Genomic DNA, 130,487 nt, shown 5'->3' with positions numbered 1-130,487 from the left:
ATGAGCTTTCCTTTTTAAATTTGATCAATGTATGTGAATGAAAAATGTTATCTGACAAAGTATTGGTTAATATACTGAGAAATTGTTTATTTGATTAATGTTTAATACAGTGATCTGGTGCCTCATTGATTTTGGACCATGTCAGGTATAAACCACTTAGGTATATATAATTACTTACATTTTCATTAAAAAGCAGCAGTTTACAAAATCCCACCAGTACCCTCTTTGCTATACTAATTCTCTGCCGGTCTGGAGAACAAAAAGATTTATGTAAGAGAATGAGGAGGAGCGAATGCAATCAGCTGAATGGGCAAGCTTTCATGTTTTCCTCTGATAACAGGAAAAGGACACACTTCAGTGTTTGCACAGTTTACGTACAACCTTGAGTGGTAGGACCAGTTAGCGTTTCATTATATTTTTTTCTGTTAGTGTGATTAGTCTGTAGCACTAGCCTGAAGACAAACTAATGTTCTCTCCCAACCCTAACCCTAGGGACTGCCAGGGGGTCTACACCAGCGATCAACCAATTTTTTTATTGAGCGGATGGTCAGGGGGCCAGAACATAATACATACAATCTTTGGACTGCAAATTGACCACAAGAATCCCAAACAGATATAATATTGGACTAAAACATAATAATTTGTATACGATCACATAGCCTATATCTTTATTTTTATTTCACCTTTATTTAACCAGGTAGGCTAGTTGAGAACAAGTTCTAATTTGCAACTGCAACCTTGCCAAGATAAAGCAAAGCAGTTCAACACATAAAGTGGGGAGAACAAGTATTTGATACACTGCTGATTTTGCAGGTTTTCCTACTTACAAAGCATGTAGAGGTCTGTAATTTTTATCATAGATACACTTCAACTGTGAGTGACGGAATCTAAAACAAATCACATTGTATGATTTTTAAGTAATTAATTTGCATTTTATTGCATGACATAAGTATTTGATCACCTACCAACCAGTAAGAATTCCGGCTCTCACAGACCTGTTAGTTTTTCTTTAAGAAGCCCTCCTGTTCTCCACTCATTACCTGTATTAACTGCACCCGTTTGAACTCGTTACCTGTATAAAAGACACCTGTCCACACACTCAATCAACAGACTCCAACCTCTCCACAATGGCCTATACCAGAGAGCTGTGTAAGGACATCAGGGATAAAATTGTAGACCTGCACAAGGCTGGGATGGGCTACAGGACAACAGGCAAGCAGCTTGGTGAGAAGGCAACAACTGTTGGTGCAATTATTAGAAAATGGAAGAAGTTCAAGATGACGGTCAATCACCCTCGGTCTGGGGTGCAAGATCTCGCCTCGTGGAGCATCAATGATCATGAGGAAGGTGAGGGATCAGCCCAGAACTACACGGCATGACCTGGTCAATGACCTGAAGAGAGCTGGGACCACAGTCTCAAAGAAAACCATTAGTAACACACTACCCCGACATGGATAAAAATCCTGCAGCGCACGCAAGGTCCCCCTGCTCAAGCCAGCGCATGTCCAGGCCCATCTGAAGTTTGCCAATGACCACCTGGATGATCCACTGGAGGAATGGGAGAAGGTCGTGTGGTCTGATGAGACAAAAATAGAGCTTTTTGGTCTAAACTCCACTCGCCGTGTTTGGAGGAAGAAGAAAGATGAGTGCAACCCCAAGAACACCATCCCAACCGTGAAGCATGGAGGTGGAAACATCATTCTTTGGGGATGCTTTTCTGCAAAGGGGACAGGACGACTGCACCGTATTGAGGGGAGGATGGATGGGGCCATGTATCGCGAGATCTTGGCCAACAACCTCCTTCCCTCAGTAAGAGCATTGAAGATGGGTCGTGGCTGGGTCTTCCAGCATGACAACGACCCGAAACACACAGCCAGGGCAACTAAGGAGTGGCTCCGTAAGAAGCATCTCAAGGTCCTGGAGTGGCCTAGCCAGTCTCCAGACCTGAACCCAATAGAAAATCTGTGGAGGGAGCTGAAAGTCCGTATTGCCCAGCGACAGCCCCGAAACAACCTAAAGGATCTGGAGAAGGTCTGTATGGGGGAGTGGGCAAAAATCCCCGCTGCAGTGTGTGCGAACCTGGTCAAGAACTACAGGAAACGTATGATCTCTGTAATTGCAAACAAAGGTTTCTGTACCAAATATTAAGTTCTGCTTTTCTGAATTATCAAATACTTATATCATGTAATAAAATGCAAATGAATTACTTAAAAATCATACAATGTGATTTTCTGGATTTTTGTTTTAGATTCCGTCTCTCACAGTTGAAGTGTACCTATGATAAAAATGACAGACCTCTACATGCTTTGTAAGTAGGAAAACCTGCAAAATCGGCAGTGTATCAAATACTTGTTCTCCCCACTGTACAACAACACAGAGTTACACATGGAATAAACAAACATCAATCAATAATACAGTAGAAAAGTCTATATACAGCATGTGCAAATGAGGTAGGTTAAGGGAGGTAAGGCAATAAATAGGCCATGGTGGTGAAGGAATTACAATATAGCAATTAAACACTGGAATGGTTAAATGTGCAGATGATGAATGTGCAAGTAGAGATACTGGGGTGCAAAGGAGCAAGATAAATAAATACAGTATGGGGATGAGGTAGATTAGATGGGCTATTTACAGATGGGCTATGTACAGGTGCAGTGATCTGTACTGACAGCTGGTCCTTAAAGCTAGTGAATGAGATAAGAGTCTCCACCTTTAGTGATTTTTGCAGTTCGTTCCAGTCATTGGCAGCAGAGAACTGGAAGGAGAGGCGGCCAAAGGAAGAATTGGCTTTGGGGGTGACCAGTGAGATATACCTGCTATGGGTGGGAATACTTATGGGTGGGAATACTTTTGAACAGATTTCCAAAATTAAAATCACTTGGAGCTGATATGCTAGTGTTTTTACAGTCTTTTATGTACAACAATAAAAAAAATTTTAAAAACAGTAATTAATTAATGAGAGCCTGTGTCTACTGTTTACCACCGACGTGGTCAACATTTTAAAAAGTAATCTGTAAAAGAGATGGGATGAAGAAAAATTTGTCATTTTTACATAATGGTGACCTATAAATAGTTGGACATTGCCTTAATTAAATGTTAAGGCATTCTTAATAATGGACCACTAGCCTGCAGGGGTACTGCCAACTTTTCCATGATTAAACCTATCCTTGCAGGTTGAAATACATAGGGCATCTGTCTGATGCCATCTTAGCGGATATAATGTTAAACATTAGCAGAATTTGTATTGAGTATTTGTTTGAATAATGATCTTATTAAGTGATCTATGGGTAGCGTTATACTACTGATTTAGATTACAAATGTCTAAACATTTTCATATAATGCATCAGCACCACAAATATGGAATGTTTTGATGTCTGACACAGATAATCATGCCTGAAAGAAGATAAATGTCAGATTTAACACTGCATTGCCAATGTTGAATATAAACACCAAATGTGTCTATCTATCTAAAGACCAATTACTGCGCTCTGTGACCTTTGCATATTTAGAGAGAAGGGAGCGTGCCCAGAAATGAAATGACTAAACCAATTGAGACCTCATGCTAAATACCAACCACCAGTCTTCTTCTGTTTTCTTGTATGAGCAGTGCCATACATAGACATAGTTATTGACATACAGAAGTTAGCATCTTCAAGACTTACTCATGCCTGTGATGCCACTTCACTTATCAACAAGATGGAAAAATGTATAATTTAAAATCCAACTTGTTATGGCTTTGCATCACCTGCCATCACATGGTTGGAGAGTTACTTATCCAATAGAACTCAGAGAGTATTCTGCAATGGAAGCTTCAATAACATCAGACATGTATAGTGCGGTATACTTCAGGGCAGTTGCCTTGGGCCGTTACTCTTCTCCATTTTTACGAATGATTTGTCACTTGTCTTACAAGAAGCTAAAATGACTACTCTATGTATGCTGATGATTGCAGACTCTACACATCAGTACCTACAGCCAGTGAGATCCCTGAGACTCTTAGCAAGGAGTTATAGTCAGTGTCAGAATGGGTAAGTAACAAAAAACTGGTCTTAATTAATCTAAAACCAAAAGTATTGTTTTGGTTAAATGCATTCTCTTACACCTAAACCTCAACGGCAGGTAGTCTAGTGGTTAGAGCATTGGACTAGTAACCAAAAAGTTGCAAGATCGAATCCCCGAGCTGACAAGGTAAAAATCTGTCGTTCTGACCCTGAACAAGGCAATTAACCCACTGTTCCTAGGCCGTCATTAAAAATAAGAATTAGTTCTAAACTGACTTGCCTAGTTAACAAAAAAAAAAAATGTTTAACTGCAGTTGTGCATAAAGGGTGTGACCACTGAACAAGTTGAAGAAGCTGAACTCCTAGGTGTAGCATTGAAAGATCAGTTATCATGGTCATAATGACAGTTTTTGCGAAGATGGGAAGAGGTGTGTATATATATATATATGTATGTTGACACAAAGATCAACTGTCCTAGTTGTTCAGGCTTTGATCTTGTCCCATCTTGATTGCTGTCTGGTAATATGCAGCAAAGAAAGACCTAGCAAAGCTGCAGCTGGATCAAAACAAAGCAGCACGCCTTGCCCTTAACTGCACACACAGAACTAACAACATCGTACATGATAGACTTTCATGTTTGAGGGTTGAGGAGAAATTGACTGCTTCTCTTTTAGTATTTTTAAGAAACATTTGTGTGTTGAAAATGCCTAACCACTTGTACAATCTATTTGCATACACTTCAAACAGACATACAGTACATACCGCATCAGACACGTCACTATGTGCTTCACGGTACCCAAACCAAAAACATATGTAATTCATCACTTAGTTATGTATAGAGCCATGTCATCATGGAATGCTCTGCCACCAGAGGTTACTCGGGCAAAAAAGCTAATTTAGCTATAAAAAACAGATAAAAAAACAAACATATTGTATCAGAGTGCCACTCCTCTTTCTAAAGATCTAATTTAACTGTACTGTATATAACAATATGAACATGTATATATGAAGTGTGTAAATAGTATTTTTGTTGTCTCTTGATGTCTTTGCTATTTTACTTTTTATTTAATTTAGTATCTTAGGTTGTTCTATTGCTGTTCTATACTTTGTCATGTATTTGTACGTTTTATGTGGAACCCAGGAAGTAGCTAATGGGGTAGCTAATGGGGATCCTAATAAACTGTACTGCACTGTACAGTACACTAACTGGCCAACAGAATAGATGTTTGCTAGCGATGTGTTCCAATGGGTTTCAGCAATAGAATACCACCCAGAGGCCTTTTAGGTGCTAATAGATTACTGGATTGGCCCTGTCCATACATTTTCTGTGACAGCTCATTTATAGCAAAGGTAAAGATATAGTCTCCCATACCCCTGGGTAAAGCTGCAACCAGAGATTTAGGTGGAAAATAAGAGACAGTAGGTTACGTTGACATACTCAAACAGGTAGTTAACAGAGATTATCTCGCTCCTTATATGTATTGGTCCCACTGGGTCTCACCAATGGCATACTTTTGTTTGAGTCACCCTGAAGCCTATAAAAACAATAGCATATATGACTGTCAATGGTATTACTGGAGAAGGACTTTGAGCATTTTGTTTCTGTGGGCATGGTGGTGACTTATAAAATGTGTTAAAATGACTACCTGTTGCATCAAAAACTAAACTACTTTGTTCATGAATGATTATTAGTCGATGTCGATGACTAATAATATTACTATTAGCAGTGTGTTATTACCAGTAGTCTGGGCCATTTCATGGCAACGGTTGAACAGTCTGAATTGCTCTCATATTTTGTCAAAGGATGACTGTTACGGGTTTCTTCCGTCGAAGGAGAGGAGGACCAAAATGCAGCGTGGTTGAATTTCATGTTTGTTTTTAATAAGAAAACTATACATGAATAAACAAGAAAACAAGAAAACCAAAAACAGCTGTATCTGGTGAAACAAAGACAGGAACAATCACCCACAAAACCCAACACCAAACAGGCTACCTAAATATGGTTCCCAAACAGACAATGACTAACACCTGCCTCTGATTGAGAACCATATCAGGCCAAACACAGAAACAGACAAACTAGACACACAACATAGAATGCCCACTCAGATCACACCCTGACCAAACAAAACATAGAACATACATACAACCCTATGGTCAGGGTGTGACAATGACAAGACATAATAGGAAAGCTGAGTGCAATTCAAATACTTTTCAACCAATAAAGGCCTGTGTGTTGTTACAATTACCTCATTTTAAATCCCCTTATCAAGGTGACTGTATTACCTCTGTCCTCAGATGGAGGCTCCCCGCCTACCTGATAAATTACCTGCTGCTGACTGACTTCATAGCCTTTATTGACTTGTTGACAGGTAACTGTCACAACACACAGGGCCTATTGATCGCGCAAGTATGGAAAGCCTTTAGATCAATTACCCACCAGCCACCACCCTGGTCAAATAGCTACTAGTGTTATTCTGATGATCCAATAAACAGAAGAAAAGGATTGCTTGAATTGATGTGACAGGGTAGAAACCACTATTTTGGTAAACATTTCCCTGGGGACCCTATTTAGAGTATGGCATGCAGGAAACTATAAACATGTCCAGGGAAGCAGAAGACAACGACAAATATACCGGAAGTGGGTGTGCGTTGAACGAGGTCCAGCGTCAGAGAGGCGAAAGAAGTGGAGAGCTGAAGTATTACCGCCGCGACAGGAGTACAACAGAGTTGAGTTTTGTGGTCGTTTTATTGTGTGTGGCCGGCCTGCTCATGCTCTCAAAATGTTGACACCCGGAAAAGACACGTTTCCGAGGTGAGCAGGACAATTATGAGATGGAGTTACGCTGGGATGCCACTGGGCCGCAAGCAAAGTTGAGAGAGGGAATTTTGGTGCAGGGAAACAGAGAGGTGGATTTCTGAGGAGCAATGGAGGGGGAAAAGGAAGAAGAGGTTGAAGAGAATGAGGAAAGCAGAGGTTGGATTTGAATTTGAGGAAGATGGTGATTAAATGGAGATGGGTTGTCGAAGGGGATTGGTGTCAAGTGCAAACAGAGTGAGCTCTGGAGGTGAAATGGAGGTGAATGAGGGCGAGTAGGAGTAACATTTTTGGAGAAAAAAATGTAGTGGACTATTTAATGTAGTGGATATTGTAGTGGATATTTGTAGTGGATATTTGTTTGTGTTTCTTATGACCAGAGGGAGCGGGCGACCCGTGTCACGCAACTTGGTTCGAGTTCTATTTCTTGCTTTGCTCTTGGGAACAGGGTACCATTGAAAGGAAGGATTTCTGGGGTAGCATTAAGTGTGAAGGAGGAGCAATTGAAGTTGAAGATTCCCGGTGTTTGTTGCGACGCAGAACAGTGGTGAGCATGGTGAAACAGAGCAATCAATGTCAGTCCTTTTGAGTTTTGAGTCAGAGTTACCCGACAAAGTCATGTTAGGATATATCAATTATCCTGTTACAGATTTTGTGCCAAATCCACTGCGCTGTTTTAGGTGCAACGTTTATGGTCATGTTTGTAGGAGGGAGATTACAAGATGTGGAAAGTGTGCAGGAGGGCATTGGATAAAGGATTGTGTAGTTTCAGTGGATAAAGTTGTGTGTGTCAACTGTAGGAGTGCCCATGTTGCTGGGGATCAGAAGTGTCCGGTGCAAGAAGGGCAGGTTGAGGTGGCTAGAGCAAGAGTAGTGCAGAAGGTGTCGTGGTTCGTCCTATAAAAGTTGCAGCGTACTGCAGCACATCTTGCGTGGTGCCACAGAATTCTATGGCATGTTATTTAATAAGTGCCAACGACTGGTACCATTAAACATGTGATAGTTTAACCACCAGGTGGCATCTTTGAGAAGCATTTGATAGCCTTCAATAGTTGCTGTAGTAGAGAATTTAAAACCTTTATTTGTAAGAACATAGTATATGGGACTGATTTGAAGAAATTTTGCCTAATTAATTTGATTCATATTATGGTGTTTCTATTCCAAGAAAAACGAAAAACCCTCTGGGTTTCCGTTAGGATGGAATGGAAAATATGGCACTGTACAACGTGACTGTCGGGTGTAGGCTACAGTACTTGGCTATTTAGCTAAAGAATCCCATGTCATATGGGCCCATGTCATATGAGATTCAGTAGAAATAACAATCTCATTGATTTATCAAGACCAGTCCCCATGCTTGTCTCAGAGCAGCGCGAAACGGTGCTAATATAGTTGTAGGCTATTGCTTCAAATCCTATTGCTTCTAACTTCAATATGCTCTTTAAATAAATAAGACCTACAACACTTTTAACAGCACATTACTCAACACTAGTGAGACTCATGTTGCCTACAGTATATCGAAAAATATGACGTGACTCTCCACCAATAATTACATATTTATTTTACTAGGCAAGCCAGTTAAGAACAAATTCTTATTTACAATGACGGCCTACCCCGGAAGATGCTGGGCCAATTGTGAGCTGCCCTATGGGACTCCCAATCACGGCCAAATGTGATATAGATGCCATTATTAGTTACATTGTTTTAGTTTGAAGGTGCAGACTGGCACTAAGAACAGCGGGAACGTTTCCCTAGTCAGCGCCATTATTAGTGCAATGCCCCTTAAAGTGTTGCTCTGTGCTACCCAGTGTGGCGGGGTGGGGGTCCACCCCCCCCCTCTCCCTTCTCTCTCTTCCTCCTCCCTTCCCCATGGGCTAGGTCGGTCTTCTGTGCATCTTCTGTGGGTTCTGCGGCCCATCCCGTGCCCCCTGCCCTCGCCTTGAACCTCGCACTCATTCAGTGGATACAGCTGGAGAACTGCAAGGCAATCCCATTGTGCGCCACTCGGGAGCCATGACCAATATGACCAATATATATTGTCCTGCTAATAACAGGGTTAGTAATATATCTGTGAGAATATCCAAGGGGCTTTTATATATTTTATATTCTAAATTAATAATAATAATCATCATCATCACTTTGTTTAAAAAATAATATTTTGGAGATTATTTGGTTTTCAAATAATGTAAAATGAGCGAGAAAAAGGCCATTCTTGAACATGGTTTGAGACATTGTTACTAATTTGTAAATGATGACAGTTTGTTATTTATAATTATTTATTTATGTTTTTAGAGGGAGGGAAACCAAACACCTACAGTCATCTCATGGGTCTCCCAGTCAAGGTCGGCATGGATATTAACCGTTGAGCCACTCAGGCACTGTACAATGTGACCGGTTGGGAGTGGGCTACACGACTACAGTAGAGCAAAATAATCCTAACAAAATAAAATAATAAAAACCTTAGTGTAACAACAGTTTTAGTAAGTAATACTGAAGTCGTGCACAATTATCAGTTTTTATTTTTGTTTATGTCACTCATTCATTGTCAGTTAGAGACACATTAGGACCCAAAAGCAGAATCAGTGCTCTAACTCCCCCGTGCGCTGGTCTGGAGCCATGAAGTGGCGACGCAGGGTACAGTACTAAACCACAAATGACCTCTAAGTACCGCAGGATAATCGCAATACTTTTAGTGGAGGAACCACTGTATGCTGAAGCAGTGAAGAAAGTAGAAGAGGATGGGTGAAGGGTGATCCCTGTGAGTAGTAGATCTGTGCCAGCACAAAGGGATAGGCGAGTGATATTTGCTTCAGTAAGGTTGGCTTCTTAGCGTTCATAGCAATGGTTATCAACTGTACCGCAGAAATGGAACGTAAATCACAGAAAATAGATGTTGTGGTGGCAGCTGCAGAAAAGTATTTGGGCATACAAGATTTGACTTCAGAATAGTTTGTGTGCTGACTGGCCATTAGCATGGTGCTGGAGCGAATAGGGTCAAAGTATTGAAATGGAGTAGTGGGTTTTAATGAGTGTAGGGTTAGTTGGAAGGGTGTTTTTTTTGTATTATTATTATTATTTTTGGAATGTTGTCCCACTCCTCTTCAATGGCTGTGCGAAGTTGCTGGATATTGGTGGGAACTGGATCACACTGTCGTACACGTCGATCCAGAGCATCCCAAACAAGTTCAATGGGTGACAATCCACCTCCACGCCTGTTCGCAACACTTTAATAACTAGTAGCCTTGAACGCAGCTCATCAACAAGCATCAGCTACAACTCATTGCTAATCAGCCTCCACACCTGTCCTCACTCTCCTTTATCACCACTGCCACCCTACTTAAACCTGATCAAACTAACATTCCACCTGAGCAAGTTTAATATGTTGTTGCATCTCGCACCCGTCAGATCTCGTTCAGTAACATCTACTCTGTTTGGCTCTTAACCTTGCTGTTGAAATCAATTGCCGTTTTATTTTGTTTTCAATTGCTGTGTTCAGCTTCTTTGCATCCATTGTTCCTCTCATATTTCGGACCAGCAAGCTACCTGCTTTCACAACATTCCCTCTCGGCCAAGCCGGCCAGCTCCGCAGCCCATTCTCAGCTTGCAGTCTGGAGCACATTTCCCGATTATCCACGGCCCTGCTGTCACAGAATGCACCAGCGCATCTCCCAGACACATGCAAGCTGCATGCCCTGCTCCTCGTTGGACCCGTAAGGCTGTGCCGCCAACCATCACTTCCGAATCCCTGTTATTCAACCATCGCCCTTACAGTATTCAATTTATTACATTCCGTACTGATTTCCATTCACGTTGAGTAGATGATAAAAGCTGCTTGCCACTCTTCATTATGCCATTAATTTAAGCTTGTCCAGGTGATGTGTTCCACAGTCTGTGATCGCAGGCCACATAGTATCAGGTTGTATCAGCAAATTCGCCATATATTGGCCACATCCTATCATCCTACAGACCGGCGTTCTCACTCTAGAAATGCCATCTTCATGTCATTGCATTGCATCCGTCCAGCCATGATTGTTCTCTCGTTATTTTACCCTCTCCTTTGTGCCCCTTTTCTTCTTCTAAACTACTTTTCCCTCTCTCCGGTCGGTTGACTATGGCTGCCCGTCCCACCCGGACAACCCCCCGCCCCTTCCACCCATGTTACCTACTGCATGGTGACACCATGCACCTGAGGGCTACTGTGACAATATCCCCTGGTACCTTCACTGCCACATATTCATTCCAACACCAACAACTCAGCCTCCAAGTCTCAGATAAGGCCTCAAAGACTTTGACCCAGGCCCCCAAACCAGCTCGGGACCTGGCTTTTCACCTACCCTCAGACTGAAGTTGTTCAACCCACCCTGCCTTAATCTAGTTTTATTCGACACCAGTGGTACCTGTTGCATCCCCTGCACTGCCTCTGCTTGCTGGTCCACTCTGCCCCCCTTCCTTCGGCCGGCGTCCCCGTGCTCCAACAACCCGGTTACTACGTTTGCCTTCGACACTCAAGCGGCGGCGGCTCACACCCTCTGTCTGCCAGTGACTACTTCTCTCTTTACCTCCAGTTCCGCTGATTCCGTGACTGCCACCCCTGCAGCGTCTCATCTTCCATCCCTACCAGCAATGAACTCTCACATCCCCGTTAGCTCAGCCAACTGCTTTTGCAGGGGTTCAGCCTTACCAGTCTTACCAGCTGAGACCCTCTCCTAGATTAGTGAACCAACTGCCTCTGTTAGTCTTCAACTACTGGCCACACTTCAGCCTTGCTGAATTGCATCCCCCCCGGCCCATCACCATTGACATCCTGTCTGCCTGCATCCAGATGCTGAGATCAGGTTATGTCTCCAGTGCAGTCTCTCCACACTGGGATTGACATACTTTTGCTTCCTGCTATGTTTGGAGTTTAAATCTTTATCTTCTATCATTTGGACCATGTTCAGACCCCTTGACTTTTTCCACATTTTGTTATCTTACAGCCATGGATTAAATAGTTTTTTCCCCCCTCAATCTACACACAATACCCCATGCAAAAACTTTTTTTTTAAAACATTTTTGCAAATTTATCACAAACCCCCCTGGAAATATCACATTTACATAAGCATTCAACCTTTTACTCAGTACTTTGAAGGACCTTTGGCAGCGATTACAGCCTTGAGTCTTTTTGGGTATGACGCTACAAGCTTGGCACACCTGTATTTGGGGTGTTCCTCCCATTCTTCTCTGCAAATCATCTCAAGCTCTGTCAGGTTGGATGGGGAGCGTCGCTGCACAGCTATTTTCAGGTCTCTCCAGAGATGTTCAAGTCCAAGCTCTGGCTGCGCCACTCAAGGACATTCAGAGACTTGACGCGAAACCCCTCCTGCATTGTGTTGGCTGTGTGCTTAGGGTTGTTGTCCTGTTGGATGGTGAACCTTCACTCCAGTCTGAGGTCCTGAGCGCTCTGGAGCAAGTTTTCATGAAGGATCTCTCTGTATTTTGCTCCGTTCACCTTTCCCTTGATCCTCGATCCTGTGTCTCCCAGTCCCTGCCTCTGACAAACATCCCCACAGCATGATGCTGCCACCACACTTCACCATAGGGATGGTGCCAAGTTTCCTCCAGGTGTGACGCTTGGCATTCAGGCCAAAGAATTCTAACTTGGTTTCATCAGACCAGAGAATCTGGTTTCTCATGGTCTGAGAGTCCTTCAGGTGCCTTTTGGCAAACTCCAAGTGGGGTGTCATGTTCCTTTTTACTAAGGAGTGTCTACTGTCTGTCCATTCTACCATAAAGGCCTGATTGATGGAGTGCTGCAGAGATGGTTGTCCTTCTGGAAGATTCTCCCATTTCCACAGAGGAACTCTGGCACACTGTCAGAGTGACCATCGGGTTCTTGGTCACCTTCCTGACCAAGGCCCTTCTCCCCGATGGGTCAGTTTGGCCAAGTGGCTAGCTCTAGGAAGAGTCTTGGTGGTTCCAAATGTCTTCCATTGAAGAATGATGGAGGCCACTGTATTCTTGGAGACCTTCAATGCTGCAGAAATGTTTTGGTTCCCTTCCGCAGATCTGTGCCTCGACACAATCCTGTCTCAGAGCTCTACGGACAAGTCCTTTGACCCTGTCTATATAAAGTTGGGACCTTTTATATAGACAGATGTGCGTTTCCAAAACATGTCCAATCAATTGAATTTATCACAGATGTCCTCCAATCAAGTTGTAGAAACATCTCAAGGATGATCAATGGAAACAGGATGCACCTGGGCCCAATTTCAAGTCTTATAGCAAAGGGTCTGACAAATGTGAATAAGGTTTTTCAGTTTATTTGTAATAAATTTGCTAAAACTTATAAACCTATTTCCGCTTTGTCAGGTATTGAGGTATTGTGTGTAGGTTGAGGATTTTTATTTTATCCATTTTAGAATAAGGCTGTAATGTACCAAAATATGGAAAAAGTCAAGGAGTCTGAATACTTTCCGAATGCACTTGACATCCCTTGTCTCAGCATGTCAGACATTATCATCCTCGACAAAGAAACAAACTGATCAGTTTAGCAGAATCACACCTGTTCTGGCTACCCTTTAACAAACCACTGACCTACTTAACATGCCTCTCCATCTGATCCACTATTCATCGCAGACTATGGTTGCCTCGCCAATGGTCCATTCCCATCTGAGACTAAAATATCCCTGTACGGCTATCCTGCTGACAAATTATCCGGACGCTCCTTCCCCATCGGCACTGCATCCATGGCATCTTGACACTGCATCCCAGACCACACCAGACAACTCTTCAGATGCTGGTCCTCTGAAACCTATCATTCCTACATCCACTTTGACATCAACATGCTCATCTCTCAGAACCTGCATTAACAAAAGCAGTCTTTCAGTCCCTGCCTCATTTCACGGACACCATCTCCTACACGCACTGAATCCTACCCAACCTCGCCTGAGGTAGAGTACCTTTTGATAAGCTGTCGACCACACTATCTACCAAGAGTTCTCATCTGTATTATTCGTAGCCGTCTCTATTTACCACCGCAAAGCTGTCACTAAGACTGCTCTCAACCAACTCTATAAAGCCATAAGCAAAGAAGAAAATGCTCACCCAGAAGTGATGCTCCTAGTGGCCGGGGACTTTAATGCAGGCAAACTTAAATCAGTTTTACATTTTTTTTTACCAGCGTGTCACATGTGCAACCAGGGGAAAAAAATATCCTTGACCACCTTTACTCCACACACAGATGCATACAAAGCTCTCCCCCGCCCTCCATTTGGCAAAGCTGACCACAATTCTATCCTCCTGATTCCTGCTTACAAGCAAAAGCTGAAGCATGAAGTACCAGTGCTTCGCTCAATATGTAAGTGATCAAATGACGCGGATGCTACACTCCAGGACTGTTTTGCTAGCACAGACTGGAATATGTTCCGGGATTCATCCAATGGCATTGAGGAATACACCACCTCAGTCATCGGCTTCATCAATAAGTGCCTCGACGACGTCGTCCCCACAGTGACTGTACGTACAGTTGAAGTCGGAAGTTTACATACACCTTAGCCAAATACATTTCAACTCAGTTTTTCCCAATTCCTGACATTTAATCCTGGTAAAAATTAGTTAGGATCACCACTTTACTTTAAGAATGTGAAATGTTTAGCTTTTATTTATTTCATCACATTCCCAGTGGGTCAGGAATTTACATAAAGGCAATGCTACAAAATACTAATGGAGTTTAAATTGTTTAACTTGGGTCAAACGTTTCAGGTAGCCTTCTGCAAGCTTCCCACAATAAGTTGGGTAAATGTTGGCCCATTCCTCCTAACACAGCTGGTGTAACTGAGTCAGGTTTGTAGGCCTCCTTGCTCGCACACGCTTTTTCAGTTCTGCCCACAAATATTCTGTAGGAATGAGGTCAGGGCTTTGTGATGGCCACTCCAATATCTTGACTTTTTTGCCCTTAAACCATTTTGCTATAACTTTGGAAGTATGCTTGGGGTCATTGTCCATTTGGAAGACCCATTTGCGACCAAGCTTTAACTTCCTGACTGATATCTTGAGGTGTTGCATAAATATACCCACATAATATTTTCTTCCTCATGATGCCATCTATTTTGTGAAGTGCACCAGTCCCTCCTGCAACAAAGCATCCCCACAACATGATGCTGTCACCCCCGTGCTTCACGGTTGGGATGGTGTTCTTCGGGTTGCAAGCATCACCCTTTTTCCTCTTAACATAGCGATGGTCATTATGGCCAAACAGTTAAATTTTTGTTTCATCAGGCCAGAGGACATTTCTCCAAAGAGTATGATATTTGTCCCCAGCTTTTTTATGGCGGTTTTGGAGCAGTGGCTTCTTCCTTGCTGAGCGGCCTTTCAGGTTATGTCAATATGGGACTCGTTGTACTGTGGATATAGATACTTTTGTACCTGTTTCCTCTAGCATCTTCATAAGGTCCTTTGCTGTTGTTCTGGGATTGATTTGCACTTTTCGCACCAAAGTACATTAATCTCTAGGAGATTGAACTCGTCTCTTTCCTGAGAGGTATGACGGCTGCGTGGTCCCATGGTGTTTATACTTGCGTACTATTGTTTGTACACATGAAAGTGGTACCTTCAGGCGTTTGGAAATTGCTCCCAAGGATGAACCAGACTTGTGAAGGTCTACAATTTTTTTTCTTGGGTCTTCGCTGATTTCTTTTGATTTTCCCATAATGTCAAGCCAAGAGGCACTGAGTTTGAAGGTAGGCCTTGAAATACATCCACAGGTACACCTCCAATTGACTCAAATGATGTCAATTAGCCTATCAGAAGCTTCTACAGCCATGACATAATTTTCTGGAATTTTCCAAGCTATTTAAAGGCACAGTCAACTTAGTGTACGTAAACTTCTGACCCACTGGAATTGTGATACAGTGAATGATAAGGGAAATAATCTGTCTGTAAGCAATTGTTGGAAAAATTACTTGTGTCATGCACAAAATAGATGTCCTAACCGACTTGCCAAAACTATAGTTTGTTAACAAGACATTTGTGGAGTGGTTGAAATATGAGTTTTAATGACTCCAACCTAAGTGTATGTAAACTTTTGACTTCAACTGTACATATCCTAACCAGAAGCCATGGATTACAGGCAACATCTGCATTGAGCTAAAGGCTAGATCTGCCGCTTTCAAGGAGCGGGAGACTAATCCGGACACTTATAAGATATCCCGCTATGCCCTCAGATGAACCATAAAACAACCAAAGCGTCAATACAGGATTAAGATTGAGTCCTACTAGACCGCCTCTGAGGTTCGTAGTATGTGGCAGTGCTTGAAAACTATTATGGTCTACAAATGGAAACCCAGATGCGAGCTGCCCAGTGACGCGAGCCTACCAGACGAGCTAAATGCCTTTTATGCTCGCTCCAAGGCAAGCAACACTGAAGCATGGACGAGAGCACCAGCTGTTCTGGATGACTGTGTGATAACTCTCTTGGGAGCCGATGTGAATAAAAACTTTAAACAGGTAAACATTCACAAAGCCGCTGGGCCAGAGGGATTTCCAGGGCGTGTACTCAAAGCATGCGCGGACCAACTGTCAAGTGTCTTCACTGGCATTTTCTCCCTGACAGAGTCTGCAATACTTACACATTTCAAGCAGACCACCATAGTCCCTGTGGCCATGGAAGCGAAGGTAACATGCCTAAATGATTTTCGTCGGTAGCCATGAAGTGCTTTGAAAGGCTGGTCATGGCTCATTTCAACAGCATCCCCTGGACACCGTCCCAATAGATCCCCAGATGACGCAATCTCAATCGCACTCCACACTTACCTTTCTCACCTGGACAAATGGAACACCTATGTGAGAATGCTGTTCATTGACTACAGCTCAGCGTTCAACACTATAGTGCCCACGATGCTCATCACTAAGCTAAGGACTCTTGGACTAAACACCTCCCTCTGCAACTGGATCCTGGACTTTTTGACTGGCCGCCCCCAGGTGGTAAGGGTAGGCGACAACACGTTCTCCACGCTGATCCTTAACACTGGGGCCCCTCAGGGGTGTGCACTTAGTCCACTCCTGTATTCCCTGTTCACCCACGACTGCGTGGCCAAACACGGCTCCAACACCGTCATTAAGTTTGCTGACAACACAACAGTGATAGGCCTGATCACTGACAACGATGAGACGGCCTATAGGGAGGAGGTCAGAGAACTGGCAGTGTGGTGCCAGGACAACAACCTCTCCATCAATGTGAGCAAGACAAAGGAGCTGATCGTGGACTACAGGAAAAGGCGGGCCAAACAGGCCCCTATTAACATCGACTTGGCTGTAGTGGAGCGGGTCGAGAGTTTCAAGTTCCTTGGTGTCCACATCACCAAAGAACCATCATGGTCCAAACATACCAAGACAGTCGTGAAGAGGGCACGACAAAGCCTTTTCCCCCTCAGGAGACTGAAAATATTTGGCATGGGCCCCCAGATCCTCAAAAGGTTCTACAACTGCACCATCGAGAGTATCCTGACCGATTGCGTCACCGCCTGGTATGGCAACTGCTCGGCATCTGACCGTAAGGCGCTACAGAGGGTAGTGCGAACGGCCCAGTGCATCACTGGGGCCAAGCTTCCTGCAATCCAGGACCTATATAATAGGTGGTGTCAGAGGAAAGCCCATACAATTGTCAGAGACCCCAGTCACCCCAGACTGTTTTCTCTGCTACCGCACGGTAAGCGGTACCGGAGTGCCAAGTCAAGGACCAAAAGGCTCCTCAACAGCTTCTACCCCCGAGCCATTAGACTGCTGACAACCCTATGACAACATTGACAACCCTATGCATGTTACATATACATAGTCACTTCACCCCCACCTACATGTACAGATTACCTTAACTAGCCTGTACCCCTGCACACTGCCTCGGTACCGGTGCCCCCTGTATATAGCCTCGTTATTCTTATTGTGTTACTTTTTATTTTAGCCTACTTGGTAAATATTTTCTTCTTCTTGAACTGCAATGTTGGTTAAGGGCTTGTAAGTAAGCATTTCACGGTAAAGTCTACACTTGTTGTATTCGGCGCATGTGGCAAATAAAGTTTGATTTTATTTGAACCAGTCAAAAGAGGATTGGTTCCCCAGCTAAGCCTGGTTCTTCAATTTTTGAAAAAAATGAAATTGTCACTGTCATTAGTACATGACACATGTACTACCTCAACTCTACTGAACAATAATATAAACACAACATGTAAGGTGTTGGGCCATGTTTCATTAACTGAAATAAAAGATTGCAGAAATGTTCCATACGTACAAATCTTATTTCTCTCAAATGTTGTGCACAAATGTGTTTACATCCCTGTTACTGAACATTACAGGATGATTATTACACAGTTGCTCCTTGTGCTGGAGACAATAAAAAGCCACTCTAAAATGTGCAGTTTTGTCACAATGCCACAGATTTCTCCAAGTTGAGGGTGCATGCAATTGGCATGCTGACTGAAGGAATATCCACCATAGCTGTTGCCAGAGAATTGAATGTTCATTTCTCTACCATAAGCCACCTCCAATATCGTTTTAGAGAACTTGGCAGTACGTCCAACTGGCCTCACAACCGCATACAACGTGTTACTGTCCCAGCCCAGGACCTCCACATACGGCGTCTTCACCTGCGGGATTTTCCGAGATCAGCCACCTGGACAGCTGATGAAACTGAGGAATATTTATGTCTGTAATTAAGGGGAAAAACTCATTTTGATTAGCTGGGCCTGGCTCCCAAGTGGGTGGGCCTATTCCCTCACAGGCCCATCCATGGCTGCGCCCCTGCCCAGTCCACTACCTGGATCTTTCATCTGCTGCCCTCTGCTTCATCCAGTCCATTCTCATTCCCCTCCTGAATCCTAATTTCCATTCCCTCAAATATTCTAAACCCAATTCAATGTCTGGTCTCGTGAATTTCCATCAGTATTTGAGTCGACCAATATTCAGTATGTGTATTGTTCTGTAAAGCCACTGCAATAATCTCCTTTTGGTTCCTAGTTGATTTGCTTTTGGGTTCAAGCAGTGTGATGGTGCCCTCCCTTAAGGTGATTATTTATCTATTGTGTATTTTTTAAATTCGTTTGAACTTAATTTGTAAGTTCAGTGGCTAATTGTTTTGTCTTTCATCAGGACAGTTTGTTACTGTTTTTGGTCAACACCTGTGAGCAGAGTAGCTGATTTGAAGCCATTTTGTGTACTTTTACTGTATCCCTATTGCAAACCTTTAACATTAATTTAACTTTAGTTTTTTTTATCTGCCTAGAACATTCCATTTTAAATGGGCCTAGAACCTGTGACTTTAAACAGATATTACATTGAGTCAAAGTTATTTAAACAAAGGGGCACTTACATTGCACTAAATAAAATGTTCAAACACTGGTTTATGAAGGGTGCATTAGCTGGAATGTGTGATCATGTTAGTGTCTGGCAGCTGACTTTGAATAGGAACCACAAATGATTTTGTTTTCTTTCCACCATCCCTGTTTGACCACATGGTCAAAAATTGCCATTATGATCCGTCATTGCTTTTATCAACACAATTTTGACAGATTCTCAATCTGATGGCAGGAGCTGGTACCATGACTCTTGCCTTGGGAGCTACTGCTACCTCCTGGGTAGAATATAGAACAGCATAATGGAAAGGAAATATTAACTTTTTACTGATCGGACCATAGCCCCTTTTCCAGTACACGACGCACTGTCATCACACACAGATGCAAGCGACTCTTGGGGGCAGTAAGAACGCCATCGCCATCAGCGCCCATTCAATTCAAGTGTTTTTTATTATGGTGTAATGCAGTTGATTTGCGATGATGACACAAACATATTAAGCGGGACATTCATACGAGCCTTAAAATCGAATTATAATCCAAAAGTAGTGTGAAATGCACTCATAAGAAACATGTAAATAGAGTATTTTTTTGTCTCTTATTCTGCCATCAATTTGAGCGCAACGCCCTCGTGTGGCAATGTTTGCAAACACAGAACGGGATGTATTTTCCAGACAGTTGGATAACCATTTGAACGTAAAAGGGCAGTTCTTTGTTGTATGTCATAAAACCATGTGCTTCTACATAACACAAATATATTACTAAATGATTTGAAATGAATATCCCTATTAATGTTTACAGAATTTGTCACTGATACATATTGGGTGATCTCTTTTGTGACTATCATCTTAGTGCCTGGGCTTACCTCCGCTGTACCCGCACCCCACCATACCCCTGTCTGCGCATTATGCCCTGAATATATTCTACCATGCCCAGAAACCTGCTCCTCTTATTCTCTGTCCCCAACGCTCTAGGCGACCAGTTTTGATAGCCTTTAGCCGCACCCTCATACTACTCCTTCTCTGTTCCGCGGGTGATGTGGAGGTAAACCCAGGCCCTGCATGTCCCCAGGCACCCTCATTTGTTGACTTCTGTGATTGAAAAAGCCTTGGTTTCATGCATGTCAACATCAGAAGCCTCCTCCCTAAGTTTGTCTTACTCACTGCTTTAGCACACTCTGCTAACCCTGATGTCCTTGCTGTGTCTGAATCCTGGCTCAGGAAGGCCACCAAAAATTCAGAGATTTCCATACCCAACTATAACATCTTCCGTCAAGATAGAACTGCCAAAGGGGGAGGAGTTGCAGTTTACTGCAGAGATAGCCTGCAAAGTAATGTCATACTTTCCAGGTCCATACCCAAACAGTTCGAACTACTAATTTTGAAAATTACTCTCTCCAGAAATAAGTCTCTCACGGTTGCCGCCTGCTACCGACCCCCCTCAGCTCCCAGCTGTGCCCTGGACACCATTTGTGAATTGATCGCCCCCCATCTAGCTTCAGAGTTTGTTCTGTTAGGTGACCTAAACTGGGATATGCTTAACACCCCGCCAGTCCTACAATCTAAGCTAGATGCCCTCAATCTCACACAAATCATCAAGGAACCCACCAGGTACAACCCTAACTCTGTAAACAAGGGCACCCTCATAGATGTCATCCTGACCAACTGGCCCTCCAAATACACCTCCGCTGTCTTCAACCAGGATCTCAGCGATCACTGCCTCATTGCCTGTATCCGCTACGGAGCCGCAGTCAAACGACCACCCCTCATCACTGTCAAACGCTCCCTAAAACACTTCTGTGAGCAGGCCTTTCTAATCGACCTGGCCCGGGTATCCTGGAAGGACATTGACCTCATCCCGTCAGTTGAGGATGCCTGGTCATTCTTTAAAAGTAACTTCCTCACCATTTTAGATAAGCATGCTCCGTTCAAAAAATGCAGAACTAAGAACAGATACAGCCCTTGGTTCACCCCAGACCTGACTGCCCTCGACCAGCACAAAAACATCCTGTGGCGGACTGCAATAGCATCGAATAGTCCCCGTGATATGCAACTGTTCAGGGAAGTCCGGAACCAATACACGCAGTCAGTCAGGAAAGCTAAGGCCAGCTTCTTCAGGCAGAAGTTTGCATCCTGTAGCTCCAACTCCAAAAAGTTCTGGGACACTGTGAAGTCCATGGAGAACAAGAGCACCTCCTCCCAGCTGCCCACTGCACTGAGGCTAGGTAACACGGTCACCACTGATAAATCCATGATTATCGAAAACTTCAATAAGCATTTCTCAACGGCTGGCCATGCCTTCCGCCTGGCTAATTCAACCTCGGCCAACAGCTCCGCCCCCCCCGCAACTCCTCGCCCAAGCCTCTCCAGGTTCTCCTTTACCCAAATCCAGATAGCAGATGTTCTGAAAGAGCTGCAAAACCTGGACCCGTACAAATCAGCTGGGCTTGACAATCTGGACCCTCTATTTCTGAAACTATCTGCCACCATTGTCGCAACCCCTATTACCAGCCTGTTCAACCTCTCTTTCATCTCGTCTGAGATCCCCAAGGATTGGAAAGCTGCCGCAGTCATCCCCCTCTTCAAAGGGGGAGACACCCTGGACCCAAACTGTTACAGACCTATATCCATTCTGCCCTGCCTATCTAAGGTCTTCGAAAGCCAAGTCAACAAACAGGTCACTGACCATCTCGAATCCCACCGTACCTTCTCCGCTGTGCAATCTGGTTTCCGAGCCGGTCACGGGTGCACCTCAGCCACACTCAAGGTACTAAACGATATCATAACCGCCATCGATAAAAGACAGTACTGTGCAGCCGTCTTCATCGACCTTGCCAAGGCTTTCGACTCTGTCAATCACCATATTCTTATCGGCAGACTCAGTAGCCTCGGTTTTTCGGATGACTGCCTTGCCTGGTTCACCAATTACTTTGCAGACAGAGTTCAGTGTGTCAAATCGGAGGGCATGCTGTCCGGTCCTCTGGCAGTCTCTATGGGGGTGCCACAGGGTTCAATTCTCGGGCCGACTCTTTTCTCTGTGTATATCAATGATGTTGCTCTTGCTGCGGGTGATTCCCTGATCCACCTCTACGCAGACGACACCATTCTATATACTTTCGGCCCGTCTTTGGACACTGTGCTATCTAACCTCCAAACAAGCTTCAATGCCATACAACACTCCTTCCGTGGCCTCCAACTGCTCTTAAACGCTAGTAAAACCAAATGCATGCTTTTCAACCGGTCGCTGCCTGCACCTGCATGCCCGACTAGCATCACCACCCTGGATGGTTCCGACCTAGAATATGTGGACGTCTATAAGTACCTAGGTGTCTGGCTAGACTGCAAACTCTCCTTCCAGACTCATATCAAACATCTCCAATCGAAAATCAAATCAAGAGTCGGCTTTCTATTCCGCAACAAAGCCTCCTTCACTCAAGCCGCCAAGCTTACCCTAGTAAAACTGACTATCCTACCGATCCTCGACTTCGGCGATGTCATCTACAAAATGGCTTCCAACACTCTACTCAGCAAACTGGATGCAGTCTATCACAGTGCCATCCGTTTTGTCACTAAAGCACCTTATACCACCCACCACTGCGACTTGTATGCTCTAGTCGGCTGGCCCTCGCTACATATTCGTCGCCAGACCCACTGGCTCCAGGTCATCTACAAGTCTATGCTAGGTAAAGCTCCGCCTTATCTCAGCTCACTGGTCACGATGGCAACACCCATCCGTAGCACGCGCTCCAGCAGGTGTATCTCACTGATCATCCCTAAAGCCAACACCTCATTTGGCCGCCTTTCGTTCCAGTACTCTGCTGCCTGTGACTGGAACGAATTGCAAAAATCGCTGAAGTTGGAGACTTTTATCTCCCTCACCAACTTCAAACATCAGCTATCTGAGCAGCTAACCGATCGCTGCAGCTGTACATAGTCTATTGGTAAATAGCCCACCCTTTTCACCTACCTCATCCCCATACTGTTTTTATTTATTTACTTTTCTGCTCTTCTGCACACCAATATCTCTACCTGTACATGACCATCTGATCATTTATCACTCCAGTGTTAATCTGCAAAATTGTAATTATTTGCCTACCTCCTCATGCCTTTTGCACACATTGTATATAGACCCCCCCTTTGTTTTCTACTGTGTTATTGACTTGTTAATTGTTTACTCCATGTGTAACTCTTTGTTGTATGCTCACACTGCTATGCTTTATCTTGGCCAGGTCGCAGTTGCAAATGAGAACTTGTTCTCAACTAGCCTACCTGGTTAAATAAAGGTGAAATAAATAAATAAAAAATAATATGTGTTTGTTCCATGCATTTAGATAGTAATGCATTCTAACAGAGGTGTCGCTCACTAAACCACTTCCTGAATGTCTTTGTAATTTATACTTTCAAGACTAATGGGAACTCTGGAGGGGGGTTAAAAGAGGTGGAATCATGACGTCGGTGATAGTCAGTTCGGAAAATTGGGGCTCTAGAAAGATGCCCGATATTTCGAGTTAGAATTTCGAGCTGGATGACGGTTCAAAACGATTTTTCCCAGTCGGCGCTCGTTTTTTTTCTCGAGTTCGCGGTTATTTTGAAAGCACTGAAGTCGGAGATTTCCGAGTTCTGAATTCCCTGTTGTTTTGAACGCGGCATTACTGCAAGAGGGCAGGGGTTGGCTGGTCTGTGTAAATTTGTTCGTCCCCCTCAGCTAAACTATGTCTTCCCCTTCTCAGTGGGAGACTCCTCCCCCGCCCTCATCGACCCCTCTACTCTGCTACCCGTATGTGTATTATGTGCTCCAAGTGGTTCCTCTGAGAGACATCCCCACTCCCTGCCTGTAACTGCAGAGGGATTAGACTTCCTCGGTACCAAGGTCCAACGCAGCACAGCCAACAGGCCTCGCTCCCAGCCAGGGAAGGTCTGGAGTTACTGATTCAGTCTGAGCCCAGCTGAACCAATATAAATAGTGTGTTGCTGCTCTGCCTGAGGTAAGTTGTCACAATTTTATGTCACTCTAGAAATGCTGTAGAATCCAGGGGTCCATTTGGCAGAGTCAGACAGCAGCGGTTAGTTTAGTGCCAGTGTACAATGTCAATTAGTATATGTCCAGTGTACATTCTACAAGAGAACACAGAAGGGGGGATGTTACAGTGTAGAGTACATACAGAATCTCAGGCCATGTTGGACTGACACAGACGGGGAGGGTGCAGCAGGAAATTAGTCATATGATAGTTTAGCACTGACTGGCTAATCTGCAGGAGAACAGCAGAAACATGACTGACACTGTCAATGGACTCCACATAGTCCTGCTTCTGAAAATATAAGAAGGCTGTTCTGCCGAACAATGTTCAGTATCGAAGAACAACAGTTATAATCGTATTGCTTTATAACACAAACCAAATGATAATCTCCATGGGTTCATGAGTTTCTGTGTTATGATCCAGGTTCAAAACTAAGGACCATAAAGTGCACATTATTATATATTTTGGTTTATGGCAAACTGACTGTCTGTATTCCCTTCAGTTGGCCCTCATGCACATAAATGAGATTTCCCCCCTTTAATTCTGTAAATTTCACATTTAAAATATCCACAAATTCATAACCCTAGTAATGTTGGTTTTGTATGAATGATAATTGCTGTTGGCATTCCTATTGTGTAGCACTTTGACTACTCTCCTTTCTTATCGCAGAACAAATATTGGTGTGTCCAGGATCTTCTTGGGCCGAAGTGATCTTCACTATGTATTCCCCTCAGAGTTTACATCGTTGGGGCATCACTCATAGTGAGAGCATGGAGCGACTTTCAAACAGTCAAGGTAAACAAAAGCAGATAACCTATATTTTCTTCTCAATCACATGGTGGTTGGTACAAGACAATTGGCTACAACACAATTTATTTTAGAGACACTGGAATCCTACTGAAAGACTATATATTGAATTATTTAAACTATCAATTTCAGATGATAAACGTGATGCATGTCCCTGTGAAGTTAATCTACTGACCTTTTTAAAAATTCATGAGTAAGATTATACATTTCTGTTAACTTGTTGACAAGAAATATACATGGCTGATCATCACTTCCATTTTCTATAAACACTGTACAGAGCTAGGCTAGTAAAATATAATATTTTGCTAACATTTAATTAATCATATTTAACATTTTACTCAGTTTAAAGAATTGAAACATGTATATGTATAATCAACTGGAGTTCTTCCAGCCAGCAGTAGAGGGTAGCAGAATCCCAAGTATGGCTCTCCATTACGTAGTGCTTTTGTTTTGTGAGCGTTTTTGACACCACCCTACGGACTTGAGGGATTCAGCTTCAGTAGGGTGTAAACAAATCTCTACACTACGCCGAATAAGGGATCATTTGTTATTGATGACTGTGAAAGCGGACTTCACTCGTAGAATGTAGACGAAATGTGTTGTACATTAAAGGGTTGGCATTGGATCATTTAGCAATGTTATCCCAAACATTTGTGCAACAATGGTCGCCAGGTGAATTGTCCATAACCATATGATATTTCGACGATGGCGACACCTGCAGAGCAAGACCTTGCATTAGCTGAAGCAGAAAGCAACAAGGAGAAGTCTCAAGTATTTGGAATCCTTAGGTTACAGGAAGAAAAATCGGCCGGTGAAAAAGCTAGCACCACGACCATGATGGCAGGGGATGGGAGATGGCAGGCGCCCATATTTGCCCTAGCCAGGAAAGCATCGGAGACCTTTTCAGGAAGCAGCAGTCATGTTCTGGCAAAGGTAGCGGAACCCACATCTTTTGTAAACGAATGGAGTGTCCCAGGTAATTTGGAGTAATGTGTTCATCATGTTGTTCTTGATTTTTGCATAAATCAACAAAGCTGTCATGTCATCGTGTGCCTGCTCCCATGTTACAGTATCAAAGGCATATGTCGGTCATTGTTAATTTAGTGCAACATACAATCAATTTAGCAACATGCATATATTTTTCCGCTTGTGCATCAGAATCAAGTCATATTCATTCATTGACTATTTGGAGAAGGGTGTAATTGCGGCACGCAATCCGGGGCGTTCCTGCATGTGGGTATTCTTGCATGTGGGTATTCTTGCATGTGGGCATTCCTTTATCTGCAGGAACCCCTCTTTATACTTATATTGGCAAATGTTTACGCGAGGACGCTGTACACAGGCGGGAGACTGAGCTGCTTCTGTACACTACTGTAGGTGCCGGTAATGCACCAAAACGCTGCTTTCTTGTAGTTATGTTAACGACTGCGAAGCTAGCTAGTTAGGACTCCGGTACACAATAAGTCCAATGGGATGCTAGTGGGGGGTTCTGGCACAATAGTGTGTGATAGCGGACCGCAATATTGTTAAATTGTGATAACCTTCTGGTGATAATGTGGTTTTTCTACAGATCAATAGCTGGTTCGAAACCACACCCCGCCCTATGAGCAAAATACATTGAAAGGACTTATTTTCAAGGTCTCGTGCTCTCTGGTCGGGCTCATAGCGTGATCCAGATGTGATGCTTGCTGCGGTTACTATGGGTGATGCAGGCACGCTGCATCTCGTATGAAGTTGGAATTACTGGGCCTGTAATGCAAGGATAGATCTCTCACACATGAAGTGGTGCGACAGAATGACAGCATACTGACTATGATCTGAAACAGAATAGCAACATGCTCAATGCCATCATTTGCCCAATTTACATTTTAGTCCTTTAGCAGAGCTCTTATCCAGAGCGACATACACTGTCGTTGCAAGCCCATGCTCTACCATGTGTCTGAATATTTGCATAAATGTTATCCTATTGTCAGTGGCTTGCTCTGTCAACATGGGGAGAGTGCTGATTTGATTGGGGATAGGTTATTGTGCAGGGGTCTTTAATCTTATCTTGCCCAGGGACCCCCTCCCAGGCAAACCTGCGACCCAAGGACTCTCATCATATGTTAGCAAAACAATTAATGAACATGTCTTATCATGTTAATGATAATGGCAAGGAGAAGTACTCAATATTTTAAAGTAAATAGATTTGGTAGATAGTTTTTTATTATTTTGACCACCCCACATTATAATTGGAACAGACCTTTCTAGTTAATATGCTAACTCCAAACACAGTTTCGCTAAGAGCAACTGGTTAAACAAAGGTTAGCCATGTGTTGGCAAATATGTTATGTCCAATTCCAGAAAGCTTACCAGCAGCCTGCGGCATTTGTCGTAATGGTAGCCTGTTTGCGAGTGCTGTCAGATACTCCAGTGAGTATAATTTGCTCAATATTAGGAGTTGAAAAATAAAGCTGACTTCATTAGAAATATATTCTACTGCTGGTATGTTAATAAAAATACAAGTATTCTATTGTTGCGAGCGATATTCATAAAAACATTGGGGGGGGTACTGCATACCCCTGTTATAGAGCACTAGTTCATCACTGAGGCCTAGACTCTGAAACTGTAGGCCTGCTGCCATATCTTGCTGGCCTTTCAAAAACGCAGAAGATACTGCCCAAAGCATGGGTGGCGCAGCGGTCTAAGGCACTGCATCTCAGTGCAAGAGGCGTCCTACAGTCCCTGGTTCGAATCCAGGCTGTATCACATCCGGCCGTGATTGGGAGTCCTGTAGGGCGGTGCAATTGGCCCAGCGTCGTCCGGGTTTGGCCGTGGTAGGCCGTCATTGTAAATAAGAATTTGTTCTTAACTGACTTGCCTAGTGAAATACATTTTTTTAAATCCATAGAATTACATATTAGAAACATATATTAGAAATGTAAGAAGTAATTTAATAGGATCTCTGTGGACCCTGCATATTTCCAGCTAGAGGCCAGTGCAAAACTGTTTCTGATCAATGTTTTTCTTCTGGTTTGATCAGAAGTGGTGATTACACATAGTTGATCAGAAAATATTATTTATTGGCCAAGATTAAATCCAATTTCGTGCCTACATACAGTATCATGTCTGTACAACACATGTTCTAGGCAATTATGAAATGTGAGATGTATCCATGACTGTTTGTTGAAATACTGTAAGATGGGCACTATAGATGTCAATATCTGCTGTATGTATGTGTGCACTACTATGAAAAACATAATCGCATGGCTCTTTGTTGACATACTATAGGTAGTTTGAATTGACCACTCCCTATTGTGGGTCTGTTCCCTTCCCTCTCTAGCTCTGCGGGACCCTATGTCGATGGAGAGAACTAACCTGCTGAACATGGCCAAGCTCAGCATCAAAGGCCTGATCGAGTCGGCCCTCAGTTTTGGACGCACCCTGGACTCCGACTACCCTCCACTCCAGCAGTTCTTTGTTGTCATGGAGCACTGCCTCAAACATGGCCTCAAAGGTATTCACTCACTCATTGTGACGATGGTGCAGAACTAGTTGAATCCTATTCATAATGGTAACAGTATCAGCTTATGGACATGTTTTCATTGCATAATAATTTATGTTCGTTACATAATGAATACATACAGCTAGCTACACACAATTGCACACACAGCTAGCCACACACACACACACACACACACACATACCATACATACATACAGTGGGGCAAAAAAGTATTTAGTCAGCCACCAATTGTGGAAGTGCTCCCACTTCAAAAGATGAGAGGCCTGTAATATTCATCATAGGTACACTTCAACATACTTATTTTCCACCATAATTTGCAAATACATTCATTAAAAATCCTACAATGTAATTTTCTGGATTTTTTTTCTTCTCATTTTGTCTGTCATAGTTGAAGTGTACCTATGATGAAAATTACATGCCTCTCATCTTTTTAAGTGGAAGAACTTGCACAATTGGTGGCTGACTAAATAATTTTTTGCCCCACTGTACGTACGTACATACATACATACATAATCACACATAGCTAGCTACACACCATCACACACAGCTAGCTACACACAGAGGTCGACCGATTAATTAGGGCCGATTTCAAGATTTCATAACAATCGGGAATCGGTATTTTGTTTTTTTTGACTTTTTATATTTTTTGACATTTATTTAATCTTTATTTAACTAGGCAAGTCAGTTAAGAACACATTCTTATTTTCAATGACGGCCTAGGAATGGTTGGCCAACTGCCTCGTTCAGGGACAGATTTTCACATTGTCAGCTCGGGGATCCAATCTTGCAACCTTACAGTTAAATAGTCCAACGCAATAATGACCTGCCTCTCTCTCCTTGCACTCCACAAGGAAACTGCCCTTTACGCAAATGCAGTAAGCCAAGGTAAGTTGCTAGCTAGCATTAAACTTATCTTATAAAAAACAATCAATCATAATCACTAGTTAACTACACATGGTTGATGATATTACTAGATATTATCTAGCGTGTCCTGTGTTGCATATAATCTGACTGAGCATACAAGTACAGTGCCTTGCGAAAGTATTCGGCCCCCTTGAACTTTGCGACCTTTTGCCACATTTCAGGCTTCAAAACATAAAGATATAAAACTGTATTTTTTTGTGAAGAATCAACAACAAGTGGGACACAATCATGAAGTGGAACGACATTTATTGGATATTTCAAACTTTTTTAACAAATCAAAAACTGAAAAATTGGGCGTGCAAAATTATTCAGCCCCTTTACTTTCAGTGCAGCAAACTCTCTCCAGAAGTTCAGTGAGGATCTCTGAATGATCCAATGTTGACCTAAATGACTAATGATGATAAATACAATCCACCTGTGTGTAATCAAGTCTCCGTATAAATGCACCTGCACTGTGATAGTCTCAGAGGTCCGTTAAAAGCGCAGAGAGCATCATGAAGAACAAGGAACACACCAGGCAGGTCCGAGATACTGTTGTGAAGAAGGTTAAAGCCGGATTTGGATACAAAAAGATTTCCCAAGCTTTAAACATCCCAAGGAGCACTGTGCAAGCGATAATATTGAAATGGAAGGAGTATCAGACCACTGCAAATCTACCAAGACCTGGCCGTCCCTCTAAACTTTCAGCTCATACAAGGAGAAGACTGATCAGAGATGCAGCCAAGAGGCCCATGATCACTCTGGATGAACTGCAGAGATCTACAGCTGAGGTGGGAGACTCTGTCCATAGGACAACAATCAGTCGTATATTGCACAAATCTGGCCTTTATGGAAGAGTGGCAAGAAGAAAGCCATTTCTTAAAGATATCCATAAAAAGTGTCGTTTAATGTTTGCCACAAGCCACCTGGGAGACACACCAAACATGTGGAAGAAGGTGCTCTGGTCAGATGAAACCAAAATTGAACTTTTTGGCAACAATGCAAAACATTATGTTTGGCGTAAAAGCAACACAGCTCATCACCCTGAACACACCATCCCCACTGTCAAACACGGTGGTGGCAGCATCATGGTTTGGGCCTGCTTTTCTTCAGCAGGGACAGGGAAGATGGTTAAAATTGATGGGAAGATGGATGGAGCCATATACAGGACCATTCTGGAAGAAAACCTGATGGAGTCTGCAAAAGACCTGAGACTGGGACGGAGATTTGTCTTCCAACAAGACAATGATCCAAAACATAAAGCAAAATCTACAATGGAATGGTTCAAAAATAAACATATCCAGGTGTTAGAATGGCCAAGTCAAAGTCCAGACCTGAATCCAATCGAGAATCTGTGGAAAGAACTGAAAACTGCTGTTCACAAATGCTCTCCATCCAACCTCACGGAGCTCGAGCTGTTTTGCAAGGAGGAATGGGGAAAAAGATTCGGTCTCTCGATGTGCAAAACTGATAGAGACATACCCCAAGCGACTTACAGCTGTAATTGCAGCAAAAGGTGGCGCTACAAAGTATTAACTTAAGGGGGCTGAATAATTTTGCACGTCCAATTTTTCAGTTTTTGATTTGTTAAAAAAGTTTGAAATATCCAATAAATGTCGTTCCACTTCATGATTGTGTCCCACTTGTTGATTCTTCACAAAGAAATACAGTTTTATATCTTTATGTTTGAAGCCTGAAATGTGGCAAAAGGTCGCAAAGTTCAAGGGGGCCGAATACCTTCGCAAGGCACTGTATCTGACTGAGCGGTGGTAGGCGTCAAGCATTGTGCTGTTTATGACTTCAAACCTATCAATTCCCGAGATGAGGCTGGTGTGACTGAAGTGAAATGGCTGGCTAGTTAGCGCGCGCTAATAGCGTTTCAAACTTCACTCGCTCTGAGCCTTGGGATGGTTGTTTCCCTTGCTCTGCATGGGTAATGCTGCTTCGATGTGGTGGCTGTTGTCCTTGTGTTGCTGGTTCAAGCCCAGGGAGGAGCGAGGAGAGGGACGGAGGCTATACTGTTACACTATCAATACTAAAGTGCCTATAAGAACATCCAATAGTCAAAGGTTAATGAAATACAAATGGCATAGAGGGAAATAGTCCTATAATAACTACAACCTACAACTTCTTACCTGAGAATATTGAAGACTCATGTTAAAAGGAACCACCAGCTTTCATATGTTCTCATGTTCTGAGCAAGGAACTGAAACATTAGCTTTCTTACATAGCACATATTGCACTTTTACGTTCTTCTCCAACACTTTGTTTTTGCATTATTTAAACCAAATTGAACATGTTTCATTATCTACTTGAGGCTAAATAGATTTTATTGATGTATTATATTAAGTTAAAATAAGTGTTAATTCAGTATTGTTGTAATTGTCATTATTACAAATGCATTTTTATTTTAAAATCTACCGATTAAATCGGTATCGGCTTTTTTGGTCATCCAATAATCAGTATCGGCGTTGAAAAATCATAATCGGTCGACCTCTAATACATGCATATCTATATAATCACACATAGCTAGCTACACACACATTATCTCACACACACACACACACACCGGGCTAGCTACACACACACACACACACACATAATCAAAAATAACTAGCTACACACAAACACACACACGGCTTCTTACACACACATAATCCCACACAGCTAGCTACACACACACAGTTAGCTGCACACATACATACATAATCACACAAACACACATAATCACACAAACACACTTAATCACACACAGCTAGCTATACACGCATAATCACAAACACACATTATATGCATAATCACATACCCACATATGTCTAAACACACCCACATAATCACACACACACATTCATTCATACATAATCACACACACATACTCACACGCAACTAACAACTGCATAATCCCCAATGCCAGCCCTTGGCGGGACCTGCTGGATATACAAATATGCAATCTCCCCTTTCCCATACATTATTTGATAGTTAAGGTTGCAAAGACAAAATTTCTCAACAGTGTTGTGTAACATTACCCATGGCATAAGGATCAATGTTTGTTTTTGCAACCCTAGTGAAGAAGTCCTTTCTTGGATACAACAAGTCACTGTGGGGTCCTCTGGAGATGGTGGAGAAGTTGTGTCCTGAGGCAGGAGAGATTGCAGCCAGCGTCAGGGACCTACCAGGACTAAAGTACACACACACACACACACACACCTTTTGATTAAGGGCTTGATTCAATCTGCTTCACCGAAGTTCAGCACTATAGCGTGATTGAAATGTAAAGGTAATTTCCGATTGAAATGACAGATGCAGCATTTAATGTGAATGCAGTCGCTGCTGACGCGGGAACTCTGAATTTAAATGTCAATTGTGCTACAATGCTGATCTTCAGCTCTATGGATTGAATTGAGCCCTCTTCACTTGGAATGTAAATAGGGATATAATATGACTATGGATTGTTGGATAGTTGCAGTTTGTGCTCTGTTGTTGTAGGACTCCACTGGGCAGAGCTCGGGCCTGGCTGCGTCTGGCCCTGATGCAGAAGAGGCTGGCTGATTACCTCCGCCTTCTGATCACCAGAAAGGACCTGCTGAGGTACTGGAAGTACCTCCAGTCTCAATTCACTCACACTGTTTTTCTCACACACTGTTTCACCTCCAATCACACCCCTTGGGCAGGCAGACAGGGGAGGCTCCTCAGTGGTGGTTCACCATCTGCCTCTAAGCAGGCTAGACGCTAATACCTTCAGATGGGTAAAGGAGGTGTCAGTCTCATGCCATTTTCTATGAAGATATACGGTTAGTATAAACAGTAATTATATTTGTTTTCACAATTTAATGTGAAATATGTTTCTTTGTGTGTACGCACAGTGATTTCTATGACAACTCTGCTGTGATGGTAGAGGAGGAGGGTGCTGTCATTGTTGGCCTGCTGGTGGGACTCAATGTGATCGATGCCAACCTGTGTGTCAAGGGCGAGGACCTGGATACACAGGTGAGTCAACGCCCCTCACTTCAGTCATTGTTATAAAAAAAATCCCCCAAAATCCCCAGCCTTTAAATTAGGCAAGTGAGTGGACACTGTTATTCAGGGTCCTACTTGCTGACAGAGGATTGGCGTTCCTTTCACCTCATGGAGATTTACTTGTCTCATCCCAACAGACTAGTATCTGGAAGAACTGTCACAGTGCAAACTGTTCAGCTGTGCTTCTAATCTGCTCAGAATGTTGTGGACATTTTATAGTCTAATTATCTCAGCCCAACTTGAGAAGGAATATACTGGTCACAGTCTATGCAGACATTTCTAAATAATGGTGTATGTGACATTTAACATTTCTTAGGTTGGGGTCATTGACTTCTCAATGTACTTGAAAAATGACATTGATGACTACAGAAGTGGAGAAAGGTAAAGTAGATAGTCTCGTTACTTTAATGCACTGGTATTCAAACTTTTTCAATGGGGACTTCATTTTTCCCATGCAGAATTTCTGGGGACCCTGCCCCAAATCTAAAGACACAACCTTAAAATGTGTGTGTGTGTGTGTGTGTGTGTGTGTATATATATATATCACTGCTTTAATGAGATGGAATATACCCCATTAAAACATCTACTACTATACTTTATTTGTCTTGGATAAGCTGAGAAGGATAATAGTATGCTTGAAACATTTGAACATAAATGTTGACTAATTTACAGATTTTCTCTTCCATGATTTGTTTTCCCAATAGAAATGGTCAAGTAGCAGCCATCCTAGACCAGAAGAACTATGTTGAAGAATTAAATAGGCAGCTTAAGTATTTTTCTTTTTCTTTACCATACTGTATAATTTTGGGAGAAAAAAATGTTGGTGTGATAATTGCTCAACCATGTGTTTCAGCTCTTATTTAGGCCAAGTCATTGGCACTGGTTATGCAAGTGCAGATGTCTCTTCTGTTGTATTGGCTTACGTTCCTTGCACAACCTCAAACACTACAGTACTCAAGCTCACTAGTTCAACGGCAGGAAATGTAATTGTAAAGGACAATGAAAGGACTACTCAGGTTATTTTGTGAGGACTTTTAAGTCTGATTGAACATGCAGTGTGTTTCTTCAAATGTCTGTTGGGAGAGACTAAATATGAAATGGCACTAAATTAGCAGTTGTTTTTTTGACACAGTTCTTCAGTACACGGCTTACAAGGGAGGGTCGATAACTTGGAGAAATCGAACTCTAAACTCATTGAGGAGGTATGGCATTCTCTCTTAATAGTACTGTACTAACATCCTGAAGCATTTACCATTTTATACATCTGATTTGGTGTTCATTTGAACCTCTTTTCATTGTAGCTGGCGATTGCAAAAAATAACATAATCAAACTGCAAGAGGAGAACCATCAGCTTAGAAATGAGAACACTATTATTCTCATAAAAGCTCAGCAGCAACTTGAGGTTTGCCTTTTACAATGTCCTGCTCTCTGTCTTGGTCAGTCAGACTTCAACATGTTCCTCATTTGTTGTGTTTGTGGTCTAAGGACATGTGGGTCTGGTCTAATCCACTAATGTCTCCTCTTGTGTCACTGTCAGGTGACCCAGGTTGACGTGGATGTGGAGCTGGACACCTATAAGCAGTCGAGGCAGGGCCTTGACGAGATGTACAACGAGGCCAGGAGACAGCTCAGGGAGGAGTGTCAACTACGCCAGGTCAGTTGTCATCCAGTTGTTTCCCCTTTATACTTTTTCTAAGGGGGCACAGGCTGAGGGAAGAGCTACAGTAGAAAGTGGAGCCTGCCTCACCTATACAATAGAGGCAACACTGCCAATGTAAGCCAACTCAGAATTCTGAAATGGTCATCTTTGCTTGCAAGGTGCAGTCAATAGCATTGTCTGTGTAAGGAAGGTCAGTGGTTTACAGTTAAGCAGGATTTGGGGTGACCGACAGCTGCTGTCCTTGTACCCCACTGTAGGATGTGGAAAATGAGTTGGTGGTACAGGTGAGCATGAAGCAGGAGATGGATCTGGCCATGAAACTGTTGGAAAAGGACATTCACGAAAAACAGGACACACTGATCGGCCTGCGCCACCAGCTGGATGAAGTCAAGGCCATCAATGTGGAAATGTACACAAAAATGCAGGTACTGTGGAGCTTTTTGTATGGCACATTTTGCTGGTGCTTTTGTGAATAGAGTAGGCTATATTGTTTGTTACAGTGCCTTCAGAAAGTATTCATACCCCTTGACTTATTCCACACAATACCCCATAATGAAAAAGTGAACATGTTTTTAGAAATGTTAGCAAATTTATTGAAAATTAAATACAGAAATATCTAATTTACATAAGTATTCACACCACTGACTCAATACTTTTATAGAAGCACCTTAAGCAGTGATTACGTCTGGGAGTCTTTCTGGGTAAGTCTCTTAAGAGATTTCCACACCTGGATTGTGCAACATCTGCCCATTTATTATTTTCATATTTCGTCAAGCTCTGGCTAATTAGTTGTTTATCATAGCTAGACAACCATTTTCAGGTCTTGCCATAGATTTAAGTCAAAACTGTAACTCAGCCACTCAGGAAAATTCATTGTCTTCATGGTAAGCAACTCCAGCATAAATCTGGCCATAGGTTATTGTCCTGCTGAAAGGTGAATTCATCTCCCAGTGTGTTGGAAAGCTGAACCAGGTTTTCCTCTAGAATTCTGCCTGTGCTTAACTCCATTATGTTTCATTTTTTTATCCTGGAAAAACTCCCCAGTCCTTAAAGGTTACAAGCATACCCATAACATGATGCAGCCACCACTATGGTTGAAAATATGGAGAGTAGTACTCAGTAATGTGTTATATTGTATTTGCCCCAAACACTTTATATTCAGAACAAAAAAGTTATTGCTTTGCCACATTTTTTGCAGTATTACTTTAGTGCCTTGTTGCAAACAGGATGTATGTTTTTTTTTAAAATATTTTTATTCTATACAGGCTTCCTTCTTTTCACTCTGTCAATTAGGTTAGTATTGTGGAGTAACTACATTGTTGATCCATCCACAGTTTTCTCCTATTGTAGCCATTAAAACTCTATAACCGTTTTAAAGTTACCATTGGCCTCATGGTAAAATCCCTGAGTGGATTCCTTCCTCTCCGGCAACTGAGCTAGGAAGGACGCATGTATATTTGTAGTGACTGGGTGTATTGATACACCATGCAAAGTGTAATTAACAACTTCACCATGCTCAAAGGGATATTCAATGTCTGCTTTTTTTTTTCCGATTTACTAATAGGTGACTCAAGCAATATTGACTCAAGACATTTCAGCTATTCATTTGTAATTAATTTGTTAAATAGATTACATATTAAAAACATATTCAACTTTGACATGGGTTATTGTGTGTAAGCCAGTGACAGATCTCAATTTAATCAATTTTAAATTCAGGCTGTAACACAACAAAATGTGGAAAATGTCAAGGGGTGTGAATACTTTGAAGGCAGGGTATTTTACAGTGACTATACTGATCTGAGGGTTTTCTTGTGTTGTCAACCAGACTTCTGATGATGGCATGAAACAGAAGAATGACATAATCACTCGTTTGGAGGAGAAGACCAATCAAATCACAGCAACCATGAAACAGCTGGAGCAAAGGTAAGGGTGTTGACTTAAAGATCCTCTTAAATAATTTGGAATTAATATTTAAGGCCCGGTTTCCCTGATTAAGCCTAGCCCCGAACTAAAAAGTGCTTTCAGTGGAGATGAAATGCTTAATCTGAGTGCAGGAAACCGGGCCATAATGTGGCATGCAAAGTATTTCCTCTTTTTGCATGTAGGTGTATTTTTTCAAATATATGTTTCACCGTATCAATCATTTGGAACATTGACTTGGCTGTAGTCTGGTTGTGTTGTGATGCGACCATAGCTTCGTCATGTCTGTCAACACAGACCATCCTTCCCTTTGTCTTCCTTTGGTTTGCCATCTTTGTGACATCTTTAGAGAATGCTTTGCTTAACAATTTCTTAAGGTTTTTTGGTAAAATGGAGGTTCACTGATATTGACATCCTCTTTCCCTTTTTGCTTTCTTTCTTGCCTTTATTTCTTCCATCTTTTACCCTCATACTTTTCATTTCTACATCGATACACCTCTTTCTATCATCCTGTACCCCCCCATCATGCCTACTTGATCTCAATAGTGATAAAGATTTGCTGAGCCAGACACGCACACTCGCCATGTCATTTGTAAAATGTGCCAGCACAGACACTGAGAACCAATACAAGCTTGTTAAAGACATCTCTTTCTGAGCTTTTAAACACAACCACTAACTCTCAGTAAACACTAGGCAGGGGATTTGTTCATATGCAGTATCGTAAAGTAACAGTTCATTGGTTTTTGTATCAGTCTGTTGAGATAAGCTTCTTTCACAAAATGAAGTTTTGTAGTGCATCCCATTATTGTGGTGTGTAATAACTAATACACTCAAACATATCTGTAAGAGCAAATACTATACTCATTATAGCCAATAAAAAGTATAACAATTGTTTATCACATGACACAATAAAGTTAAATGTTTTGAAATTGTGGTTGTGGAATGATGAAATCATTGGCAGCACCATTACGTTTGTCTTTGAGTGTAGTGAACACACCATCTTTAGCCCCATGAGTGTGTTCATGGAAATGTTAAACTGGCCTGCCACTGCCTGGCCATCTTCCCTCCAAAGGGGCCTGCCTGCCTGTAGGTGTTTGGTCTTCCCTTTTTCTTCTGCCAGTTTGTCCCATTGCATCCCAACCCCTTGTACCCCCTTTTCTTTGTGATTGGAGCCTCAGTTTTACCCAGTTGGTTTGAATTACACCAGATTACAAGAGGCAGAGCGGGACCGCTGGACTGCAGAAGATGGAGCTCGCAAATTCAAGCATGACTTTGCCAACAAAGCCGACAGCCTCCAAAAGCAGATAGCCCAGAGAGAGAAACAAATGTAAGTACACATACATACTGTATATTTATAGTAGCTCTTAGCACTTATTCCTATATACAACAAATATAATTTTTGTGTCTGCACCAAAATGAAGATTAAGGGATAGTAATATGGCTGTAATCCAGGATTTTGTTCCTGTTGTAGGCTGCAGCTGGAGACAGACCTAAAGATTGAGAAGGAGTGGCGGCAAACCTTACAGAACGACCTGGAGAGGGAACGAGACATCGTCGCCCAGCTTAGTGCTGAAGCCCAACAAATAAATGGACTTAAAAAGGTTTGAGGGTTCTTCATGGAGTTTATTGTGGCATTAAGAAGTATTATGTTCAACATATTTTCTGTTGCGTCACAGGTGTAGAGTATATTTATACACATGGTGGATTGATGTATTTCACATGTTTTTCTCCAGGAGTTCCACAGGCTGCAGGATGAGAACAGCCAGCTGAAGGGGATTTGTGAAGAACAGGAGCAGGCCCTGGAGGAGTTAGGCTGCAAACTCAGCGAGTACTTGTCTATTTTAAACTCATTTGATGTATGTTTTTATCAAACACTGTCTCTTTCAAATAAGAATTCGGCCTCTTTCCCCCATCAATTACAGCAATCTCAACGTACCTTTTAACTTCTTGCGTCGAGCCATCCCGGATCCGGGATCGTGAATACAGCCTCAAGCTCATTACCATAACGCAACGTTAACTATTCATGAAAATTAAATTAAATGAAATTAATATGCTAGCTCTCAAGCTTAGCCTTTTGTTAACAACACTGTCATCTTAGATTTTCAAAATATGCTTCTCAACCATAGCAAAACAAGCATTTGTGTAACAGCTAGCGCTGCTAGCGTAGCATTTAGCGTTAGCATTAGCAGGCAACATTTTCACAAAAACCAGAAAATCATTCAAATAAAATCATTACCTTTGAAGAACTTCAGATGTTTTCAATGAGGAGACTCTCAGTTAGATAGCAAATGCTCAGTTTTTCCTGAAAGATTATTTGTTTAGGAGAAATTGCTCCGTTTGGTGCGTCACGTTTGGCTACCAAAAAAAACGAAAATTCAGTCTTCAAAACGCCAAACTTTTTTCCAAATTAACTCCATAATATCGACTGAAACATGGTAAAGGTTGTTTAGAATCAATCCTCAAGGTGTTTTTCACATATCTCTTCATGATATATAATTCGTTGAAAGCCTCCTCTCTCCTCTCAATCACTGGATGACTGCGTGCAGCTTGTAGATTACGCACCAATTTAGACAAAGGACACCGGGCGGACCCCTGGTAAATGTAGTCTCTTATGGCCAATCTTCCAATGATATGCCTACAAATACGTCACAATGCTGCAGACACCTTGGAGAAACGATAGAAAGGGCAGGCTCATTCCCGGCGCATTCACAGCCATATAAGGAGACAATGGAAAACAGAGCTTCAAAAATTCTGCCCATTTCCTGGTTGAAGTTTCATCTTGGTTTCGCCCGTAGCATGAGTTCTGTGGCACTCACAGATAATATTTGTTTTGGAAACCTTAGTGTTTTCTTTCCAAAGCTGCCAATTATATGCATAGTCGAGCATCTTTTCGTGACAAAATACTGCGCTTAAAACGGGCACGTTTTTTTATCCATAAATTAAAAGAGCGCCCCCTATATCCAAGAAGTTAAGATAAAAGTGGAAAGGCTGTATCAGAAGCAACATTATTTTATGTTGTGGAGGGGCTATAATCACATACATGATCCCCTTTCATTCTTCCTGGCCTTTAGTTAGTGCTCTTACTGTTTTAATGTTCCGTTAAGGATTTTTAAATTAATAATATGAGACATGAATTCAGTTAACTGATGCCTGGCTTTTCTTAATCCAGATCAAAACTTAAAATCGAAGACATAAAAGAGGCAAATAAAGCTCTTCAGGTAAGTGTCTTGAGTTCTACATCATTATTCAAATGAAAGTTCAATCCAATCAGTACATTTTCTGATGAAAACAACTTAATTGAAATGTCTGCATTTATTTCACTTTTAGATTGTGTGTGTTGTATTGCTGCACTGTTTGAGTGAGAAACATAAGTATTTCGCTGCACCTGTGATAACATCTGCAAAACTTTTATTTAATTTGAACTGAACTACCAACAAGCATGTTGAAATTTGCCAGTGCTGTTCCATGAGTGCCCTATCTAACAAATATTCCAGGGAGGGCAGGTCTGGTTGAAGGACAAAGATGCTACCCACTGTAAACTTTGTGAGAAGGAGTTCTCCATCTCTAGGAGAAAGGTTAGGATAAACTCATTACATTTTTCATGTGAAATTAATTGGGACAATGCTGAACCAGCAATCAACACAAAGTGTAACATTAACAAGAATAGCAACTATGCAAACCATAACCCACCTTCTCCTTGGGGTGTACTTCTTGCCTAGATAAGCTGAGGTGTTTTCCATGTCTCATTTCTCTAGCACCACTGTAGAAACTGTGGGGAGATCTTCTGCAATGCCTGCTCTGACAACGAGCTGCCCCTCCCTGCCTCACCAAAACCAGTGAGGGTCTGTGATACGTGCCACGCCCTTCTCCTCCAACGCTGCTCCTCCAATGCCACGTGAGATGCCCCCCTTCAGGCCCAGCCGCAGCTTTAACTCAATTCCCCGCAGCTCAGACTACCAGGAAACCTCTGAGCTCATGTGACTGTTATCACATGTCAAGTGTGTACATTCTACAAGGTATATCGCTTTGTGTAGCATGAGATTTGAGATGTTATATCTGTGACACTAAGGTTCTTGTGATAAATGTCAACATTCCCTTATAATAGATAAACCATTTGGGCAGCTGAGCATATCATTCCAAATCTGCAGTAAGAATATCTTGATGAGACAATTTTAAAGTATGTTTCTCTGTGTGACACAGTGGCTGAGCCTGATGTGATAAGGACTGGAGTCATATTTTTTGTTTTGAGTCATGTTATTTCACTTGAACGGTCTGAAAGGATGAGTACATTTTTGTTGTTGACCAAATCTCTTTTTTATTTACATTTGTGTGCTTTCTCATTCCCATTATGGTGAGAACCTGGGAATGCTTGAACACGGAAAGTATCACTCGAGGTTAACAAAATGGAATAACATTGTGGATAAAGTTTAATGACACTTTTGTGTACAACATCTAAAGAAATGCATCACTATACTGAGTGTTGTCATTTCCAAAAATATATATGTTTTTGGAGCTGTTTTATCTGTGCCCCTGCAACTGTAGAAAGAGCACGAGGAAATATCTTGCTGGTGGGGTTTCTCAAAACCAAGTGAAATCGCAAAAGAAGTGGCTGAACACTTCTATAGCATGCTATTTACAAAAAAAGAGATTTGGTTATACAAAGTGAACTTCTTCTCCTATAACTGATGTAATTCACATGTGCCTCTAATAAGCCAAAATACTAAATGAGTACCTTTCAGACTTGTTTCTGCATGGTAGAATGCAGGCACATTTCAGAAGTATGTTTACCAAAAGCACTGTTCCTGATACTGCTTTGTGACAAATAAGCAGAGACTACAAGACAGAGCAAATGTATGTTGTACTTTTGATTAGGTAGGCCTAATAAATTATTACCTTAAGTATTCAAATACAGTATCTAGCTAACAATTCAGTTTGGAAACATGCCAATTGTATTTCTTTTCAGAGACTAATCAGGCAAGTTAAAAAACTTGGATCACTAAGTGGCAAGAAATTTGAGATGCACTAATTCGTGTAACCACTTATACACTTGCTGGATTTTGTTTTGTATTCAATCAGCAAAGCAATGTTTACAATATATAATTTTACAAAACTGGAATTAATACTTTATTACAAATGGATGTCCTACATCTCACATAGATGATCAAAACATACTGTGTGCAGTATGTTTTCAATATATTGTCTTGTTCACTAGAAACCAGTTACTTTGCAAAGCATTAATTCATGTTGCCAATCATGTCATTTTGACTATGAAATTTAAAGTGATTGAACGGGATCTTAAGCATTTACAAATATGTAACACATACGGATTGCAGGATTTTTTCCCCCATAGTTTTGCTGGACATAAAATATGAAATGGATGTAGTACACAATAGCGGACATGAATAAAGATGGCGTCCCCCATCTACTTACAGAACCCTCAAAGTATTCATACCCATTTTAGTCATTTAGCAGACGCTCTTATCCAGAGCGATTTACAGTAGCGAATGCATACATTTTCATATTTGTTCATACTGGTCCCCTGTGGGAATCGAACCCACAACCCTGGCATTGCAAGGGCCATGCTCTACCAACTGAGACACACTTGACTTATTCCACATTTTGTTAAAGCCTCAATTAAAAATGTATTAAAGATTTCTCTCTCACAAACACAATGTGAAAACATGTTAAAAAAATATACATTTGCAGATTTGAAAAGGAAATACAGAAATCTAATTTACACAAGTATTCACAAACCTGAGTCAATACTTTGTAGAAACACCTTTGGTGGCAATTACAGCTGTGTCGTCTTGGGTGTCTGTATCAGCTTTGCACATCTGGATTTGGGGATTTTCTCCCATTCTTCCTTGCAGACTTAAGTTTGATGGGGACAGCGGTGAACAGCAATCTTCAATTCCTTCCACATATATTTTCAATGGGATACAAGACAGAGCTTTGGCTAGGCCACTGAAGGACTTTCCCATTTTTCTGAAGCCATGTCAGTATTGCTTTGAATGTATGCTTGGGGTCATTGTCCTGTTGGAATGTAAATCTTCGCCCCAGTTGGTTTGCTCTCTGAAACAGGTTGCGCATATTCGTCAACCATTTTCCCCTCTATCCTTACCAGTCTCCGCTGCTGAAAAGCATACCAATAGCATGATGCTGCCACTATGCTTCACGGTAGGGAGGGTATAAAGACGGGTGATGAGCTGTCTTTTTTCAGACAGCGCTTTGCATTCTGGCCAAGGACTTGTCTCATCAGACCAATCTTTTGCCTTATGCTGTCTTTTACGTGCCTTTTTGCAAACTCCAGGTATACGGACATGTGCCTTGTTCTCAGGAGTGGCTTCCGTCTGGTCATGCTCCCATAAAGCCCAGATTGGTGAAGTGCTGTAGAGACTGGTTTCCCTTCTGGCAGGTTCCCATCTCAGCCAAGGTACTCTGTAGTTCTGTCTGGTCATTAAGTTCTTGGTCACCTCCTTGACCAAGGTCCTTCCTTCCCGGTTGCTCAGTTTGGTCGGACGGCCAGCTCTAGGCAGAGTTGGGTAGTTCCATTTTTATTTCTCCATTTCCCAATGATGGAGACCACTGTGCTTTTGGAAACTTTCAACACTCAAATTGTGTTATACCCCTCCCCAGATATGCCTCATCACAATTCTATTTCAGAGATCTACAGACAGTTATTTGGAATTCATGGTATAGTTTCTGTTCTGAAATGCACTATCAATTAAATTGGCCACAGGTGGACTCCAATCAAGTTGTGACATCCATGATCGGTCCCACTATTTGAGTGCATCTTATGAAGACTTCATAAGCACTGCATAAATGGGTCACAAATCTGTAACTGTATTTCATGCTCCATAAGATAAAAAATGTGAATATAAATAGATTGTCACAGTTATGCAACATTACAAATCTTTATAGAGCATGATATACAGTTATAGATGATTTGAGAAGCATCTATGTAGTGCTTATGAAACCAAAAGATGCACTTCAAATAAAGCGGGACTGGATGATCAAAGGAAAGTTAACGAACCTGAGCTCAATTTGGAGCATCATAGCAAAGGTGTGTGAATACTTCACAGTACCAGACAAAAGTTTAGACACATACCTACTCATTCCAGGGTTTTTATTTGTACTATTTTCTACATTGTAGAATAATACTGAAGACCAAACTATGAAAAAATGCATTTGGAATCATGCAACCAAGTGTTACACAAATCAAAAAATGTATTTTACGAGATTCTTCAAAGTAGACACCCTTTGCCTTGACAGCTTTGCACAATTTTGGCATGCTCTCAACAAGCTTCATGAGGTAGTCACCTGGAATGCATTAATTAACAGGTGTATGAAACTTGCTCTCATGAGGACCGCCACAGGAAAGGAAGACAAGAGTTACCTCTGCTGCAGAGGATAAGTTCATTAAAGTTACCAGCGTCAGAAATTGCAGCCCAATTTGGTGTTACTTGATGTGTCAAGTAACAGACATCTCAACATCACGCAGTCTCCTCTGAACAGTTGAATCAGGCCTTGATGGTCAAATTACTCCAAAGAAACCACTACTAAAGGACACCAATAAGAAGAAGAGACTTGCTTGGGCCAAGAAACACAAGCAATGGACATTAGATTGGTGGAAATCTGTCCTTCAGTCTGATGAGCCCAAATTTGAGATTTTTGGTTCCAACCGCCATGTCTTTGTGAGACGCAGAGTAGGTGAACGGATGTTCTCCACATGGAAACTGGAGGTGTGATGGCGCTTTGCTGGTGACATTGTCAGTGATTTTATTTAGAATTCAAGGCACACTTAACCAGCATGGCTACCACAGCATTCTGCAGCGATACACCATGCCATCTGGTTTGCGCTTAGTGGGACTATCATTTGTTTTTCAACAGGACAATGACGCAACACACCTCCAGTCTGTGTAAGGGCTATTTGACCAAGAAGAGTGACGGAGCACTGCATCGACCTCAACCCAATTGACTGGTTTGGGATCAGTTGGACCGCAGAGTGAAGGAAAAGCAGTCAACAAGTGCTCAGCATGTGTGAGAATTCCTTCAAGACTGTTGGAAAAGTATTCCAGGTGAAGCTCATTAAGAGAATGCCAAGAGTGGCTACTTTAACAAATCAAAATATATTTTAGATTCTTCAAACACTTTTGGTTCTTTCATAGTTTTGATGTCTTAACTATTATTCTACAATGTAAAAGTTGTAAAAAAAACGAACTCTTGAATGAGTAGGTGTCCAAACTTTTGACTGGTACTGTATGTAAAATAGATTTCTGCTAATTATTTTCAATGTGCAAAAATTTCTACAAATTATTTAACTTTATCATTATGTGGTAGATGGGTGAGAAATGTAAGCCATTTTGAATTCAGGCTGTACCACAAAGGAATAGTTTCTGAAGGCACTGTGCCACAAATGCCTCATTTGCTAAGTTCGCTGTATGAAACAGTGCTCTCCATTACTCAGCCTGTATGATCTTTAGCACAGTAAACTTTATCCCAATTCTAGCTTCAAGACAAATGCAATTTTTTAAAAACCTAGCGTGTTGATTTATTGGCACACTGAAACATGTTGCGCACCATAATTTAAAAACTGGGTAGTGCTAGAGTTCGTCAATAGTTACCACAGCAACTAAGTCAACCCCCACAATTCATCTTGGAAATATGATTATAAGAAGACCAAAAAGCAAATGTCCATGAATTTTTACAATATAATCATAATTGGCTATATCTGAATACTCCATCTTTATGCAACATTTTCAGGGGACCCGTTTTGGCTCATGAGCGCTACTTTCAAAACTACTGGCTGGAATTATAAAGAAATCTCTGTAGCATTAATAAATGATTTAGATATCAATAGCTGACATAGCTTGTAAATTCTAGGTAGATTTTCCATGAACATACCACCATTCCAGAGCATCAGTCACCTGAATAGGGCCTGCCACATACGCATCTTGAGCCTGGATCCATGTTTGTAAAAAGACCAAGGCAGGGAGAGCGCTGTCTAAATCTTCTCTTACACTTTGGACTCTTCTCTGAACCCCCTCTGCACTTTAACCCGTGCTAGCAATTACTTTCAAGTCTAAGGGCTAAATTCAATCAGATGGTGTCAGAGCTGTCAAATCCACATGCGGCACCGTACCACGGACAATGCGATTCTATGCAACGAAACCACCCGATTTTATAATCCCGCAGCCGCGCTATAAATTCATCCATCCTTGTTAAATTCAAAACACTCAAATTAAATCAGATGGTTGACGGTTGTCCGTCATGGGTATTTTTTGGTTGCCGAAGACTATGATCACTTGCCCGAAATAATAAAATGAACTATTTCGACAAACACATTGGGGAGGAATCAGAAAGACCAGACTAGAGGTCGACCGATTAAATCAGAATGGACGATTAATTAGGGCCGATTTCAAGTTTTCATAACAATCGGAAATCTGTATTTTTAGACACCGATTTTTTTTTTACACCTTTAATATTCTTTCTATCATCGATAGAGCCTACACTTCCATCGCCGTTTTCAACTTCTAACATGGTAGAGATGAGGGAATTGTTTGACACGAGCAGCTGTTCACCGATTAGTCAGCTCATACTGCAGTTACACATCTAAAACCGCCACCAAATCTGCTATGCAGATGTCGGCAAACACAGGTTTATGCTCGATCTGATTGAATCAAGCCGTAAAGCGTAGAAACATGCAGACAGAAGAGGGGAAATTAGCTAACAATAGTAGTAATTAACAAAAATATGCATTATAGCTAATGGTCTTGAAATGATCTTAAACTGAGACACAGAATTAAATATAAAATGTATTAAGTAAAATGTACAATAGTTGGTTAGCCTATGCAACTGCTCAAATATATACTTTTTATTCCACTCTTTGAGACTGGAAATATTTTAAGTAGGTACTTTTTCTGAACATGTGAAAACATTCAAATACAAAACAAATCTTCAAGACTTGAACGTTTGGTTTAGAATGGTGATTACTCCTGTTTAGAACATCCCCCTCAGTCCACTCCGTCTCAAGCCCATGCCTCCTGAGTTACCATAGAAACCGCCGCCGCGGCCTAAAACCAACCAGGAAATAAATTCAGAAATGGCATTAAACATAGACAACAATGTTTGAATCTGAGTGTTTTCTGAAATACAGGCAGGTGAGAAGAAACTTACCCATTTCAGATGCTCCACTAGCAGTTGAGTTTAAGAAGAGCTCAATGTATCGATGTTCTGCAGAACAAAAATAAATAAATCCCCTTTAAAAAAGGTTATATTTTATGGTTCATTTTGAAAGTGGGGTAATCATAACGGGGTAAAATGAAGTAGGGATCCACGTACGCATGTGATTCTTGTCCTTCGACATAGCTGAAACAGCATCTTCATGAGACCTAAACTCAACATCGGCCTCGCCTGTGGATTTCCCATTTGGTCCAAAGTCGATATGAACTCGCACAGGTGTCAATGGGGAGAAGAACTAAACCAAAAAGGCACACGCATACACACCAAAGAGTAAGGGGCTGCTCTGACCACCATGATTGTATAAATTCCAAGTTACATAATTGGACTGTCAATATTTACTTTAAAATGTGTTGACATCATTGGAAGGAGAAATGGGAGTGATTATGGGTACTAGAGAAATGTGATTCTTACATTGGCTATGTCTCCCTCAGTGGCACGGAAAGGCAGGCCCCTCATGTGTACAAAATGGCCACTATGGAAGCCGCTGTGGGAGCCGCTGTGGGAGCTATGATCACCTGCACCACCGTAGCCATGGCCACCTATAGCTGCAAGCCAAGCACAGAATACATTTTCCTGAGAAGGAAATGGAGGCACACCTTCAGTGTGACATTAAAAAGGAAAGAGCATATCTTACCTCTTCCTCTATCGCCCCTTATTCGGTCATCAAACATGCCATTGCCAAAACAGTAATTACTGAAGCCATTGTAGTTGTCAAAGCCGCCATAGCCTACGTGAACAGACACAAAGAATAGGGAATCAATGATCATCTTTTCAGACCATTGGCCATCCTCAATCCAGTCCATTCACAAACACTAAATTGACTTCACTAACGAAAACTATTGCACATACCCCCACTGTAGCCTCCTCCACGCATTTGGTCCAAAAGAGCACCCCCCCGTCCTGGACCAGGGAAGAACCCACCTCGCTCCATCATGGGCCTGTCGTAGGGACTGGGTCTCTGCCCCATCATCCTTCTGGGGAGCTCATAGTAAGCCCGGATCTCATTCCGGCTGCTCTTAAAGATTTCTATGTACCTGAATGGGTTTAAATGCAGGTGGGGTTATGACAAGAACACTACATGGGACAATAGCCATATGGAGAACATCAGCAGACAAAACATTGTGCATGATTTCATATGGGCAACTTTATCTAAGCCAAATAGTTGGGGTCAAACAGAAAGCTTTATTGTACATCTAGAGGGGCAAGGAATAATACAATATATTAATTTTAGCAATAGCAGTAACAATATGGCACAGCTTTCACATTATCTGCTAATATTACAGCAGGTTTTGACTTTGCACTTTCATCATGATGCAGTATTAGAAGGCACTCTGACATAAATAGCCTAGTTCCCACAATTCAGCTATTAACAGCTCTATGGTGGTACTGTCATACAATATCTATTGTACTGTCAAAGCTCTCAATTCTGCAGCACTGATCTTAATTCCCTTTTCCCCCATTGCACTGCTTGACAAATAAATTCAATGGAAGACAATGCCCAGATTAAGCATGGTAACTGTCCAAGTAACAAAAAATATATATTCAAAGTGTGATTTATGAATGATCATACCATCTTTAACTTATAGGAAAGATGCATGACCCCCCGCCCCATATTAGTCATAAAATTAATACCCAGCCCAGACTTTCCGTCCCCACCTGTGCCCTATTCTTTCCTTGTGTTTCCCCAGTGCCTTTTCTGCTATCTCCTTTGAGGCAAACTGCACGAAGGCTTCCCCTGTGCTCCTCCCCTGGTAGTCCATCGGCAATGTTATCCCATTTGGCACGATTTTCAACCCTTTAACCCAAGGACAAATAACCCCACAAGGGGAGACATGTTAAAAGCTGCAACATTCCCATATGTACAAAAGAAAAACCCTTTCCGCTTTTATTTGACTATTTCAATGTGATATCTCTTAGTATTAGACACACCAAAAGACCCAAGAACATACTGCTGAACTTTATTCATGAACACATTGACTTCATGTTATTCAAAGAACAGTAACATCAGACCAGCATCATGCCATCCAGAAGATGTGGTGACTTTGCATGTGGTTTTATAAACAGATATTTGTACATTTGTGTGCATGTATGTTATTGAACTATGAGAGATTGAATATCATGCTATACTAAGTCACCACATTCTTATAAAGCCAAATACGGATTTAATTATTTTGAATTGTATTTGCTTGTCATGCACTTACTTGAATGCCTGAAAACTCTAATCCAGCAATAGGCCTGTTTTTGCATTCATAGTTTAAGACATACACTTTGTTCATAGACACCTTACTAAAGCAACACTATGTATGTACCTGCAAAGAACTGCACTATCTCCTCCTTACTGCAGCCAAAAGGAAGTCCCCGGAGACGTATCATACACCCGCTGCAGCTGTCGTAGTCAGTAGGGCCGCTGCGTTTCAACACCCAGTCCATCTCGCTACGGTTTGACTTGAAAACTACAAGACCGGACAGGAACGGCAAGGATTGACATTAAAGGTCTGAAAGGTACTCGGTAGGTGGGCAAGTTTTGGAGCTTTTTTGGTTGTCCGTCATGGGTATTTTTTGGTTGCCGAAGACTATGATCACTTGCCCGAAATAATAAAATGAACTATTTCGACAAACACATTGGGGAGGAATCAGAAAGACCAGACTAGAGGTCGACCGATTAAATCAGAATGGACGATTAATTATGGCCGATTTCAAGTTTTCATAACAATCGGAAATCTGTATTTTTAGACACCGATTTTTTTTTTACACCTTTAATATTCTTTATTTAACTAGGCAAGTCAGCTAAGAACACATTTTATTTTCAATGACGGGCTAGGAACGGTGGGTTAACTGCCTCGTTCAGTGGCAGAACGACAGATTTTCACCTTGTCAGCTCGGGGATCCAATCTTGCAACCTTACAGTTAACTAGTCCAACGCAATAACGACCTGCCTCTCTCTCGTTGCACTCCACAAGGAGTTCCTGTTACGCGAATGCAGTAAGCCGAGGTAAGTTGCTAGCTAGTTAAACGTATCTTATAAAAAACAATCAATCATAATCACTAGTTAACTACACATGGTTGATGATATTACTAGATATTATCTAGCGTGTCCTGCGTTGCATATAATCTGACTGAGCATACAAGTATCTAAGTATCTGACTGAGCGGTGGTAGGCAGAAGCAGGCGCGTAAACATTCATTCAAACAGCACTTTCGTGCATTTTGCCAGCAGCTCTTCGTTGTGCGTCAAGCATTGCGCTGTTTATGACTTCAAGCCTATCAACTCCCGAGATGAGGCTGGTGTAACCGAAGCGAAATGGCTAGCTAGTTAGCGCGCGCTAATAGCGTTTCAAACATCACTCGCTCTGAGCCTTGGAGTGGTTGTTCCCCTTGCTCTGCATGGGTAACGATGCTTCGAGGGTGGCTGTTGTCGACGTGTTCCTGGTTCGAGCCCAGGGAGGAGCGAGGACAGGGACGGAAGTTATACTGTTACACTGGCAATTCTAAAGTGCATATAAGAACATCCAATAGTCAAAGGTTAATGAAATACAAATGGTATAGAGGGGAATAGTCCTATAACTACAACCTAAAACTTCTTACCTGGGAATATTGAAGACTCATGTTAAAAGGAACCACCAGCTCATGTTCTGAGCAAGGAACTTAAACATTAGCTTTCTTACATAGCACATATTGCACTTGTACTTTCTTCTCCAACACTTTGTTTTTGCATTATTTAAACCAAATTGAACACGTTTCATTATTTATTTGAGGCTAAATTGATTTTCTTGATGTACTATATTAAGTTAAAAGTGTTCATTCAGTATTGTTGTAATTGTCATTAATCAGTATCGGCTTTTTTGGTCCTCCAATAATCGGTACCGGTGTTGAAAAATGATAAATCGGTCGACCTCTAGACCAGACTACTGAAATACTTTTTATTTTGTTTATCATCAGTAAAATATAATAATAAATCACCTGCCCAAAAGGGCAACCTCTGAGCAGGCTCAACTTGCGCAACTGCTCAGGTCACTTGTCCTGGACAACCCTTCATGTCAATCCTTGAGCGGGCAACGTCAGTCATAATATACTGAATAACAACTAGCTGACTGATTGATAAGTCTAAATGTGACGACAGACAGATTAGAGATCTGTCAGACAAAATACCTTCAATATAGCGATGACCCATGTGTTTCCTATCCTTTGCTATGGCTTTTTTAAAATCCTCTGCTGATTTCAGCTCCACGAAAGCTTCTCCACTGGGCCTTCCTTCTTTGGAAAACGTGAAGCACACTCCATTCACTTTCCCGACGATGTTACAATCTGCAAGAGATACACAAGATTAACTTCATTTGAGCCTTCTTCATTGAGCCTTCATTCTTCCTGCCAGGTGCAAACAAACGATAAAGTGACTATTGAATGCCACCACTTTCAGTTTTATGAACGTGGCCTACTCACCAGAGAAGAACCCTGCCACCTCTTCCTGGGTGCAGGACCAAGGCAAGCCACGAATTCTCACCACATACCCATCATCATTCACAGACATAGTCTCTTCCTCTGGACCATGGTTAAAAAGGGCAATACAAGTCTTCATTAACGTTAGCAATATTGTGCATAAAACTTACAACCTTACTAAAGTACTAGCTAGGCCTACATGTGGAATTAGATTTCATGAGCTAGCTAACGTTAATTGTTAACTAGTTAAACCAGCTAATGTTAGTTGTTTGCCTCAAGGTCGATTGCATCTTCTTTGGACTTTGGCGAACCTCGCAATTATTGACTAGTTTAACTTAACTAGCTACAAGGTTACCGGTCTTGTCTTGTCTTGATAGTTAACGTTAGCTAGAATGAAATCAGAGAGATTCATTTCTCACTCAAGCGCTGTTAACTGGGTTCTGTCATTATAGATATCCTTGATAGTTTACTGACTCTGTGACTAAAACACCAATTTCCATAAACTATCCAGATGGATAATGGTATGTTTTCGACAATACATTATTAGCTATCTAGCTAGCCAGTCTTGTTCCGGAGTAGACGCTAAATAACGTTAGCTAGCTAGCCAACTCTTGCTAAGCTAGCTAGCTAGGACATCGCAACGGTCAAACGGTCTAGGTCAGAAAACAAAACTGTCCATCCAGTTCCGAAAATATATCCATTGCAAAGCGAACAAAAAAAACATTATATATTTCAATAGGAAGCCACAAAATGTTGGGAATAAAATGATAAAACGCGTCTTACAATTTATTTTCCCCGGTCTCAGTTCTTCTCAGGTGACAGGGAGTTCCGCAGCAGGTAATGTCGCGAGAACATAAAACATCTTCTACCAACAGCCGCCCTCTAGCAGTTTCTAAACGCAGAGGCGCAACATCGCGAGACTTCTGGGAACGCTTACCAAATTTACCCAAGGCCCAGATTCACAAAACGTTCTTAATTGCAATTTTCCCTTAACTATACACTTAAGAAGAAAGTTAAGCAAAGTTGCTATTCCTCAAAAAGGTTATTGGAAATGTTCTTATGTTTCTCCTTAAACAAAAAATTAAGAAGAAATTAGATTATTGAAAATAAAATTATTAATAAGAAAGCTAAACCCTTGTTTTAAGCAGGGCAGTCAGAATAAAAGCTCCTGAAAGCCATTGAACATGTTTAATTCATACAAACTTTATCTGGAAATATCACTATTGATTATTTTACACCCAAGAACATGTTTTAGAACAATAATCTCTGTAAGAAATATGCTAACATGATTGCCATTGCTAGAAAAATAGCTTGCTAAAACGGTTGCCTAGCAACAACCACATAACATTTGTAAGAAGATATTTGAGAAGTTCCTAAAAAAAAAATTCTATATTAAGATACTGTTGAGGAATTGCACTTACGAACTATTTTATTAACTTGTTTTTCTTAATAAGCTTCTTAAGTTTTTGCTGTAAGAAGTGTTTTGTGAATCTGGGCCCAGGTCGGGATTTGTAGTTTGAGAAGTCAATAAGAGATGTGAAAAAATATTAATTAGTTGTTACTTTTCACTAAATCTAAAGGCACAACCTAGATTCGAGCCAATGTCTTAAGTAGTTGAACATGTTATTACTCCAACCTCGTTAAAGCGACAAACTGCCATGTTTTCATTTTCGTCAAAAACAACTCTTGAATTGCACATGCGCAGTTCGGCGCGAGACGACCGTTGGACCCGAAGACGTGTTTTAAGGAATGTTATTTTTTTTATATAAACAAAATCAATACAAAAAGTACATGGGGGAACACAAGAATATAGAAATAATATAGAAAGGACAATTGGGCTAGGGGGTACAATATCACATTACACAAGGACCTTAAGGGACATACACACACTTAGACATAACATACATAACAGCTTTTTTGTTGGTAGAATATTTCATTGTCTTAAAATTTGGTTCAATTTATTTTGTAAGGTAAGAAAATGTTTTATTTGTAAATTTACATTTGTGAATATGACATTTGGCCAAAATAATAATAAAATTAATTACCTAGAATTGTTTCATATTGGCACTCCCCAGTAGGCGCAGTTCTCCATAGGAATTAATAGAATGCTACAGTATTTCAATTAGAATGTTTGAATGACAAATTTACATGTATTTAGGTATATGTTTGTTATAATGGGGACAGTACTTTTTCATATTTAATTTTTATGTTTAGGTCACAATATGTAAAAGTATGCATTAAGGTATCTGTAATAGAATACATGTGGCAAAAATGTATGTAGACATTAATAAATACATTTCTATAGCCTCCAAAATATATATATTTTTACAGCGGTGAGGGAGTGCCAAGATGGAGGCATGGTGGCTTTAATACAGTTACCCATCTAGTGTATATATAAATAATTGACGGCAAAGGCTGTTGAAGAATGGTGCGCACACGGTTTTGGGGAAATGTGTCTTTCAGTACAAACCTTCACATAACCTAGCAAATGTGGAATCAAACTGAACGCACCCCTGAAAAAATGAATAAAAATGAACCCAGGGCAGATGCGCACCGAGAGATGGCTACACCTGTCCGTTTCTATGAAATCAATTAAATATCGTATTCATCTGCACTACCTAAGAAGACAGACAAGAGCAATATTTCAAGGTGGGCCTACTCTATTGGGGAGATTGTCTAGCCAAGCCAGCACTATCAAGTGAGTGCAGGCGAAGGAAAGGAGAAAAGGAGAGGAAGCAATGGACTTTAGACTTTTGGGATGATACACCCACTGGTTAAAGTCCATTTGGAGGCGTGCAGCTGTTAAACTTCTGCACTTCTCACTGGGAAATCAGCACAGGCCACTCTAATAAGTAATGGAGATTCCAGTATTCATTGTTGATGCATTTACCAATTTACCTTTCAAAGGAAATCCTGCAGCAGTTTGTCCCCTTTTACATGCAAGTATACTTTCTTTATACATAATTACATCTTATTACATATTCTCATGTATTGCTGAATAATCAACTTTAGTATTTGCTTTAAGTTATCTAACGTAATCATGCAAAAAAAAACTGTTGACTGTTCTCAACCAAACAGGAATTGCAGGATGATATGTACCAGAAAATTGCTGCTGAGATGAACCTGTCAGAGACTGCCTTCATCATAAGGCTAAATTCAAAAGATGACTTCAGCTCAGGTATCTTTTTCGAGACATTCTGAAATAGAGTTGAAACTGTACTCTTATTTCTGTGCAGAAGTTTTCCAAATCTGCCATCTGGTGGTACTCTATTTTATTGCAATTAACCAAGAGGGGGTGATTGATGCCAATGAGAATGAGAGTATATGGGACTCAGGAAAGAAAAGGTAAATCAACTCATCACAGCATCCTGAGATTACTGACATGGGAACTTGTATGTATTTTGGTATGTGTTGTATTGAAGGAGCACGCTTCCGTTTGCGTTGGTTCAGCCCCACCAATGAGGTTCCTCTGTGTGGACATGCCACCCTAGCTTCAGCTGCTGTACTGTTTTACAAAAAAAGTAAGAATGACTGTCACATAATACAGTATCTCACATGTAAGCAAGTGAATGGCAACTAGTACAAACATATAGTGCAATTCAATTGTTTCTATCCCACAATTCCCTTCCTAAAGAAAATGTCAACGCAACAGTGGTATTTGAGACTTTGAGTGGAGAGCTGTATGTGCAACAACAGGGGGAATCTATAGTGATGGATTTCCCTCTGAATAAACCTACTCCGCTGGTAGGTGATGAAATCAATGTGGCACATTCATGTTCAACATATATATACACTGTACATGTTATAAGTTTTGCATAAAAGCCTTTGCAAATTAATGTAACTTCCGAATTTAAACTTCATATCCACAGGGTCTCAATGAATTTAAAGACATAGTTAATGTAAGTGCATCATCCTTCTTACCACTGTTTCTATAATTTATGGTGAAGAATTAAGATCATGTCCATCAGTCTGAATATGTATGCGCAGGCTGCTGTGGGAGACCAGCCGGTTCGAGAAGTGTGCCTCTGTGGCACCACCAAAAAGCTAATGGTGCGCCTTGCTGACACTTGTGACAGGTAAAAAAAAAAAAAGTACACACTTTACTTTATACATTATCACTGGTGCTGGGAAACAGGATGGAATGGCAAACTTCACTTGAAAGGGATTGAAAGTGACTGTTTGGTTTTAGGTCAGTGCTCACATCCCTGCAGCCAGACCCAGCAGTTCTTCTCCGTGTAAACACTGGAGGAAGGGTTAGGGGTCTGATTGTCACCATGATTGGAGCCCCTGGCTGTCAGCCTGGCTATGACTTCTACTCCAGAAACTTCTCCCCCTGGTTTGGGATTCCTGAGGACCCTGTGACTGGTAAGTACAGCGGACATTGGCAAGTCTTTTCTGTAGTCTTTTAGAAAGTTTAATTTGGTTTGTTTTTACATCATTGCAGGCTCTGCACATACTGTCCTTGCAGGCTACTGGTCTGAGAAACTGGGCAAGAAAAAGATGCTGGGTGGGTAACAGTGGAGGCTGCTAAGGGGAGGACGGCTCATGACAACAGCTGGAACCGCACAAATGGAATGGCATCAAACACGTGGAAACCATGTGATTGATACCATTCCACTTACTCTGCTCCAGCCATTACCACAAGCACGTTCTCCCCAATTAAGGTGCCACCAACTTTCTGCGGTGGGTAATGTAAACAGCATTGCAACATGTAGTTCAAATTCCATTGCACAGAACCCAATCAATTTACAGATATTGATGGACAGGTACATCTAGAGTAAAATAAATCCAATAAATAAATAATGTAAACATCATTCAAAGAACTACCACACTGCATTCTCCTCCTGTGTGACAGCCTATCAGTGCTCCAGTCGTGGTGGGGAGTTGGAGCTGGAACTACGGGATGATGGCAGACTGAATATCGCTGGCCAGGCTGTAACCGTCCTGCAAGGGATTCTAACTGTGTAGAGGCTATACTGTTCACGTCGACCTAGCCAAATAATCTGTAGACCTAGCTGTGGCTACAGATTATTTGAGTTTGAGATTAACAATTTGATACAATGGAATAGTCATTTAACAGATGCTCTTATCCAGAGCGATTTACAGGTTTGGGTTAAGTGCCATGCCAAGGGCACAGGCAGACTTTTCACCAAGTTGGCTCAGGATTCGAACCAGCGACTTTTCAGTTACTGGCCCAACGGTCTTTAACCGCTAGTCTACCTGCCGCTCTAGTGAACACTCAGCATACAATCCTCACCATTTGTATTTGGACAGTAATCTTAACTTAAAATCTAGGCTCTATAGCCCAGCATTTTGGATTCGAGATCAAGTTTTGAGTAGGAGGCGAGAATACAGAATGTCACTTAATGTGTGTGTATTTTCATACATATTGGTTGCAACACTATATACACAGAGCGTTGCCATTCTTAAAATGACTTATTTTGGTGTTCAAACTTTTGTTCATGTTTTATCTAAAGTCTGGCACTGCAACATAAGCATGAGGAAGTATATTTCTGGTTAGGGTAAATTTCTGAAAACCAAGTGAAATCGCAAAAAAAAGAAAGTGTCTGTAACCTCCTGTTCTCTACATATGACCCCATGTCTGGACTCCAAAATGCAGATTTGGTTCCAATAAAGAAAACTTCTCATTTAATAAGACAAAAGCCCTTCATGAACCATGTCCCCCCATTTTAAGTCAGAATTAGAATTTATGCTTCATTTTCCAAATACATATGGCGAGGACTGTATTTCAACAGTCTGGAATTTTACTGACAGGGACACAAGGGAAACAAATGTACAACACTTAAAATGATTTATTCATAGAAATTTTCAAAAAAAGTAAAAGCTTGACAATCAGCACTGGCTCAGAAACAAGACTAATGACCAATCTTAATCTAACGGAGGTCTGTGAGGCAATGTCTGAGCAATTGCTACAGAGCAGATTTAGTGTAAATGGTGCCTGTACTTCAACTTTCGAATGGTCACATTCTGTTGTAATAAAAATCATTAAAACAATAACACCAAACATAGCTGCCATGGATTCTTGTTAAAACATTAATTAAAAAATATATAGCAATAGTATGCAACTATTTCAAGTAATCAATATTGAGGAATCGATACATTGCTTGATCAGTCTAAAGGCTGATTTCCAGATGGTGAGTGGAGGAAAGGCAATGTTCTACCTCAGATGTCCCGTCACAGGTGCATGGTGGGTAATACCTCATGGGCTGCTGGAGGGAGCTGGAAGACGTGGGCCAGTTAAGACAAACACCCTGAGTGGATTGAACAGTAATCATTATCAATCATCAAACAACAACTTAAACCTGTAAAACATTGTTTAAACCTGTAAAACACTGATGTCTACTGCCATTGGCCTGGGGGATAGGTTTATGACAGTCATAAATACCTCTTCCCTCCCTTCTCTCTATACCCTACTGAGGTTACATTTGCAAAACCCTTGGTTAACAGAGATTCTGGGAACATCAGAAGGTGGGGGGAAATTAACTATATTCTGGTAATCCGACCAATGGAACATATGCAGTGGTACTTAATGAATGATGACATTCTCATCAATGATCAGATGACAAACTCTATAGTGGAAAGTCTACACATCAGTTATCGGATTCACATGGAATTGTTGTTCAATTTAAATGTTTGAATATGAAATTATTCGTGATGGGGTGAGATTTGGGTTTTCATAAGATGGGGCTCTGGTCAATCAGTGGCCCCTGTGAAGGGACATGGGCTATAAAACTTTTCAAACACGCCCTCCTCTCCCTTCTTATATAGGCCCTTGATGACAATGTAATCTCCTCTTCCGAGGATGTTGGACGACGGTCCTATGTCAGAATGGTTCAGATAATAACTACAGAACAAAGCCAACATCAGCGTGAGCTTTGGTTGCGAATGGTATGAACTTTGAACTCTTATTCACTACAGAAGTGATACCTCCTAGCCGTTGAGATAGCAACAGCAGATGCAACGAGGGTTAGGAAGGAACAGAGAGTATCCCGTCTATCACCCAACGACGTTACTACAACGTATCCAATTGACAACCAGAGACATTCTTCAAAGGACTCGGTTTGGCAACACGGCCTTCCATCTACCACCAACCTACCGAAGCGCAGCTCAGAGTAAATATTTATTGCATTTTCCTTTTCCAAATGGGCGGCAATTTAGAATGCATCAGATACTGTATTTACGATAGCACAGCTTCTCCCTGTGTCCCTCAGTCTTCCCGCTCTTTCACTCAAACCCAGCCCTTTTCCTTTGTGTAACAAGCGGTCATATCTGTTCCGCCCGCTAGGGACGTTTTCCTTTATGACGTAATTTGTAATCAGGATAACAGCTCTATAAATATTATTTTGTGGTGCCCGACTCTCTAGTTAATTACATTTACATGATTAGCTCAATCAGGTAATATTAATTACGGATAAAAAAAAATATATAGAATAGCATGTCATATCATTTAATCTGGCATAGCCAAAGACACGACACTATACAACAAACATTATAGCACCTCCACAGCATCCATTCACCACTGTATTTCTCTCAGCCATGGTTAAGGCCATACTGGGCAGTGTAAAGGATATCATGCTCTCCTGTGTGAGGTGGTTGAGGAGTTTTTCCAGGGGGGCGTAGCGGCGCAGGGTGGGGGCCGAGCCCACCATGAGGAGCTTGTGTTTAGCTCTCGTGATGGCCACGTTCAGCCTCCTCCAGTCCTTCAGCAGCTCACCCAGCTGGCAACAGACGAGGTCTCACACAGATCAAAAATGTCATGACACATACAATATGTCCAATTTATATACAAATAACTAATGTTGAAATTTGCAGAGAATCTATTTTAACTATCCATCCAAAATTGAGGTACTTTGACAAAGGTCAAGATCTCAAGAGACATGGTCGGTTTAAGGTCAACTCACATTGCCTTCTGGGTGACTCCTGACAAAGGAAACGATGATGACGCTCTTGTCGCGGCCCTGGTACTTGTCCACAGTGTTGACCTCCACAGTGCTGAAGGCTGGCCCGGCTAGTAGGCATGAGATGACCTTCAGTTGTTGTCTGTAGGGAGCAATGACCCCGATGTCACTGGCCCTGCACCCAGCCTAGTAGAACACAAGGGTATAATTAAGCAATAAGGCCCGAGGGGGTGTGGTATATGGCCAACGTACCACAGCTAAGGACTGTTCTTATCCACAACATAACACAGAGTGCTAGGACACAGCCCTTACCGTGGTATAATGGCCATTTATATCACAAATCCGAGGTGCCTTATTGCCATTATAAATTGGTTACCAACGTAATTAGAGCGGTAAAAATAAATGTTTGGTCATACCCATGGTATACGGTTTAATATAACATGGCTTTCAGACAATCAGCATTCAGGGCTCGAACCACCCAGTTAATAACAGGTTAGTTAGTGTAGTACTACCTCTACATGTATCAATGCAGAGCAATCACAAAACAGAGCACTGAGTGACATTTTGAACCAAAGGGGTGGGGGGGAACAAAGACAGTTCTGCTGTTCTAACACAGTACAGTACATACAATCTCTGTCATTGCTGTGAGTCCAAGTAAATCGGATTAATTAATTGAAATTTGTGCATTTCATTTGACTTTCATTGAAGCTCCCACCTTCAATAGCAGACTGACTATGCCGTGCACCAGAGCAGCTTCTGTCTGGTTGCTGATTCCCCGCTGGTCAACCGTCTCCAGGGCTGGAACCTGTCAGTCAGAGCAGCAGTGAGGCACTCAAAGAAGAGGCATGCATATACAGGTCGAATAACATACAAAGGTCCAACAACACCGTTACACACGTCAAACAAGCCACACTTAAATGCTTATTTAGTTTTGTGGCATCATGTAAAATATAGTAATCAAAATAAAGAGTATTGTAAGAATAATATTGGCGCAAGAGACTGACCTGGGTGGTGTCCAGGAAGCAGACAGGGTTGAGAGGCTCCAGAGCTGCCTGGACCCAAGCCAGGTCCTCCGGGCGGCCCAGACTCAGCTCCAGCTCCCTCTGGACAGAGCCCTGGGAGGGCAGGGTCAGCATGGCGCTGGCCGTTCTCTCTGAGCCACACTCCAGCCTCCCTCCGTACATCAGAGTGTTACTTAGGGACATGATTTTACTGTGGAGGCCACCATGAAATTAGTGTAAAAACGTTGGGTGTGACGAAAGGAAACAGTAACCATTGAGAAAAATAGATAAACAATAGAAAAACAAATTGATGCTGAAATAAATGTTTGAAATAGTTGACATGATTTTGTTAGGAAGAATAACCCACCTATTCATCCTGTACTGGACGTTCAGCTGGACTACAGCCTCACTTTTACGCTCGAGACGCTTGAATAGACTCTCGTCCATACCCAACAACCTGATGACGACTTGAAACATTAGAAATGGAGAGGAAACTCTACTCGAAGAGTCCACACTCTTATTGTATGTTTGGTTTCATCGATCCTGAGAGGTGGGGTCGGTGGTGGTTGTAGGGATGTGTCTACTAGGGCTGGGAATTGCCAGGGACCTCAGGATATGATATTATAACGATATGTTGCCGTTAGAATCACAATACATATTGCGATTCGATACTGTGATTTTTCCATGTCATGGAAATAAAACAAATTGTGCTGAAAACAAATTGTCGCCCTATTTAAAAAGATGGAGAACAAGCTATGAAGGGCAAATATTTGCATTTTGGTGAAGCTAGAGCAAAAATAATATTGCAATCTTGTCAAAACGATAACATCCCGGTGTAACTTTATACATTTTTGACCCCATCACTAGAATCTACTCACCTAGCCTCTCTGTTCTGGACAATGGGGGGCAGCTGTTGGTGGTCCCCCACCAGGACAAAGCGCTGGGCATAGAACAGGGGCCCAAGGCACACTGGCTGACTGATCTGGGACGCCTCGTCCACAATGCAAAAGTCAAAACGACGACGGGAGAAAATGGGGTGTTTTACACCCATGCACGTGGTGGCCACCACCAGCTATGGAGAGATGGGAGGGGTTATTACATAAAAGTTTTTGTATGATAACTGTAGTCTCTCAATGGTTGTGTTCTGCCATCTTGTGAGAGTCCATTTGAACAATTGTAGATCATGCAATAGGGCTGTGGCAGTCATAAAATTGTCAGCAGGTGATTGCCTTTCTAGGGAGTTTTTCCTAGCCACCGTGCTTCTACACCTGCATTGCTTGCTGTTTGGGGTTTTAGGCTGGGTTTCTGTACAGCACTTTGAGATATCAGCTGATGTAAGAAGGGCAATAGAAATACATTTGATTTGAAATAAAATAGATTAAAATGCAGTAGAGCTTGGAGAAGCCTAATTACCATGACAAAACGGGTCAAGCGGAATTTGACTGCCGTCATAACTCGTGACCACCAGTGTGGCGGTAATATGGTCAACATAACAGTCCTAATCATGGAACTGCTCTTCCTTAGCCTGGGTTAAGTGCAGTTGGGTGGCAGAGCATCGCTCTAAGTGGCCCCTTTCCCTCAGTTTAGCCCACTCACCTCCTTGTTGTAAAGATTCTCCAGCTCAGGGAGTGTGTGGATGCCGTTGGGCCGACACCTCTCCTCTGTGTAGGCCAGGATGTCTGGGTGGACCTTCTGAGCCCGGCCCAGACGCAGGAAGCCCACCTTGAACCTCCGGAGCTTTAGCAGGATGTTGTCCACAGCAGAGTGGGTGTAGCTGGTCAGCAGCACACTGAAGCCACATGCATGGAGAATACGCACCTGAGTAAGGACAGAGAGGAAGGAGACTCAACAACCATTCCAATGTTGATCACATTCACACATAAATTGGTCACAGAGAGTGTGTTCGTAAATTGTGCAGAATGTGCAGAAAAACGGATTAATTTACAAACGCTCAACACCCCTTGAATATGGCCGGTGTCATTAAACGTTGGCAAAAAAAATAGTAATTAAATTGTTGCCAGCAGCACAGTTAATGCCACCAATGCTCTGGATAACATGAACAGCCTAATCAGCTCGTCTAGGGTGAGTAAAATGGTCAGTGAGGTGTTCCCTCATTTGTGTCTGGAATTAGCTAGCAAGCTATCCAACGTTAGCCAGTTACCTTGGGTGCTTGACTACCGTTGTGAGGTCAGAACGCTCGGGTCAACCATACTCCTCGGGCAGAGTGCGCTCTGAACGCTCCGAGCTTAACGCTCTGAATTTACAAATGGACAATGTGACAACACTGAGCACACTGGCACTCCAGATTGAATTGACAAAATACACCCAGAGTATCTAAGTAGAACAGGGAAATGACAAACACTGCTCTTACCAGTGTGCATATAGTGGTGGTTTTCCCAGTGCCAGGCATCCCAACTATGAGCGTATAATCTTTGGAGAGCAAAACCTTCTTCATGGCCTGTTTCTGAGGTTTGTTGAGCCCTGAGACAGAGATGAAACACAAAGTTAGTGTTATAGTTCACTGGAGAGCTTTGCAATTAAGTTAGCAAATAAATAAAATGTTAATATAAAAAGGTAATAACTAAAGTGAGACAAAGGAGAGCGGGGAACAGGGGTGACCAATCAGGGGACACACCTTTCAGAATGTTGGCGACTGTGTCCTTAGCTTCCCTGGGCAACACACTGCTAAGGTTGTCAATGAACTGAGGAGGGTGGAAATCCACTATCAGCTCCCTTAGTCTTTCACTGCAAAGGGGGAGGTGGAGCCATGAGTTAATACCTACTATTAGAGGTATGAGGTAAGTTGCTTCCATTTCAGGCAGTAGTACTGAACAGACCTTGAAGGAGACCTTTTCATCATCTTGGAGAGGTTGACCAGATGGGTGCTCAATCCCATTACCCCTTCGTCCTGGTCCAGTCGGAACACAACATCAGAGGAACACTTCGAAAGGTCCCTATGGAGATGAGGGGAACAGCTTCAACTTCAGATGAATACACATACAAATAGCAACAAAAAAAGAGCTAAAACTGATATATATATATATATACACACACACACACACACACACACACACACTACCAGTCAAAAGTTTGGACACCTACCCATTCAAGGGTTTTCCTTTATTTTTTACATCGTAGAATAATAGTGAAGACATCGAAACTATGAACATGTATGGAATCATGTAGCAACGGAAAAAAGTGTTAAACATTTGAGGTTCTTCAGAGTAGCCACGCTTTGCCTTGGATGACAGCTTTGCACACGCTTATCATTCTCTCAACCAGCTTCACCTGGAATGCTTTTCTAACCGTCTTGAAGGAGTTCCCACACACGCTGAGCACCTGTTGGCTTCTTTTCCTTAACTCTGCATTCCAACTCATCCCAAACCATCTCAATTGGGTTGAAGTCAGGTGATTGTGGAGGCCAGGTCATCTGATGCAGCACTCATCACTTTTCTCCTTGATCAAATAGCCCTTACACAGCCTGGAGGTGTGTTTTGGGTCATTGTCCTGTTGAAAAACAAATTATAGTCCCACTAAGCGCAAACCAGATGAGATGGCGTATCGCTGCAGAATACTGTGGTAACCATGCTGGTCAAGTGTGCCTTGAATTCTAAATAAAATCACTGACAATGTCACCAGCAAAGCGCCATCACACCTCCACAGTTTCACAGTGTGAACCACCCTTGCGGAGATCTGTTCACCTACTCTGCGTCTCACAAAGACATGGTGGTTGGAACCAAAAATCTCAAATTTAGACTCATCAGACCAAAGGACAGATTTCCAACGGTCTAATGTTCATTGCTCGTGTTTCTTGGCCCAAGCAAGTCTCTTCTTCTTATTGGTGACCTTTAGTCGTGGTTTCTTTGGAGTAATTCGACCATCACGGCCTGATTCACACAAGTTCTTAATTTTCTGGTTTGACTGACCCTCCATGTCTTAAAGTAAGGATGGACTGTAATTTCTCTTTGCTTATTTGAGCTGTTCTTGACATAATATGGACTTGGTCTTTTACCAAATAGGGCCATCTTCTGTATACCACCCCTACGAAGACATGGATGTCGATTAAGGCAGTCCCCCGCACCTCTGAGTGGCACCACCTCACCACTGGCACCACCTCACCAGTGTGCAAAGCTGTCATCAAAGCATGGCTACTTTGAAGAACCTAAAATATAAATATGTTTGATTTGTTTAACACTTTTGGTTACTACATGATTCCATAAGTGTAATTTTATAGTTTTGATGTCTTTATTATTATTCTACAATGTAGAAAATAGTAAAAAGAAAAACCCTGGAATGAGGTGGTGTCCAAACTTTTGACTGGTTCTGTATATAGAAACTCACTAAACCTCTCATTCCCAGATTACCATCGTGTTTTGAAAGACATTGATACTGCCATCTTACCGATCCAGGGAGCAGCTTACTGCAGTGCTGCTCACGTCTGTGATGTATCCAGCTGCCACACCAATTAGCTGCAAATCATGGTCGCTCACCACAACTCTGTCGCCAACAATCAAGCCCGTCACACCCTGTTCCCCACCACGACGGCGCTCAAAACGGTGGATATACACACCGTCTGACTGGTTCTTCACTGGGCCAATCAGCTGCATGTTTCCCATACACCCCCCACTCTTCTCCCTGGACACCAAAAACCAATTAGACCACCAAATCACCGGCAAAAGCTTGAGGACCACCATTAGGGGAGTTGCGGAATCTTTTAGCATAAAAAGTCTTTGCATTCAAATTTAGAGTACATTTTGTCAGTGAATGTAACAGATTGAAGACCAATTATTACAGATATAAATTGTTCAACAAACATCCATTGTGAAAACTCATGTAATGTTTTCAAACAATTATAGCCCACCCCCCCAACACTATATCAGCTCACATATGTCACTGTCAATGTTCACAGTTCTGTAAGTCACATTATGTAAACCATATCTGATACATAGATTTCTTCCAGACCTCTCTTGGGCAGACTGCAGCCAGATGTTGTGCCGGCCTCCCTTCCTCTCCATGGTGTGGGTCTCCAGGGCACAGAGGAGCAGCCAGTGGCTGAAGTAGAGCAGGTGTGCCTCTGTCAGGTGCTCACTCTCCTGCTGCACCAACAACTGCTGTGACTCACTGGAGTAGTAGTCTGGAGCCCTGCTCTCAATGGCCCTGTGCGTGCACACACACACACCAGCTGATTTTTTAGGGCATGAAGTTGCTGTTGTCCTGAATCTTCTATCAGCATATAAGTAGTTCACTCTGGAAGGCAGTTGTACCTGTCATAGAGAGCACAGTTCCTGATCTGGGGACACCACTTGCAGGCCTGTCTGTCTGTGATGATCCCTGGTAGAGGTGCCATCCGTGTCTTGCCTTCCTTCTCCATACTATTGCCAACGTGATGCGCCAGGGTGTTCCTTAATTTCAACAGCTCTGAGAGAGAGATAGAACATGAGTCAACTATGAGGTCCTGTCTCAAAAGAAATGAATAAAAACTATGTTCCCCATGGAAAATAAAATTCCAAACACATATTTTTGTGGTCAGGGCTTACCTCTTCTGTCCATGTGGTTCCCGACTATAGGATGCAGGTTGCCAGTCTTCAGGTAGAGCAGGAATCCTGCCTCTGCATCACTGCGTCTCTCTAAGCTCATCAGAGTGTAAAGGATGACCTGGACAATAACAAGAGTTTTTATTGGTTTGAGCACTGTTGCAGTCATAACGCATGGATGGTTCATGGAGCTCAATATTTGCTATCTGACTACCAGACTGTGCGTGTTTGTTCCACTGGTGTAGTACCTGGCTGCGGTGTTCAATGGAGTTCGACTCTTTGCCAGTCTTCAGCTCCAAAGGCATTACCCTGTTGAGTGGAGGCCTGCCCTTGCGATGAATACGCACCCCTGCTGTCACGTCAATTTTACCCTTCAGGCCGAAACGTGGTGACCAAATGTTTTCCTCGATGTCCACAAAATCTGTGACAGCAATGCTGCATGCGGAGTCCTGCCAGCTCAGTGCCCCATCACTTGGCCTGTGGGTGGGGACGACCAACATTTTTTAAACTGCCAGTCTTAAGATTTTTTAAGATATAGAATGGAGAATCAAATTAGTTAGGGGTGGGGTGAGTTGGTACTACTCACAATTTGAGAGTTAACAGTTTCTTGCCTGCCTGTGGAGAGGTGTGAAGGTAATCTCTGGCCCATTCTGTCAGTGCAGGCAGGTACTCCCAAATCTCCTGCTTCATGTCCTCCTGAGTCAGTTTCAGGGTGTACCTATGAGGAGGATTGAGAAGAATTACAATAAAACCCAGACTTAAAGCTGCAAAATGTAACTTTTTGGGTCACCCACAATTCAATGTGAATTTGGTAGGATTATAGATCTGTCATCCTCATTGAAAGCAAGATTAACATGTGGTAAATCTGTTCAATGAGCGCTTTATGTATGCATCCCATGCTTAAGTTAAGTTTTTGTGTCTTTTACTTTCGGTTTTTGGTCACCAGCTTCAAAACAAGAGAAAATACAATATTTTTCACAGCAGTTTAGATGGTACAATGATTCTCTACACTGTACTTGCTTGTTTAGAATTTTAACAACCAAAGCAATTTCTGCATATTGCACCTTTAAAGAGATACTTTGAATTTTGAAGCCCTTTTTCTACTTCCCCAGAGTCAGATGAAATCATGGAGACCATTTATCTGACTTTGTGTGCAGTTTGAAGGAAGTTGCTAACTAGTGTTAGCGCAATGACTACAAGTCTATGCTATCTACTAGCATGCTAATACTAGTTAGCAACATCCTTCAAACTACACAGAGTCAGATAAATGGTCTACATGAGTTCATCTGACTCAGGGGAAGTAGATAAAGGGCTTCTTTGGCAAAATCCTGAAATATCCCTTTAACATTTCCTAAGAAACTCCCAATGTCAATGTATGATGGCATTGTATGGTATAGTATAATGACTCTTACATGTCTCCCAGGTAGTTGGGGCTGAGCAGGGCTTGGTTGGCCAGCAGTTGCAGCCTTTCCATAGAGAAGTCTCCAGACATTGCAGCTTTCTGGAAGATGTCATGAACTATCGTACCGTTCAGCATCTGTTTGGAGCCTCCGTCGAAACACTAAGACAAAGGTGAGGATTACATATCATTACAATAAGTTCTTCAATCAATTCATAAACAGATAGGATAACTGAGCCTGTTATTTCATGGCCATACCTTGAACATTTCCCCCAGCACGGCCCGTCTCATGCAGCGGATCCCGCTGGCGATGCTAGTGCCAGATATGAGCACGTCAGGGAGAAGCACCAAGAATCCTGACTCCCTGTCTATCAGCCAGGTACCGGAGACACATTGGCCCTCCAGGTGAACCACATCACCCGTGGACACTGGTGTCGACTCCCTAGAGAAGGCAAGACGTACTATTATTTTCACATGAACTATATTGTTTGTCTGAAAGTAAACTTGAGCAATATTACCCAGATTCACGTTCTAAAACGTGCAAAAATCTTTTGAGTTCGATACACTGTGTACAAAACTTTAAGCACACCTTCCTAATATTGAGTTCTGCCATCAGAACAGCCTAAATTAATCAGGGCATGGACTCTACAAGGTGTCGAACATGTTCCACAGGGATGCTGGACCATGTCGACTCCAACGCTTCCCACAGTTGTCAATTTGGCTGGATGCTCCGAGGCAAGCAACACTGAAGCATGCATGAGAGCACCAGCTGTTCCGGACGACTGTGTGATCACGATCTCCGCAGCCCATGTAAGACCTTTAAACAGGTCAACATTCACAAGGCCGCAGGGCCAGAAGGATTACAAGGACGTGTACTCAGAGCATGCCAACTGGCAACTGTCTTTACTGACATTATCAACCTGTCCTTGACCAAGTCTAACACAAACATGTTTCAAGCAGCCCACCATAGTTTCTGTGCCCAAGAACACAAAGGTAACCTGCCTAAATAACTACCGACCCATGGCACTCACGTCTGTAGCCATGAAGTGCTTTGAAAGGTTGGTCAAGGCTCACAAACACCATCCCAGAAACACACCCCATTTGCATATCGTCCCAATAGATTACGCAATCTCTATTGCATTCAATACTGCCCTTCCCCACCTGGACAAAAAGGAACACCTACGTGATAATGCTATTCATTGACTACAGTTCAGCGTTCAACACTATAGTGCCCTCAAAGCTCATCACTAAGCTAAGGACCCTGGGACTAAACACCTCCCTCTGCAACTGGATCCTGGACTTCGTGACAGGCCACCTCTAGCTGGTAAGGGTAGGTAACAACACATCTGCCACGCTGATCTTCAACACAAGGGCCTCTCAGGGGTGCATGCTCAGTCCCCTCCTGTAATCCCTGTTCACCCATGATCGCATGGCCAACATGACTCCAACACCATCATTAAGTTTGCCGACGACAACTGTGGTAGGCCTGATCACCAACAATGATACAGCCTATATGGATGAGGTCAGAGACCTGGCAGTGTGGTGCCAGGATAACATCCGCTCCCTCAACGCGATCAAGACTAAGGAGATGATCGTGGACTACAGGAAAAGGAGGACCGAGCACCCCCATTCTCATCAACGGGGCTGTAGTGGAGCAGGTTGATGACTGAATTCCTTGGTGTCCACATCAACAAACTATCATGGATCAAACAGACCAAGACAGTCGTGAGGGCACAACACTTTTTCCCCCTCAGGAGAATAAAAAGATTTGGCACGTCACCTCAGATCATCGAAGAAGTTCTACAGCTACACCATCAAGCCCTGCCTGACTGGTTGCATCACCGCCTGATATGGCAACTGCTCAGCCGCAAAGCACTACAAAGGGTAGTGCGTACGGCCCAGTACATCACTGGGGCCAAGCTTCCTGCCATCCAGGACCTCTATACCAGGCGGTGTCAGAGGAAGGCCCTAAAAATGTCAAAAAACTCCAGCCACCCTAGTCATAGGCTCTCTCTGTTACCGCATGGCAAGCGATACCGGAGCGCCAAGTCTAGGTCCAAAAGGCTTAACAGCTTCTACCCCCCAAGCCATAAGACTACTGAACAGCTAATCAAATGGCTACCCGGACTATTTTTATTGCGACCCCGCCATTTTTATGCTGCTGCTACTCTGGTTATTATCCATGCATAGTCACTTTAACACTTCCTACATATTACCTCGACTAACCTGTGCCTCCACGCATTGTACCGGTACCCCCTGTACATAGCCTCATTACTGTTATTTTATTGTTGCGCTATAGTTAGTTTTCTATTTCTTCTGGTTGAAAAAATATATATATTTTTGTATTTAATTCGGTTCATATAGTAAATAAATAAGTTAAAGTTTCTTAAACTGCACTGTTGGTTAAGGGCTTGTAAGTGAGCATTTCACTGTAAGATCTACACCTGTTATATTTGGAGCATGTGACACAAAATCAAATGTTATGTCCTTTGGGTGGTGGACCATTCTTGATACACGTGGGAAACTGTTGAGCGTGAGAAACCCAGCAGCGTTGCAGTTCTTGACAAAACCGGTGCGCTTAGCACCTACTACCATACCCTGTTCAAAGGCACTTAAATGATTTGTCTTGCCCATTCACCCTCTGAATGACACATATGTAAGATGCGCCAACAGACATGGAAGCTCTGCTTCTAGCTCCTAAGCAACATTGCAGGATTTTGTTTTTATGCATTGTTTCTTACATTATTAACCCAGTTTTTAAAATTTTATATTACATACAGCCGGAAATAACTTTTGGAAATCAGAGCAGCGGTAACTCACCAGCATTACGACCAGGTATACAACTTTCCCGAATTGGATCCTTTGTTTGTAATCCCCAGGACAATTGAACTTATCCCAGAGGCTGTTCCAAGACACCGCCGGCGGAGAAGAGGTATTCGGAGTGGACTTCTAGTCTGACTCAGGAGGGGTGCACACCATCCACCACTTCAGAGAATATTACTCGCTAATGTTCAATCTCTGGACAATAAAGTAGATGAGCTCAGGGCGAGGATATCCTTCCAGAGAGACATCAGGGACTGTGACACACTTTTTCACAGAATCATGGCTCTTCCCAGATATACTGTCCCAGTCCATACAGCCAGCTGTGTTCTCAGTACATCGCGCAGACAGAAATAAAGAACTCTAGTCACAGCAGTGTATATTCCCCCTCAAGCCGATACCAATACGGCCCTCAAGGAACTTCACTGGACATCAAACTACATACCCTGAGGCCGCATTTATTGTAGCTGGGGATTTTAACAAAGAAAAATGGAAAAAAAACGCTACCGAAGTTCTATCAACAAATTGACTGTAGTGCTCACTTAGGAAAAACAGATCATTGCTACTAGCCTTTTTGAAACGCCTACAAGGCCCTCCCCCACCCTCCCTTTGGCAAATCAGATCACAACTCCATTTTACTCCTCCCTTCCTATAGGCAGAAACTCAAACAGGAAGGACCCATGCTAAGGTCTACTCAACGATTGTCTGACCAATAAATCAGAATCCATGCTTCAAGATAGTTTTTGATAACTTGGACTGGGATATGTTCCGTGTAGCCTCAGAGAATAAAATTGACGTTCACACGAACACAGTGACTAAAGACAATTATGTATTACAAATGGAAAACCAGCCAAGGCACGGACACCGACCTCTTGCTTTCGGACAAACTAAACAAATTCTTCGCCTGTTCTGAGGATAACAGTGCCACTGACACGGCCTGCTCCCAAGGACTGTGGACTCTCCTTCTCCGTGGCCAATGTGAGTAAGACATTTAAGTGTGCAAATCCTCGCTAGGCTGCCGGCCCAGACGACATTCCTATTCACGTCCTCAGAGCATGAGCAGCCCAGCTGGCCGGAGTGTTTATATACATATTCAATCTCTACTTACCACAGTCTGCTGCCACCACTTGCTTCAAGTTGTCCACCATTGCTCCTGTACCCAAGAAAGCAAAGGTAACTGAACTAAATGACTATCGCCCCATAGCACACACTTCTGTAATCATGAAGTGCTTTGAGAAGCTAGTTAAGGATCATATCCCCTCCACCTTACCGGACACCCTAGCCCCACTTCAAATAGATCCACAGACTACGCAATCACCATCGCACTGCCCTTTCCCATCTGGACAAGACGAATACCTACGTCAGAATTCTGTTCATTGACAATAGCTCAGCATTCAATACCATAGTACCCTCCAACCTCATCAAGCTTGAGGCCCTGGGTCTGAACCCCACCTTGTGCAACTAGGTCCTGGACTTCCTGATGGTTCCAATTTGTGCCATGTAAAAAAGCTAACGTTTAAGTTCCTTGCTCAGAACATGAGAACATATGAAAGCAGGTGGTTCCTTTTAACATGAGTCTTCAATATTCCCAGGTAAGAAGTTTTAGGTTGTAGTTATTATAGGAATTATAGGACTATTTATCTCTATACCATTTGTATTTCATATGCCTTTGACTATTGGATGTTCTTATAGGCACTTTAGTATTGCCAGTGTAACAGTAAAGCTTCCGTCCCTCTCCTCGCCCCTACCTGGGCTCGAACCAGGAACACATCGGCAACAGCCACCCTCGAAGCATCGTTACCCCCACCACTTACCCCCACCACCCCACCACCTGGTACGGCAACTGCACCACCCACAACCACAGGGCTCTCCAGGGGTTGTACGGTCTGCCCAAAGCATCACCGGGGACACACTGCCTGCACTCCAGGACACCTACAGCACCCAATGTCATAGGGAGGCCAAAAAGATAAAGTACATCAAACACATGAGCCACGGCCTGTTCACCCCGCTACCATCCAAAAGGGGAGGTCAGATCAGGTGCATCCAAGCAGGGACCGAGAGACTGAAAAACATCTTCTGCAGTATCTCAAGGCCATCAGACTGAAATAGCCATCACTAGCCGTCTACCACCTGACTGCTCAACCACGCACCTTAGAGGCTGATACCCTATATACACAGAGTTGGAATCACTGGCCACATTTATAATGGAACACTAGTCACTTTAATACTGTTTCATTTTTTTTCATCTCATATGTATAAACACTGTATTCTAGTAAATGCCACTCCCTGACATGGCTCGTCCTAATATTTATACATTTATTTATTTTACTTAAAAATGTGTGTATTGTTAGATACTGTTGGAGTTAGGAACAAGCATTTCGCTACACCCGCAATAACATTTTTAATGGAAGCCTCTCCAACATAATCCGTGTAGAATCAGGAATTCCCCAGGGCTGCTGTCTTGGCCCTTTTCAATCTTTACTAATGACATGCCGCCACTGGCTGTGTCTATGTATGCGGATGACTCAACACTATACGTCAGCTACTACAGCGACTGAAATGATTGCAACACTCAACAAAGAGCTGCAGTTCGTTTCAGAGTGGGTGGCAAGGAATAAGTTATGCTTAAATATTTCTAATACCATTGTAATTTGGACACATTCACTAAACCCTAAAACTCAACTAAATCTTGTAATAAATAATGTGGAAACTGAGCAAGTCGAGGTGGCTAAACTGCCTGGAGTGCAACAGTAGCTAAAACAGGGAGTAGTCTGTCCATAATAAAGCGCTAATCTATCTTAACACTATCAACAAGGCAGGTCCTACAGGCCCTAGTTTTGTTGCACCTGGACTACTGTTCAGTCGTGTGGTCAGGTACCACAAAAAAGGACTTAGGAAAATTGCAATTGGCTCAGAACAGGGCAGCATGGCTGGTCCTTGGATGTAAACAGAGCTAATAATAATAAGCATATCAATCTCTCCTGGCTCAAAGTGGAGGAGAGATAGACTTCATCACTACTTGTATTTATGAGAGGTATTGACATGTTGAATGCCCCGAGTTGTCTGTTTGAACTACTGGTGCACAGCTCGGACACCCATGCATACCTAGGGCCCTATGATTTCCCATTGCGGAAAACTGGGACGGAATCGAGGAATTTTCTATAATTTGGCTGAAATAGATTTTTTTAAATTTGTTTTATCAAACGTAGGCCTAATTATTGTAGTAACCTAAATGACAACTGTAAAATTACAGACAAGTAGGCATAGAGAAATACTTCCATTTTCGATTGGCCTGTTTTAAGAGGGGGTCGGTCAGGTTTGGGACCCTTACGTCACCTCACAACTTGGCTGTCACTGAGAAACTTGTAGAAGAGGCCGTCTATGACGGCCAAGAAGTAAACTATGAGTCAGGCGATAAGCTGTTTTGAAAATTCTGTCAGCGTACTATTGATTGGAGCCGTAAAAATGTGCGATGACCACTTAAAATCTAAAGCCCATGTGAAGAACAAGGAAAAGCACTGTGTTAGCCAGAGCATGCCTCTTCAAACTACCATTACTAGTGCAAGCGCATTTGCAGATTTAAGACAATTTATTTCAGGACTTTGTGGCTGTGTGCACCGAGTCTGACATCCCCTTAGAAAAGCGAAGAAAGCTACAGCTGTTTCTAGTTAAGCATTGCAAACAGGGAGGAGCGTTGCCCGAAAATGAGAGCAGCCTCGGTCAAACAAAGTGTTCGACCAACATATGACTGTCGTTCTACAAAAGAGCCGTGGGAAGAGGTTTGGGGTGGTTGTTGACAAGACAACAGATGCAAGGGATTGCAGCGGTCTAAACATTGTCATTGGTGAGTTAATTTAACAGCCCATTGATATACCGTTGCATTAGCCTACATATACATTCTGCAATGTGAATTGTCCGCATGCAAATTGTGATATTCCAAACAACGAGCTATCGTGGTGAAATATAGCGATGTACGTCAGCTAAATGGAGAGGCAGACAGCTGCTAACTATCGCTGTATCTAGATTGTGTGATCTGAACCTGAATGATGCCTGGGCAGTCACAGATAATGCCTCCTACTGCCTGAAGGCATACAAGGAGGTTCTGAAAGGAGTGATGCCCAACAGTGTCCATGTAACCGGTCTCTGCCATGTCATCAATCTGGTGGGTGAGACCTGGCAGCACTACAAATACTTCTGAAGTTGCATCACTTGTGACATGGATGAGAGGTCTTCTTCAAGAAGCCTGCCAGAAAGAGAAGATGGGTGAGCTTCCTCATTATGAAGGAGTTTGTGCAGGCCAAGGCTGCTCCTAAAGCAGTGATCTCCAGGTGAAATAGCTCCAGGTGAAGTACCATGCACAGCATGTTCATCTGTACAGAGTTTTTGTTGGCAGAAAAGTAATCATCCCAGGCAGTCACAAACATCCTCAGCCAGCTGGAAACAGAGGACAAGGTGCAGGCCTTCAATGTTAAGCTAACCTTCATCTCAGAGGGCTGCTCCAAACTGATGACAGCTCTGTCAATCCTGGAAGGAACCAGTGTCTGCATACAATGTCATGGAGGATCTGGGCTCTTATCTAATGAATGGAACAGCAAAAACATGTGGGTATGGTGCCAAGACAGATGAGCTATTGAGAAGGATGGGGATTGGAGAGAGGAGGGAGGTGCTTGACCATCTCCATGATGCATTCCACTTGGCCTTCAAAGTTCTCAAAGCACTGGGACACACATCCAGCCAGAGAGTTCTACAGGCTGGCTAGGGTGTTCAACCCTAGGCAGACTCCAGCCATGGAAAAGCAGATTGAAGCCTACACACAACTGAAACCCATAGCAAGCCCATCAACAGAGCTCAGTGAAGAATGGATTGCCTATCACCACTGTGTGTCCAGGGAGCCCTCACCTGCTTTGTAGCTTGCTGATTACTAGAGGGGCCTGAGTGCAAGATTCCCAAGAGTTGCAGAAGTGGCAGTGCCCTACATCTACTTCCCAGTCAGTTCAGTCAACAGAGGAGTTTCAGCAAATACAAGACTCTACACAAACAAGTGAGAGGCACTCACCGAGCTAAACAGAGGCTGACAATCATGTACCTCAATGGAGATATGTGATAGATGGAAAACTTACAATGGACAGACATAGGAGCTCATAAGGTAGTTCCATAGGTTGCCTATTGCTGCATTATTGCCTAGATTCTTGCATTCATCTTTTTTTCCATTTATAAGTTCCAATAAAGTGCTTCACAAGTGTTACAAAAAACAAAAACGTATTTTCTTTACATAAGTATAACTCTAGGTTTTGCCTATTGCCTAGATTCTTGCGTTACTTTTTTAAATTTATAATGAAAAACTTAGTAGAACTCTGTATTGAAGCACTTGCCTTAATAAAAAAATTGTGCAATGATGTATTGCATCATTACAAATGTACTGTTATACAACTTATTAAAATTGACGTTTTATTCATTCACATTATTAGAAACTCTTTCTGATGATAAAATTAGCGTAAAACACAGAACACAGATTTTTTTTTTTTACAAAAAAAAAGAAGATTTTTGGGATTTTATAAAATTGCGTATGACATAAGGCCCTAAATACCCCACAAGACATGCCACAAAAGGTCTCTTCACAGTCCCCAAGTCCAGAACAGACTATCGGAGGCGGACAGTACTACATAGAGCCATGACTACATGGAACTCTATTCCACATCAAGTAACTGATGCAAGCAGAAAATATATAAATATATACACACACAGTACAAAATCCATGTGCACATGTGTTTGTAGTGCGTATGTTATTGTGTGTGAATTGCATGTCTGTGCCTATGTTTGTGTTGCTTCACAGTCCCTGCTGTTCCATAATGTGTGTATTTATCTTTTTTTAATATATATATATTTTTTAATGTATATGTGACAAATAACATTTGATACACAAGCCATGTCTCAAGGCTTAAAAATAATTTGTTAACCTGTCTCCTCCCCTTCATCTCCACTGATCGAAATGGATTTAACAAGTGACATTAATAAGGGAACATAGCTTTCACCTCGATTCACTTGGTCAGAATGTGTCATGGAAAGAGCGGATGTTAATGTTTTGTCCACTCATTTGGGTATGTAAAATAATGTATTGTGCAGAAAATTACCATCCATCCTTCAGAATACAAATCTCAGTAGGATGGGAGGTCTTGGAGGCAGTGATGATCAGATGTTTCTCCACAGAGCCACGAGCACCATGGATCTCCTGCACATCTAGTATCCAGTAGCGGTTGTGCAGCCCAGTGGTCAGAATAACATGGTCTGGGATGCCTTTCTTTTTACTGGTTAGTGAAAAACAACAAAAGGGTCATTTCATATGCACAAATATCACTCCATACCAGAAAAAAAGGCATTTCAGGCATATAAAAAAAATATACATTCATTTTTTTTTGAGACGATGCCTAGTAAGTTAGATGTGCTCATCATACCCAGCATTGGATTTCTCATCAGTGTTACTGAAGAACTCCTCCATTTTGTCATCAAACCAGTTGTCCTCCAGCCCCTCCAGGTGGTCTTCTGATGTTACTCCTTTCCCATCAGTGCCACGGTCTCTGACGGCACTGTTTTCAACTTCCGTTAAGCTCTTATTTGGATTGGGTGGACACGGAAGGATAGTTTTTACACTACTAGGCTTCTCAAAGCTAGTAGAGATCACATGCCCACCGCTTGTATTCAAGTCTGTAGGGCAGCCATTATATTCTGTGGCATCTTTCTGTTCTGTAATGACCGTAAAAGCACACTCCTCTTCACATTCACTCAAGCTGCTGGGGAGAGAGCTCTCATTAGAGGACAAGGACGAAGCTCTTTTGACAGACAGTGGCTTTAATGATGGCATGACGTTTCTAATCTTCTCCTTGGCACCTGATGTCAATACACTGTAACCTAAGTGTATCTGACCAGCCTTGGATGGCTTTCTGCCATTCACAGCTTTGACAACTAGGCCTGTGCCCTGCTGGAATTTCGTACCTTTGGAGTTTTGAGTGTCACCAATGACCTGCAAGCATTCGCTCAGGAATTCCTCTCCATGAAGGAGAGGCTTCCGCAAAGGGCTAATAGAGGGCCTCTTTACTGGCATGGTTTTGGGACGCTTGGCAACCTGCAAGTCATCGGGACTGAACAGTCTTTTCACAGAGCAACGTTGCATGTTACTGTTCTTGGTGCTTGTCTGTACCTGAGGTGGGGGACTGATCTTACTCCTCAGGGAGAACATAGCTGCCTTGGGAGAATTTTCCCTTATTAAGCTGACCCCTCTGGAGCACGGTCTGCGGCAGATAGGAGAGAGATGCCCATCTTCAGGCTTTCTGGCAGGGTGAGAGGTTCTGATCTGGCTGTCGGGGGTCTCTGGGACAGATAAGAGGTCAAAAGACAGGGGAGAATTTTCAATGCCTCCCAGGACACTGCGCTGGTTAGAGGTGACATTTGACGAGTCCATCTCAGTTATGCTGCATATAGTTCTCTTTGAGGGAGGCGTTGACTCCTGAAACCAACACAAGGTCAGACTTAAGTTTGTCAACAATTGTACACAGAGTGAGGATAATTCAATAAGAAACGGTAAAGGCGTCAGCATGCTTCAGTTCAGTTGGTGCCTAGCCAACTCTGCTAACCGAACGAGTGTGTTCACATGCTCCCTTAAAAAGACCTATGCTTGAAAAATTCGAGAAAAAAGCAGCAATAGTAACATCCATTGAGACGCCATAGCCAGTATACACTTCTTCTAAATAGTCAGAATTAATCTAACTCAATAAATCTGTCATTCATTTTGATGTTTTGCAGAAGATCTTAGTTGAATATAAAATTGCACGACTAAGATGTTTGGTGCAGTTATGATTTTTTGTTGTTGCATAAAACGAGTTCTCTCATTGAATTACAAAGACTATTGAAGAATCCCTACTGTTGAGCAATCACCGAGGAAGGGGAGTAGGCTTTCCCTGAAATTCTGCTTGCCTCCAGAAAAAAGTGTGTGCCCAAACAGCGGAATAAACTCACCCGAGTCCAAAAGAAAAATATCATAGTATATGCCAAACTCTACCGGCTGTGAAGCATGTGGACGACTTAACTCAAAGGACAATGCAATGGGGGGGGGGGGGGGGTCACCTTGAGTTTGTTTGGGTAGAAAAATGAAGAGAGTGTCTTCTGATGGCCTCCAATTACCTATCGTTGGGACAAAGTACAGCAAATTAGCATAGAGCCTTTGTGGTGTTAGGGTAAAGGGGGATACCTAGTCAGTTGTACAACAATGCACGTCTTTCGCATTTAACCCAACCCCTCTGAATCAGTTATCATATCGTAACGAGACCAAAATATCCATAGGAAAGTATTAGACTGATTTGGTAAAAAAGCTGGTACTAGTGCGCTCAGACTTCTGTCACAAAGCATGTGCAAAATCATGTAACACATGCACGAGCTGCTAGTATGTATGAATTTTATGCATGTATTTACATTGTGTGTGCATGCTTCAGGTGAAATCTGAATGCACTACCAGCATTTTGAAAAGTATGTTTGGTAATACTTTTCTTGTGGATATTTCGCCTCAAATTTCCAGCAGCATCTCCCCCCCCCCTCACCCACACACACAGTGTCTATGGAGTCAAGTTGCACTTCCTACGGCTTCCACTAGATATCAACCATCTTTAGAAACTTGAATGAGGATTCTACTATAAAGGAGGGGCTCATGAGACCTCTGAGTCAGTGGCCTGGCAGAGTGCCTTGGTCTCATGACGTGCGCTCCCGACAGAGTTACCTCTCGTTCCAGTGCTTTTCTTCAGACAAAGGAATTCTCCAGTTGGAACATTATTGATGTTTTATGTTAAAAACATCCTAAAGATCGATTCCATACATCGTTTGACATGTTTCTAAAGGACTGTAAATTAACTTTTCGAGTTTGTGTCTGGACGAAGTGCATGCGCCTCATGAAAATGGATTACTGGGCTGAACACTTGTTGTTAGCATGGCTATTTGGACACAAGTAGACTTTATGGAACAAATCAGTCATTTATTGTCGAACTGGGATTCTTGGGAGTGCCTTCTGATGAAGATCAAAGGTAAGTAAATATTTATGGTGTTATTTCTAACTTTGTTGAGTGCAAAATGGCGGATATTCCTCTGGCTGTTTTGGGTTCTGAGCTCCGTTCTCAGATTATGCTTTTTCCGTCAAGTTTATTTGAAATCTGACACAGCGGTTGCATTAAGGAGAAGTATATATTTTATTCTGTGAATAACAATTGTATCTTTTATCAATGTTTATTATGAGTATTTCTGCAAAATCACCAGATGTTTTGGAATCAAAACATTACTGCACGTGACGCGCCGATATAAACAGATGTTTGGATATAAATATGCACATTATCGATCAAAACATACATGTATTATGTAACATGATGTCCTATGAGTGTCATCTGATGAAGATCAAAGGTTAATGATTAATTTAATCTATATTACTGTTTTTTTGTGACTCCTATCTTTGGCTGGAAAAATGGCTGTTTTTCTGACTTGGCTATAACCTAACAATCTGTTGTGCTTTCGCTGTAAAGCATTTTTGAAATCGGACACTATGGGTAGATTAACAAGATGTTTATCTTTCATTTGCTGTATTGGACATGTTAATGTGTAAAAGTTACATATTTCCCGCAAAATAATTTTTGAATTTCGCACGCTGCCTTTTCAGCGGAATGTTGTCGAGGGATTCCGCTACCTAGAAAGGTTAACCAGGTAGGCTAGTTGAGAACAAGTTCTCACTTACAACTGCGACCTGGCCAAGAAAAAGCAAAGCAGTGCGACAGAGTTACACATGGAATAAACAGTATCAATAACACAATAGAGAAAGTATATATACAGTGTGTGCAAATGAGGTAGCATAAGGGGGCTGAGGCAATAAATAGACCATAGTGGTGAAATTATTACAGTATGGCAAATTAAACACTGGGGTGATAGGAGGTGCAGAAGATGAGTGTGCAAGTAGTGGTACTGAGGTGCAAAGGAGCAAAAATAAATAACAATATGAGGTAGTTGGATGGGCTATTTAAAGGTGCAGTGATCTGCTCTGACAGCTGGTGCTTAAAGCTAGTGAGGGAGAGATGAGTCTCCAGCTTCAGTGATAATTGCAGTTCGTTCCAGTCATTGGAAGCAGAGAACTGGAAGGAAAGACGGCCGAAGGAAACATTGGCTTTGGGAGTGACTAGTGAAATACACCTGCTGGAGCCCGTGCTGCGAGTGGGTGCTGCTATGGTGACCAGTGAGCTGAGATAAGTTGGGCCTTTACCTAGAATTTACTTATAGATGATCTGGAGCCAGTTGGTTTGGCAACGGATATGAAGCGAGGGCCAGCCAACGAGAGCATACAGGTCAGTGGTGGGTGGTATATGAGGCTTTGGTGACAAAACGGATTGCACTGTGATAGCAAATTGGATGCAGTCTGAGTAATGTTGGAGGCTATTTTGTAAATGACATCGCCGAAGTCAAGGATTGGTATGATAGTCCGTTTTACAAGGGTATGTTTAGCAGCATGAGTGAAGGATGCTTTGTTTGCGAAATAGGAAGCCGATTCTAGATTTAATTTTGGATTGGAGATGCTTAACGTGAGTCTGGAAGGAGAGTTTACAGTTTAACCAGACATTTGTAGTTGTCCACATATTCTAAGTCAGAACCATCCAGAGTAGTGATGCTGGATGGGTGGGTAGGTGTGGGCAGCTCGTCTGGAAGTTAGTGAGTGTTCAAAGTAGAGGTCGACCGATTATGATTTTTCAGCGCCGACACCGATTATTGGAGGACCAAAAAAGCCGATACCGATTAATCGGCCGATTTTTTTCTGCAGTTGTATTTATTTGTAATAATGACAATTACAACAATACTTAATACAGCGGGGGGGGGGGGGGGGGGGGGGGGGGGGTATTTAGTCAGCCACCAATTGTGCAAGTTCTCCCACTTAAAAAGATGAGGCCTGTAATTTTCATCATAGGTACACTTCAACTATGAAAGACAAAATCAGGGGGGGGAAAAATCCAGAAAATCACATTGTAGGATTTTTTATGAATTTATTTGCAAATTATGGTGGAAAATAAGTATTTGGTCACCTACAAACAAGCAAGATTTGTCTCTCACAGACCTATAACTTCTTCTTTAAGAGGCTCCTCTGTCCTCCACTCGTTACCTGTATTAATGGCACCTGTTTGAACTTGTTATCAGTATAAAAGACACCTGTCCACAACCTCAAACAGTCACACTCCAAATTCCACTATGGCCAAGACCAAAGAGCTGTCAAAGGACACCAGAAACAAAATTGTAGACCTGCACCAGGCTGGGAAGACTGAATCTGCAATAGGTAAGCAGCTTGGTTTGTAGAAATCAACTGTGGGAGCAATTATTAGGAAATGGAAGATATACAAGACCACTGATAATCTCCCTCGATCTGGGGCTCCACGCAAGATCTCACCCCGTGGGGTCACAATGATCACAAGAACGGTGAGCAAAAATCCCAGAACCACACGGGGGGACCTAGTGAATGACCTGCAGAGAGCTGGGACCAAAGTAACAAAGCCTACCATCAGTAACACACTACACCGCCAGGGACTCAAATCCTGCAGTGCCAGACGTGTCCCCCTGCTTAAGCCAGTACATGTCCAGGCCCGTCTGAAGTTTGCTAGAGAGCATTTGGATGATCCAGAAGAAGATTGGGAGAATGTCATATGGTCAGATGAAAACAAAATATAACTTTTTGGTAAAAGCTCAACTCTTCGTGTTTGGAGGACAAAGAATGCTGAGTTGCATCCAAAGAACACCATACCTACTGAAGCATGGGGTTGGAAAAATCCTGCTTTGGGGCTGTTTTTCTGCAAAGGGACCAGGACGACTGATCCGTGTAAAGGAAAGAATGAATGGGGCCATGTATCGTGAGATTTTAGTGAAAACCTCCTTCCATCAGCAAGGGCATTGATCGCAAACACACCGCCCGGGCAACAAAGGAGTGGCTTCGTAAGAAGCATTTCAAGGTCCTGGAGTGGCCTAGCCAGTCTCCAGATCTCAACCCCATAGAAAATCTTTGGAGGGAGTTGAAAGTCCGTGTTGCCCAGCAACAGCCCCAAAACTTCACTGCTCTAGAGGAGATCTGCATGGAGCAATGGGCCAAAATACCAGTAACTGTGTGTGAAAACCTTGAAGACTTACAGAAAACGTTTGACCTCTGTCATTGCCAACAAAGGGTATAAAAGTATTGAGAAACTTTTGTTATTGACCAAAATACTTATTTTCCACCATAATTTGTAAATAAATTCATTGAAAATCCTACAATGTGATTTTCTGGAGAAAAAAAATCTCATTTTGTCTGTCATAGTTGAAGTGTACCTATGCTGAAAATTACAGGCCTCTCATCTTTTTAAGTGGGAGAACTTGCACAATTGGTGTCTGACTAAATACTTTTTTGCCCCACTGTATAATACATCAATAAAATCAATTTAGCCTCAAGTAGATAATGAAACATGTTCAATTTGGTTTAAATAATGCAAAAACAAAGTGTTGAAGAAAGTAAAAGTGCAATATGTACTAAAGCTTACGTTTAAGTTCCTTGCTCAGAACATGAGAACATATGAAAGCTGTTGGATCCTTTTAACATGCTTTCAATATTCCCAGGTAAGACGTTTTAGGTTGTAGTTATTACAGGACAATTTCCCTCTATACCATTTGTATTTCATTAACCTTTGACTATTGGATGTTCTTATAGGCACTTTAGAATTGCCAGTGTAACAGTATAGCTTCCGTCCCTCTCCTTGCTCCTCTCTGGGCTCGAACCAGGAACACAACGACAACAGCCACCCTCGAAGCAGCGTTACCCATGTAGAGCAAGGGGAACAACCACTCCAAGGCTCAGAGTGAGTGATGTTTGAAACGCTATTAGCGCGCGCTAACTAGCTAGCCATTTCACTTCGGTACTCAAGGTACTCAACGATATCATAACCGCCATCGATAAAAGACAGTACTGTGCAGCCGTCTTCATCGACCTTGCCAAGGCTTTCGACTCTGTCAATCACCATATTCTTATCGGCAGACTCAGGAGCCTCGGTTTTTCGGATGACTGCCTTGCCTGGTTCACCAATTACTTTGCAGACAGAGTTCAGTGCGTCAAATCGGAGGGCATGCTGTCTGGTCCTCTGGCAGTCTCTATGGGGGTGCCACAGGGTTCAATTCTCGGGCCGACTCTTTTCTCTGTGTATATCAATGATGTTGCTCTTGCTGCGGGCGATTCCCTGATCCACCTCTACGCAGACGACACCATTCTATATACCTTCGGCCCGTCTTTGGACACTGTGCTATCTAACCTCCAAACAAGCTTCAATGCCATACAACACTCCTTCCGTGGCCTCCAACTGCTCTTAAACGCTAGTAAAACCAAATGCATGCTTTTCAACCGGTCGCTGCCTGCACCCGCATGCCCGACTAGCATCACCACCCTGGATGGTTCCGACCTAGAATATGTGGACGTCTATAAGTACCTAGGTGTCTGGCTAGACTGCAAACTCTCCTTCCAGACTCATATCAAACATCTCCAATCGAAAATCAAATCAAGAGTCGGCTTTCTATTCCGCAACAAAGCCTCCTTCACTCACGCCGCCAAGCTTACCCTAGTAAAACTGACTATCCTACCGATCCTCGACTTCGGCGATGTCATCTACAAAATGGCTTCCAACACTCTACTCAGCAAACTGGATGCAGTCTATCACAGTGCCATCCGTTTCGTCACTAAAGCACCTTATACCACCCACCACTGCGACTTGTATGCTCTAGTCGGCTGGCCCTCGCTACATATTCGTCGCCAGACCCACTGGCTCCAGGTCATCTACAAGTCCATGCTAGGTAAAGCTCCGCCTTATCTCAGCTCACTGGTCACGATGGCAACACCCATCCGTAGCACGCGCTCCAGCAGGTGTATCTCACTGATCATCCCTAAAGCCAACACCTCATTTGGCCGCCTTTCGTTCCAGTACTCTGCTGCCTGTGACTGGAACGAATTGCAAAAATCGCTGAAGTTGGAGACTTTTATCTCCCTCACCAACTTCAAACATCAGCTATCTGAGCGGCTAACCGATCGCTGCAGCTGTACATAGTCTATTGGTAAATAGCCCACCCTTTCTCACCTACCTCATCCCCATACTGTTTTTATTTATTTACTTTTCTGCTCTTTTGCACACCAATATCTCTACCTGTACATGACCATCTGATCATTCATCACTCCAGTGTTAATCTGCAAAATTGTAATTATTTGCCTACCTCCTCATGCCTTTTGCACACATTGTATATAGACTCCCCCTTTGGTTTATACTGTGTTATTGACTTGTTAATTGTTTACTCCATGTGTAACTCTTTGTTGTCTGCTCACACTGCTATGCTTTATCTTGGCCAGGTCGCAGTTGCAAATGAGAACTTGTTCTCAACTAGCCTACCTGGTTAAATAAAGGTGAAATAAAAATAAAATAAACACCAGCCTCATCTCGGGAGTTGATAGGCTTGAAGTCATAAACAGCGCAATGCTTGACGCACAATGAAGAGCTGCTGGCAAAACACCCAAAAATGCTGTTTGAATGAATGTTTACGCGCCTGCTTCTGCCTACCACCGCTCAGTCAGATACTTGCATGCTCAGTCAGATTATATGGAACGCAGGACACGCTAGATAATATCTAGTAATATCATCAACTATGTGTAGTTAACGAGTGATTATGATTGATTGTTTTTTATAAGATAAGTTTAACTAGCTAGCAAATTATCTTGGCTTACTGCATTCGCGTAACCACTCCTTGTGGAGTGCAACGAGAGAGAGGCAGGTCGTTATTGCGTTGGACTAGTTAACTGTAAGGTTGCAAGATTGAATCCCCGAGCTGACAAGGTCAAAATCTGTCTTTCTGCCCCTGAACGAGGCAGTTAACCCACCGTTCCTAGGCCATCATTGAAAATAAGAATGTGTTCTTAACTGACTTGCCTAGTTAAAGATCAAATGTGTAAACAAAAAAAATTATATATATATTTTTTTTTTTAAGTGTCCAAAAATACAGATTTCCGATTGTTATGAAAACATGAAAGCGGCCCTAATTAAAGCGGCCATTCCGATTAATCGGTCGACCTCTAGTCCAAAGCATAAGGACCAACCACCCAGACAACCAGTAGAGGAAGTAATTAAATGTACACCTAAGTCAGAAAATTACATACACTTAGGTTTGAGTCATTAAAACTAATTTTTCAACCACTCTGCAAATTTCTTGTTAATAAACTATAGCTTTGGGAAGTCGGTTAGGACATCTACTTTCTGCATGACACAAGTAATTTTTCCACCAATTGTTTACAGACAGATTATTTCACTTATTGCCTTCATATCATAGGCCTGCAGTAGCTAAAGTTTAATAGACATACCATACTAAACGTTGACAAACATTTATAAACTTTATTAGGGTAATATCAGAAGTCAGTCAAGCAATTGTTTATAAGTAAATTATAAACTGGGTGGTTCGAGGCCTGAATGCTGAAAGCCGTGGTACATCAGACCGTATAACACAGGTATGACCCCAAAAATATTTATGTTGGTAACCAGTTTATAAAAGCAAAAAGGCACGTCGGTGGTTTGTGGTATTTGGCCAATATACCATGGCTAAGGGCTGTGTCCAGGCACTCTGCGTTGCGCATAAGAACAGCCCTTAGCTGTGGTATATTAGCCATATGCCACACCCCCTCGGGCCTTATTGCTTAAATAATGCCCAGTTTACGTTGTGACGCATTTCATTAAGCCATACAGCATCTACACCTCCTCTGGCCTTTTTGCTTAAATACAATCAGAAGAGAACATGTAAACAAGGTAAACACACACATTACCCTGAGCCCAATAGAAAAAAAAGAACCCTCCACAAAGCAAAAACAAACAAGTTTGACAACCCTTGGATCACCCCTCCCCCAGTAAATTTTGATATTTCGCTTACCTGTTGAAGTTTAGCACAGATCCATACATTTATGAGTTCCTCTATTGACAAAACTACACTTTCTGAGTTAGGCTTATACACAGGTGTTCGGGGAATGCAAACCGTTTAGCATCCTAGACCTTGCTGTCTATCTCCGACATTTGCAACATTGTTTCAATATTCAAATTCGATTTCTAGCTGTCCCATAGTAATGAACATTCTCAGCTAGTTGAAATCATGAATCAGCTGCCATCATTTTTATGGATGTATCCAAATAAATGTCACTAGAGAACAGCTTATGCAAATTAAGTTACTGTTGTTACGTGACTGTAAGTTAGCTGTAGTTGGCTAGCTAGCAAGGAAGGGATAAGAACGTTGCCAGCCTGGATGGCAATGGAACATTTAGAATGAATGACTGGGTCGCGTCCATAGATACAGAACAAAAAAGACTGAACGACTGGGTTGTGTCTGGCAACCAAACCGATAAAACGAACGACCAGGGTAGCAACCCTATATTTGGTTTGGGACTATATCTTGTGGAAGGATGAAAAGGTATGAATACATATATCAAAATAAAGTTTAATGAAAATATGGCAATCATTATTTGAATATGTTGGTAACCAGTTGTATAAAAGTGATAATGCCGTCAAAGCCGGCGTTTGGAAGATATATTGGCACAGTTTGCAACACTCAGGCATTATCACTTAATTGTGTGCGTCTGTAAGTTGTTGTTTGTGTATGTATGTATGTATGTATATATACACACAAATTCAATCAAAATAAGTGATACACAACTTGTTAGGGTGAGTGTACCCAAAAGGCCATATATCGATTTTACAGCACATGTTTATGGAAAACAGACGGAAGTTGAGGTGACCATCTGATGTTAAAATGCCTGCAGTACTTGTGGAACGGCTGGAATGCACTTTTAACCAATCAGCATTCATGATTATACCCCCGTTGTATAACTCAATAAATCATTCGATTTTTCCATCGTGTTAATGATGGCGGATTAATTTACTTTAATATCATTTGTTTTTCAAGATGAGAAGAGAATCGTCCACCCCCATGTTTTAGAATATGCACAAGGTGTCTCAATTCAACCGTTAGTTTTTGAAAAACATTTCTTGCTGATATGAAAGGTCCTTATGTTTACAAAACCATACCAAGTGACGCGTGTTAATGTTCAGACTGAACTTCTGGGCTTTTAACAAATCTCCCCCATACAGTAGACGACTTAGTCCAATGGCTGATTTAGCTATGTGTAATGTAATGGAACTTAAGAGTCATGAAGAGCTACGGGAAACCCTGCGAGCTAACGTTACGTATTCATGTGACAAGCTATTACTTTTACATGCATCATAAAAATGTGCAAATACTCACAGAGTTCTTCTTTAACTTGGTCCTCTGCATTGTAACGTTAGAGATCTGACGACGTGCATGTGTGTTTGGAGGATAGCTAACTTAGATGACTAGCTTTAGATAGCTGCAGCTAACCTGAGTGGCTAAATTACTTTAGTTAACGTTATTGGTTTTAGTCAACGCACGCTTACATATTTCGTTAGCTAGTTCCTAGCTGGAAACGTATTACTTCACTAATCACATATACATCTCAAATGCCTACCGGTTATATATATAAAGGTAGCCAACCTCGTCAAAAGACTTGGCTATCCAGCTATTTCAGGTTATTTCATTCATTGTCAGCTATGCGTTCCTTCTTATTTTTCGCGCTAAAAGCATTAATGGTAGTTAGAATCAAGACACTCCCACTCCATAATATTTTCTTCTTCTTCTGTGAGTTTTATGGCAGACTACAAACCAAAATGGTCTATTACCGCCGCTAACTGGACGGGGTTGAAAAAAAACAAGGAAAAAAATTAAAACAATACGTGATAGGGAAAATGTACCAACCAACCCAAAATAAAACAATAAAACAAATACATTGACAAAACCAAAACCACCAAAGCTCCCACTTCTTCCTTTACCTCAAATCTTCATATCTCCCTTCACAGACTCTATGACCTGCGAAGGTGGTACAGCTTGTGAAAATACTCTATGGAACTCCACTGCTGAGAAGTCTTTCAGTCCCAGGAACCGTTCTGCCACATCCACAATGATACTGTATATATTTTCCTGGACTTCCTCTCCATCTTGGCAGTGCCATTAATCACCATAGCTATAAAGGCCACAATGTCCACATTCTTAACTGTACTCCTAACATATATTGCAGTGGTTCCCAAACTGTGACACAACTTGATAGGATAAGAACTTTTCAGAATAATTTATTTAGTGGTAATAAACTCCATCTCATCTGATCCATACAGCAAACCATCAATTTCCGGCAATTTTTTTCCTAGAGATTAAATAGGGGTTATTTTCAAGTATTTTCATAGTTCCTTAGGCCTACTCGTGATGGTTAATTGTGTGTACAGTGCCTTCAGAAAGTATTCACACCCCTTGACTTTTTTCACATTTTGTCATGTTACAGCCTGAATTTAATTAACTGTAAGGTCCCTCAATCGAGCAGTGAATTTAAAGCACAGATTCAACTACAAAGACAAGGGAGGTTTTCCAATGCCTTTTAAAGAAGAGCGTCTATTGGTAGATGGGTAAAAAATATATATATAATTAAAAGCAGACATTTAATATCCCTTTGAGCATGGTGAAATTATTATTACACATTGGATGGTGTATCAATACACCCAGTCGCTACAAAGATACAGGCGTCCTTTCTAACTCAGTTGACGGAGAGGAAGGAAACGTCTCAGGGATTTCACCATAAGGCCAAAGGTGATTTTAAACCAGTTACAGAGTTAAATGGCTGTGACAGGAGAAAACTGAGGATGGATCAACAACATTGTAGTTACTCCACAATACTACTGTAAATTACAGAATGAAAGGAAGGAAGGCTGTAGAGAAAAAAACAATTTCTCTAATATGCATCCAAAACAAAGCACTAAAGTAATACTGCAAAAACTTTGGCAAAGAAATTAACTTTTGGTCCGGGAATACAAATCATTATTTTTGTGGCAAATCCAACACAACACATCATTCAGTACTACTTTTCATATTTTCAAGCATGTTGGTAGTTGCGTCATGTTATGGGTGAGCTTGTCATGGGCAACGACTAGGACGTGTTTTAGGATAAAAAGAAAAGGAATAGAGCACAGGCAAAGTCCTAGAGGAAAACCTGGTTCAGTCTGCTTTCCAACAGACACTAAACACATTTCCACGTTTTTTTTTGCGAGTAAAGTCAAACCGTTTTTTTTTTTTTTAATCAAGACACCTGTAATACAAACAGGAAGTTCGGTACAGTTTTATAAAGGCTGACAGATCATTTGTTCATTTGACATGGTGGGACCTTTTTGTGTCGGTAAAATGAATTATGCAAGAAATGGAGGTGGAAATGCCTTTATGCACAAATATTGATATAACAACCAACATATCGAAGTAAACTTGGAGTCACGCAATGACATGGTGTGTGGTACTCCCACTACGACTCTGGAAATCATGCCGTTTTGTTAGGCTACAGATAAAATAAATGATGATGAACTTCACATGGTGGTGAAAGTAGGTGGTGATCTTGACGCTCCTTAATAAATATAGAGAGTCTTATTCTGGTGACATGATGATCGATACTTGACTGCCGTTTGACAAATACAAATACTCTTGCTCTTATCCATAATAATTTCATCATGTAGATGAGCCTACCCGCACAACCTACCTGCAGTTTATCATCGGGCTGATGGTTAGAGTGTACGTGCCAAGACCAGAGTACGCACATTTGTTATTTAATGCAATAGTTTTTGGTGAAAATGCAATGGAAACACATTGAACTTTAAAAAATATTTGGTACATAAAAACTTAAGTGAAAAGTAAATTGTGTGTCGTACGTCATCACACACAGATTGTTTTATCTGCAACAAGTTTGATGGAAACACACCACTGGTTCTAAAATGTGCATATTCTCTTTATTTGAATATTCACATGGAAATCTGTTGCCAAATGAATGGAAACCAAGCTACTGGGAGACAAATCCACCTTTCAGCAGGACAATAACCTAAAACGCATTGCATATTTTTGATACTGAATGTTACCAGATCTTCAACCAAAATCTAATATTAGATAGAGGGAAACTGAGTGAACAAATAACACAACAATTAGATACTTATTTCATAAACAAAGTTAGGCAACACCCAATGCAGCTGTGTGAAAAAGTAATTGACCCTTACACTCAATAACTGGTTTTGTCATCTGTAGCTGCAATGACTCCAACCAAACACTTCCTGTAGTTGTTGATCAGTCTCTCTCGTCGCTGTGAAGGAATTTTGGCCCTCCCTTCCATGCAGAACTCCTGTAACTCATCAACATTTGTGGGCTTTCAAGCATGAACTGCTCGTTTCAAATCCTGCCATAGCATTTCAATTGGGATTAGGTCTGACTAGCTCATTCCAAAACCCATCTCCCAGGGGCGTTGCTAGGATTTGAGGACATTGGTGAATTAGCCCAGAACCAGAAGGTGAATCCTAGCAGTGGGGGTCTCCCCCCACTCCCCATAAAAATAATTTAAACAGATAAATGCATCAATCATGTGGACTTTTAGATTAACTTTGAGCGATTAAATCTACAAAGAATGTTGTAAAGAAATATATACAAAAATAATCCACTTATGTCACCTCGATTCAAAAGCCAATACAATATAAATACAATACAAGACATTCAGGTAATTTCCACCTTCCCACCTGCCACAACAGACACCACCAGTTTTTAATTACAGTAGCTACTGTGGGTCTCTCTACTCTGGAACACATGCATCTAGTGTATGCCAAACAACCGCCATACCACTCAACAATTTCAAACATAGATTCTGAATGACCTGTTCAATAAGCCAAACTATAAAGAACCCCACAGTTAACCCCTCTCTCTCTCTCACACACACATACACATTTCAGAAAAGGAAAATAATAAAATGCTTACAATTGTTGTCAGACTCACAGGACAAGACAATGGGTCTTGGTGTTGAAATTATAATTGAAAATTATATGATAATCCAATGACTCAGTTAGTTCTCTATCAAAGGAGAGATGTGGCTGACCTCTAATGCCAGAGTACAGTGCATTCCACTGAATACATGCATTTTCTGTACAAAATGTACTGCCCTATTAACAATTTTTTTTAAAATAGTGATGACATTTGTTTTATTTTTTAGGACCCTGAAATTCATCTGTAAGAATTATTTAATGAAGCTTTTGAATCTGGCCTTATAAAAAAACACAAAGTAATGTAAAATCAGGTGATGCCAAATTTAAGTCTGAAATAAGTACACTCGTGCAATCTAGAACCTTTAAGGGTTTTTCAGCTGTCCCCAGAGGAGAAACCTTTTTGGTTCGAGGTAGAACCCTTCTGGGTTCCATGTAGAACCCTCTGTACTAAGTGTACAAAACATTAGGAATACCTTCCTAATATTAAGTTGCACCCCTTTTTGCCCTCAGAATGGCCTCAGATCGTCGGGACATGGACTAAAAGGTGTCGAAAGCGTTCCACAGGGATGCTGGCCCATGTTGACTCTAATGCTTCCCACAGTTGTGTCAAGTTGGCTGGATGTCCATTGGGTGGTAAACCATTCCTGACACATTAACCGGTTGTGCCTGGCACCTACTACCATATCCCATTCAAAGGTACTTAAATATTTTGTCCTGCTATTCACCCTCTGAATGGCACACATACACAATCAATGTCTCAATTGTCTCAAGGATTAAAAATCCTTCTTTGACCTGTCTCCTCCTCTTCATCTACACTGATTGAAGTGGATTGAACAGGTGACATCAATGAGGGATCATAGCTTTCACCTGGATTCACCTGGTCAGTCTGTCATGAAAAGAGCTGTTTTGTACACTCAGTGTATATTGTTTAGTTTCTTTGACATTCAGAGGCCGAGGAGACAAAAATTTGACTTTAATTGGGAAGTAATCTAATTTTGTTACTATCAATTGATTAAGCTATTCACTTTCTGTACAATAGAATATTATTAAACCTGGACAGCTTTTGGGGAAACACTTGTGACCTTCTTTCGTTGTGTTAAGCAACGGAAGAAGAGTAGCCAGCAGTTAACTTACTCTTATCTGCGTCGGTAGACCTACTCTGTCTGGGGTGGAAAGGTAAGCCTAACTTTTGAAAGTACCATGCTCAGATTCCTAATGACCTCTCAGATCTAATTATTTGCGAACAGGGACAGTTTTAATGCAAACAAAACACGCTGATTTGGCATTAGAGAAATATGATAGGCCTATGTGTTCATCTTATCTCTCTGTCCAGTCTTAGCCTGTAATTTTGGTAATACAGTATGTGTGGTATTAAACAGATTCAGCTAATATGTAAAACGACATAGAATTGCATGACATGTTTATAAAAGGCATTTTTCCTCAAACCTGCAAACACAATGGCAGATTCATCCAACAGGCTCGGGAGTTGTAAAACTGTATATCTAACATGCTGACCAGACCGGACACGTCGCGTGCGCGAGTTCGCAAAATAAATGTAGAAATCCTTGTTATTCATTTATTGCACCCACACTGCTCGCGCGCGCCAACGAGCGTCTGCGACACCAAGGGCTAATTCGAACACACCGACTGCTTCATTGCATCACTGCTGCGTAACATTTTGCGCAGCTAGGCAACTATACTGATGCAGGTACCTTTTGCAAATGGTAGCATGCGGTTGGTCACATGGAGGAGAGAATCATTTTCGCAGTATCCTCAAAACCATGTCTTTTTGACACAACTGCTGACAGCTACAGGGACATAAACACAAATAAATGCTGCTTGGAGACAAGTGTCCACGATAGTAGGATTGTCAGATTAGTAGTGAGCTTGTGCTAGATGTCGCTAACCTAGCCAATGAGGTGTGTGTGTGTGTGAAAGAAATAGTCAAATAAATTATGCTAGTTACTACCCCTGATAACTTCACCAAATAATCATGTTTGAAAGAGTGTGTGTACGCTAGATAAATGGTAGATACTACTGTACCCCTGATAATTTGGTCAGATAACTGTGTCTGTGTACAGTAGGTGCCATGTCCATGATAGCTATCCAATAACTATAGTTATGCTAGGTAATGGTTTGGTTTATGTCTATGTAGAAGAATACTGTAGGAGGAAGTGGAGAGGACAGGTATCCGAGAGAAAGATAAGAGGTCTGGGTCAGCAGCCTTGGTGCTTCTGCCACATTCTTTCTTTTCTGGATCCATTTATTGTGCCTAGGGCAACGAGTGGCAATTTTACAGCCAGACCCTCTACTACGTCATCCACAAGTGTTGTCGCCACTGGTGCATCAAGACCCTCAACGTCACCTACAAATGCGACCATCACCTCCACCGGTGGAGTGAGACCCTCTACAACATCATCCACGAGTATGACCACCACTGGTGCAGCCATGGAAGATGATGAAATGGAGGAAGCACCTCTGGATCTAGGACCACCTGAGATTATTATGAACCTCGCGGAAGTGACCACTGAGGACCTTGTTGAACAGGATGTGGCCGTGGAGAGAAACAGAGAAACTAAAAGGAACAACGTCACACTAGGCGTCATCGGAGGTACCAGCCCCCGGATCCACTCAACTCATTTCAGCAGAGGCTCTCCTCCAAGCCGTCGAGAGAGATGCAGCCCAACCTGATGCTCACAGGAAGGAGGATGAAGAGACCCTCTTTGCCATGAGCCTGGTGCCAACACTGAAGAGGCTTCCTCAGCAAAGAAAAGCAGCAGTCAAAGTTAAAATATATCAGCTGCTTTTCGAAGCCGAGTTCAATGGTACGTTTTTTCTTCTCCACATCACAGGTAGAGCACACTTATGACAACTGTGAAGTAAAGTAGGTCATTTTTACAGTATAGTCATGTAGGTTTATTGGTATTTCAGATCTGTCACGCCCTGACCTGAGTGTTCTTTATTTTCTTTATATATTTTGGTTGGGTCAGGGTGTGACATGGGTGACGTATGTATTTTTGTACTGTCTAGGGGTTTTGTAGGTTTATGGGGTTGTTTTCCATCTAGGTGTTTATGTATGTCTATGGTTGCCTAGATTGGGTTTTACATTTTTTTTATTTCACCTTTATTTAACCAGGTAGGCAAGTTGAGAACAAGTTCTCATTTACAATTGCGACCTGGCCAAGATAAAGCAAAGCAGTTTGACACACAACAACACAGAGTTACACATGGAGTAAAACAAACATACAGTCAATAATACAGTATAAACAAGTCTATATATACGATGTGAGCAAATGAGGTGAGATAAGGGAGGTAAAGTGTCGTGGAAATTTCCTCTATTTACCAAATCATGGGAGCAAACCACACACACAAGTCAGAGTTAGTTATACAAGTCCATCTTTAATTATATAAGCTCTATAGCATTTTCTGTGACTCTCAGATAAATTCAGTGTCTCCCAGTGAATTTTCTGAGAGCCCCCTTACAATGCAACTGAGATCCTTTAATAGCAAAGAACACACATAGTCAGACAGCATAGACATAATTCATCGTTCAGCTTTGTCTCCTTTCTCAAACTCCAGAACCATAAACCAATCCTCCAAATCAACAGGCATATATCAAATTGTCATTTAGATACAACCCACTCTGAATACACACTCACGGAGAGAAGAATGAGGCTATAGGTTAAGATAGAAACAACATTCGAGGGAGCATAGAATGATTCCAGACACTGCCACCCTTCCTTTCCCCACAAGAAAAAGGTAGGTAGTAAAAGATATGTTTACACATGATGACACGTTGACCTCTCCCCTCTCAGCGGCCCATGCAACTTAGTCTTGACATAGAACAGATAACTGCAACCTCGCCACAGTATTATACAAAAATACAATTTCTGATGAGAATTAACTTACACACATTAGATGAATATAAAACATCTTCTATATTCTGAATCTTCCATGACAAAAGGCAAAAAAAGGCCATGGTGGCAAAGTAAATACAATATAGCAAGTAAAGCACTGGAATGGTAGATTTGCAAAGTAGAAATAAAAATAATGGGGTGCAAAGGAGCAAAATAAATACAGTAGGGAAAGAGGTAGTTGTTTGGGCTAAATTATAGGTGGGCTATGTACAGGTGCAGTAATCTGTGAGCTGCTCTGACAGTTGGTGCTTAAAGCTAGTGAGGGAGATAAGTGTTTCCAGTTTCAGAGATTTTTGTAGTTCGTTCCAGTCATTGGCAGCAGAGAACTGGAAGGAGAGGCGGCCAAAGAAAGAATTGGTTTTGGGGGTGACTAGAGAGATATACCTGCTGGAGCGTGTGCTACAGGTGGGAGATGCTATGGTGACCAGCGAGCTGAGATAAGGGGGGACTTTACCTAGCAGGGTCTTGTAGATGACATGGAGCCAGTGGGATTGGCGACGAGTATGAAGCGAGGGCCAGCCAACGAGAGCGTACAGGTCGCAATGGTGGGTAGTATATGGGGCTTTGGTGACAAAACGGATTGCACTGTGATAGACTGCATCCAATTTGTTGAGTAGGGTATTGGAGGCTATTTTGTAAATGACATCGCCAAAGTCGAGGATTGATAGGATGGTCAGTTTTACAAGGGTATGTTTGGCAGCATGAGTGAAGGATGCTTTGTTGCGAAATAGGAAGCCAATTCTAGATTTAACTTTGGATTGGAGATGTTTGATATGGGTCTGGAAGGAGAGTTTACAGTCTAACCAGACACCTAAGTATTTGTAGTTGTCCACGTATTCTAAGTCCGAGCCGTCCAGAGTAGTGATGTTGGACAGGCGGGCAGGTGCAGGTAGTGATCGGTTGAAGAGCATGCATTTAGTTTTACTTGTATTTAAGAGCAATTAGAGGCCACGGAAGGAGAGTTGTATGGCATTGAAGCTTGCCTGCAGGGTTGTTAACAGTGTCCAAAGAAGGGCCGGAAGTATACAGAATGGTGTCGTCTGCGTAGAGGTGGATCAGAGACTCACCAGCAGCAAGAGCGACCTCATTGATGTATACAGAGAAGAGAGTCGGTCCAAGAATTGAACCCTGTGGCACCCCCATAGAGACTGCCAGAGGTCCGGACAGCGGACCCTCCGATTTGACACACTGAACTCTATCAGAGAAGTAGTTGGTGAACCAGGCGAGGCAATCATTTGAGAAACCAAGGCTGTCGAGTCTGCCGATGAGGATGTGGTGATTGACAGAGTCGAAAGCCTTGGCCAGATCAATGAATACGGCTGCACAGTAATGTTTCTTATCGATGGCGGTTAAGATATCGTTTAGGACCTTGAGCGTGGCTGAGGTGCACCCATGACCAGCTCTGAAACCAGGTTCTCAATTAGAGGCAGCTGTTTATCGTTGTCTCTGATTGGGAACCATATTTAGGCAGCCATCTTTTTGGGGTATTTCGTGGGTTATTGTCTGTCTAGTTGCCTGTGTCTGCACGTTTGTAGTATAGCTTCACGTTCATTTTGTTGTTTTTGTAGTTTAGTGTCCGGCTTCATTAAAATTTAACATGTGTTCAATTCACGCTGCACCTTGGTCTTCTCACTACGACAAACGTGACACGATCAAAGTATTAATATGAGGCAAATGTATAGCTGTTGTTTCTGAGTTAGAAAATATCCTAAAACAGTTTGCTGTTGAAATATCTGCCTGTCATATTCATCTTTTGATCTGAAATACAAATTCCATGAGTAAACAGCAAGTATTACCAACTTTACCACACTGTTCCTATATTTATGCCACTAACTACACTATAAAAGCAGTATTTAGTTAACGTAAATCTCAGCTTTTATGGTGTCATTATGTTAAGCTTGTATGTGTTCTCTTCCCTTTCAGAAATGGAGTCAATTTAGCTGACCAGCTCACAGGAAGGACAGGAAGAGGAGAGGAGTTGTCTGGTTGTTGTTTTGACCTCCCTCATTGTACCTTTGTTTTCACACACGTCAGGTCTGTTTAAATTCAGTCAATTCATAAAGTAATTTGTTTATAAATTCTTAGGATAGCATTCATTATTAGTGTTAAATAGATTTCTGAATTGAAACTCATACAGTTTTCACAGATGCTCTTCGTCTCTTACGAGATTAAAGGTCAATATATTTATTTAATTCAAAACCACTTGAAAACCAGGGTGATGAAACTTTTTGTGAAGTTATATTCCATCAACTGGTCCGTGACGTCCAGGGGCCATTTGTTTGTTTAGCAGTGTTATGGCTACATATTATTTCTTTTTTTTTTCAGAGACAGAGACACACACACACACCTCTTCGTACCTCAGATCTCCAGTGCCCTGCCCTCTCTCTCTTTATGGCCATGTCTGAAGTAGAGGTCAACCGATTATGATTTTTCAATGCCGATACCGATTATTGGAGGACCAAAAAGGCTGATACCGATTTAATCGGACGATTTAAAAAATTAAAAAATAATAATAATTGTATTTGTAATAATGACAATTACAACAATACTGAATTAACACTTATTTTAACTTAATATAATACATCAATAAAATCTTAGCCTCAAGTAGATAATGAAAGATGTGCAATTTGGTTTAAATAATGCAAAAACAAAGTGTTGGAGAAGAACGTAAAAGTGCAATATGTGCTATGTAAGAAAGCTAACGTTTCAGTTCCTTGCTCAGAACATGAGAACATATGAAAGCTGGTGGTTCCTTTTAACATGAGTCTTCAATATTCCCAGGTAAGAAGTTGTAGGTTGTAGTTATTATAGGACTATTTCCCTCTCTATCATTTGTATTTCATTAACCTTTGACTGTTGGATGTTCTTATAGGCACTTTAGTATTGCCAGCGTAACAGTATAGCTTCCGTCCCTCTCCTCGCTCCTCCCTGGGCTCGAACCAGCAACACAACGACAACATCCACCACATCGAAGCAGTGTTACCCATGCAGAGCAAGGGAAACAACCACCCCAAGGCTCAGAGCTAGTGAAGTTTGAAACGCTATTAGCGCGTGCTAACTAGCCAGCCATTTCACTTCAGTCACACCAGCCTCATCTTGGGAGTTGATAGGTTTGAAGTCATAAACAGCGCAATGCTTGACGCACAACGACGAGCTGCTGGCAAAACGCACAAAAGTGCTGTTTGAATTAATGTTTACGCGCCTGCTTCTGCCTACCACCGCTCAGTCAGATACTTGTATGCTCAGTCAGATTATATGCAACACAGGACACGCTAGATAATATCTAGTAATATCATCAACCATGTGTAGTTAACTAGTGATTGTTTTTTATAAGATAAGTTTAATGCTAGCTAGCAACTTACCTTGGCTTACTGCATTTGCGTAACAGGCAGTCTCCTTGTGGAGTGCAACGAGAGAGGCAGGTCGTTATTGCGTTGGACTAGTTAACTGTAAGGTTGCAAGATTGGATCCCCCGAGCTGACAAGGTGAAAATCTGTCATTCTGCCACTGAACGAGGCAGTTAACCCACCGTTCCTAGGCCGTCATTGAAAATATGAATGTGTTCTTAACTGACTTGCCTAGTTAAGTAAAGATTAAATAAAGGTGTAAAAAAACATTTATCGAAAATTAAATCTTTAAATCGGCGCCCAAAAATACAGATTTCCGATTGTTATGAAAACTTGAAATTGGCCCTAATTAATCGGTTGACCTCTAGTCTGAAGTTCCCCTACTACGTCTAGGCTTTATGAGTAGTCCCTGTATCGGTCTGCAGTTGTGCCAAAAATACATGCTCTTGTTGTTCTCTTACAGATTACAAGCTACACATTCATTTCTTTTCTCATTTTCTTTTTTTTACACGCACGCACACCTCTTTGAATAGTTTTATTTTTTTAAACATTTTTACAACACACATACCTGTCATGTTCTTTCCTGTACTTGAATACTTATTAAATTATGTTTTCATGGTCAGTTGTTTCAGCTGTTTATTAATATCTAATTGAGACTTAATCTGCTTATTTCTTCCCTACACCTTTGATCTAAAACAAGATGAAAGTAAAAACCCATTCTCTTCCTATTTTTTTTTTTTTCCACCTGTATTTTGTCAAGCCAGTGAACATGGTGGTAAACTGTACTATTTGTATGGACCCTAGGTTACCCTTTCCCTTTGTTATCATACTAACTGTATGTCGTATAACCTTAATTAGTGCTCCCGCTCACCTGATGTACCATGCCAGGTGTGTATAATACTGACGTTAATGGGAGAGGGAAGGGGTTAAGGTGGTCTTTACTCCCAAATTTCATTTAAATATAGCTTCCAAATGAAGAGACAATGATACATAAAATAATCTGGGGGAAAATGCAATTTTATGGACAACAGTGGAGGGTTCTTAAAATAACCTTTTATGGGGCTCTTAAAAGAGCTGTTTCACTCCACGGCATACTGCCATGGGACTTCACGTGCTGGCGACGAGAAGTAGGTGGTCAGCTTCTCCTTCACCTGGAGTGCCTGTCTGGGGGCATGTTGGCACCTGCCCTGGTGACATCAGGAAGGTGACCATTTGGCGTGCCCATCTCCATCCGGAGCGACTCCTGGAATGACCTCCGCAGGTAGTTGTGGAGAACACGTGGCCTTCACACAGGCATCGACATTTGAGGGGCTGAGACCAAGCACTCTCCAATACATTCTCCATCGGGCTGCCAGAATCCCAAAGGCGCATTCAACAACTAACCTTGCCCTGGACAGTCGTTTGTTAAAGATCCTTACAGGCTTTGGCAATGGCAGCTGGCGTCCAGCGTAGGGCCTCACGAGGTTGGGTCTTAAAGGGAAGGCCTCATTGCCGACGAAGATGTGGGGAACAGGTCCCAGGTCTTCAGCCCTAGGGAGTGATGCAGGTGGTGGAATATCCAGGGTGCCATCCTGAAGTGCCTGGCCAAAGGCAGTCTCGGGTCATGCCATCACTTCCCTTGCCGTAAGCACCAACACGGAAACAGTAGATGGCATCTACTACAGCCAAGAGTACAACTGAATATGTACCCTTGTAGTTGTAGAATTGCAAACCTGAGCACGGTGGAGCCTGGATTACTACGTTTCCCGTCAATGGAGCCAAGACAGTTGGGGAAATTCCACCTCTCCAGGAACTCGGCAGCGATGGCCCTCCAGTCTTCCTCCTTGGGGACAGGCATGTATTCACCAACCAGATAGTCCCAAATGGCTTGTGCCACAGAGGGGACAATGCCTGCCACCGTGGACCGTCCAACTCGGAAGCTGAATCCTATGGTCCTGTAGGAGTCCCCTTTCGCCAAGAATCTAAAATATAATTCAAAATAATTATCAATATTGTGTATAACTTGAATTCCACCCACATGTTATATCTACTCATATAGCTACCTCATTACTGTTTATTATGCTTTACTAATTATATTGTAATACTCATCAATCATTAACAATGCCTTGAAACAGTACAATTCAGTCTGAGTATATCAATAAATTGTTGTCCATGCCAACTCTACTCTTAGAAAGAATGGTACTATCTACTTAAAAGGGTTCTCTGGCTGTCCCCATAGGAGATCCCTTTTAGGTTCCAGGTAGTACCTCTTGGTTCCAAGTAGAACCCTATTGGGTTCCATGTATTAAGTATTATACCTGGAACCAAAAATGGTTATCCTATGGGGAAAGCAGAAGGACACTTTTGGAACCTTTTTCTCTAAGAGTGTATCTGAGTCCAATAAGAATGTAATGATGTAATGAATGACTGTCTTGAACAACAATGGGTCCTGGAGAAGACTAGCCTAGCTTCATCAGGGCAGAAGTCACCTTTTCATTTGATAACATTGCATAATTAAAAAAGGATTATAAACCAACTTTGGGAAACGTTATAGTCCCAATGAACATTCTGTAGAAGTACATCTGATGTCAAATAGAACTATTAACCAGAGCCCTTTAGCGAGCTCGGTTGCACATAAAAACAATATATCAAATATCAATCAATTATGGTATCAAAGGCTTTAAAAATGTACTAGAATGTAGCTTACCGGAGACAAATCGCCAAGCGTTCAACTGAGCTGATGGACTCCCGGTAGTTGGTATCCATCCGGGTGATCCTGGCTCCAACCATCTGGAGCAGGTGATCGAACTGGCTTCGGTCCAGGCGAAAGTAACTTCGGAATTCCTCTCCAAACAGTCGAAGCTCTTGAATTAGACGGTGGAACTCCCCTGCCTGCTTTCGGGACTTTAACCATCTCTGGACCCACACAGACCTGCGCTTTCGGCGGGGCTGGTCCCGGCCCAACAGCGCGATCAAGACCACCTTCCTCAACGTTGGTCTCATTGTTGAAAGAGCCTACTCTGCTATCTTGATTATTTATTATTGCATTTCGCTCCAAAACTGCATTTTGGAGGGAAATTATATTATAGGCTCTCAATTAATTTGTGGATGTTATCGAATAAGTAATATACTTGGCAAATAAATTAATAAAAAATGTAAAGAAATTATGTAATCAAACTGTTTTTATGCACATTTTTACTGAATATGTGTGCAACAAAAAAAATCTGTCAAATCTACGCATACAACAGAACCTACTGCAACTGCCTCTGCAACGCAATGTTGCAAGGCAAATTCAGCGTTCCATTGGAAATGAATGTACTTCTGGTGTATGGAAACGCATTAACACAGTCGGTGTGTTTGAAGCGTAACATAGAACTCATTCCTATTTCTAAGGCAGATCGCACTGAAAGTCCTGCCTCTCCCATCTCCTCTCTGGTTTATAGAAGCATGTTTAATGCTTTTCGACCTGTCCCCAAATTAATGTCATTGGTTCAGAGTTTGTTTTCATATTTTAACCTGCGTGTCGTGATCGCGTTTAGTGTGGGGGGGACAAAATAAACTTATGCACGATAGCGCACGTGCGCAGCCGGTTTGGGTTCAGTGTAAAGCTGGTCTGTCCAATAAGATAAGGTAAATTGTAAGCATGTTCTCCTATCCACTTTGTTTTAATTATTATTTTGGGTACAGGGTAGGGTTTAGGTAAAAATATATTTTGTTGAATGAGGGCCATCCATTTTCATTTCAGAGAGGTATAAATAACGTTCACTCTCTTACGAATCCCCACATGGTAGTTTCTTGTCATTGTTGGTAGCTATCTGGCCATCCAGAATCACAACAACTCCGACATCTGCCCCATTGAAGCGTGCGCATTGTTTTCGGGAAGTTCTGTGCTAACTCATCTATCTACAGTATATCAACTGCAATGTCTCTCTCTGCCTCCCCCTCTGGTTTTGGAGGAGAGAGGTATTCATTCAAATGTTCTATTCATTCAAGCCTAGTAGTTAGAGTGTTGGACTAGTAACCAGAAGGTTGCGAGATCGAATCCCTGAGCTGACAAGGTAAAAATCTGTTGTTAACCCACTGTTCCTAGGCTGTCATTGAAAATAAGAAATGATTCTTATTCTTAACTGACTTGCCTAGTTAAATAAAGATAAAATAATCCCTCAATAAATTCCTCTGATAAATCTAATTTATGCACCACACAATGCACTGTGTTAGATTGGGCTAAACAAGAGGCAAATCTATCACAGGGCCTTACCCCCAAGCAGAAAAGCATTGGGCCCCACTTTTCTTTGGTATGAATGGGCCAGGGATCAAAAGCCCAAACCTCCAATCTCAGGGCGGACACTAACCACAAGGCCAATGAGTAGGCCTACACAGCACAGCCATTGGTTAGGGAGTACGTTGAAAAAAACGTATTTGATCGGCAAGACCAGAGCGGGCCAGGGCTCAGGGTTGGAATATCCATTGCAGTGTGTAATGCAGCCTAGTTGTATTTACACCATCCCAGTAGCTATCTTAGAAATATAACTTTGCTCTGTGCTTCTCCTAGCATGCACTTCATAGTTTATAGTCTATAGGCTATAGATCATTTGATTGAGACCACACTAAATAGCCTATAGGCGCACTTCATATTGTACGCCGCGGAGAATCAGAGATGAGGGGCAGTATCGGTCACACATTGATATACAGTGTAGCCTAATAAGGAACACATTCTAAAACACTGAGAAATATCGAAATTTCATCAAATACAAGTTACATGACCCTCCCCTGTACAAGATTTTAAAATACTAAACCCTTCCCTTGACTGAAATTTTAAAAGCATGACACTCCCCCATTTTCCTAACCATTCTGTAAATTTCAATCCATCCCTAAGCAAAAACTATTTAACAATCCAAGCAACTTTTCTTCTAAAACATATTACACTTTTGAATAATGCAACAATTCACAAGCATTTGCAGACAATTAAAGGGTTTATTTTCTCATCCATACTCAATAAATTAGTTGACAATCCACAGCTAACTCCTGTTAGCTAGCTAGCTAACTGACATGCTTCTTGATCAAGTAACTACCCACTGTGTACACACATCAGTTCAACGTCTAGTTTTCATTTACATATTGGTTGAGATGTCAACTAATGTAAATTCAATGTGAAATCAACCAAAAAAATCACTATCATTGACTTTAGACTAAAAGTTTTGGGGTTGAAATTATGCAGAAACAACATTGATTCAACCAGTTTTTGCCCAGTGGGTAGGTGGCAGGCCAAAGCCGAAAAACATAAAGTTGATCAATTCCCATTAAGGGAGGAGCATATTTATTTGAATAAGAGTAAAACATTCTTATGATGACTATGCCATTTGTTGGCACCTTAAATTCTTGCACATTTTCTCATTAAAAGTATATTTCAACACTGCCTGCTCAGGCAACTTTGCTGAATTGCTAAACTTGGAACCAATCAGAACCCTTATGTTTCCATCTAAATACCTGTTTTTGAGTGCGCCTGAAATATGCAGCATACAACACTAATTGTATTGATTGTATGAAGAGGTAATTCCATTGACCACTTACCCAGTGTTTTGAAAGCTAGCCAATGTTACAGTTTGACTAGCCTAGCCAGCTACTGTAAATGTCAATTTGCCTGCACAGGAAGCTAATGTTTCATTATCTCTCTCTCAGTCAGTGAATTACATTTTTGAATCATGTTTTGTCATGGTCAAGTAACTAGCTTCAGGCTTAAAGAGACATTCAATCATATAATTGACATAGAAACCCAAATAAAATCATGTAAATAGAAAGATATGTGTGTGTCATATATGCTAGAATGGAGGTTTAAAAACGACAGCTGCATATGCATATTAGAAGACATGACATATCCTACACATAAAGCATACCTTGCAATATAATCATCACCAAAAACAGCTGGGCAAAATGAATATAAGGTGTTGGTTTATACAAGGTGACCAGAGTTTGATTTCTAAACCAGATGAGTTCTCAAATGTCAGCACTTGCCCAATACCACGGTGGGCATGCAAATGTTGAATACATTGGAATAAGGTATGGAGAATGACAAATAGTCAGTCAGAATATAGAAAACGCAGTTTGAAAATAGTAAATGTTCTGTGAATGTGAATACAGTGCATTCGGAAAGTATTTATACTTTTTCCAGTTTGTTACGTTACAGCCTTATTGTAGAATTGATTACATATTTTTCCCCCTTCATTAATCTACACACAATACTAATCTACACACAATACAATACATAATGACAAAGGAAAAACAGGTTTATAGAAAGTTTGCAAGTGTTTAAAAAATATATTATATTTATTTAAGTATTCAGACCCTTTACTCAGTACTTTGTTGAAGCATATTTGGCAGCAATTACAGCCTCGGGTCTTCTTGGTTATGACGCTACAAGCTTGGCACACCTGTATTTGGGGAGTTTCTTCCATTCTTCTCTGCAGATCCTCTCAAGCTCTGTCAGGTTGGATGGGGAGCGTAGCTGCTCAGCTGTTTTCAGGTCTCTCCAGAAATGTTTGATCGGGTTCAAGTCTGGGCTCTGGCTGGGCCACTCAATGACATTGAAACCCTTGTGCTTAGGGTTGTTTTCCTGTTGTTAGGTGAAACTTTTCCCCAGTCTGAGGTCCTGAACGCTCTGGAGCACAGTTTCATCAAGGACCTCTCAGGACCTCTCAGTGCTTTGCTCCGTTCATATTTCCCTCGATCCTGACTAATCTCCCAGTCCCTGCCGCTGAAAAACATCCCCACAGCATGATGCTGCCACCACCATGCTTCACCGTAAGGATGATGTCTGGTTTCCTCCAGACGTGACGCTTGACATTCATGCCAAAGAGTTCAGCTTTGGTTTCATCAGACCAGAGAATCTGGTTTCTCATGGTCTGAGAGTCCTTTAGGTGCCTTTTGGCAAACTCCAAGTGGGCTGTAATGTGCCTTTTACTGAGGAGTGGCTTCCATCTGGCCACTCTACCATAAAGGCCTGATTGGTGGAGTGCTGAAGAGATGGTTGCCCCTCTGGAAGTTTCTCCCATCTCCACAGAGGAACTCTGGAGCTCTGTCAGAGTGACCATCGGGTTCTTGGTCACCTCCCTGACCAAGGCCCTTCTCCCCCGATTGCTCAGTTTGGCCGGGCGGCCAGCTCTTGGAAGAGTCTTGGTGGTTCCAAACTTCTTCCATTTAAGAATGATCGAGGCCACTGTGTTCTTGGGGACCTTCAATGATGCAGCAATTTGTTGGTACTGTTCCCTAGATCTATGCCTCGACACAATCCTGTCTCTGAGCTCTAAGTACATTTCTTTCTACCTCATGTATTGGTTTTTGCTCTGACATGCACTGTCAAATGTGGGACCTTATATAGACAGGTGTGCCTTTTCAAATCATGTCCAATCAATTGAATTTACCACAAGTGGACTCCAACGAAGTTGAAGAAACATTTCAAAGATGATCAATGGAAACAGGATGCACCTGAACTCAATTTCAAGTCTCATAGCAAAGGGCCTGAATACTTATGTAAACCCGTTTTCCCTTTGTCATTATGGGGTATTTTGTGTTTGATGAGGGTAAAAAATAATGTAATCATTTTTAGAAAAAGGCTGTAACGTAACAAAATGTGGAAAAAGTCAAGGGGTCTGAATACTTTCCGAATGCACTGTATATTTAAGTGGTTTAAATGATCAGGCTAACTTTCCTCTGAACCTTCATTCTTGCCAATTCATTAATCTACAACTAACTATGACTGAGTGTGAGACTTGTTTTCTAATAATGTACGTTTCATGCATATACATTCGAACAAAAAAGAACATCACTAACCATCCACAGTTCTTAATCCAGTAAATTCATACTGTAAAAAAAAAAAAAATAATAATAATCGACATCTGTGATGGAAACAGCAAGTCTCGGTACAGTGTTGTAAATGTTGACAGATCATTTGTTAATTCGACATGGTGGGATCTTTTTGTGTTTGTAAAATTAATTATGTGAGAAATGGCGGTGGAAACGCCTTTATGCGCAAATATTGGTATAATCACGATGATATTGAAGTTAACGTGGAGTCACGTGATGATATGGTGTGAGGTCCTCCCGCTACGACTCGGCAAACCATGCAATTGATTAAACTACAGATTCAATAATCTATGATGACTTCACTGGGTGGTGAAAGCGCACCGTGATCTTGGTGCTTTCCAATAATTATCGAGGGTGTCATGCCCTAATCTGTTTCACCTGCCCTTGTGCTTGTCTACACCCTTTGACCCTTGCCTGTCCTGACCCTGTACCCACCCGCCTAACCACTCTGCCTGTCCCTGAGTCTGCCTGCTGTCCTGTACCTTTGCTCACCCTCTGCATTACTGAACTCTGCCTGCCTGCCGTCCTGTACCTTTCCTCCTACTCTGGATTATCGACCCCTGCCTGCCTTGACCTGTCGTTTGCCTGCCCCTGTTGTTATAATAAACATTGTTACTTCATAGTCTGCACTTGGGTCTTACCTTGATACCAGCTAGAGGGTCTTATTCTGGTGACGTGATCGATGCTTGTGTGCCGTTTGACAATGTCGTGTCTTTACTATCATTAACTGAAGACTGATAGTTTTTATCAAAGATTCTCTGTAATTAGTTACTCGATTAAACTGAATAATCATGTAACTAATTAACTAGGAAGTTGGGGCACCAAGGAAAGTATTCAGATTAAAAAGTTATAATTTCCCAATTTAACCTTTCAGATATTTTCATATCTGACCAATAGTCTTCTGATTAATGATTTATTTTCCCTCAGGTTAGTCTCATTCCAAACGTCGTAAATTGTTGGTTATGTGCACGAACCCAGTCTTCACTATGAGTCATCCATACAGCAATTGTCTTAAATCATTTATTACTAACTAAGTCATTCACAAAAATGCATAAACAAACAAACAAATTTGGTAAATGTGGTTACATGAAATGATAGGAGAATATGCCCTAGTGGCTGAACCGGCATGGCGGCTTGTTAGACAAAGGATAAATGGGGGGTCAACTAAGAAGTCACCACAGAGTTAATTCTAACAATTAAAATGCTAATCCTTTACACATGAACGGTCACTCATTCGGGAACAATTGCAATCAATATATATATATTTACGCTCAGTGTGTCGTCTTGATCGCTGGTGAAAACTTTGTCTTTCGTAGAATTGTCCGTCTCTCTCTGTCTTGGTTAGAGGGGATAGTTCAAAGTGACATTCGTTATAGAATGGATGTTTCGGCGGTTGTCGTTCTTCGCGTTCAATGATACCGAATTCCTAGCTGCAGACTAGTAATTAATATCAAAGATTTATTCTCATTCTGTCGGTATCGATAGTCTAAGAGTTTAACCACGTGGTATGGTTAAAATATTCTACAACCTTTAGCCATCTCGTAATTGAGGTAAACTCGGTCTGCTGATAATTTCTCAAAGTTGGGTTTTATTCGGAATGGCAGAAGAGGGCTGTCCCAGGATGTCTGACCCTAACTGGGCTCAATGGCGGTCCTCTGATTTAGTTCAAATCAAAAGGGAATTGAATTTTTCTTCATTAAACAGTCCACAATCATATTACCCAATTATAGAAACAGTATCATACTCATTCATTCATCTTATACAACAATTAGATATCATATCTGGGGCTATTATATAAACAGCGTTATGGTAATGTGGCCACACAGTCTCTCTTGAGCTTCCCAAGTTGTGACAAACGGACCAGTTCGTAGCTGGATTAGTCAACGATCTTTTACACTTTCTCTGTAACATGAAATTTGTTCGTAACTCAAGTTCTGTGAGGTGAAGGATTTCCTTTGTCTCCATGAAAAACTACTCTATAACTGTGTGTCCATGAGGTATTCTCAGAATTTTACGACCTCTGACCACAGCAGCCTAGTTGAAGGAGGAAAGGGAGAGAGGGGGATGGGGTTGCTATACTCAAGAGGCCAACGTCATGACAACAAATACAGATTTTCTTACTCTTATCCATAATAATCTAACTGTATCTATGAGCTGTTGCACGTGCCAATACCAGAGTAGGCACATTTGCTGTTTACCACAACAGTTTTTTGTGATAAAATGATCAGTAAAGTTGAAAATATAATAATCACAAAATATATAATCACAATCTTACAATGTTGCAGTCCAGAAATGAACGTATTGCCATTTGCCAAAAGCCTGAGCCTCTGATGGAAACAGTAGAACTGTCATCAACGCATACGTCAGTATTCCCCCCTCTCTCTAGGAGCATGTGTGTGTGCCCAGATTCCATAGGTGTATCTAAAGGATCTCACCCTGGTCACCAATGTAGCCAACCGATGTTGAGAGAGAGAATTGACGGGGACAATATAAATTCTCATCACTGCATGTTACAATAGTAAAACAATCTGTTTTTCACCTCGTCAAACTGATTCTATATTGAATTAAGTCTTTGAGATGCTCTAACAAGCATGTGTATCTGTAGTTGGTGCTCTTAAACGCTAAAACTCTCTTGACTGGTTATACTGTGTATAACAAAACCTACAAAGAGAAAACAACAGGCAAATGCATATGGGGTCTCAATGTGTAATAGTGACGGCAGGTCTAGTTCAAACTGCAGTAGGATGGCTCTCCTCACAAGTGAGTGAATCAGCTGAGTCCATGCTTGGTGAGTAGCACTTGGTTGATCTCTGGGAGCAGGACACAGGAGAGAGTTGAATAGATTATGGGAGACAAAAGGTAAAAACAAGAATGAATCAAATAAATCACAGCAAAGGATTGTAGTTTATGAGCTAGAAATGCTGACAGTCTAAAAAAGTACAACAACTAGGCAACTAGGATAAGGATAGAGGTAGAGTTCTATGCATCTTACTCTAATTTAGCTCTCAAAGTTTTCTTATCCGTTAGATTTTCAGTGGTTAGCTTAGCCCACGGTTGGCTGTGTGTGAACTACAACTACAACTGCTGTGTATTAACGTTTATAAACTTCAATAATCATTGCTTGCAAAATGTTTTTTAGAAACTGAGAATGAGAATCTTTTAAATGAAAAAGATACACTTACTGTAGTAGTTTTGCACAGATCCATAAGCTGTGTGTGCTTCCAGTTGACGAACTACACCTTTCCCCAGTTACTCTTACACGGGTGGTCCAGAGCACACTAGATGGCTAATTAGCACAGGTGGGCACCTGTCTTCAGTATGTCTTCCGTAAACAATGTAACAAAATAGTAAAAATTAAGAAAAACCCTGGAAGGAGTAGTCATTTAAGGCTTTTTCTGTACTTTTACTATTTTCTACATTGTAGTATAAAAGACAAAACTATGAAATAACACATTATGATATCATGTAAACTCAGCAAAAAAAGAAACGTCCCTTTTTCAGGACCCTGTCTTTCAAAGATAATTCATGCAAATCCAAATAACTTCATAGATCTTCATTGTAAAGGGCTTAAACACTCCATGCTTGTTCAATGAACCATAAACAATTAATGAACATGCACCTGTGTAATGGTCATTACGACACTAACAGCATACAGACGGTAGGCAATTAAGGTCCGGTATGAAAACAGGTATGAAAACTTAGGACACTAAAGAGGTCTTTCTACTGACTCTGAAAAACACAAAAGAAAGATGCCCATGGTCCCTGTTCATCTGTGTGAACGTGCCTTAGGCATGCTGCAAGGAGGCATGAGGACTGCAGATGTGGCCAGGGCAATAAATTGCAATGTCCGTACTGTGAGACGCCTAAGACAGCGCTACAGGGAGACAAGATGGACAGCTGATCGTCCTCGCAGTGTCAGACCACGTGTAATAACACCTGCACAGAATCAGTACATCCGAACATCACAACTGCGGGACAGGTACAAGATGGCAACAAAAACTGCCTGAGTTACACCAGGAAAGCACAATCCTTCATCAGTGCTCAGACTGTCCACAATAGGCTGAGAGAGGCTGGACTGAGGGCTTGTAGGACTGCTGTAAGGCAGGTCCTCACCAGACATCACCGGCAACAGCGTCCCCTATGGGCACAAACCCACCGTCGCTGGATCAGACAGGACTGGCAAAAAGTGCTCTTAACTGACGAGTCGCGGTTTTGTCTCACCAGGGGTGATGGTCAGGTTCGCGTTTATCGTTGAAGGAATGAGCGTTACACCGAGGCCTGTACTCTGGAGCGGGATCGATTTGGAGGTGGAGGGTCCATCATGGTCTGGGGCAGTGTGTCACAGCATCATCATACTGAGCTTGTTGTCATTGCAGGCAAACTCAACGCTGTGCGCTACAGGGAAGACATTCTCCTCCCTCATGTGGTACCCTTCCTGCAGGATCATCATGACATGACCCTCCAGCATGACAATGCCACCAGCCATACTGCTTGTTCTGTGCGTGATTTCCTGCAAGACAGGAATGTCAGTGTTCTGCCATGACCTGTTGAATCGGAGGGTGAGGGCTAGGGCCAATCCCCCCCAAAATATACAGAAACCAGATACTGACTGTTGCTTTGATTTTGCCCCCCCCCCCTTTGTTCAGGGACACATTATTCCATTTCTGTTAGTCATATGTCTAACGGTTTTCTTGAGTTGAAGGAGAGGCGGACCAAAACGCAGCATGGTTATTACTCATGGTTCTTTAATAAAGAAACTATACATGAATAGACTAACAAAACAAGAAATGTGAAAAAACCAAAACAGCCCTATCTGGTGCAAACACAGAGACAGGAACAATCACCCACAAAACCCAACACCAAACAGGCTACCTAAATATGGTTCCCAAACAGACAATGACTAACACCTGCCTCTGATTGAGAACCATATCAGGCCAAACATAGAAATAGACAAACTAGACATGTAACATAGAATGCCCACTCAGATCACACCCTGACCAAACAAAACAGAAACATACAAAGCAAACTATGGTCAGGGTGTGACAATGTCTGTGGAACTTGTTCAGTTTATGTCTCAGTTGCTGAATCTTCTTATGTTCATACAAATATTTGCACATGTTAAGTTCACTGAAAATAAACGCAGTTGACTGTGAGAGGACGTTCCATTTTTTGCTGAGCATATATGTGTATATACAGTTGAAGTCAGAAGTTTACATACACTTGTTTTTTTAACCACTCCACAAATTTCTTGTTAACAAACTATGGTTTTGGCAAGTCGGTTAGGACATCTACTTTGCATACGACAAAAGTAATTTTTCCAACAATTGTTTACAGACAGATTATTTCACAATTCCAGTGGGTCAGAAGTTTACATACACTAAGTTGACTGTGCCTTTAAACAGGTTGGAAAATTCCAGAAAGGATGTCATGGCTTTAGAAGCTTCTGATAAGCCAATTGACATCATTTGAGTCAATTGGAGGTGTACCTGTGGATGGATTTCAAGGCCTACCTTCAAACTCTGTGCCTCTTTGCTTGACATCATGGGTAAATCAAAAGAAATCAGCCAAGACCTCAGAAAAAATGTTTTAGACCTCCACAAGTCTGGTTCATCCTTGAGAGCAATTTCCAAATGCCTGAACACGTTCATCTGTACAAACAATAGTGCGCAAGTATAAACACCATGGAGCACGCAGCCATCATACTGCTCAGGAACGAGACGCGTTCTGTCTCCTAGAGATGAATGTATCTTGGTGCAAAAGGTGTAAATCAATCCCAGAACAACAGCAAAGGACCTTGTGAAGATGTTGGAGGAAACAGGTACAAAAGTATCTATATCCACAGTAAAACGAGTCCTATGTCGACATAACCTGAAAGGCCTCTCAGCAAGGAAGAAGCCACTGCTCCAAAACCGCTGTAAAAAAGCCAGACTACGGTTTGCAACTGCACATTCGTAAAAATATTGTACTATTTGGAGAAATATCCTATGGTCTGATGAAACAAAAATAGAACTGTTTGGCCATAATGACCATCATTATGTATCTAGAAAAAGAGGGAGGCTTGCAAACCGAAGAACAACATCCCAACCGTGAAGCACGGGGGTGGCAGTATCATGTTGTGGGGGTGCTTTGCTGTAGGAGGGACTGGTGCACTTCACAAAATAGATGGCATGGAAAATTATGTGGATATATTGAAGCAACATCTCAAGACATCAGTCAGGAAGCTAAAGCTTGGTCACAAATGGGTCTTCCAAATGGACAATGACCCCAAGCATACTTCCAAAGTTGTGGCAAAATGGCTTAAGGACAACAAAGTCAAGGTCTTGGAGTGGCCATCACAAAGCCCTGACCTCAATTCTGTAGAACATTTGTGGGCAGGACTGAAAAAGCATGTGTGAGCGAGGAGGCCTACAAACCTGATTCAGTTACACCAGCTCTGTCAGGAGGAATTGGCCAAAATTCACCCAACTTATTGTGGGAAGCTTTTGGAAGGCTACCCGAAATGTTTGACCTAAGTTAAACAATTTAAAGGCAATGCTACCAAATACTAATTGAGTGCATGTAAACTTCTGACCCACTGGGAATGTGATGAAAGAAATAAAATCTGAAATAATTCATTATCTCTACTATTATTCTTACATGTTACATTCTTAAAATAATGTGGTGATCCTAACTGACCTAAGACAGGGAATTTTTATTTGGATTAAATGTCAGGAATTGTGAAAAACTGAGTTTAAATGTATTTGGCTAATGTGTATGTACACTTCCGACTTCAACTGTATGTATGTGAGTGTGTATGTGTATATATGTGTGTGTGTGTGTGTGTGTATAAATATGTTTGTATGTATATATATATGTCTGTCTGTCTGTCTGTCTCTGTCAAATCAAATTTTATTTGTCACATACACATGGTTAGCAGATGATAATGCGAGTGTAGCGAAATGCTTGTGCTTCTACTTCCGACAATGCAGTAATAACCAACGAGTAATCTAACCTAACAATTCCACAACTACTACCTTATACACACAAGTGTAAAGGGATAAAGAATATGTACATAAAGATATATGAATGAGTGATGGTACAGAACGGCATAGGAAAGATGCAGTAGATGGTATCGAGTACAGTATGTACATATGAGATGAGGAATGTAGTGTATGTAAACAAAGTGGCATAGTTTAAAGTGGCTAGTGATACATGTATTACATAAAGATGCAGTAGATGATAGAGTACAGTATATACATATACATATGAGATGAGTAATGTAGGGTATGTAAACATTATATTAGGTAGCATTGTTTAAAGTGGCTAGTGATACATTTTTTACATAAATTTTTCCATTATTAAAGTGGCTGGAGTTGAGTCAGTATGTTTGCAGCAGCATCTCAATGTTAGTGGTGGCTGTTTAACAGTCTGATGGCCTTGAGATAGAAGCTGTTTTTCAGTCTCTCGGTCCCTGCTTTGATGCACCTGTACTGACCTCGCCTTCTGGATGATAGCGGGGTGAACAGGCAGTGGCTCGGGTGGTTGTTGTCCTTGATTATCTTTATGGCCTTCCTGTGACATCGGGTGGTGTAGGTGTCCTGGAGGGCAGGTAGTTTGCCCCCGGTGATGCGTTGTGCAAATCAAATTTATTTATATAGCCCTTCGTACATCAGCTGATATCTCAAAGTGCTGTACAGAAACCCAGCCTAAAACCCCAAACAGCAAGCAATGCAGGTGTAGAAGCACCTCACTACCCTCTGGAGAGCCTTACGGTTGTGGGTGGAGCAGTTGCCGTACCAGGCGGTGATACAGCCCGACAGGATGCTCTCGATTGTGCATCTGTAGAAGTTTGTGAGTGCTTTTGGTGATAAGCCGCATTTCTTCAGCCTCCTGAGGTTGAAGAGGCGCTGCTGTGCCTTCTTCACAACGCTGTCTGTGTGGGTGGACCAATTTAGTTTGTCCGTGATGTGTACGCCGAGGCACTTAAAACTTACTACCCTCTCCACTACTGTCCCGTCGATGTGGATAGGGGGGTGCTCCCTCTGCTGTTTCCTGAAGTCCACAATCATCTCCTTTGTTTTGTGACGTTGAGTGTGAGGTTATTTTTCCTGACACCAACTCCGAGGGCCCTCACTTCCTCCCTGTAGGCCATCTCGTCGTTGTTGGTAATCAAGCCTACCACTGTAGTGTCGTTTGCAGACTTGATGATTGAGTTGGAGGCGTGCATGGCCACGCAGTCGTTGGTGAACAGGGAGTACAGGAGAGGGCTCAAAACACACCCTTGTGGGACCCCAGTGTTGAGGATCAGCGGGTTGGAGATGTTTTTACCTACCCTCACCACCTGGGGGCGGCCCGTCAGGAAGTCCAGTACCCAGTTTCACAAGGCGGGGTCGAGACCCAGGGTCTCGAGCTTGATGACGAGTTTGGAGGGTACTATGGTGTTAAATGCTGAGCTGTCGATGAACAGCATTCTCACATAGTTATTCCTCTTGTCCAGATGGGATAGGACAGTGTGCAGTGTGGTTGCGATTGCGTTGTCTGTGGACCTATTGGGGCGGTAAGCAAATTGGAGTGGGTCTAGGGTGTCAGGTAGGGTGGAGGTAATATGGTCCTTGATGTATGTATGTATGTATGTATGTATGTATGTATGTATGTGTGTGTGTACAGTACCTGTTAAATATTGGGGGCTTCCTGTGAGCTGTGATGTGCTATTGTATGTAAGATCGAGTTCGCTAGCATGCTCTTATTGTAATGGTTGCATTAGCTCCCTGCTAATTCACAGTCATTTCCATGCTAACACACAAATCAAAAATGTAATGGACTTCCTTTGTGTCTATTGTCAAGTATTTACACATATTGTATTTCGACTAATTGTGTCATTGCTATGATCTTTGATTACAAATGCCCAGTCTGATAATTATATGCAAGCAACGAATCACGCATCTACAGCCATCAACATATTGTCGTCCTGCACATAATGTGTTTCCTGGGACTGCTGGCTGGGAATTTGTTAATTACAACACGACACTGAGAAATACCGTAATATTTGTGAAGTGCGTGCGTGTGTACTGATCAAAGCCTGTTGTCATCTAATGGGCGAGTTGGCATGGCAGTGAATTTAAAGGGTTCTAATCTTCAGCCACTTTGGCTGAGATAGGGGAAGGTAATGCATGTCAGTCTATCAATCACTCACAGTCCATCACAGGGAATTTGTTGTTTTTCCCTGTATTAGCTTCATCTTCACTTTAACCCCCATCACTGAGTCAACAAGATTAAGGCTAAGCAAATCAAATCAAATATGTCACATAAAGCCAAAGCCAGCTCCATAGAGTCCTTCTGTAGCATCATAGAATACTGATGATTTTAACCATAAATACAGAACACTGTTTTATCTCTATGGTTTTACCCCTTTCCACATTGCCTCTCATTAGACAGGGCACAAGCTGTGGCCAAAGACAGACTCCGAATGGCAGAAGACTGTTGCGGCCTTATGTCCCACCCGGGATGAAGAGGACGACGTAAGTACGTACATGGTGTCCACCTGCCTCTCTGTTACCCAGGTGATACAGAATGTCTTGCGTCATGTGAGTTTCCCTCAAGGTTCTGTAATGACGTCAAACTTCTAGAATTTAACTACATGGTTATCTGAGATCAGTGATAATGGCCAATAACAGCTGAGAAATGTGGAAAACAGATCGAGCTGCATTTCTGTTTTTTTTTTTTTATTCTGTACTGTACTATATATAGATTTACAAAAGCAAAGGATAATATAATGATGTTTTAGCCTAGCTAGGAGATTAAAATCACTTCTATGTAAAGGGAAGATTGTTCCAATCATTACAGGGATGAAAGAGTGAAAGAGAGTAGTTATCTGTTTTATCTCTAGTTGATCATTTATAGCCTATGTAACATTCCACATTATGTCTGTGGGTGTATTGTACTATGTGATTCAGGATCTGGGTTGTGATCTTACAGTATTGACTTCCTGTAGATCTGGACCCATATTCATAAAGCACCTCAGAAGTGCTGATCTAGGATCAGGTCCCCCATGTCAATATAATCCTATTCATTATGATCTAAATGGCAAAACTTCTCATTGATCAGCACTCCTACTCTGATCCCAGTGCCCAGGGGGTTAGACAGAAGGACATGGGAGGCAAAAGGTCCTGTGTGTGGGGCAGACATTTGAAAGTAGACCTAGGTAATGGCAGTACTGGCATTTGGCAATGGCAGGCACCAGACGGGGTGACAGGTGGGGGTTTTGTGTTTGAGAGACTGACAAGTGCCAAGGCCCTGTTTTACCTCACTCTCACACACACACACACACACACACACACACCTCCATCGTCCCACCCTCTGCAACAAGCACCTTTTTAGGCACCCCTGAGTCATCAGGATCTCTTCCAGGAACAACTAGCTTTTTATCGTCCACCTGAGATCTGTAATACGTCTCCTGCTTCTGCAGTAACAGAGGAGAGAGAAGGCACTCGATGAGTGCCTTCTGCTCTTTTAACAGTGCCTCTTTACAAACGGCTCTGTATCATTGGCCACACAGCACAGGCACGGATACACACACACATTACAGTACACTAATCACTTCTCTGAAATGGATTTCTTTGTTTTCACCTTTCCATCAGCAATCAAGTGCTTCAGTGACCTGGAAGTAAAAGCCTGGATTGGGAACTGTCAGAACTAGTTGTCAGGGTTGAGATAGAGGTCCTTTGGTGTTTCGTACAAAAGACAATCTATTGTTTTTGAGCGCAAAACATATTACAACATGTTGGCAATAATGTGACAGATTTTTCTTTAGCTCTCTCTCCCTCCTTTTTCTTTCCAGTTCTATCTAAATCCTGCTTCGTCTCTCATCCCTCCCTCTATCCCTCCTTCCGTCCCTCGCTCCTCTCCCTGCGTGTGTTGAGTAATTCACATCATCCATTACTCTGGGCCTGTGCTTTGTTATTAGATTGACCACCATTGCTTGCTCGCACATGCACATATATACACTTACACTCACACACACTTACACACTTACACAGTTAGAGTGAGGGAAAGAGTAAATGGGTGGGTGAGTGAGTGAATGTCCTAAAAGCGTTCACGGTCTCACGTCAGAATTAGATGCTCATCAATGTTTCTGAAATGTCACATTTCAAAATTATTCCAAATGTCAAATTTTGTGTTTAAGGGAAAGTTTAGGCATTAACACAAAATGGTTTGGTAAGGGTTAAGGTTTGGGATAAGGATAGGGTTTAAAAATAATATTTATTTATTGATTTATTGCTGCATTCAAACATGCATCCTTTGGCACCAGAGGCAGATGCCTACACCCCTCTGCCGTCCTTGTCCACAATGCCCTAGCAAAACCGAAACTTTACTTGAAGGTAACAGCGCTCACTGTTGCCCCTAGTGGTCGGGTTCCACATCATCTCTGGACGTCCTCAGACATGGATGGACGTTGAATACTGACTTATCACAGGTAACCTGCCTGGAATGTCAGCCGGTGACAAGTAACAGAGGGGTGAATGAGTGATTGAATGGGTGAAAGAATTAGAAATGAGTCTGAAGTATATTGAAGTCTTGCAACTTCATTGTTTATGCACTTTATTTAGTATTGCTTTTTTATTTATCAATACATTTGAATTACTTTGAATATTACATTTATTTTGAAATGTTAAGTGTATTTGTAACAAACTTACTTTTTGTACCTACTGTTAATTTCCTCCCTTCCGTTTTCAATGTAATGCATGGAAAAGATCATGTTTAACAATGTTCAGGTAACATTAGCGAAATTAGCTAATTATCAAGGTCAATGTTTTTATTTTAAAAGTAACTCAATTACTTTTACTCTGAATATTTTTTTTACACCAATAGTTTCATTTCTACTTAAGTACACTTTTATTAAAGTAACAGCACTTCTGCTTTAGTGGGATATTTAAGTACTCTTTCCACCCCTGAAAACAATGTTGTCCCTCACATACACAGTCACATAGCTTATCTTACTGGTATGCAAAAACAAACACAATCACATACAATCACAATTCCACTCATGCCTGCAATGATTTTTCAGGTCATTCTGTCACGACTTCCGCCGAAGTCAGTCCCTCTCCTTGTTCGGGCGACGTTCAGCGGTCGACGTCACCGGTCTTCTAGCCATCGCCGCTCCACTTTTCATTTTCCATTTTCCATTTGTTTTGTCTTGGTTTTCCACACACCTGGTTCACATTCCCTCATCTGACTAAATGTATATTACCCTCTGTTCCTCCCATGTCTGTGTGTGGAATTGTTTGTTTGTTACGTGTGGTTCGCATCAGGCTGGTTTGCGCCGGGTATGTGTTTGACCCGTGTGTTTTGTTTATTGTACCGTTTGTGTACTTTGGGCACTATCGCTGTTTTCCTTGGGCATGAATAAAGTGCGCCTGTTATCACCGATCTCTGCTCTCCTGCACCTGACTTACCTTCAACCAGTTGCGACACATTCATTCTTCATTTTCACAATGCTGGATATTTTATGCCCTCCTGGTATGTTATTATCCTTTCAACTGTCTCAGTGTTAAGTATAAACCAAGGTTTTTGCATTCTAGGTGGTTGTATTTCTGAGAGCTTCGTAAATCAATGCTTTTGTTTCTTTAGCAGTTTCTATTTCAATGTAAACAAACTTGGAATTTAAAATTCGGAAAGTATTCAGACCACTACTTTTTCTACAATATTCTAAAATTGATTACATTTATGTTTTTCCTAATCAATCTACAGACAAAACCCCATAATGATGAAGCGAATACAGGTTTTCAGAAATTTAATCAAGAACTAATGACCAAATACCTTATTTACATAATTATTCAGACTCTTTGCTATGAAAGTCAAAATTTTGCTCAGGTGCATCCTATTTCCATTGATCATCTTTGAGATGTTTTGACAACTTGATTGGAGTACACCTGTGGTAAGTTCAATTGATTGGACATAATTTGGAAAGGCACACACCTGTCTATGTAAGGTTCCACAGTTGACAATACATGTTAGAGCAAACACCAAATCATAAGGTCGAAAGGAACTGTCCGTAGAGCTCTGAGATGGGGATTGTGTCGAGACACAGATCTGGGGAAGGGTACCAAAATATTTCTGCAGCATTGAAGGTACCCAAGAACACAGTGGCCTTCATAATTCTTAAATGGAAGAAGTTTGGAACCACCAAGACCTTTCCAAGAGCTGGCCACGGATCATGGAGGTGATCAAGAACCCGATCGTCACTCTGAACGAGCTCCAGAGTTCATCTGTGGAGATGGGAGAGCCACTCCACCATTTAGGCCTTTATGTTTGAGTGGTCAGACAGAAGCCACTCCCCAGTAAAGGCACACGGACTTTGCCAAAGCCACCTAAAGGACTCTCAGACCATGAGAAGAATGGGAGAAACGACCCAAATACAGGTGTGCCAAGCTTGTAGAGTATGGTGGCAAAATTGCATGATTATGTTATAATACTTTTATTGCATCATGGTTGTTTTATTCAACAGAATAGAGAATTTTGTTAACTATTGTGTGTGTGTTCTACTGAGGATGGGCCTCTGGGAGATAACACTGACAAGAGATTTACGATGTCTTTTGGGTGATACAACCTAAAGAGCATTCCAGAGTATGAGCTAATGTTTCTGTGCTATATGGTACCAGAGAGAGATGGTTCCAGTTTGGTGTCGGAGGGCCAGACACTGGTCTTTACAATCAAAACTATTGACACAGAAGACACTGTCTGCTATGTATTATAGGTATCTTTCATACAAATCTTAACCTTGTGACCCATTCTGTATCTGTTGTTCGTCATGTAGGTTGAAAGGGGTATATCTTGGCTATAAAATACCTTTGTACTTTTGTCTCGTCGCTTTTCAACGGATCATCAGAAACGGTGATTCGTCGACAAGCCATTGCTATTGCAAAGCTCTCACTATTAAGATTTAGTTGAAGTATAACTCTGACTTGTGTGATAAGTTTGTCTCTCCTCATTTGATAGTAAAGAAATGAACCACCACAAGAGTCATACCTAAGAAGACTTGATGCTGTAATCACTGCCAAAGGTGCTTCAACAAAGTACTAAGTAAAGGATCTGAATACTTATGTAAATGTGATATTTTTTTTTTTTTTTTAAGTTGACTATGCCTTTAAACAGCTTGGAAATTCCAGAAAATGATGTCATGGCCTTTGAAGTTTCTGATAGGCTAATTGACATAATTTGAATCAATTGGAGGTGTACCTGTGGATGTATTTCAAAGCCTACCTTCAAACTCAGTGCCTCTTTGCTTGACATCATGAGAAAATCTAACGAAATCAGCCAAGACCTCAGAAAAAAAACATTTTAGACCTCCACAAGTCTGGTTCATCCTTGGGAGCAATTTCCAAATGCCTGAACACATTCATCTGTACAAACAATAGTGCGCAAGTATAAATGCCATGGGACCACACAGCCGTCATACCGCTCAGGAAGGAGACGCGTTCTGTCTCCTAGAGATGAACGTACTTTGGTGCGGAAAGTACAAATCAATCCCAGAACAACAGCAAAGGACCTTGTGAAGATGTTGGAGGAAACAGGTACAAAAGTATCTATATCCACAGTAAAACGAGTCCTATATCGACATAACCTGAAAAGCCGCTGAGCAAGGAAGAAGCCACTGCTCCAAAACCGCCATAAAAAAGCCAGACTACGGTTTGCAACTGCACATTGGGACAAAGATTGTACTTTTTGGAGAAATGTCCTCTGGTCTGATGAAATAAAAATAGAACTGTTTGGCCATAATGGCCATCGTTATGTTTGGAGGAAAAAGGGGAGGCTTGCAAGCCGAAGAACACCATCCCAACCGTGAAGCACAGAGATGGCAGCATCATGTTGTGGGGGTGATTTGCTGCAGGAGGGACTGGTGCACTTCACAAAATAGATGGCATCATGAGGAAAGAAAGTTATGTAGATATTTTGAAGCAACATCTAGGGAGAGTAGCATCAGGTCTGAACTTTCTCCATTTATAGACAATTTGTCTTACTGTTGACTGATACACATCAAGGCTTTTAGAGATACTTTTGTAACCTTTCCCAGCTTTATGCAAGTCAGCAATTCTTAGCTTTAAGAGAAGTCAATTGCCTAGGGGTTCAAATACTTTTTCCAACTTACAAATCAAATCAAAGTTTATTTGTCACGTGCGCCGAATACAACAGGCATTACAGTGAAATGCTTGGTTACAGGCTCTAACCAATTGTGCGAAAAAAAGGTGTGTGTGTGTGTGTGTGTGTGTGTTAAGTAAAGAAATAAAACAACAGTAAAAAGACATTTGAAAACAGTAGCAAGGCTATGTACAGACACCTGTTGGTCAGGCTTATTGAGGTAGTATGTACATGTAGGTATTGTTAAAGTGACTGCGCATATATGATGAACAGAGAGTAGCAGTAGCGCAAAAAGAGGGGTTGGCGGGTAGTGGGACACAATGCAGATAGCCCGGTTAGCCAATTTGCGGGAGCACTGGTTGGTCAGCCCAATTGAGGTAGTATGTACATGAATATATAGTGTGGCAAACCTCTTCAAGGTTAGGAGCGTTTGTCACAAATTAAGTGGTAAACTGTCACCAAATCACCCAAGAATGAGAGTTCTTTCGAACAGGACAGTACCTGTGTGTTTGTTTCTCCGTCCTGGTCCACCCAGGCCGTAGGCGAGGTCAAGGATAGCAGGGTTCGGTACACGAATCGGGTTCTCGGTAGGTCCAGGTCCAAACACCAACAGGTAAGTCCAAAACAATCCAGCTCATACACGGTAAATCCAGCCAATCTCTATTGTCTCTTTCTCTATTGTTCATAGATCCTTCCAGCACTCTCTCTCTCTCTTCCTGGTTTTTCTTGACCCTTTATCTGTGGGTCGGCTCCACCTTCTGAGGGCTCCCCTTGCTTCTGGGACTTGTAGTTTTGGCGGTCGGCCATTTTGTGATCTGTAGTTCTGACAGGGGTGGCCATTTTAGTGATCGGGCAGAGCCCGTTTATTAGTTCTGCTCTCACTCGACCCCCTTCTTTGCCACAATAGTTAAAGTGACTATGCATTTATGATAAACAGAGAGTAGCAGCAGTGTAAAAGAGGTGTTGGGGGGTAGTGGGACACTTATGGCTTGGAGGTAAAAACTGTTGAGAAGCCTTTTTGTCCTAGACTTGGCACTCCGGTACCGCTTGACATGCGGTAGTAGAGAGAGCAGTCTATGACTGGGGTGGCTGGGGCCTTTGACAATTGTTATGGCCTTCCTCTGACACCACCTGGTGTAGAGGTCCTGGATGGCAGGCAGCTTTGCCCCAGTGATGTACTGGGCCGTATGCACTACCCTCTGAAGTGCCTTGCGGTCGGAGGCTGAGCAATTGCCATACCAACCAGTGATGCAACCGGTCAGGATGCTCTCCATGTTGCAGCTGTAGAACCTTTTGAGGATCTCAGGACCCATGCCAAATATTTTTAGTTTCCTGAGGGGGAATAGGCTTTGTCGTGCCCTCTTTACCACTGTCTTGGTGTGTTTGGAACATTCTAGTTTGTTGTTGATGTGGACACCAAGGAACTTGAAGCTCTCAACCTGCTCCACTACAGCCCCATCGGTGAGAATGGGGGCGTGCTCAGTGCTCCTATTCCTGTAGTCCACAATCATCTCCTTTGTCTTGGTTACGTTGAGGGATAGGTTGTTATTCTGGCACCACCGGCCAGGTCTCTGACCTCCTCCTTATAGACTGTCTCATTGTTGTCAGTGAGTGTTTAAATTCTGTAATCAATATAGACAAGAAATACAATAATTACTGGTATTTGTTTTTATCACACTATGTTTGTCTATTGTTGTGACTTAGATGAAGAGCAGATCAAATTTGATGACCAATTTATCAGAAATCCAGGTAATTCCAAAGGGTTCACATACTTTTTCTTTCCACTATATATACTATATTCTCTTCTACTGTATTTAGTCTATGCCACTCTGACAATGCCCATCCTAATATTTATATATCCCTTAATTCCATTTATTTTACTTTTAGGTTTGTGTGTATTGTTGTGAATTGTTATATATTAATGCACTGTTGGAGCTAAAAACACAAGCATTTCGCTACACCCGCAAAAACATCTGCTAAACATGTGTATGTGACCAATAAAATCTGATTTGAACCTGTACACCACACACACACATGAACACACACACATGCGGTATGGTCGGGTTAGCCCCTCAGGTGGTCTGTCACATAGTCAAGTGTGCTCCCTCTCCGGCCCCTAGGTCACCAGGCTGTTTGTTATGGCGCACACCTGTCACCATCTTTATGCGCATCTGCGCATAATGACACTCACCTGGACTCTATCACCTCCATGATTACCTGCCCTTTCTATGTCCCTCCCTTTGGTTTCTTCCCCAGTTGTCATTGTTTCTGTTTCAGTTTCATGTCTGTGCATTGCTTTTGTTTCTTGTTTTGTATTATGTTTTCATTTATTTATTAAATTATTCACTCCCTCAACTTGCCTCCCGACTCCCAGCGCACACGTTGTAGAATGATGATTCAACAAAGGGAAGTATCAGGGAGTGTTTTTAATTTTTTGTGTGTGTTGGAGGTGATGTTCGGTCTGGGGGTTGGAGCCAGAGCTACCTGGGAGGTCTCAGCCATACCGCAGCTGGCTCGACAAGCTCCCATGCCTCAGCTGGGTGAACAGGTTCTGGCTCATCAGGCTCTCACACTCAGCCGTTCACGCGCCTTAGCAGAGGTGACCGGTCAGCTCCTGATCCCCGGGATCGTCATCTTGGTCATCTTGGTACTGTCAGATGTGCTCCCTCTCTGGCCTCTAGGTCACCAGGTTGCTCGTTATGGGTTATGGAGCACACCTGTCACCATCGTTATGCGCATCTGCGCATAATGACACTCACCTGGAGTGTCATTATCCATCACCTCCTTGATTACCTGCCCTTTATTTGTCACTCCCTTTGGTTTCTTCCAGAGTTGTTTGTGTTTCTTGTTTTGTATTATCTTTTCATTTATTTATTAAATTATTCACTCCCTGAACTTGCTTCCCGACTCCTAGCACACACATTACACACATTCACAGGCTCGAATCTCACCTCTTTATTGTCTGTGAGGAGAAAGAAAACCTGAGTGGCTGGGTGACGCGAAGCTCTGAATGGGAACTTGTGAGTAGATTGCCATGAAGATACAGTGGATTTATTACAGTGTGTGAACAGAAGGAGGGAGACACTGAGGATACAGTCTGAGCGAGAGGGTTATGTTCATGATCTATAAAGCCTATACTAGACAGTGTACTGAGTGCTGTGTGCTCTTGCGCACACAGCGCACACACTCGTACACACAGCCGGCATCCTTCTACTCCCCACATGCACATGCAGACAAATTGATTGGCAGTTTTGGGTAAATTAAATGGGATAGTAGATAGAGGAACCTGCTATCCAGAAAATCGGACGGTCCTTATTCATGTATCTTGCTTGTTGGGCTATTTATATCGAGGGGTAGCGAAAGTGTGTGTGTTCATGCATGTGTGTGTGTGTGCGTGAAAGCGTGTGTGTTTAAATCTAAGTTGATTTGTTTTACTGTGTTACTGCCTGCTTACGTCAGATTAAATGGCTTTGCATCATAAAGGTAACTGAGGTGTAGATTATTTGAAACAACATTATGGTGAGATGGTATCATCGCTAAGCCTGGGCTGCTTTACTATTTTCCATCAACGCACACACATACATGGATCAATCAGAGTAGAAGAGATAAAGAGGAGATGGAACAGTTAACTATCTCCCATCGTCCCCCTACTTCCCAACCGCACCCCTCCGCGTCCCTCTGCATCCCTCTTGTCTTTGACGTCACTGTGCTTGGGCAGCCAATCAGGTTCCTGAGTCACACCAACCACCTCTCCTTCGCCCCTCCTCCTCCTCTCTGTCTCTTTAAACCTCAAAGGCTGTGGAAACACAACACATAATGTGCTGCCGCCACTGGGAGGGTGGACGGATGCAATGCAGAACACACACCACACCACGCACCAAACACATCGAGACAGAGTAAGTGGATCCTCTTGCAGAGAGACTGCATACGAAGCCAGAGCTCATATCTCTTTCTCTCTCTCCCTTTCTCTTTCTGTCTGAATCTGTCTTTGTTTGTCTCTTTGTTTTCTCTGTGTCTGACTTCATCAGTCTCTCTCCCCATCTCCATCTCTTTTTATTTCTCTGGATAACTTCTCCATTTCCCCCTTCACTGTCTCCCTTCTGCCTCTCTGTCTTTCTCCATATATCTCAGTGTCGCCCTCCTGATCTCTTCTCCCTGTCTTTCACCCTCCAGGCACAAGCTGTCTCCAAACGACAACAACAGAGAACGCAGCAGCCCCTGTAGTAACAGAAAGAAGAGATCCACCAGAAGAACCCCTCTCACTCCTCTCCTCTCCCTAGGACCGCAGCTCTGAAATGGGCTGCTCCTCGGGACGCCAACCCCCGGCCCCGGTGCTTCAACCAGACCTGGACTGTGGCAGCAGCATACCTCCGGAGTCTCCCCATAGAGCGGACCTGGTCCAACCACCAGAGTCTCTCTCCACACTAGAACGACTAGCCCAGGCCACTGGCGGCACGGAGAAGTCTTGGTACCGCTGTGTGTTCCCATTTGGGGTGATCTCCCTGGTGATTGGTGTGGCGGGGACAGGGGTCACCTTCATGTATAACACGCCAGACCTGCACCAGACCAAGGTGGTGTCCATGGTGTTGCTGGTTGTTGGGATGGTCATGCTGTTGATGGCGGCAGTCTGCTGGAGGGACCACAGGCTGAAGAGAAGGAAGAAGAAGGAGGGAGGGTTCTTCTGCTCTGAACAGGGCACCTTGTGAGGTTTGGAGGAGGAAGAGAGATGTATGGAACAGAGACACAGACAGATGAAAGGATGGATGGATGGAAAGGTTGAAAATCTGTGAGGTTCAAACCGATCAACCTGCTACATGCTTCAGCGAGACGCTAGATTTCAGGGTGGTGGAGAGGGTTGAGTGTTCCTATATCTTCTTTCTCTTGTTTGGAAATATAACCTCCTCCTTCTTTACTTTTTAACCAGCCCCCATGTCTCTGAGGAGGTTTACTTTGTTTTTCACTGTGTGGAGGAGGGAGGGCAGTGTTTTCAGGGTTTCAAGTTCAGAGAGTTCAGTCAACGGTTAACCGTAGACCCTGATAACCTACTGTAGCAGTAAGATGTCCCATCAGAACGATGAAATCAGACTTTGGATGTGTACCAAATGACACCATATTCCCTACATAGTGTATACACTATTCCCTACATTGTGCATAGTGTAGGGAATTGGATGCTATTTTGGCCCAGCATTTGTGTCCACACTTTTCATTCATAGTGATTTACGAATTTCTGCTTTCCCCTTCAGTTGCCTTCGCAGTTTCCTAAAAATGAGGACATCACTGGATCTGCCACAGAATGGGCTGAGATGTTACATTTTTACCAGTGTTTTTTTTTGCTGCCTTGTCAGTAATAAATTGTGATGAATTGACTTGCGTGTGTGCGTAACCGATGTGAAATGGCTAGCTAGTTAGCGGTGGTGCGCGCTAATAGCGTTTCAATCGGTGACTTCACTTGCTCTGAGACCTTGAAGTAGTGGTTCCCCTTGCTCTGCAAGGGCCGTGGCTTTTGTGGAGCGATGGGTAACGATGCTTCGTGGGTGTCAGTTGTCTATGCGTGCAGAGGGTCCCTGGTTCGAGCCCAGGTTGGGACGAGGGGACGGATGAAATTACATGTATGTTTGGTGCGCTCTTAGATATGCAGAGGTTTATGGACTGATACGTCATTTGGATGGCATTCATATCACAAATCACATATCACTACCTGACCTGGGTCAAATATAATATGTCAAATACAAGCTGCGCTTGATTTAGTATTGTCACGTTCGTCGTAATAATGGTCGGACCAAAACGCAGTGCGATATGAGTTCCACATACTTTATTATTAGTGAAACTTAACTAAACAATAAACGCACAAACTGTGACTACAGAGGTGCAATGTGCACTAACTCCAAACAATATCCCATAACACACAGGTGGAAAAACACCACTTAAGTATGATCCCCAATTAGAGACAACGATAGCTTGGGAATTCCTCTAATTGGGAATCATACCAAAACACCAACATAGAAAAATAAAACTAGAACCCCACATAGAAAATATAAACTAGACTAAACCCCTAGTCACGCCCTGACCTACTCTACCATAGAAAATAAAGGCTTTCTACGGTCAGGATGTGACAGAACCCCCCCCCCCCCCCTCCCCAAAGGTGCGGACTCCGACTGCAAAACCTGAAAAAAAAGAAGGGGTTGTGGGGGAGTGTCTAGTGTCGGGTCGAAGAACCCGCTCAGCTCTCAGATCCACCATCTTTGGTGGTGGTTCTGGTGCTCGCCGAAGAACCTGCTCATCCTGTAGATCCAGCCTTGGAACCAAGCTGAACACTGTACCTGGACTAGACCTCGGTGCAGAAGAAGACTCCTGCCATGGAGCGGGACTGGACACCGTGTCTAGACTGGGCATCAGGGCAGAGAAAGGCTCCTGCCATGGAGCTGGACTGGACACTGTGTTCGGACTGGACATCGGCGCAGGGGAAAGCTCCGGTCATGGAGCTGGAGGTTCCGGACCGTGGACCATCTCAGGAGGATACATACCGTGGACCATCTCAGGAGGTTCCGGACCGTGGACCGTCTCAGGAGGTTCCGGACTGTGGACCATCTCAGGAGGTTCCGGCCTGGGAACCGTCGCCGGAAGCTCTGGACTGGGAACTGTCGCCGGAAGCTCTGGACTGGGGATCGTCGCAGGAAGCCTGGTGCGTGGGGCCGGCACTGGTGGCACCGGGCTGGTGACAAGCACCCCAGGGCGAGTGCGGGGAGCAGGCACAGGACGTAGCTGACTGGGAAGGAGCACTTGGGGGAGAGTGCGAGGAGCAGGCACAGGACGTACCGGACTGGGGACACGCACTTCAGGGAGAGTGCGAGGAGGAGGCACAGGACGTACTGGGCTGTGGAGGCGCACTGGAGACCTGGTGCGTAGAACCGGCACAGATGGTAATTGAGCAATGACACGCTCCTCAGGACAAGTATGGGGAGCTGGCACAGGTGGCACCGGACGGCTAACACGCTCCTCAGGGCGAATGCCGTGCATACTATGCCAAACCAACAGCTCTCTCGCTTCACTCTCCTGCAATTTATCCAACTCCTCGAAGGTCTCTAACTCACCCCTCCGTTCACTCTCCTCCAATTTGTCCAATAACTCCTCGATGGTCTCTGACTCACTCTGTTCGCTGTCCTTTTTTGGGGCTGTCTTTTGGGCTTGCGTCGTGGCAGCGAACCCCGGCGTCGTCGCTGTCCTTCCTTCTCTCCCTTCGTCTGCTTCCACGGAAGGCTTTCGTCTCCAGCCATAATTTCCTCCCAAGTCCAGAATGTCTTCTCCTTCTTTCTCTCCTCCCAAGCCCAGTGTACTTTCTCCACCTGGGCACGCTGCTTGGTCCTGTTATGATGGGATATTCTGTCACGTTTGTCGTAATAATGGTCGGACCAAAATTAAGCGCGATATGAGTTCCACATACTTTATTATTAGTGAAACTTAACAAAACAAAACAAAACAATAAACAATAAACAAACAAACAAACCTTGACAACAGAGGTGCAATGTGCACTAACTCCAAACAATATCCCATAACACACAGGTGGAAAAATTCTACTTAAGTATGATCCCCAATTAGAGACAACGATAGCCAGCTGCCTCTAATTGGGAATCATACCAAAACACCAACATAGAAAAAACAAACTAGAGCCCCACATAGAAAATATAAACTAGACTAAACCCCTAGTCACGCCCTGACCTTCTCTACCATAGAAAAAAAAGGCTTTCTACGGTCAGGACGTGACAGTACCCCCCCCCCCCCCCTTAAAGGTGCGGACTCTGACCGCAAAACCCAAAACCTGAAACAAAGAGAAGGGGGGGGGGGGGTCTACTTTCTAATATTTTGAATTATATGAAGTAATGTATTTGCTGCAGGTCTGATCACTATTGTGTCTTACCACGTAAGTTAACACGTTTTGCAATCAAAGTACCTCTTTAAATGAATGTATATTAATGTCTATATATTAAGATTGTGTACAGTATAGTTTATTGGGAGATGTTAATTTGTACTTTTTTTGTATTTGAGATTTCCTGTTTAAATGATTCAACTAGAGAATTTTTTACATTTGATATAGCTATCCGTCCGTTTCCTTGCTGCAAAATAATGTTATTTGACATTACAGAACATCCTCTGCATTACCATTCTGTATCAATCTCTTTCTGTTGGGTAGATTTAATGTGCATCCGAAATGGCACCCTATTTCCAATATAGCGCCCTACCTTTTGAAAGTAGTGTACTAAGTAATGTATAAGGTTTCATTTGGGACACCATCTTACATTCCTGTGGGGAAACGTTGTGTGCAGCTAGCTATTAGTCAGTCACAGCATTGCCGTGGCTTTTATTTCAGTGCCTTTATTTCAACATCAATATATCTCTGTAATGGTGTCATGACTGACCACGAGAATCCAAAAAGGTCAGATTAGGTTTGCAATTAATTACTTCAATCAGACCCCCTTTCACCCGTAGAGGGGGAGGAAAGAACTAGTGGGGATTGACACTCACGTCCTGTTTTAAATCAAGGGAGAAGATCCAGGCCTGTGCTCTCCAAATTCATCTAAGGAATGTGCTTTGTCTCAACAGACCTTTTTGCAGCTGAAACTCTAACACGTTCAAAAGCGAATACTGGAACAATATTTTGAACGTAGAACGTGCGGAATAGTCAGGCGATCTATAAACAAAAAGACATTAGTGTTCTGTTATTTTGTGATGTCATTAAAAATGTTATAAAGGAAATACTGTAAATTGGAAAGTATACCCACTACATAGATAGAGTTTCCATACTATGGGTTGTGCATGTAATATGAAAAATTATAGAAGTGTTTTTGTTAAAAGAGGGATGTGATTTGAGAAGCTATAGCAGATATTTTTTTTGCCATAACTTTGCACAGTGAGTAATCACCGCAAAGTTATGGAAGCCGGCCAGCCATAACCACCCCATTTGAGCAAAATGTATAAATGATGGGTTACGAATTAACACATGGAACCAGAAGAAGTGTAAAGTGGCAG

The 130,487-nt window shown here is 42.2% G+C and overlaps 5 protein-coding genes and 1 long non-coding RNA gene across 15 annotated transcripts; 4 read left to right on the top strand and 2 right to left on the bottom strand.

Annotated features, from left to right (window-relative positions):
* The first annotated feature begins 23,876 nt into the window (after positions 1 to 23,876).
* Positions 23,877 to 42,393, top strand: rufy2 (RUN and FYVE domain containing 2). 6 transcript variants are annotated; one of them, XR_004211590.1, is made up of 19 exons: positions 23,877 to 24,114; positions 24,817 to 24,942; positions 28,277 to 28,450; positions 32,427 to 32,544; positions 32,848 to 32,949; positions 33,225 to 33,348; positions 33,695 to 33,759; positions 34,083 to 34,148; positions 34,511 to 34,580; positions 34,680 to 34,781; positions 34,917 to 35,033; positions 35,297 to 35,464; positions 36,865 to 36,962; positions 37,506 to 38,286; positions 38,431 to 38,560; positions 38,693 to 38,787; positions 40,129 to 40,177; positions 40,454 to 40,534; positions 40,715 to 42,393. XR_004211590.1 is itself a non-coding variant. In XM_020495514.2 (19 exons), the coding sequence occupies exons 2-19, from the start codon at positions 24,867 to 24,869 to the stop codon at positions 40,856 to 40,858; spliced, it is 1,899 nt and encodes a 632-aa protein (XP_020351103.1). In that variant the 5' UTR covers positions 23,877 to 24,114; positions 24,817 to 24,866; the 3' UTR covers positions 40,859 to 42,393. The 6 variants fall into 6 exon arrangements, 4 of the variants coding, with proteins under 4 accessions (XP_020351103.1, XP_020351102.1, XP_020351101.1 ...); XM_020495514.2 differs by having other exon boundaries at positions 38,167 to 38,286; XM_020495513.2 differs by lacking the exon at positions 23,877 to 24,114 and adding an exon at positions 25,743 to 25,930 and having other exon boundaries at positions 24,833 to 24,942; positions 38,167 to 38,286.
* A 3,825-nt stretch (positions 42,394 to 46,218) lies between these two features.
* Positions 46,219 to 52,545, bottom strand: hnrnph3 (heterogeneous nuclear ribonucleoprotein H3 (2H9)). 2 transcript variants are annotated; one of them, XM_020495519.2, is made up of 11 exons: positions 52,421 to 52,545; positions 51,641 to 51,739; positions 51,350 to 51,505; positions 49,511 to 49,654; positions 48,858 to 48,996; positions 48,051 to 48,235; positions 47,836 to 47,928; positions 47,613 to 47,746; positions 47,301 to 47,436; positions 47,136 to 47,192; positions 46,219 to 47,032 (listed from the first exon to the last, which is right to left on the bottom strand). In XM_020495519.2, the coding sequence occupies exons 2-11, from the start codon at positions 51,726 to 51,728 to the stop codon at positions 46,959 to 46,961; spliced, it is 1,206 nt and encodes a 401-aa protein (XP_020351108.1). In that variant the 5' UTR covers positions 51,729 to 51,739; positions 52,421 to 52,545; the 3' UTR covers positions 46,219 to 46,958. The 2 variants fall into 2 exon arrangements, with proteins under 2 accessions (XP_020351108.1, XP_031691298.1); XM_031835438.1 differs by lacking the exon at positions 52,421 to 52,545 and having other exon boundaries at positions 51,641 to 52,398.
* An 805-nt stretch (positions 52,546 to 53,350) lies between these two features.
* On the top strand, positions 53,351 to 57,657 carry pbld (phenazine biosynthesis like protein domain containing). Of its 2 annotated transcripts, none has more exons than XM_020495520.2 (9): positions 53,351 to 54,576; positions 54,716 to 54,815; positions 55,060 to 55,158; positions 55,272 to 55,381; positions 55,507 to 55,536; positions 55,625 to 55,713; positions 55,827 to 56,002; positions 56,082 to 56,144; positions 56,493 to 57,657. In XM_020495520.2, the coding sequence occupies exons 1-9, from the start codon at positions 54,493 to 54,495 to the stop codon at positions 56,603 to 56,605; spliced, it is 864 nt and encodes a 287-aa protein (XP_020351109.1). In that variant the 5' UTR covers positions 53,351 to 54,492; the 3' UTR covers positions 56,606 to 57,657. The 2 variants fall into 2 exon arrangements, 1 of the variants encoding a protein (XP_020351109.1); XR_004211591.1 differs by having other exon boundaries at positions 54,432 to 54,576; positions 56,082 to 56,320.
* dna2 (DNA replication helicase/nuclease 2) lies at positions 57,560 to 88,028 on the bottom strand. 3 transcript variants are annotated; one of them, XM_020495517.2, is made up of 23 exons: positions 87,648 to 88,026; positions 78,429 to 78,485; positions 76,763 to 77,811; positions 76,442 to 76,615; positions 67,749 to 67,932; positions 67,504 to 67,652; positions 66,678 to 66,809; positions 66,340 to 66,568; positions 66,095 to 66,212; positions 65,822 to 65,975; positions 65,520 to 65,714; positions 64,959 to 65,192; positions 63,395 to 63,511; positions 63,193 to 63,302; positions 62,929 to 63,038; positions 62,154 to 62,375; positions 61,436 to 61,629; positions 60,925 to 61,014; positions 60,561 to 60,768; positions 60,272 to 60,361; positions 59,560 to 59,742; positions 59,230 to 59,376; positions 57,560 to 57,886 (listed from the first exon to the last, which is right to left on the bottom strand). In XM_020495517.2, the coding sequence occupies exons 1-23, from the start codon at positions 87,675 to 87,677 to the stop codon at positions 57,833 to 57,835; spliced, it is 4,230 nt and encodes a 1,409-aa protein (XP_020351106.1). In that variant the 5' UTR covers positions 87,678 to 88,026; the 3' UTR covers positions 57,560 to 57,832. The 3 variants fall into 3 exon arrangements, with proteins under 3 accessions (XP_020351106.1, XP_020351107.1, XP_031691296.1); XM_020495518.2 differs by lacking the exon at positions 78,429 to 78,485; XM_031835436.1 differs by lacking the exons at positions 57,560 to 57,886; positions 59,230 to 59,376; positions 59,560 to 59,742; positions 60,272 to 60,361; positions 60,561 to 60,768 and having other exon boundaries at positions 60,994 to 61,164; positions 87,648 to 88,028.
* A 4,162-nt stretch (positions 88,029 to 92,190) lies between these two features.
* LOC116376134 (uncharacterized) lies at positions 92,191 to 97,558 on the top strand. Its single transcript, XR_004211518.1, has 3 exons — positions 92,191 to 92,422; positions 93,523 to 94,071; positions 97,087 to 97,558. It is a non-coding gene; the product is annotated as an uncharacterized LOC116376134 (long non-coding RNA).
* A 27,704-nt stretch (positions 97,559 to 125,262) lies between these two features.
* On the top strand, positions 125,263 to 126,932 carry LOC116376133 (transmembrane protein 100). Its single transcript, XM_031835151.1, has 2 exons — positions 125,263 to 125,359; positions 125,637 to 126,932. Exon 2 carries the CDS (start codon positions 125,759 to 125,761, stop codon positions 126,167 to 126,169), a length of 411 nt encoding a protein of 136 aa, XP_031691011.1. The 5' UTR covers positions 125,263 to 125,359; positions 125,637 to 125,758; the 3' UTR covers positions 126,170 to 126,932.
* The last annotated feature ends 3,555 nt before the right edge of the window (positions 126,933 to 130,487 follow it).

The sequence above is a fragment of the Oncorhynchus kisutch genome, linkage group LG11, assembly GCF_002021735.2.
Source record: "Oncorhynchus kisutch isolate 150728-3 linkage group LG11, Okis_V2, whole genome shotgun sequence".
NCBI classification, from domain to species: Eukaryota; Metazoa; Chordata; class Actinopteri; order Salmoniformes; family Salmonidae; genus Oncorhynchus; species Oncorhynchus kisutch.
The sequence above is the reverse complement of the archived record's forward strand: the minus strand, read 5'-3'. Positions and strand labels throughout refer to the sequence as shown.

What these genes read in the sequence shown, in the direction of transcription:
- rufy2 (XM_020495510.2), top strand. Translation starts at nt 25,660, where the DNA reads ATGGCGACACCTGCAGAGCAAGACCTTGCATTAGCTGAAGCAGAAAGC. An exon ending in ACCAGAAAGGACCTGCTGAG is followed by an intron (nt 32,950 to 33,224) that starts GTACTGGAAGTA and finishes GTGTACGCACAG; the next exon opens with TGATTTCTATGACAACTCTG. An exon ending in TCTCCATCTCTAGGAGAAAG is followed by an intron (nt 40,535 to 40,714) that starts GTTAGGATAAAC and finishes TCATTTCTCTAG; the next exon opens with CACCACTGTAGAAACTGTGG.
- hnrnph3 (XM_031835438.1), bottom strand. Translation starts at nt 51,776, where the DNA reads ATGAAGACTTGTATTGCCCTTTTTAACCATGGTCCAGAGGAAGAGACT. An exon ending in GGGTCATCGCTATATTGAAG is followed by an intron (nt 49,655 to 51,349) that starts GTATTTTGTCTG and finishes CCGGTCTTGTAG; the next exon opens with TTTTCAAGTCAAACCGTAGC. An exon ending in AAGGGGCGATAGAGGAAGAG is followed by an intron (nt 47,747 to 47,835) that starts GTAAGATATGCT and finishes CTTGGCTTGCAG; the next exon opens with CTATAGGTGGCCATGGCTAC.
- pbld (XM_020495520.2), top strand. Translation starts at nt 54,493, where the DNA reads ATGGAGATTCCAGTATTCATTGTTGATGCATTTACCAATTTACCTTTC. An exon ending in TGTACTGTTTTACAAAAAAA is followed by an intron (nt 55,159 to 55,271) that starts GTAAGAATGACT and finishes CCCTTCCTAAAG; the next exon opens with AAAATGTCAACGCAACAGTG. An exon ending in TGAATAAACCTACTCCGCTG is followed by an intron (nt 55,382 to 55,506) that starts GTAGGTGATGAA and finishes TCATATCCACAG; the next exon opens with GGTCTCAATGAATTTAAAGA.
- dna2 (XM_020495517.2), bottom strand. Translation starts at nt 87,677, where the DNA reads ATGCAGAGGACCAAGTTAAAGAAGAACTCT. An exon ending in GAACCACATGGACAGAAGAG is followed by an intron (nt 65,976 to 66,094) that starts GTAAGCCCTGAC and finishes TCTCTCTCTCAG; the next exon opens with AGCTGTTGAAATTAAGGAAC. An exon ending in TAGTCAGTCTGCTATTGAAG is followed by an intron (nt 59,743 to 60,271) that starts GTGGGAGCTTCA and finishes GTGTTCTACTAG; the next exon opens with GCTGGGTGCAGGGCCAGTGA.
- LOC116376133 (XM_031835151.1), top strand. Translation starts at nt 125,759, where the DNA reads ATGGGCTGCTCCTCGGGACGCCAACCCCCGGCCCCGGTGCTTCAACCA.